The sequence below is a fragment of the Podarcis raffonei genome, chromosome 13 (assembly GCF_027172205.1).
Source record: "Podarcis raffonei isolate rPodRaf1 chromosome 13, rPodRaf1.pri, whole genome shotgun sequence".
NCBI lineage: Eukaryota > Metazoa > Chordata > Lepidosauria > Squamata > Lacertidae > Podarcis > Podarcis raffonei.
The window spans coordinates 50,663,708-50,802,235 of NC_070614.1; the positions used below are offsets into that span (position 1 = coordinate 50,663,708).

General features: G+C 47.7%; 6 protein-coding genes and 20 non-coding genes across 36 annotated transcripts in view; 10 read left to right on the top strand and 16 right to left on the bottom strand.

Annotated features, from left to right (window-relative positions):
- Positions 1–5,437: 5,437 nt before the first annotated feature.
- Positions 5,438–18,763, bottom strand: AURKB (aurora kinase B). 5 transcript variants are annotated; one of them, XM_053362834.1, is made up of 10 exons: positions 18,451–18,745; positions 17,433–17,473; positions 15,604–15,791; positions 14,521–14,674; positions 14,275–14,338; positions 12,542–12,733; positions 11,511–11,649; positions 10,290–10,438; positions 9,986–10,160; positions 5,438–6,035 (listed from the first exon to the last, which is right to left on the bottom strand). In XM_053362834.1, the coding sequence occupies exons 3-10, from the start codon at positions 15,646–15,648 to the stop codon at positions 5,859–5,861; spliced, it is 1,095 nt and encodes a 364-aa protein (XP_053218809.1). In that variant the 5' UTR covers positions 15,649–15,791; positions 17,433–17,473; positions 18,451–18,745; the 3' UTR covers positions 5,438–5,858. The 5 variants fall into 5 exon arrangements, with proteins under 5 accessions (XP_053218809.1, XP_053218810.1, XP_053218812.1 ...); XM_053362835.1 differs by lacking the exon at positions 18,451–18,745 and adding an exon at positions 18,326–18,430; XM_053362837.1 differs by lacking the exon at positions 15,604–15,791 and having other exon boundaries at positions 18,451–18,763.
- Positions 18,764–19,297: 534 nt separating this feature from the next.
- LOC128401082 (U8 small nucleolar RNA) lies at positions 19,298–19,429 on the bottom strand. The gene has a single exon (XR_008327430.1). It is a non-coding gene; the product is annotated as a U8 small nucleolar RNA (small nucleolar RNA).
- A 2,845-nt stretch (positions 19,430–22,274) lies between these two features.
- On the bottom strand, positions 22,275–31,546 carry TMEM107 (transmembrane protein 107). Of its 2 annotated transcripts, none has more exons than XM_053362869.1 (5): positions 31,405–31,546; positions 28,736–28,803; positions 26,409–26,509; positions 25,767–25,863; positions 22,275–22,636 (listed from the first exon to the last, which is right to left on the bottom strand). In XM_053362869.1, exons 1-5 carry the CDS (start codon positions 31,504–31,506, stop codon positions 22,567–22,569), a joined length of 438 nt encoding a protein of 145 aa, XP_053218844.1. In that variant the 5' UTR covers positions 31,507–31,546; the 3' UTR covers positions 22,275–22,566. The 2 variants fall into 2 exon arrangements, with proteins under 2 accessions (XP_053218844.1, XP_053218845.1); XM_053362870.1 differs by lacking the exon at positions 25,767–25,863 and adding an exon at positions 24,165–24,261 and having other exon boundaries at positions 22,276–22,636; positions 31,405–31,506.
- TRNAG-GCC (transfer RNA glycine (anticodon GCC)) lies at positions 27,350–27,420 on the bottom strand. The gene has a single exon. It is a non-coding gene; the product is annotated as a tRNA-Gly (tRNA).
- A 2,698-nt stretch (positions 31,547–34,244) lies between the features above and the next one.
- Positions 34,245–34,326, top strand: TRNAS-UGA (transfer RNA serine (anticodon UGA)). The gene has a single exon. It is a non-coding gene; the product is annotated as a tRNA-Ser (tRNA).
- Positions 34,327–34,883: 557 nt separating this feature from the next.
- On the bottom strand, positions 34,884–34,955 carry TRNAA-CGC (transfer RNA alanine (anticodon CGC)). The gene has a single exon. It is a non-coding gene; the product is annotated as a tRNA-Ala (tRNA).
- A 499-nt stretch (positions 34,956–35,454) lies between these two features.
- TRNAT-AGU (transfer RNA threonine (anticodon AGU)) lies at positions 35,455–35,528 on the top strand. Its single transcript has one exon. It is a non-coding gene; the product is annotated as a tRNA-Thr (tRNA).
- Positions 35,529–36,009: 481 nt separating this feature from the next.
- TRNAG-GCC (transfer RNA glycine (anticodon GCC)) lies at positions 36,010–36,080 on the bottom strand. The gene has a single exon. It is a non-coding gene; the product is annotated as a tRNA-Gly (tRNA).
- Positions 36,081–37,782: 1,702 nt separating this feature from the next.
- LOC128400563 (transcription factor HES-7.1-A-like) lies at positions 37,783–42,336 on the bottom strand. The gene is made up of 4 exons (XM_053362859.1): positions 42,163–42,336; positions 41,708–41,803; positions 40,723–40,801; positions 37,783–38,432 (listed from the first exon to the last, which is right to left on the bottom strand). The coding sequence occupies exons 1-4, from the start codon at positions 42,205–42,207 to the stop codon at positions 37,972–37,974; spliced, it is 681 nt and encodes a 226-aa protein (XP_053218834.1). The 5' UTR covers positions 42,208–42,336; the 3' UTR covers positions 37,783–37,971.
- Positions 42,337–44,882: 2,546 nt separating this feature from the next.
- Positions 44,883–44,954, bottom strand: TRNAE-CUC (transfer RNA glutamic acid (anticodon CUC)). Its single transcript has one exon. It is a non-coding gene; the product is annotated as a tRNA-Glu (tRNA).
- A 12,729-nt stretch (positions 44,955–57,683) lies between these two features.
- TRNAG-UCC (transfer RNA glycine (anticodon UCC)) lies at positions 57,684–57,755 on the bottom strand. The gene has a single exon. It is a non-coding gene; the product is annotated as a tRNA-Gly (tRNA).
- Positions 57,756–59,507: 1,752 nt separating this feature from the next.
- Positions 59,508–59,579, bottom strand: TRNAG-UCC (transfer RNA glycine (anticodon UCC)). The gene has a single exon. It is a non-coding gene; the product is annotated as a tRNA-Gly (tRNA).
- A 3,567-nt stretch (positions 59,580–63,146) lies between these two features.
- TRNAS-CGA (transfer RNA serine (anticodon CGA)) lies at positions 63,147–63,228 on the bottom strand. The gene has a single exon. It is a non-coding gene; the product is annotated as a tRNA-Ser (tRNA).
- A 265-nt stretch (positions 63,229–63,493) lies between these two features.
- On the top strand, positions 63,494–63,564 carry TRNAG-GCC (transfer RNA glycine (anticodon GCC)). The gene has a single exon. It is a non-coding gene; the product is annotated as a tRNA-Gly (tRNA).
- Positions 63,565–67,100: 3,536 nt separating this feature from the next.
- Positions 67,101–67,172, top strand: TRNAG-UCC (transfer RNA glycine (anticodon UCC)). Its single transcript has one exon. It is a non-coding gene; the product is annotated as a tRNA-Gly (tRNA).
- Positions 67,173–68,926: 1,754 nt separating this feature from the next.
- TRNAG-UCC (transfer RNA glycine (anticodon UCC)) lies at positions 68,927–68,998 on the top strand. The gene has a single exon. It is a non-coding gene; the product is annotated as a tRNA-Gly (tRNA).
- A 1,647-nt stretch (positions 68,999–70,645) lies between these two features.
- Positions 70,646–70,717, top strand: TRNAG-UCC (transfer RNA glycine (anticodon UCC)). Its single transcript has one exon. It is a non-coding gene; the product is annotated as a tRNA-Gly (tRNA).
- A 2,056-nt stretch (positions 70,718–72,773) lies between these two features.
- TRNAG-GCC (transfer RNA glycine (anticodon GCC)) lies at positions 72,774–72,844 on the bottom strand. The gene has a single exon. It is a non-coding gene; the product is annotated as a tRNA-Gly (tRNA).
- Positions 72,845–77,945: 5,101 nt separating this feature from the next.
- On the bottom strand, positions 77,946–78,016 carry TRNAG-GCC (transfer RNA glycine (anticodon GCC)). The gene has a single exon. It is a non-coding gene; the product is annotated as a tRNA-Gly (tRNA).
- Positions 78,017–79,953: 1,937 nt separating this feature from the next.
- Positions 79,954–80,024, top strand: TRNAG-GCC (transfer RNA glycine (anticodon GCC)). The gene has a single exon. It is a non-coding gene; the product is annotated as a tRNA-Gly (tRNA).
- A 280-nt stretch (positions 80,025–80,304) lies between these two features.
- Positions 80,305–80,375, bottom strand: TRNAG-GCC (transfer RNA glycine (anticodon GCC)). Its single transcript has one exon. It is a non-coding gene; the product is annotated as a tRNA-Gly (tRNA).
- An 8,662-nt stretch (positions 80,376–89,037) lies between these two features.
- HES7 (hes family bHLH transcription factor 7) lies at positions 89,038–97,447 on the top strand. Of its 3 annotated transcripts, none has more exons than XM_053362864.1 (4): positions 89,038–89,146; positions 93,145–93,240; positions 94,437–94,542; positions 95,868–97,447. In XM_053362864.1, the coding sequence occupies exons 1-4, from the start codon at positions 89,105–89,107 to the stop codon at positions 96,257–96,259; spliced, it is 636 nt and encodes a 211-aa protein (XP_053218839.1). In that variant the 5' UTR covers positions 89,038–89,104; the 3' UTR covers positions 96,260–97,447. The 3 variants fall into 3 exon arrangements, with proteins under 3 accessions (XP_053218839.1, XP_053218841.1, XP_053218840.1); XM_053362866.1 differs by having other exon boundaries at positions 94,437–94,524; XM_053362865.1 differs by having other exon boundaries at positions 89,038–89,137.
- A 6,302-nt stretch (positions 97,448–103,749) lies between these two features.
- On the bottom strand, positions 103,750–109,986 carry LOC128400548 (uncharacterized). Of its 4 annotated transcripts, none has more exons than XM_053362820.1 (2): positions 109,654–109,986; positions 103,750–105,293 (listed from the first exon to the last, which is right to left on the bottom strand). In XM_053362820.1, exon 2 carries the CDS (start codon positions 105,290–105,292, stop codon positions 103,937–103,939), a length of 1,356 nt encoding a protein of 451 aa, XP_053218795.1. In that variant the 5' UTR covers position 105,293; positions 109,654–109,986; the 3' UTR covers positions 103,750–103,936. The 4 variants fall into 4 exon arrangements, with proteins under 4 accessions (XP_053218795.1, XP_053218794.1, XP_053218797.1 ...); XM_053362819.1 differs by having other exon boundaries at positions 103,750–105,390; XM_053362822.1 differs by having other exon boundaries at positions 103,750–105,273; positions 109,654–109,985.
- TRNAG-GCC (transfer RNA glycine (anticodon GCC)) lies at positions 108,041–108,111 on the bottom strand. Its single transcript has one exon. It is a non-coding gene; the product is annotated as a tRNA-Gly (tRNA).
- A 134-nt stretch (positions 109,987–110,120) lies between the features above and the next one.
- Positions 110,121–110,192, top strand: TRNAQ-CUG (transfer RNA glutamine (anticodon CUG)). The gene has a single exon. It is a non-coding gene; the product is annotated as a tRNA-Gln (tRNA).
- A 19,189-nt stretch (positions 110,193–129,381) lies between these two features.
- LOC128399234 (arachidonate 12-lipoxygenase, 12R-type-like) overlaps positions 129,382–138,528 on the top strand; it is a 39,396-nt gene continuing 30,249 nt past the window's right edge. The window contains exon 1 of the mRNA XM_053360474.1: positions 129,382–129,788. Coding sequence (XP_053216449.1) covers positions 129,492–129,788 — 297 coding nt within the window. The 5' untranslated portion in view covers positions 129,382–129,491. The remainder of the gene's footprint in view (positions 129,789–138,528) is intronic.

Below are 138,528 nucleotides of genomic sequence, written 5' to 3' on the forward strand. Positions count from 1 at the left end.
GAGGGATGTGGGGGGGGGGGAGAAAAAGGCAGAAAATGCAAAATGACAGGGTCGTCTCACAATCTGAGGCAACAACTCTCCGTCCTGCCTTGCTGCTTTAAGCCTTAGGGTGTAATGAGTGTAAAAACCACCATAAATGCAAATGAGCAGCCTTCCTCCATTAATAAGCTCTTCATACCTCTCTAAAGCCTTGTGGCTTTCATGAGGGGAGGGGGCTACACCCATCCCCACTTCTTTTTGCTTGGTTTTAAGTGTGGTATTTATGGGAGGCGCATTTAGGGAAAGCACAGCAAGGTAGGAAATCATCAGAGCGCAACGCCCGCAATGAGCTTGGCAAAAGCGTCATGGCCTGTCAGCCAAGATGGAGTCGCCATGGGGTACCTCATGGAAATTGTTGCTGTCGTTTAGTCGTGTCCGACTCTTCGTGACCCCACAGACCGGAGCACGCCAGGCCCTCCTGTCTTCCACTGCCTCCCGCAGTTTGGTCAAACTCATGCTGGTAGCTTCGAGAACACTGTCCAACCATCTCGTCCTCCGTCGTCCCCTTCTCCTTGCGCCCTCCATCTTTCCCAACATCAGGGTCTCTTCCAGGGAGTCTTCTCTTCTCATGTGGTGGCCAAAGTCTTGGAGCCTCAGCTTCAGGATCTGTCCTTCCAGTGAGCACTCAGGGCTGATTTCCTTCCGAATGGAGAGGTTTGATCTTCTCGCAGTCCACGGGACTCTCAAGAGTCTCCTCCAGCACCAGAATTCAAAAGCATCCATTCTTCGGCGATCAGCCTTCTTGATGGTCCAGCTCTCACTTCCATACATCACTACCTCACGGAAATAAGATTCATAAATGGAATGGCCCATCTATGGTTACTGCAAGGCACACTGTGGAGAAGGAAGCTTTCGGTTCTGCTTGAGAGTTTCCCAGAAGCCGAACGCCATTTTTTGACAAGATGCTGTGATCAAGATGGATGCTGGGTTAGACCCAGCAGAGCTTTTACGGCAACATGGCTTTGTCCTGGCTTTGAGGGAAAGAAGCTGCTAAGATTGGGCTGTAGACACAATCCTGTATTTGTCCAGCTAATCCTGTATTTGTCCCGAAGAGTCAGTGTAGCTTGTTGCAGGAATTTATGTAAAGGTTGGGGGGTTTGCCCCTCCAGCAGATATCATGCACATGCAGCCCACTACCAAAACCAGCACAATTGCTTTTGTGGCTTTTGTGATTTGTCCCCACAAAACACCCCATCACAGTTTCTTCCTATCTATTCAAAGGGCCTTTGCTGCACGATACTAAATGTAACAATTCAGAGATAAATGTATCTGTGTACTGTCTAACAGGGAAAACTTCAGAAATTCATATAGACATGTGTGCTCAGTTACTCAACAGCCCCACTGCCTGAGTGATAATCCCTGGCATCCTGATACCTGAGTGCCAGACAGGTAGCCATTCCAGAAATAACAAACCCAGATGAGGACAAAAGGGCGTGATTAACTTGGCTGGGAAACAGGGAAATGTAAAGATCTTTTTTGTTACACTTGATAGGTGTTTGGTGGAGGGCAAGGGGAACCATGGGGCAGGGTCCAGGATGCTCAGATTACTGCCCCCAGACCTCCCCTTTCATGATGTAACCGTGATGTAGTTTGGGGGGGTGTAACATGGGGATGAGCAGCTAATAAAAGTTTGGGGGCTCTTTTGTTTGGGGCTTCCATCTTGTTCCACCTGGTGGCAGGTGGGAGTCCTGTCGCGACAGTCTTCAATAAAGACCAAGCCTCCTGACTGCTGTTTTGCTCTGGTATTCCTGGCTGCTGTCCTTGTTTTTTGTCCAAGGGAGCCGTCAGATTTCTCCGTTAACAAGCTAAAGCAGGTAGATTGAGAAATGAAGGCATGCGGTGCATTGTCAAACTATGGAACATGTTCTCACAGGAGGCAGGGGTGGCCAACTTGGTTTTAAAAGAGGAGAGAAATTCACAGGGGAGGAGAGGGCTATCAATGGCTACGCTCTTGTCTCCACAGTCAGAGGCAGCAATGTTTCTGAATACCAGTTGCTGGAAAACACAGGAAGGGAGAAGGCTCTTGCGTTCGAATCGTGCTTGCCCATTTCCCACAGGCCTCCGGTTGGCCACTGTGAGAACAGGATGCTGGACCACGTTATAAGAAATTTAAGGTCTTATATATATATATATATGTTCATAAATGTACCAAGCAAACACATACAAATATGTAAGCCACATGTCTGAAACCCACAGAAAAGTCCTGAAACCATTTTCTCTCTCCCAAAATGACCTCAAATATTTCTCTGCAAGGTCAAAAGAAATGGGAAATATCCCCACTGTCTCTTTCGCAAATCCTGTCTTAAGGGCACATTTAAGATATGAACAGGGTGTGAGCCTATGACCTGGATTTAGGAATTGAGTAGCTATCATAACAAGAGTGGCCAGGATGCCCAGGTAATCCAGTCAGGTAACCTGGCAGACAGCAAGAAACAACACACCCAGATTTCTGCCCCTCCTCTTCGTATTAAGGGGGTGGTCTTGGGCTACACCCCTTCTGTGATATATGCATTATTCTGGGGGATGGTCTTGGACTCCAGGGTGGGCAATTTAAAATATCTATGTATGGGCTTACACACATGGCTTGGGGTCCCTCCCCCCTTCCTGCGTGTGAGGGGAGCACCCTGTTGCAATAGCTTTAATAAAGATCAGGCTTACTAGCTGCTTTGCTTCTCAATATTCTCTGGCTGGTATCTGTTATTTTCTCCTACAGATAGAGAACCTACAAAAGGACTCTATATGGGCTCTAAGGGAAAAGGAGCAGGTTTTTTTTCACATAACAACCAGGTAGGCCATTGGCCTGAACCCTGCAGGGCTTTCCTCATGTGCTTCAAGCCACAGGATATAATGGGGAAAATAGGAATGTCAAGGAAAACACACACACCAGTAGCACCTTAGAGACCAACTAAGTTAGTTATATACAGTGGACGCTCAGGTTGTGAACATGATCCTTGCAGGAGGCACATTCGCAACCCGCAGCGCCACATCTGCGCATGCGCTAGTCACGATTTGGCGCTTCTGCGCATGTGCAAAGCACGATTTAGCATTTCTGCGCATGCGTGAGCGCCGCAACCCAGAAGTAACCCATTCTGGTACTTCTGGGTTTCGGTGCATCTGTAACCCAAAAACACGCAACCTGAAACATCTGTAACCCGAGGTATGACTGTATTCAGGTATCTGAAGAAGTGTGCATGCACACGAAAGCTTATACCAATAACTAACTTAGTTGGTCTCTAAGGTGCTACTGGAAGGATTTTTTTTTATTTTACTTTGTTTCGACTACCAACACAGCTACCTACCTGTATGAAAAACACAGCGAAGGCAAAATCGTCTCCAGGAAACCACTGTTGAGCCACAGATACTCAAAAGTGGCTGAAAAGTTTAAATAAAAGGATCTTTGGGGAAAATTAGACACCTAAAAGCCAGTTAGTGGAGGTGGATGGTCTCAAAACGACCTGCTGTAGATCTCTACAGTGGTACATCGGTTCTCGAATGTCTCCATCGATGAACGTTTCGGCACTGAAAACCCAAAAGTAAATGTTTCCGTTTTCAAACATGCCTTGAAAGTCTAACTGCTTCCGCTGCGTGTTTTTCGTTTTTTTTTCAACTGAATTTGTGGACAGCCCTTTGCGCCTTGGCTTCCGAACGTTTCAGAAGTCTTCCGGAACGGATTACGTTTGAGAATCGAGATACCAAGCAGCATGTTCTGAGAGTAAACGCACTAAAATGAATGTATATGACCGAGGTCTACTCATGTCAGGGAACCTACTCAAAGAAGTCCCAATTTATTTCAGCCTCTCTCTCTCGCCAAGAATATGGTGGTGTGTAGTGTTGGACTAGGACAAAGCTTTCCAAACTGTGCGTCATGACACACCAGTATGTCAGTTGCAGTGTCTAGGTGTGCAAATGCTCTCCACACTCCTCCCGGGGTTAGTGTAACCTCTCATTTGCTAGTAAAACTGAATTACTGCATCGCGAAATGATACTTGTTTGGAAAGGTCCAGACTAGGACCTGGGAGACCAGGGTTCAAATTCCAACCAGCCATGCTAGCCACCATCTCTCGGTCTAATGTACCTTCACAGGCTTGTTGCAAGAATAACACGAGGAGTCATAGGAACATAGTATTGTAGATTTGGAAGTACTCCAAGGGACATTTAGTCCACCGCCCTGCTGCTCGGAGGGAAGGTGTGGTACAAATATAATAAATAGGTAACAATTGCTAAACATGCATCTGAGCTGTGCTACTTCAAACTGCAAATGATGCACAGGGGAGCACTTTTTAAACCAAAAAACCGAAAACCCCATCTAATCTTCATCTTGCAGGAGACAAGTGTTCATTTTGTGCTTTGCTTTTGCAAATTATATCATCTAAACTTGTTAGCTGCTAGTTACACAAAAAAAGTTCTCCAAGCAGCTTATGACATATTTGAGTGCATAAGCGTGGATATAATACACAATAAAAACACATGAAATGCTTGGAATATAGCTTGCATCTCTCTTCTTTAAACTGATTTTGGCATTAGCTAAAGTGGTGCTTCAGGTTAAGAACAGTTTCAGGTTAAGAACAGACCTCCGGAACGAATTAAGTACTTAACCCGAGGTACCACTGTACTCTGGCAGCTAAAGAAATCAGAGGGCTGCAATTTTAAACGTATCAGTGCCACAAGAGTAGAAACTTTAAGAAGCCTCTCTACCCTATTGCTTTTCTGCTTCCAACTGCAGTTGTACCTTGGGTTACATCCGCTTCAGGTCACACACTTCGCTAACCCAGAAATAGTGCTTCAGGTTGAGAACTTTGCTTCAGGAAAAGAACATGGGGCAGCAGGAGGCCCCGTTAGCTAAAGTGGTGCTTCAGGTTAAGAAAAGTTTCAGGTTAAGAACGGACCTCTGGAACGAATTAAGTACTTAACCCGAGGTACCACTGTACAGCCTCACTGGCTATTTTTATGCCTTATTTTAGAAGGCAGTTGGGGCACTACATGCAACTGCTGTGTTACCCCCCTCAGTGAGAATTAGCCCTTTCCGTTGAATATTCCATTTATGCTTTTAGTTCTTGAAATTCTCTCTCCCATTGTGGAGCTCCATGCAGCATACACAAAATCTCTGCTTTCCCGCACTGACCAACACAGGCCTGCAAAGCATAACTTCCACACCTGCTTTCTTCTTCTAGCCAAATTCCTCAAGCTGTCTTTTGGAAAGTCCAAAGGAAGAGTTTATGGCAGGGCAGGAAAGTACATGTACACTCAGCCCGAGCCACCGCCCCCAGCATAACAATGAGTCCTCTGTGTCAAGCCAAACCCCACCCATCTGTTTCTGCGCTTTGAGGAAATCGGAAATAACCATCCAAAGTTTCAGCTGGACGAAGGAAGAGAAGGCACAGCCAATCAAGTATATATAAAAAATAATATTAGTTTTATTAAAGATGCAAACATCTCCGTAGGATAATGCCACAAGATCAATGTCTTAGAACGGTCTGGGTGACTGTGGGCCTATTAAAAAGAGCTTTTCGGAGAGTAAGGATTAAAGGCCTTCAGTTCCAACTGAAGCAACACCCATTTTTCAATACGGACTCTGAAGCAATCAAAGCCAGCTCCTCCAGAAGCTTGGAGGGGCAAGTTTATCTCCCAGCAGGCAGAAATACACTACTCGCCTATCAGTTCTTCCAGCAAGGCCCTTCAGGAGCAAATAAAATAAAATAAAATAAAATTCAGACCCTACAATCATTTGAAAGAAAGCCTTAAAATACAACCAAACCAAAATTCTTCCTGGGCCATCGCTCGGTTATGACCAGTCCCTCCTCATGCGTCCCTCCTCAGAGCTAGTTCACAGGCCCAGCGTTATAGACTGGAGGCAGCACCCGCCGCGAGTTGGCTTTCACCCAAGGGTGCTCCATCACACCCTGAAGTGGCAGTCGATCAGCCGGGTTGTGGCGCAGCAGCTTTGAAATCAAGTCCCGGGCGCCTTCTGTCACAAACGGGGGGAACTTAAGGTCTACCTGTATTTGGGTACGGGAGAGAGAGAAAAGGGAGTCAAGACCAGGAACCAGAGTAAAGCAGGCATGGGAGGATTTAGCAAGGAACAGATGCTTCCTCGGCTTCTGAACGCATTTCTCTCTCACACACACTTGGAAAGACACCTCTGGTACTTGCATTGGTAACATACCATATTTTTCGCTCTATAAGGCGCACCAGACCAGAAGACCCACCTAGTTTTTGGAGGAGGAAAACAAGGAAAAAAATATTCTGAATCTCAGAAGCCAGAACAGCAAGAGGGATCGCTGCGCAGTGAAAGCAGCAATCCCTCTTGCTGTTCTGGCTTCTGGGATAGCTGCGCAGCATGCATTTGCTCCATAAGACGCACACACATTTCCCCTTACTTTTTAGGAGGGAAAAAGTGAATATTATAGAGCAAAAAATATGGTATTTAGGCAGGAAGCAAGTGAGCTCCCGTTGCTCGGTCCCTGCTCCTGCCAACCTAGCAGTTCGAAAGCACGTCAAGTGCAAGTAGATAAATAGGTACCGCTCCGGTGGGAAGGTAAACGGCGTTTCCGTGTGCTGCTCTGGTTCACCAGAAGCGGCTTAGTCCTGCTGGCCACATGACCCAGAACACCGGCTCCCTTGGCCAGTAAAGCGAGATGAGCGCCACAACCCCAGAGTCGGCCACGACTGAACCTAATGGTCAGGGGTCCCTTTACCTTTTAAGAAGGCTCTGTACAATGATCTGCTAAATATTCAGCGTCTTTAGAGGGTCCTCTTAAGAATCTCTCAAAAATTTGGCCAGGAGGAGGCATTCTAGACTTTTATGGTACTTCCTCAGACTTTCTATCCCCAAGAGTGTCAATTGTACTATTGCTGGCATCCGTCTCAAAAGACAATGGAGTGTACTTCTGGGGGTGAAGTCAAACGGCTGCGCTAGCAGCACCAAAGCGACCTTCCTGGGGCGCAAGCCTGGGCAGTGTGCCTTGAAGTCCTGGGCTACCCAGACAACAAAACCACCCTCTCGTCTCGGCTGATGTGGTCCAAAGGAAAGTAGAGGAAGACGTTTGGCACCAGCCTGGCTGCAGGAGTTGCTGGAAGTACAAGGGGTACAAGGTGCCATCTAACCTCTTAGGGACTCCACTCCTTAGCCATTTATTCTTCCAAAGATATCCCACAAGGCAGTGGAAGTTTAGCATTGTTATAAGAATTTTAAAGTCTTAGATACAGTAGTACCTCGTGTTACATACGCTTCAGGTTACATATTCCGCTAACCCAGAAATAGTGCTTCAGGTTAAGAACTTTGCTTCAGGATGAGAACAGAAATCGTGCTCCGGCGGTGCAGCAGCAGCAGGAGGCCCCATTAGCTAAAGTGGTGCTTCAGGTTAAGAACGGACCTCTGGAATGAATTAAGTATGTAACCTGAGGTACCACTGTATATAATAAATGTTCATAAATGTACCAAGCAAACACGTACATAAATATATAAACCACATGTCTGAAGCAGCACAGGAAGGCAGTCCTGAAACCATTTTGACTCCCAAGCTGACCAAATGTTTCTTTGCAAGGAGAGAGGAGGTGGAAAAACCTTCCTTGTTACAGGAATTTAGAAATCACCTTTTCAAAGGAATGGGCAGACTACCAGGAAAGGCAATCAGATGGGGCATTATCAGATAACCTAGCAGACAGGAAAAACAACAACACTCAAATTTCTGTTGTAGACCACCTTTTCTGTGATGTAGTTATGTTTGTGGGGGGTGGTCTTGGGTTACACCCCTTCTGTGATGTATGTACGATGTATGGAGGGGTCGTCTGGAGCTCCAGGGCAGGGAATTTAAAATATCTATATAAGGGCGGACACACCTTTGTTCTGGGGCCTCCTCCTTTCCTGCATGTAAAGGGAGCACCCTGTTGCAACAGCTTTAATAAAGATCAGGCTTACTAGCTGCTTTGCTTCTCAATATTCTCCGGTTGGCCTCTATTATTTTCTCCTACCAATAGGGAACCCACGTAAGGACTCTATACGGGCTCTTGGATACCCCATAAGGGGAAAAGGGCAGATTTTGTTTACAACAGCACCAAGCTTTCCTTCTCCAAGATGGGCTACTTTCACAGGTGGACGAGCCCCATCTGCCCCTCAATTCCCTCTCCAGCACGTGCAGGAATCCCCTACTGTGCACAGAGAAGCACTGCAAGGAAGTTGCCATGCTTTGCAATAACTCTTCTTCCAAAATGGGGTAATGGAAGCACAGTCATACCCACTAAATCCAGTCTATGCCAGCAAGCCTGTGCCATTCAACCCAAGTAGATCTTCCTGGAGGGAGGGCTGTGCCATATTACATCCTCCTCCATAGATCGCTGTACCCCTCTCCCCAGGTACTTTTCCCTATTCTGAATTATCAGAAGACATGGTGGAAGGGAGATCTCATTTTTGCCTACTTTATTGCTAGACAGCCTGTGCTCAGCCAGTTGGTATGTTGTGTATGTATAAGGAATTTTTGCCCATGGTATAACTATTTCCCACCTTCCCATTTCGACTCTCTGGCACCCTACCTGCATAACCTAGCAATCCCAAAATATAGACACGCTTTTATCCTCGCAAGATTGAATGTACTGCCCTCGGCTGTACTTGAGGGACAATTCCAGCAGATTCCACACGAAAAAAGGCTTATGTCCCTGTGGAGATGGCAGTCCCGAATCGGTGGCACATGCCCTTCTGGCTTTCACTCTTTATAAAGACTTGAGGAATGAGATGATCACCCCTCTTTTATTGTCCATTCCAGGTCATCCAACCACTGCCACAGTGCCCTTTCTCTTGGCAGATCAAGATGAGCAGGTAGGTAACAGCAAAGTTTGCAAGGTTTTTAGCTGGGGCAATCAGAATAAGGCCCACTATTTGACTGCTGAATCAGGACCCTAAAGTGTGTTTCATATAATCGGCTTTTTATATCAGTTTTTTATATATTGCATTGTTGTATTGTTGCTATGGCCGATGGCTGACGCAAATAAACATTCATTCATTCATTCATTCATTCATTGTATGTGTCTCTTCCTCCAAAACACCTTGAAGGGTCTTCATGTGCACAAGGCTGCCCTCCGTTCCCCACACCCACCCACATTCTCACACCCACCCTCCGAGGAAAGCTAGATCTAGAGAGGTGGGCCCAAGGCCTGCTTGAAGGATGGGAGAGGGGAGCCTGGGTTTTCCCAGCTTTTAAAGTCCAAAATTGTAGCCAGTAATCCCACATGGGCTCCAAGCCTCGATTTCCCAGAAATGTGCATTGCAGTGCCTCTAAGCTCTCATGAAAGGGTTGTAGCCTATTCAGGATACGTGTCTACAGCCCTGAGGAAAGTGGCAGCCAGGACCAGTGGTGGGTTCTGCATTGTGGGCAGCAAAGATCTAGCCAGGAAGCAACTGCAATCACCGTATTTTTTGCTCCATAAGATGCACTTGACCATAAGACGCACCTAGTTTTTAGAGGAGGAAAACACGGGAAAAAATATTCTGAATGAAGGAAGGGGAGCCATGGCTCCCGTCCGCCTGTCATGGCTCGCTTTAAAGCAGCAAAGCGGACATGCCGCTTACATGTCCCTCCTCCATGCAGCATTTGCTTCATAAGACGCACGGACGTTTCCCCTTTTTTAGGAGGAAAAAACGTGCGTCTTATTGAGCTAAAATACGGTAATCATTGTTGCTGACACCGGGTGGCCCACTCCATTCTGAAGCCGCAAGAATTGGCCCTATGCTTTTCACCAGTTCTGCTGCCACATAAGCTCCTAGTCCTCTGCTTTTGTCTCTTTCTCTTCCCCCCTCCCTCTTTTGCACCACTTCTTGGGACAATCCCCTTTGGGGCTAGAGTCCCCCGGTGCTATGAGCTTGAGGCTAGCAGAACCCTCCTGGCGCAACCCAGTAACTCTGCACGGAAATGGCTGGTGCGAGTGACAGTTGTGGTCCAATTGTGAAGCTCACCGATACAATGCGGCGATACGTCTCCGGGGCGGAGGCGGTCTCGAAGGGGGGGTGCCCCACCAGGAACTCGTAACACAGGATCCCGATGCACCAGTGGTCCACCTTCTCGTTGTGTGGTTTGCCTTCAATCATCTCAGGGGGCAGGTAGTCCATAGTCCCACACATGGTCTTTCTCCTGAGGCAGAGCAGGAGGCCAAGGGCGGTTAAGAGCTGAAGGGATCTGGGGCAGCACAGTGAAGAACTAGGGCCTCAGATATCCCGGGCAAACCACCAGGGCGAACCAAACCAAGGGTGCCCCCCTTACCTGAGCGAGGGGGCATGCACGGACCAGCCGAAATCAGCAATCTTCAGCTCCCCCTTCAGCCCCATAAGCAAGTTCTCCGGCTTGATGTCACGGTGAATGACCTTCTTGCTGTGACAGTAGAGGAGGGCATCAGCCAGCTCTTCCATGTACTGCAGAGGTGAAGCAAAGAAGGGTCCATTGCGTACAACTTGGGACACCAGTGCCTTGCTATCCGACAGAGACTTGAACCCACCGCCCTGCTCCTTTGGTGCACTGGGTAACCTCAAACTGCACCCTTTGAATGACAGCCAAACAGATCAGCCACGTACCTACGGGACCGCCTCTCCTGGTATGCCCCGCAGAGGACCTTGAGGTCCACAAATAACAGCACTTTGGAGGTCCCAAGCCTCAAGGAGGCTAGATTGGTTTCAACTAGGGCCAGGGCCTTTTCAGCACTGGCCCCGACATGGTAGAACGCTGTCACAAGAGACTTGATATCTTTCCGCAGGGCCTGCAAGATAGAGCTGTTCTGCCTGGCCTTTGGTTTGGACTCTGTCTGACCCTTATGTTTCCCTCCCCTTGCGGTTTTGATCTATGGGCTACTATTAAAATGAGGCTGCATTTTAACCTGTATTTTAAATTGGGTTTTTTTCCTTTTCTTTTCCTCCCCTCTCTTTTCCCCCTATTATGTTTTTACTGTGATTTTACTGGTGTTAACAGCCCTGAGCCCAGCTCTGGCCGGGGAGGGCGGGGTATAAATAAAATTTATTATTTTGCCATCTCCAGCTGGTGCGCCCACGATGACCATTCTTAGACAGGCATAGCCTGGCCAGGTTGATTCATGCACTGGTAACCTCAATATTTGATTAATGCAAACAAACTATTGCCAGCGCCAATTCTTAAAAGCTTGCGCTGGCTGCCCATATGTTACTGGGCCGCGTTTAAGATTCTGGTATATAATTTGCTAGATTAGAGTCTTAAGGACACGTTAAAGACCAGCTGATCTCTGCACGTTGACGGAGGTCTTCAGGGGAGGTTATTACTGATTGGTCCTCCATGGTTCAAATGTTCGACTTATAACCACCAAAAACCCAAGCCCGTGGAACCCATTCCAGACTGAGATTAGGCTAGACCCCTCCCTGAACTTCAGGCCCTTGGCAAAGCGGTTTCTATTTCTGCACGAGTGTTAAAAAGGCTTTGCCAAGGGCTTCTGAACCCAGGCGCAGTGATGCGCAAGCTCACCGTGGCGCTCCTCTGCTCATCGAAACGCCGGTGTTTCTGCAGTTCCTTGTAGAGCTCCCCCCGAGGGGCATACTCCAGGATCAGATATACACGCTTCCGGTCGTGGAAGTAGTTGTAAAGGCGCAGGATATTGGGGTGGCTGCAGGAAAGGGGAAGCGCATTAGAATCTACGACCGGGGAGCGGCAGGAAAGGAAAGAGACATTAAAGCATGGGTAGGCAAACTAAGCCTGGGGGCCGGATCTGGCCCAATCGCCTTCTAAATCTGGCCCGCAAACAGTCCGGGAACCAGCGTGTTTTTACAATGCTTTTATTTAAAATGCATCTCTGGGTTATTTGTGGGGCATAGGAATTCGTTCATTCCCCCCCAAAAAAATATAGTCCGGCGCCCACAATTTATTGCATTGCAATAAAAGAAGCCATTAAAATACAGTTAAAAACCATGCAGCATCTAGCACATGGGTAGGCAAACTAAGGCCAGGGGGCCGGATCCGGCCCAATCACCTTCTAAATCTGGCCTGCGGATGGTCCAGGAATCAGCATGTTTTTACATGAGTAGAATGTGTCCTTCTATTTAAAATGCATCTCTGGGTTATTTGTGGGGCATTGGAATTCGTTCATGTTTTTTTCAAAATATAGTCCAGCCCCCCACAAGGTCTGAGGGACAGTGGACTGGCCCCCTGCTGAAAAAGTTTGCTGACCCCTCCATTAAAGGGATGAAAATCCATGGGGCCACACAATTGCCAGCTGAGGGACCGCTTTTAATTTAATAGCATTCTTTCACTGCTTTTTTTCCTTTTCGTTTGCCGGCTCTTTGGAAGGGACAGAAATTTAACAAACAACATCACCTGTACAGCCGGAAACTGACAGGATTTTAGGGACAACAGCTTCTACACCCAAAGAGATTCCATCTTTTCCAAAAACTTCCTTGGCCGTTTTTGTCTTTGATGCTCACGGGAAGGGGGCAAAGCAGGCCGACAGTTAAAACTATTATGAACTTGGAGGCTCAGAGGCCTTTGGTCTTTCGCAGTACCTGAGGTGACACTGGATTTCAATCTCCCGCCGCAGCTGATGTTCCACACACTCCTTCTCCATTTGGGATTTGAAGAGCACTTTGAGCGCCACAATGAACTTGGATTCTTTCTCCCGAGCCAGGTAGACGTTCCCAAACTTGCCTTTGCCCAGAGGACGCCCGATCTCAAAGTCATCAATGGTGAATAAGCGCCTGGGGAGTGGAGAACAGGTTTGCTGGCATGACGGCCCAGAGGATTTTGTCATGTTGCAAGGAGGGGACGGGCACCTTGAAACCCTATTGTTCCCCACAGGGAGACTCTCCTGGCACCATCACTACATACCTTTAGGTACCAGGCAAAAGCATCCCTCTTCTCCCAGGTCTTTGGCTCATTAAACAATCTACGGCCTTTCGAACTGGCAGGGTATTGTTTCGGTTTGATATTACAGCCGTACCTTGGAAGTCGAACGGAATCCGTTCCGGAAGTCCGTTCAATTTCTAAAACGTTTGAAAGCCAAATCGCAACTTCTGATTGGCTGCAGGAAGCTCCTGTTGGGAAACTGTGTACGTGCAGCTACCCACACAGAGTCAATTAAGGTTTGGCAGACAGCCAGAAGGTCCTGTGAAGGAGTAAGTCTTCCTGGTGATAACAGAGGCATGGAGACAGCTCCCTGATTGGTCAAACTCTCTCAAGGGAGTGATAATTAATGGCCTACTAACTGGAATGTGTTAGTTCTGGAGTTCTGTGTTCAGTGGTTCAGTGTAAGAGAGAGAGCTAGCAAAAGATCTGAGTTCTGTTCCTGTAAATAGTCCACTGTATATAATAAACACCTAACTACAAGTTCCTGGTTCCTGCTTCGTCTATCCTGTCTGCAGCCAAGTCGCCAATTGCTTTCATTTCTTTCTGCGTGTACTCTGCTAGGTCTGGCTAAGGTCCTGCAACTAGAAAGTTGCGAAACACCAAATAGGTTTTGGCAATCAGAAGCTGTGGAAGCTCTGTCGGACGTTCGGGTTCCAAAAGAACGTTTGAAAACCAGAACAATCACTTCTGGGTTTGTGGCATTCGGGAGCCAAAACGTCCGAGTTCCAAGGCATTTGGGATCCAAGGTATGCCTGTATATCTTTGTGTTTTTATATTTAAACTGCTCTGGGATCTTTGGATGAAGAGAGGAGTAGAAATTTAGCAAGTAAATAAACATGGCTAGCCAGACAACACAAGCCCCAACCCATTCTGGTATGCCCCACAGAGAAACTTACGGTCTTCAAATAAAAACATCTTGAAGGTCCCAGGCCACAGAGAAGTTAGGCTGGCCTCAACTAGAGCCAGGGCTTTTTCGGCTGTGGCTCCGACCTGGTGGAACACTCTGTCACAAGAGACTAGGGCCCTGCGGGACTTGACATCTTTCCGCAGGGCCTGCAAGACAGAGCTGTTCCGCCAGGCCTTTGGCCAGGGCACAGCCTGACTCCCTCCCTCGGCAATCTTCGCGGAGCTCTGGCCCAATGGTGGCCAGTAGCTTGAATTTAATTAATTTTATAATGAATGATTTTAGAGTGTTGTTTGTGTTGTACTTTTGTACTGTTTTATTGTTGTTAGCCGCCCTGAGCCCGGCTTCGGCTGGGGAGGGCGGGATATAAATAAAATTTATTATTATTATTATTATTATTATTATTATTATTATTATTATTATTATTCCCAAGTCCAGAAACAGATTTGCAACCGCCACCTTTCTGAAACCAGTAACAAGGGAACTCACTCCGGGCCTTCCTTTGGCGGCTGAGCCATGGAGCCAGACTCAATAGGGACCCTGCCTGCGACAGCTGTGGAAACAGAAAACAACGTCATCTATAACACGGCAAGACGAACACAAGCCCCAGCATCCTTTACGACAAGCAGTCTGGGAAAAACCCAAAGCAATGGGGTGCATCTGAGGCAATTTCAGCAGCACAGGAATCAGTGAGAGGCATTTCCAAAAATTTCCACAAAGGAGACCAGGTCTTACCCATATTCTGGGCACCCGAATCCTTCGGACCTTTCTTTGTGCTGCTGGAAATAGCTCTGTGGGCCAAAAGCGATCCAGAAGGGGTGATGGATGATGGAGTGTTGGTATCCTTACAGGCAACCCTCTGAGCACTTGTCATGTTGTTCACCCGGTACTGCAGGAAAGGGACAACGCAATCAAGAAATAGCCCCACTCAAGGTCACATTTCGTGGTTTTTAAATGAAGACGTACACACAGCCCTGTGTGCAAAGACAGAAAGTCAGTGTATTTTGTATCAGTAGGTTTTATGAAACACTCCAATGATCTGATTTATCTTGTTTATGTACTTGTACTTTTAATCTTGTGTTGGAAGCCGCCCAGAGTGGCTGGGGAAACCCAACCAGGTGGGCGGGGTAGAAATAACATATTAATTATTATTATTATTATTACTATTATTACTCGTATTTTGTCAGCAGAGCAAATAACTTTGAAACTGCCGGGTTTGTCTAGTGTTAATTGTCTTTACAACTGACATCCATCCACTGTTACCAATGAACTTATGAAATGGGAAAATTTCCATGGAAAAGTAAAATAACGGAGAATGCTCCCCCTCACATAATTGGTTATATACCTTCATTTGAAGCCCCAATAATAATTGTGATACTAGTAAAAGCCACAATTTAGAGCCCACAGGCTACCACACACACACACACACACACGATGGGACTCTTGTCAAGAGCAGAAGATAAGGTCAAAGACTAGTCATCCAATTTTTGTCTGTTACACATACAGTGGTACCTCAAGTTACGAACTTAATTCATTCCAGAGGTCCGTTCTTAACCCGAAACCGTTCTTAACCTGAGGCGCGCTTTCCCTAATGGGGCCTCCCGCCGCCACCACGCAATTTTTGTTCTCATCCTGGGGCAAAGTTCTCAACCCGAGGTACTACTTCCGGGTTAGCAGAGTTTGTAACCCGAGGTACCACTGTACTCAATTTAACTCACCACCCCAATAAAGATTCCTTCACCACCCATCACAACAGTTGACACATTCCCACCCCACGTATCGTTTTCCCAGCAGTGGCAGATATAGGCAAAGACTTACTTTGGAAAGGCTATACATACTGCTCAGATTTTCCTTATTTGCCATCTTGGATCACAAGATGATCTGAAAGACCATCGGATCTCAGAATCCTCTGAGGGAGAGACAGCACAGCTCTGGTGTCCAGCACCAAGTCAGAAAGATTGTGACCCAAATTACTGCAGCTCCAGTATTGAATCCCAAGAGTCACTCTGCAAAGGGTAAACAGATATCATGCTGCGGAACTGAACCAATCTAGGTGCCAAATGGCTCCTGGGACATGGGTTGTGGGCGCCAAATCAGACTATCTAGTCACCACTTTTTTTAAAAAAAAGCAACACCTTTTCTTTGTTTTTCCAGAAAGCATGAACTAATATGCAATTCAGGTACAGGTATTGTAATGAGCTGGGATTACAGGTAAAACCTCTCCCTTACAGCAGGTGCTTCTAATCTCAGCTTGTTACATACAGTGAAGATACCAGGTAGCCTGACATCTGGCTGGTTGATAGAGGCTCAAATACTTATTTCACTCATTATAATGCACATCAATCTCTGACTTTTGTCTTCTGGGTTTCTGGGGGTTTCCCTGTTGTTATTCTGTCTCTCACAGCTACAATAAACCTACCATTACGATTAGGGACTGGTCATTTCTTCGTCAAGAGGGCAAACAGGCAAATTTAGCAGGGGATCAAATACTTTTCCGCCTCACTGTATCACACTTTTAACAGAAACTGTTGTTAATACATGTTTAATTTTGTGTTCACAATAAAAATAAAGTCATACCTCCGTTTACGTAACCAGAGGGTTAAGTAAACTTCGGGATGTGCGCATAGCAAACCCTGAAGTATTTTACTGGTTTTCAAAAGACTAGTCTTTATTGTTCAATCCTGGCCTTCTAATACGCCCTGTAGCAACATCCTCCCACAGCTATACAGTGGCACCTTGGTTTACAAACTTAATCTGTTCCGGAAGTCCGTTCTTAAACCAAAGTGTTCTTAAACCAAGGTGTGCTTTCCCATAGCAGCGGGGGACTCAATTTACAAATGGAACACCCTCAACAGGAAGCGGAACATGTTCTGCTTCCAAGGCAAAGTTCACAAACCAAAACAACTACGGTACTTCCAGGTTTTAGCGTTCTTAATCCAAGTTGTTCATAAACTAAGCTGTTCTGAAACCAAGGTACCACTGTACTATACCGACTGATTCTTTTAAAGTAGCAAGGGAATACCTTTGTATGCCTCCACCTGTTGTCAGCTGAGAGTTACTGAAAGTACTGCTAATGTGTTTGGTTTGGCAGCTTAAAGAGTGTCACACTCTTTAAGCACATTCATATATTTATAATAGAAAGGCACTGGAAAGAAAGAATATTGTTTACTCCTTCTAAACATACAAATGGTTGTTTGCAGCACATGAAACTTTCAGGTTAAAAAGTAAGGATGTATGCTGCCCCAGTTTATGCTCCATATTTGATCACACCATTATTAATGTGGGCACAGAACAACTGAATGCCTGAGTACAGGTACATGCATAAGTCACAGCTTGCCTGAAGGGATGTTCCTGCAAGCTTTATTTTTGTGATAACTTCTTGACTTGCCTTGAGTGTGCTCTCGTTTGGGATAGGGGGATAGAGTCCACTGTGCATACAGTCGTTAATTTTTGAGAAAAGGTTCTGACAAAGCCTGGCAAAAATATTATTTCACATCCTGAAATATTACTGCGAACAGATTTAGCGTGTGTTTAATGGTGTGACTTCCAGCTGCAGGAGAGTTCTCAATCACCTATACCTAACTATACATCAATATCTCTAAAACTGGCATTCACGAATGCAAAACCTAACAGTCAAATTCAATTACCTTAAGCATGTGTTGAAAAGCATTTCATACCCGGGGAAGTGCTACAGAAATTATAAGCAAAAAAACATACCTCCAAGTTAGTAGTATGATGGCAAAATAATCCTCACTCCCTGTGAGCTATTTTTTCCTTCTTGCTTTGAGGGTGGGGTGGGTTTGGGGTTTTTATTTTTTTTTTTGTACAATCCAGCAGTTTATAGACTTTATGAATCAAATATAAATGAGAGCAACCATATGATGCCATTTTCTGCACACTACAGTGGTACCTCGGGTTAAGTAATTAATTCGTTCCGGAGGGCCGTACTTAACCTGAAACTGTTCTTAACCTGAAGCACTACATTAACTAATGGGGCCTGCTGCTGCCGCCGCACCGTCAGAGCACGATTTCTGTTCTCATCCTGAAGCAAAGTTCTTAACCCGAGGTACTATTTCTGGGTTAGTGGAGTCTGTAACCTGAAGCGTATGTAACCCGAGGTACCACTGTATTTTGGAATAAACGCCTTAACTGCACTATAAACATTTTTAAAAAACAGCACCATACCATTTCAAGCAGCGGGGGGGGGGGGAGTTACTGGGAACTGTAGATTGGGTAAGGGTGCTGCTGAGTTGTTAGGAAACACCCCCCCCAAAACACACACACACACAAAAAGATCTATGATTCGCAGAGCAGTTCAACAGCCAATCCCTCCTCACAGGGAATTTTAGAAGGGGCATAGGGGTGTCTCCTAACATCTCTCAGCACCCTTAGCAAACTATAGTTCCCAGGATTATGGGGGGGTGGAGATCCATGATTGTTTAAAAAACTAGGAAGCTGCTTTCAATGCATAGTGAGGATTGGGCCTTTTACCCCGAGATCCACCCAACCCCATGCAGCCCTGTGGCTCTCCTTGCAATACCAGATCCCAGTCTCCCATCAGGTCCGGGAGAGTGGGAGCCGCAGTCCTGAAGGGGCACACGGGGGATCCCCGTCCCTGCCCCGCCGACCCCTTTTCCCTCCCACCGGCCCGCGAGATTCTCTTACCTGCCAGCCAACAGCCTCCCATCCGCGTCGCCGCAAAAACGCCTTTGCCTTCGCTTTTCAAATCTGCCCTCCCGAAGCCCTATTGGCTGCCGCCGCGTTCCAGACGCGCCTCCTAATTGGTTACCAGAAGCCAGCTGCTCCGCCTCCCCTTCCGAGGGAGCGGGTCTCCCGTTTTCTCATTGGCTAATGGAAGGGCCTCTCGCGCGCCTCTCCGTCCCTTTGCATTGGTCAAGTTTCGAGCATGCGGGTTAGGAAAGGGGGCGGGATTTGCAAAGGAGAGGAAGGGTACCGATTGGCTGCTTCTCTGCGCCCTTGACGATGCTCACTCCCGGTTGGTTAAGTCGGGAGATGCCCGAGCGCAAGCTTAGTGGTTACGAGGACCTTGTCAATCTCCCCCACACACCAAAGCCGGCCAATCAGAAACGAGAAGAGGCAACGTAGGGCGGGATATGTCGGCCATTTTGTGAAACGACAAGCATTGGGAGACGTGAGCCGAAAAAGGGATGGATGGCCGCCAGGTAAACAGCACACCCTGGAAACAAGGGGGGAAGGGGCGGGGCCAGTGTAGAAAGAGCGGCCAATGGTCTTTCCGCTAGGCGTATTCCACCAATTGAAGACGAAGGTGGAAGTAGGCGGGCCAACGCGCGACTGATGGACACTTCAGTTGACCAATCACACGAAAATAGAAGTGTAAGAGTTGGAAGGGCCACCCAAGGATCATCTAGTCGAACCCCGAGCAATGCAGGAATCAGAAAAACAGCACAGCTAACCAATAGGATTAAGTAGAGAAATAAAACTTAATTCTGCTTTTGTAACGTTTGAGTTTAGAGAAGGATCGTCAGTAAAAATCAGAAAGGAGCAGGCCGGGGCGTTGCTGTTCCCCGGCCAGCGGAGACTCTAATCATGTCTCATGCGCTCTCCGTTCATCATGTTCTGTTCTCCCGGAGGAGGAACAGGTAAGGATATACCTCACTGACGATAGCGAGCATGTCTGGACGCTGGGGCCGCCATTTTGCGCACAGCCTCTCAGGTCACGGTGGCGCAAAAGTGAGCTGCCTTGGAAACTCTTCACGAGAGATTAAAACACCTCCCGCTGCGGCATTCTGCACCGTTTCCCGCGGCAAAGCTCTTTGCGCAGAGCGGCATATAACAACCCGGCCGAAGAGCCGCCTGCTTTCCCAGGGTGCCATGCGCCAGCTCATTTGCATGGGGCGGTGACGTCGCTCGAGTTGATGCAAGGGCAGCCTTACCGTATTTACTGGGAGGAGCCGGGCAGAGCCAGGGGCCTCCGCAATTTTGTTTTTTGTAAATAATTTTTATTAATTTTCATTAATAACACTCCAATAGATAGAATATCAAATCTTGCCACATCACAATACAAATAATAAAGCCAATTATACATCCCAAATTATATATTTTAAAAAAGACTTCCCATGTTCTGGTCAGCAGAAATTTTTTTATTTCTTGTTCCTGTTTTTTCTCCTTTATTCCCAATATCATCGTTCCAATCTTGATCCTTTATCTAAGGGGCCTTTGGAATTTTGCACGCTGCACCAATGAAAAATAATGGATTCGATAACCATTTGAGACTATGGAGCGTTTAACTTTAGCCGGTTTAATTTTGAATTTTTTTGGGGGGGGGCAGGGGACAACTCTCCTCCTCTTCATATTTGCTGGAGACTCTCAAGAAAGATTCTGTGGGGATGCCATCTAATTAATGTCTAGGATGCAATGGCCTCCAGATATTTATTTTTATTTATTGCACTTATAGGTAAAGGTACCCCTGACCATTAGGTCCAGCCGTGGGTGACTCTGGGGTTGTGGTGCTCATCTCGCTTTACTGGCCGAGGGAACCAGCGTACAGCTTCCGGGTCATGTGGCCAGCATGACTAAGCCGCTTCTGGCAAACCAAAGCAGCACACGGAAACACCGTTTACCTTCCCGCCGGAGCGGTACCTATTTATCTACTTGCACTTTGACGTGCTTTCGAACTGCTAGGTTGGCAGGAGCAGGGACCGAGCAACGGGAGCTCACCCCATCACGGGGATTCGAACCGCCCACCTTCTGATCGGCAAGTCCTAGGCTCTGTGGTTTAACCCACAGCGCCACTCGCCTCCCAAAGAAGCCATTAAAATACAGTTAAAAACCATGCAGCATCTAGCACATGGGTAGGCAAACTAAGGCCAGGGGGCTGGATCTGGCCCAATCACCTTCTAAATCCAGCCTGCGGACAGTCCGGGAATCAGCGCGTTTTTACATGAGTAGAATGTGTCCTTTTATTTAAAATGCACCTCTGGGTTATTTGTGGGGCCTGCCTGGTGTTTTTACATAAATAGAATGTGTGCTTTTATTTAAAATGCATCTCTGGGTTATTCATGGGGCATAGGAATTCGTTCATTTTTTGTTTGTTTCTTCAAAATATAGTCCGGCCCCCCACAAGGTCTGAGGGACAGTGCACTGGTTCCCTGCTGAAAACGTTTGCTGACCCTTGATCTAGCACAACACATTACAAGCCCCCCCCCCCGAAGTCATTGCAAAAAGAATAGTCATCGCCAACATATTTGTCATAACCTACCTCACAGTGTTGTTGGCAAGGATGAAACAGGGAGGAGAGTCATGTGCGACACCTTGATCTCCTTGGCAGATAAATAGGGTATATAAATGTAATAATAAAATTTGGTCTCCCAGCCTTCTTCCAGGGTCTTTGCGGCAGAAAAAGGGAGGCTTGGCCTATTCATTGCATCCTCGTAACAGCCTTCTGGCATTATCCTGAAATGTCCCAACTGGACCCAGTGAACTTCTTAATGGCTGGGCAGGAATTTGAGCTCCAGTCTCCATGGCCCAGTCCAGTCTATTATCCATTGTCCTAGCCACCTTTCCCACAGGCCGGAAGATGAAGTCTCAGAAGAAGCAAAACGGCCCAGTGAGGAAGGAGAAGCTACTGGGGGAGCTGCAAGACCTTAGAAGCAGGAGAATGACAATATTTGGCCCACGAGGTTATCTGGAGCAAGCTAGATTTCACAGCCCTGTTTAGGGAAGATTTTAATGTCTGATGTTTTATTGTATTTTTATTATTTTGTTGGAAGCCGCCCAGAGTGGCTGGGGAAACCCAGCCAGATGGGCGGGGTATAAATAATAAAGTATTGTTGTTATCCTAGGAATTGAACTACGCAGGCTTTAAAGGGCTCTAGTTTCATCTACTAGTTTAACTTGGCCATAGCAGCCAATGCAAGGAGGGGGAGATGAGAGTCAGTTGATATCACCTTCCTTCAACCTGCGGCTCTCCAAATGTTTTCAGCCCCAGCTGATCTACATAAACCAACAGACTTCATCAACACTACAGTGGTACCTCGGGTTAAGAACTTAATTCGTTCTGGAGGTCTGTTCTTAACCTGAAACTGTTCTTAACCTGAGGTACTACTTTAGCTAATGGGGTCTCCCATGCCGCCGCCATGCAATTTCTGTTCTCATCCTGAAGCAAAGTCCTTAACCCGAGGTACTATTTCTGGGTTAGCGGAGTCTGTAACCTGAAGCGTCTGTAACCCGAGGTACCACTGTACTTTAATGATTGCAATCCAAGTGGCAAGGCTCCGGGCGAATTCATAAGGAGGATGTTATTTTATTCAGGTAAAAAAGTGTAATAAATTTCATACAGCATTCTCTAACTACAATCAAATGTCCTGAATAAATTTTGCACGCACCCGTTATGCCCCCTTAGTCCCTTTTGCAGGGCGGCCCATTAGGCCACAGGCATGGGCTTCACCATTTCTTCTGAAGGAGGAATTTTGGCACCGCAGATGCATGACCGGAAGCTGGAAAAAGCACGCATGGCTTTGTGCAGCGACAGGGCGCTGTTACCACGATTACCGCTGGGGGGAGGCAGCACGCAGCGCAGGAGACGGATCTGTGTTGCTGGAGCTGTGGGTGGCAGCGGGCAATGTGGTACCAGGGAGGGTCAGAGCCCTCGAACAGGTGGCTCGTTCATTCTACCTCTTCTCCCCAATTGTGCTCAGTCTCTGTTTCCCGGTGCCAGCGCAGCTTGGCTCTGCTCAGTTGGTTTTCTTGCCCATCTGGAGTCGTCCCCAACAAACGTCTCCTCCGGGGGTGGCAGGGGCTTCACAGGGGCTTCTTCTTCAAGCCCAAGACCGAGATGAAAAGCAGTATTTCCACAGCGGCAGGCAAGGCGCTGTCAGGGGGTGAAGACAGACAGAGAGAGGGGAGGGGGTCAGTGCTAAGGAGAAGGGCTTCCCCCTTCCTGGGGGGAGAAAAACAACGGCTGGGGAACAAACATGTGAAACACACACACGTATGAAAACATAGGAAGGTTCCTGACATGTTAGGGATCATGTTAGGAATCAAGGAGTCATGCCAGAAGTTGCAAAAAGACAGCTTGCACTCGCTACGAAGAATCGTATTTGAAAATGCTTGTTTTTGAGGCTTTTTTTCATTTTCATTGCTGATACGCTTTTTCTTTTTTAATATTCTGATTATTTGATGTGTGTATATGTAAAATCAAAATAAATAAAAAATTTAAAAAGGAAGAAAGAAAAGAAAACATAGGAAGGGCCTACTGCCCATCTAGTCCAGAATCCTGTTCTCACGGTGGCCAACTAAATGCCTGTGGGAAGCCGACAACACACACAACGTAACAGGCTGTTTTTGACTATGTAACTTCTATTTCAAACACAATTCAACATATAATATCTCACAAAGTGTAATTCCATAGACCAACACATCATGCAAACAGAACGTATCCGAAAAAATTAAAGTCCAATGGATGGTCAGGAGATAAAGTCCATTCAGTTCCTAAATTAGGTATCGTGCCATACCTTCAAGTTTTCCATCTGATATGATATCTACATACAAGGAACATTAGAATCCTCAAAGCAGCGACACGTGGAACACCATAAGATAAGCGTACCATATTGTAGTTATTGCCAATATTGCCCACAGCGCTACCAGCGCCCCCTGTTCCGTGTATTAAAAGGTAAAGGTACCCCTGCCCGTACGGGCCAGTCTTGACAGACTCTAGGGTTGTGCGCCCATCTCACTTAAGAGGCCGGGGGCCAGCGTTGTCCGAAGACACTTCCAGGTCACATGGCCAGCGTGACAAAGCTGCATCTGACGAGCCAGCGCAGCACACGGAAACGCCGTTTACCTTCCCGCCAGTAAGCGGTCCCTATTTATCTACTTGCACCTGGGTGTGCTTTCGAACTGCTAGGTTGGCAGGCGCAACTGAGCAACGGGAGCGCACCCCGCCACGGGGATTCGAACCGCTGACCTTTCAATCGGCAAGCCCTAGGCGCTGAGGCTTTTACCCACAGCGCCACCCGCATTCTGTGTATTAGACGAGGTTTTTTGAATCAAAAATCATGTCAAAAAACTGGGGTTGTCCTATATATGGATAGTAGCGTGGGGGGGGGGAAGCTGTGCGCTGCCGGCCAGCTGGTTGGCGGCCCACGCTCTAGGGAGCTTCCTGCATGCAGTGGCGTGGAGGGAGCAGCTGCCCACTTCGCCAACCCCCAGCAATGGCCCTGCTGGGGTGATGGCGCGCATGCAATTCCCCCTAAAAGAAAGTTCAACAACTTTGGGCCATCTCCCCTCATTTTCTTTAAATTTAGTCCCCCAAAATAGGTGGCATCTTATACATGGGGTCGTCTTATATCCGGAAAAAAATATGGTATATCCACACACATACAGAGCTAAGAGTCTACCTGCAGAAGCCCATGATGTACCAGTAAGTGACCGTCTCCCAGCGCTCAAAGACGAAAAAGGAGAGGCAGATGGAGGCACTGCAGTGGGCAGCCAAAGCTAGTGGGGAGCAGTCAGGGAAACCGGCGTTTTAAAGTGAGGCCTGCAGTAGCAGGCAGCTCCACATGAACTGAGCTTCTTGCGCTGGCACAGAAAGGTGCCAGACATTTTGAGCCTGGGGGTGAACTGGGAGAGAGAAGAAACCATCCCAAAACCAAGGATGAGAGATCAGCCACTCCCCCTCTGAGCATTTGCTGGTTCAAATGTGATTTAGGTGACAGGGACCCACTCCCCAATAGTCACAAGCCAAGATACCAAAGGCATTTACAATAGTAAAGGTAAAGGGACCCCTGACCATTAGGTCCAGTCGTGGCCGACTCTGGGGTTGTGGCGCTCATCTCGCTTTATTGGCTGAGGGAGCCAGCATACAGCTTCCGGGTCATGTGGCCAGCATGACTAAGCCAGAGCAGCGCACAGAAACACCATTTACCTTCCCACTGAAGCGGTACCTATTTATCTACTTGCACTTTGATGTGCTTTCAAACTGCTAGGTTGGCAGGAGCAGGGACCGAGCAACAGGAGCTCACCCCGTCGTGGGGATTCGAACCGCCGACCTACTGATCGGCAAGTCCTATGCTTATTAGTAAATCTGAGGGCTCATTTGGGGGACAGATCGGGACAGATGTAATTTGGTTGTGAGGAACCTTTGACCACCGGGTGTTGCTGAACTACAACTCCCCAGTAAGCATGGTCCACGACCAAGGATGATGGGAACTGCAGTTCGGCAACATCTGGAGGGCCACCAGCTGGTGTATTTTAATGAATGAAATAGCAGTGGGTGTGCCTTCTAGCGGCAGGGACGTCAATCCTACAGAGGCCACAAACATCCCAAGACACCCTTCTCCACTTTGAACCCAGCTACCGTATTTTTCGCTCTATAGGACGCACTTTTCCCCCTCCAAAAATGAAGGGGAAATGTTTGCGCCCTATGGAGCAAATGCAGGCTTTCACTGAAGCCTGGAGGCTTTCGCTCTCCAGGCTTCAGGCAGCTATCCACAAGCCTTCGGAGCCCGGCGGGAGTTCCGGCCAGGCTCCGAAGGCTTGTGGATAGCAGCCTGTTCTGGGGGCTGGGGAAGCTCGGGCTTCCCCCGTCCCCAGCCCCGCAAGCTCTGGGAGCGGCGGCGAGGTTGCGTGCAATCTTTCCGCCGCTCCTGGACCTGTTTAGGGGGCTGGGGTCGGGGGAAGCTCAGGCTTCCCCCGCCCCAGCCCCGCGGCTAAAAACTAAGCCAAGACAGCGAGCGGGAACCATCTTTGCTCTTTGGGGCTGGGGGGGAAATAAAAATCCCCCCCCTAAAAACTAGGTGCGCCCTATGGTCCGGTGCACCCTATACAGCAAAAAATACAGTACTTTCTTTGGAGTAGAAATGCCAGCCAATCCTGGCCAATGCAGCCCCAGCTTCCGCATTTCTTCTGCTTCTCCCACTGCTCGGCAACGGGCAGCAAGGGAAGGAAGCCCCTTGCCTCGCAAAGCTCTGCCATCAGAGGTGGCCGCCATCTCGACTGACCTGCAGAAAGCAAAGATCCACCAGTACAGGCCACTGTCCCACTGTTCAAAGAGGAAGAAGAGCAACGTGATGGAGGCAGAGGCATGGGCGCCTGTGGCTGGAGTGGAAAGGAGGCTCAGTCAGGGAGCAACAATGCATGAAGGGCAGGAACCCCTCGAGTCCTCCTGGGGCAGCTGTGCGGCATCGGGGCTGGCCTACACAGGGGACGGCAACAACCCAGAACGTCCGCGTTCCCAAGCGGGAACTGCCTACCAGCCTTCCTCAGCCTTGCGTCCCCCCGATGTCGTAGGACTACAACTCCCATCGTCCACTGCTAGCTTAGCCAGTGGGTCAGGGATGATGGGCGCTGTAGTCCTACGACATCGGGGGACGCAAAGCTGAAGAACGCTGCCTGATGGACTGAGACGTAAGTGGCTTGGCAAAGCGTCCAGGAGCGGGCATCCAATATGCCTCAGCGCCTTCCGATGCCCACCTGCACATGCACAAGATAACATGGGCATCTGAGTTCAGTTTTTTTAAGCTCTCAGGTTCGGCTCCCTCACGTTGCAGGTCTGATGGGTCCAAGTTGCCCTCTCTGTGGCTTCCCTCTGCCACCCACCCCACAAAGACCCCACGTAACCTACGGCCCTTTTCAAAGGATACAGAGGAGGCTCTGCACATTGTTGAACATGGACACTCCAGAGAGAAAGCCGGCCAACTCCACCGCAAAAAGCCCAAGCGTCACCGACAGGGCAACCACCATCCTGAAGGGAGGAAAACCACAGGGAGGGCTACGTCTTGCGTCTCTAGAAAACCTGAAATTCTGAGCCCAATTACAGTGGTACCTCTGGTTGTGGTACCTCTGGTTGCGGAGGCCCGTTCGCAACATGAAAAGAGCGAAGCCCGCAGTGGCGCGTCTGTGCACGCGCGGGTTACAATCCGCCACTTCTGCACATGCGCGTGACGTCATTTTGCGCGTCTGCACAAGCGGCAAAACCTGGAAGTAACCCTTTCTGGTACTTCCGGGTCACTGCGGGACATAACCTGAAGCAAACGTAACATGAGGTACAGTAATCGGTCTCTCTCTCCCCACCCAGCTCCCCAATCCTCCCTCCCTCTCTCTCTCTCTCTCTCTCTCTCTCTCTCTCTCTCTCACACACACACACACACACACACACACACACACAATGTTTGTTGTTGCCATCTGTCTGTCTCAGGAGACAATGGAGGACTGCACCTTTGGCGGTCAAGTCAAACTACTGGAAGATTACAGTGCCTGTTGTGGCTGTAGAGACCAATGCAGGAGACATGTTTCGTTGCAGGTGGGGCAGATGAAGCCATCCAATTGTGCCGATGTAGACGCATCACAGTGTTCTTCCTCTCTGCGCTCCTGCCAGCAGTCATTCCTCCACACGCAGAGAGAAAAGGCAAGCCACAAAGCCAGGGGTGGGGAACCTGGGGCCTCTGACTGTTGCTTGGACCACAGCTTCTATCAGTCCCAGCCAGCACGGGCAATGGTCATGGATGATTTGGAACTTGTTAAGTAGAAAGCAAGCAAGCAATAAAAGAGGGGTAGGATAGAGGTTTATAAAATTATGGTGTCATGCATTGGCCGGGAATCGAACCCGGGCCTCCCGCGTGGCAGGCGAGAATTCTACCACTGAACCACCAATGCAATACGCTCAGGCCTGGAATTTCTTAGCAAATATGCCAAGTATGAAGGACATTAGAGCCCTAGGCAAACACAAGCTCCTCTTGAAGGCTAATTGTCTGGAATTTCCCACCGCAAAAAAAGATCATTGGCCCATCTGGTTGTCGGCCTTTTTTAAAAAAAAACCCTCCACCACCTTTAAAAAAAGCAGAAGTCTTTCCCTTGAGTGCACTTTTAAAGCACCATCAGCCTTAGCAGCAGAGGCAACAGACTGATCCGTGGCCAACTTTGTCAGTCCTCAGATGACAAGAGGCAGCCGATAATCAGCTCCAGCAGCAGTCCTGCTCCTTCTCTTCTCACGCCATCCCCCCCACCCCTTCAGGGCTTTAATCTAAACCTGGATTTACAGCCGCAGTCAGCTAGGTGGAGCAGTGGCCACATCTGCTGTGAAGACAGCAAGCTCCCAACCCTTTCGCGGGACAGAGAGGTGCCATTATCTGGTGCTGTGCTGTTTTTCCTGTCTGTTTTAAACAGATTTTTAATAGGTATGTGGTCTGAATTCTATCGGTGTCCTTAATGGTTACTTTTTATACGTTTTCAGTGGTCCTCATTTATAATCTGAAAAGGTTAGGGTATAAATAAATACAGCATCAGCGTCATCCAGCGCTGACGTTTGCTAGATGATGAAAAACATGAGAAGCTGGGAGACATCAGCGCTCTCAGCAGCTCCAGAGAAAGAAGGGCGATGGAACAGCAATGTGAGGTTACAACATACACACAGCTTTCACCATTATTATTTGCACACCTTGCAAGCACAGATTCATAAATCCACATTTCAAAAGGAAACCTTTCAGACCATGAATGTTATTAGGCAGCCAAAAGGAACAGGGCAGAGGAAGGTGGGGAACACGTATTTTTCTGTCATTATCAGCTTGCTTTTCGGGGCTGATAATATACATATTTTCCTAATATTTATATCCCACCTTTCTGAAAGCAATCAAAGTGTCTTACAAATAAAACAGAACAAAGCAACATTCAGATAATCTGAAAACCTAACAACTGGGGCAACCCAGTCAGACAGGTGGGGTATAAGTAACAGATTACTATTATTAATATTATTATTAACAAGCTTTAAAAGATGCAGCAGTATCTAAGTCCTTATTTTAAATACACATTCTGGAAAAGCCTACAAAAATAAATCAGCGTATTTCTCTTGGGAGCCTGTTTCAAGTTATGGCCACTGCAACCAAAAACCTTTTTAAAAGCATAAAAAAATGAAGAGCAGCAGAGGTACACAGAGAAGGGCTGTAGCAGAGAAAGTCCCAGGCAGAGCACTTACTCTGTGTCTTGGTTCTCAAACTCCTCCTGGGTGCACTGGAGAGGCAGGGAAGCGCGGACATTGTTTTCCTGGATTGCAGAAGACAGAGAAACCACTGCATTCACCCATCAGAAGAACAAGGTAGCAGTAGCCTCAGAACCTCTTTACTACTGCACCGGTTCCATTATGCTTTATCTATTTTGTATTTATTTACATTTATATCCCAACTTTCCTCCAAGGAGCTCCAGGTGGTGCACATGGTTTCCCCCCACTTTATCCTCCCGACAACCCTGCAAGGTTGGCTGAGAGGCCGTGACTGGCCCAAGGTCACCCACCCAGTGGGCTTCATGGCCGAGTGAGGATTTGAAGCCTGGTCCCCCCTCAGATCCTAGTCCAGGGGTCAGCAGACTTTTTCAGCAGGGGGCCGGTCCACTGTCCCTCAGACCTTGAGGGGGGCCGGACTATATTTTGAAAAAAGAACGAATTCCTATGCCCCACAAATAACCCAGAGATGCATTTTAAATAAAAGCACACATTTTACTCATGTAAAAACACCAGGCAGGACCCACAAATAACCCAGAGATGCATTTTAAATAAAAGCACACATTTTACTCATGTAAAAACACCAGGCAGGACCCACAAATAACCCAGAGATGCATTTTAAATAAAAGCATTGTAAATGCTGATTCCCGGACTGCCCGCAGGCCAGATTTAGAAAGCGATTGGGCCGGATCTGGCCCCTGGGCCTTAGTTTGCCTAACCATGCTTTAATCTCTCTTTCCTTTCCTGCTGCTCCCCGAATTCCTATGAAGAAATTCCTATGCCCCACAAATAACCCAGAGATGCATTTTAAATGAAAGGACACATTCTACTCATGTAAAAACACACTGATTCCTGGACCGTCCGCGGGACGGATTAAGAAGGAGATTGGGCCGGATCCGGCCCCCGGGCCTTAGTTTCCCTACCCATGTCCTAGTCCAGCACTCTAACTACTACACCCACACCGGCTCTCACCCTGTTCCCATCCCGTTCTTCTGTGGCAAGAAATAGAGGTACCCGAAGAAGCAGAAACATTCAGAGGCGTGGCAAAATCAAGAGAGGTCAGCAGAATTATTGTGCGGTCCAAATGTTAGGCTGTTCTCTACAACACCTCACATGTGGTAGGAGTGACAACACCATCCCCTTTCAGTACTTGAAAAAGGTTTCGGTTTCTTGCTTCCCAGAATCCCTTTCTCTCTAGAGCAGCCAGAACTCCCAAAATATTATGGATTATGTGTTTTCATTTCGTATTTTTATGCCATGAACTGCCCTGTGAATGTCAAATGAAGACTAGTACAGTGGTACCTCGGTTTACGAACAGTCCTGTTTACGAACTACAGTGGTACCTCGGGTTAAGAACTTAATTCATTCTGGAGGTCCGTTCTTAACCTGAAACTGTTCTTAACCTGAAGCACCACTTTAGCTAATGGGGCCTCCCGCTGCCGCCAGAGCACAATTTCTATTCTCATCCTGAAGCAAAGTTCTTAACCCAAGGTACCATTTCCGGGTTAGCGGAGTTTGTAACCTGAAGTGTCTGTAACCCGAGGTACCACTGCATTCGGTTTACGAACTCCGCAAAACTGGAAGTAGTGTTCCGGTTTCTGAACTTTACCTCGGTCTACGAACAGAAGCCGAACGGTCGAAGGGCACCGGTGGCGGGAGGCCTCATTAGGGAAAGCGTGCCTTGGTTTAAGAACAGATTTGGTTTAAGAACAGACTTCAGGAATGGATCAAGTTCGTAAACCGAGGTACCACTGTATACGAATTTAATAAATAATAATAAACCATTGGTTCCATCTAGCACGGCCCTTTTCCAGGTTGGAAAAGGCTGCTCTACAGCAAGGGTTCTCAAAGTGTGGCGTGGCGCCAATTTGAGAAATACCCAGGGTTGCCAGGGGAAAGAGCAAACTCCTATCTCGCCTCTCCCCGCCACCCCAGTGCGCCTCCTAAGGGGGATCAGCACACAAACACTGGGCACCCCACCCTCCTCGCATGCCATCTATGAGGGCCAACAATATAATCTCTATTTCACCCACCAATCCTTGAACTAAAATCGCATTTCTGTCCCATCCCTGCGAGGCATCTGCTCTCAGAAGGCCATATTTAACAGCGCCAGGCAAACTGCCCGTCTTGGGCAAAGGCTGAAATCGGGGTCTTATTTTTGTTGACGCTTACCGTATTTTTCGCTCTATAGGACGCACCCAACCATAAGACGCACCTAGTTTTAGAGGGGGAGAACAAGAAAAAAAAATTCTCTCCCTCTCTGCGCAGCGCCTCTCCATCGAAGCGAGGCCAGGAGAGCAAGAAGGATCGGGCGGCTATCCCTGAAGCCAGGAGAGCGAGAGGGGTCAGTACGTACTGACCCCTCTCGCTCTCCAGGCTTCAGCGAAAGCAACGCTGCACTCCGGAGGCTTCGCGTTGCTTTCACTGAAGCCATGGAGCCTGCATTCGCTCCATAAGACGCACACACATTTCCCCTTAATTTTTGGAGGGGAAAAGGTGCTTCTTATAGAGCGAAAAATACGGTACTTGCGGGAGACAGAAGATCTTCTTTGGAAAACATAAGGCCCATCACACCGTTAAAAAAAGAAATAGGAGCACGTTGAGAAGGGGAAGGGATGGAGTTTGGAGGCTGGGAACAGGTTTCTCACCCTGGACCAGAAGATGGTGATGACGATGACCAAATGGGCCGTGAGGGTCAGGAATCGTGAGGGAACCAGTCCGGTGACCAAAGGCATTGTCTCTCCCAGCATCCAAAAAGTGAGAAATCCTGGCAGTAAAAGACAAGAGAGAGGCAGGGACATCAGTAGGAACCCAAGAGCCTGGCTGCTGAAGTGTGTGTGTGTGTGTGTGTGTGTGTGTGTGTGTTAGTCTAGCATCCATTTCTGACAGTGGCTAACCAAATGTTTATAGGAAACTTGCAAGCAAGACCCTGTTCAGAGGCAGAAAGCCTTCATGACTAGTAGCCACTGATAGCTTCACAATCCTCCATGAACTTGTCTAATCCTCTTTCAAAGCCATCCAATATGATGGCCGTCACCGTCTCTTGTGGGAGCAGATTCTACCGTTTACGTGCTAGGTGAAGAAAATATGGGTTTAGCAACAGAGAGTGCTGAAATAAATAATAATAAATTTTTATTTATACCCGCCCTTCCCAGTTCAGAAACCGGGCTCAGGGCAGCTAACAACAAATTTAAAACACTTAATTGTAAAAGCAGCATCAAATACAGTATAAAAACATGAATAAGAATAAAATTCAAAGTTCAGAAATCAATTTAGGGGAAATCCATCTAAAAAGCATTAGATAATCCCCAGGGCTAGCTGGCTGAATTAGTCCTACTTGGGCCAGCGAGGAGGCCAGGGGAGAATTAGCTGTGGGGTCTCAGAGCGGGTGATCTTCATAAAAGGGGAGTGGGAGGGAAGAGAAGGGAAATAAAAGATCAGGCTGGATTCAAATTAAAGGCCAGGTGGAATAGCTCTGTCTTACAGGCCCGGCGGAAGGAGGTTAAATCCTGAAGGGCCCTAGTCTCATGGGACAGAGCATTCCACCAGGTTGGAGCCAGCACTGAAAAGGCCCTGGCCCTGGTGGAGGATAGTCTGACTTCCTTAGGGCCCAGGACCTCTAAACTATGGCTATTCATGGACCTTAAGGTCCTCTGCGGGGCAGACCAGGAGAGGCGGTCCCGTAAATATGAAATCAATTCATTCATTCTTTGACAAAAGAGAGAAAGGTATCATCCTTTGTTTGAGCCCAGCATGCAGAACAGGGGTAGCCAACATGTGCCCTCCAGATGTGGATGGACTCCAACTCCCATCAGCCCCAGCCGGCATGGCCATATGGTCAAGGATGCTGGGAGCTGGAGTCCCCAAGCATCTGGAGGGTAACGCATTTTCTGCTCCCGATTTAATACGTCCATCTGTGAACAAAGCGAATGTTAAGCACGAAATGGTCCATGAGCAGCACAAAATTAGATCCACAAACCTCAATTGCAGCAAATGACAATAAAATACGGGCTTGCTGCAATACAGCAAACAAAACCAGATTTCCACCAGCCACCATGAAAACATAGGTTGTGTTTTCCCCCTAAGATCTGTTCTATGTGGTTTTTGTAAAAAGTGCCTCGCCAAGAACATTCAGGCATCTTTTATTGCACATAAAACTGTATTTTAAAAGAGGCAAAACTTTTACAGAGACCAGGGCCCTGCGGGATCTGATTTCTTTCTGCAGGGCCTGTAAGACAGAATTGTTCCGCCTGGCCTTTGGTTTGGAATCAGTTTGATTCCCTCCCCCTCTTTCTTTTTCCTTTCTCCTCCTATGAAAAGGCTGCATCCTAATGTTTTAATGTTGTATCGCAATCTTTTAAATTGCATTTCAATCAACTTGTTTTTATTATTGGTTGCTAGCCGCCCTGAGCCCGGTGTTGGCTGGGGAGGGCGGGGTATAAATAAATTATTATTAATAATAATAAATAATAATAATAAATAATAATAATAATATTACAAGCAATCTAAAATCGTTTAAAAAGTTGGGGTGGGAGGGTGAGGGGTCCACCCTGCTTGCCCCAGAAAGAGGCCATACGCTTCCCCTCCCCCAACCACCTCCTTAATTGATTAGACACCAAAAGAGGTGCAAATAGGGTCGCACGACCCTCGCCCCATGTCAGGCAGGCACAAATGCGCATGCGCCCTTAATCCCGCCTCAAACAATTAATTTGAAAAACGACAGAGCAGTTATACCCCCCCCCCCGAATTTCGCCTACAACAACCATATAAAGCCTCCCCCCACTGCACCCCCGTCTCCCGCCAACCATTTTGGCCCCAAGTTCGATATACGCGAGCGCCGCATACCACCCCTCGGGCTTAGGGCCTCGCCGTTAGGCCTCGCCGTTGCCCCTGACAACCCCTTTGGAAGCCTCGAAGCTTCTTTTTCCCATCGCGAGAGCTTGAGATCACGGGCGAGTCTTAGCCGGCCATTTTGCCTGCGGGCACCCAAGGCCTGCCGGCTTAACCCTTTACTTGCCGAATTGTTCTCACCAGCTTTTCTGAACCCGCTCGGGAAAAAAGTCGGTTTCCGCCGCTGCAGCGACTACGAATATATGTGATAGATTTAGGGCAGGAGCTTAAAAACCACTCACATATCCAAAGGGGGAGGGTGAAATGAAGCATGATGCTGCATTGCAAAGCAGCCAAGTCCATCATTGTTATTTTCCCCTTTTCTATGGACCCCCAAATGGCCCAGGGGAAAATGCAGGAAAATGCCAGCTTCTGAATATTTGTAATCGTTTTTATTTGCAGCTGTTTTCCCTCTTGCTTAGACATTTTACAAACCATAGCAGCTCATTTTCCCCTTGCAAAATTTGTCAGAAAGAAAGAAAGAAAGAAAGAAAGAAAGAGGAAGGAAAATGAAAGGAAAGAAAAGGCGATCCAACGAATTTTCTTCCCAACACCGATTATCTACTTTTGGATATGGTAATAGCAGCGGTTATACGGAGCTGTGATGGCCGAGTGGTTAAGGCGTTGGACTTGAAATCCAATGGGGACTCCCTGCGTAGGTTCGAATCCTGCTCACAGCGTGCTTATTTTGCGCGGGTTTTTGCTTGCAGAATCCGATTTAAACCGCTCGCCTTTCTCCTCTCCCCCCTCCAGCTAGAAGAGCAGACGACCAACAAGCTGCGCCGATGCGAATTCGCTGCCACTACTAATAATTAGCCCACGTTTCCGCTCTCATTTTCCGCAGGTGGTTAAAATGGGGTGTGTTTTTTCATTGCATCTTGCTAGATTAAATCAACGGGTGTCATTGCCCCCCCAGATTTCATGCAGTAGGACAAGCACACACAGAGAGAGAGCAAAATTAAGAAGCAGAAAAAGCAAAGCTGGAAAACTCCAGCCTTGGAAATTCATCACACCCAACCGGTTTGTTTGCTAGATTTTTATTTCTAGCAAAGCAGCAGCTCCAGCTGCAACGCATTGCAAACCGCGTAAGTCCCCAGACTTCGAGCGGGAATTTCTTGAACCGATTCAAGTAGGTAAACCTATTTTGATTTTTGGAAAACACCCGGAAGGAGACGCAGCTCCCCTGCCTTTTATTTTTTAAATTACGATGATTGTTTGAGCGGCAAGCAAAAACACCTGGAGATGCCGGGGATTGAACCCGGGGCCTCGTACATGCGAAGCACGCGCTCTACCACTGAGCTACATCCCCCTCCGGCCTCTTGCAGCTTCCGCTGACGCCTCTTTGTACTGACAATCTGCAGCCGTCATTGCAAATTGCACACCATTTGCCCTTTGCACAAAGCAGGGGAACTAACGATGTTTTTAACTCTTATGTCCGCCACCCGCCCCTTCCAACCCGCTTCCTCTACATTTGCATCAAGAAATCGTTTTGTTTTACCCAGCAAAAGGCGGAGAGGAGGCCCAGGTCCCTGAGCAAGTGCAGAGCGCCCTGAACAGGGTTGTGTTGCACGTGCACAAAATGGCCGTTTTGCAAAGATGCATTGCACGTTTGCAGCCCTTTAGCTGCACGCAATAGTTTTCCACGTAAATGAGAACACGTAAATAATTCTTCCACTGCCCGATCTCGCTTTTAAGAGTTTCCAGCCGTCCAGCAACTGTTTCCTGAAAAGAACCGAAGTGATTTTTTTTTTGTTTTGTTTGCATCTATACATAGTGAGATTACAGAGCGGGCAGCCCGTTTGCCAAGTGGCGCCGTGGCTTAGTTGGTTAAAGCGCCTGTCTAGTAAACAGGAGATCCTGGGTTCGAATCCCAGCGGTGCCTTTTTCTTTTTTAAAAAATTCTCCCGTTCCAAACCTCCCCAATATCCCAAATTATACAGCTTTAAAACAAGCAAAGTTTAACAAGCATGGCGTGCAGGAAAAAATAATAATACTCAAAAGCATTTCATGCTTTCTAACCTTCCTTTCTCATTGCTTGCTATTGCACGCCCGTCTTGCAAGCAAAACAGCAACAACAACTTGTGAGTCTGCTTTGACGATCGCCTGAAGCCGAGAGGAGCGATCGACTAGAACTTTTTTAATCCCCTCCCTTCTCCAGCCAGACAACTGTCGAGTTTAAAAAAAAGGAAACACAACCAGGATTCAAACCGGGAGATCCAAAAGGAAGGAATTTGCCTGCGATGCACACTTTGCCTGGGGGCTACTCGGCGAGGAAAATAATGCAAGGTTGGGACTGTGGCCGTGGGGAAAATATTTTGGGGACAGAAAAAGAAACTGAGAAAGTTAAAAAAAAAAATGCAAGTTGCATTGGCCGGGAATCGAACCCGGGCCTCCCGCGTGGCAGGCGAGAATTCTACCACTGAACCACCAATGCCATCCGCGGGAAAAAGTTTTCCCGAAGCATCTATAAGATCGCTCTCGCCGTCTGCAACAGTTCACAGCTGCATCCCGAGTTTTGAGCTGCAAGGCATGTGAAGGAGTGGACAGGAAGTGGATCTGGACCTGCGGGTAGATCTCTGAGTTTCCCCCTTTTAAGCAACAAGCAACAGAATGGTTCCCGCCCCACCCACCTGCCTCCCATAATTGTGATAATTGAAGATAATTCGGGGTATCCAGAAAGAGGCATTTGCCTGGGAGGGCTGTGAACTCTGCTTGCTTCAGGTTCAGTGCACAGATCCCTGGATTCAGCAAATTTTTAATCCTAAATGCATGCCTTTTGCACAAAAGCTCTGATTGATGGATCTCAGGACAGAGGCTAAAAGCAGTTCAGAAATGAGATTCTAGGCGTGTTTTTGAATCCCTGTGTGGCCGACCCTCTCCATTAGCCTTGAGCAGAGACTAACTCTGCCTTAAGGAACTGGCGCCCCAGCCCCAAGATGTTGATGGACTACAACTCCCATCATGCTGGCCTGCGCTGATGGGACTTGGAGTCCAACAGCATCTGTTAAGTCCACAGCGCCTCTCCGCCACCGCTAACCCTCTCCCTTTGGGGAATTTGGCAGCGACTACTGCAGCCATCACCCACCCATCCAGATGTTTTGGACTACAACTCCCATTAGCCCCTGTCTGTGTGGTGCTGGAAGGCGAGAGGTTGGTGAGCTGATTCCATAACACTTGAAACGAGTGAATTTTGCAGTGTTGTAATATGTGGGATGGAGCGTTTGCACCGCGCAGTGCATGGATGTATTGGGAAGTTTTAATGTTTGATGTTTTGCGATGCTTTTATAATTTCTTGGAAGCCGCCCAGAGTGGGGTACAAATAATAAAATTATTATTATTATTATTATTATTATTATTATTATTATTATTAAAGCAGCAGATAAGACCAGGACATTCCTCTGTCTTAAAACGCACGCCCTACATAGAAAATGAAGGCACACATATTTTTTTCCTTTTTTTGGTATCAGAGAGAAAACCATTTATTTAAAAATCAAGCCAGGATCCAGAAATATTCTGCCTTGGGGTTCTTCAAAAAGAAAAGCAGCCCTCCACTCTCGGGAATATACATAAATTCAGCAGACAAGAACATCTTAAGGAAAAGAAAACACCTCACCGATTTCCCCCACCACCCCGTTGCTGGATTAGGCCACTCCAGGCCTAATCCACAGTTATAGTCCAGGTTCATTGCATTGCAGGGCGTTGAGCTAGATAACCCGTGGGATTCCTTTCCAACTCTATTATTAGACCTAATTATGAGATGTCAAAGAGCATTCTTTGTCAATCAGTACAGGGAAAGGAAGGGAATCGACCACCGCCCCAGAAAAGAGGGGCCCCATCCAAAAAACAACAACACCACATTGGACAACATACCGTATTTTTCGCTCTATAAGACGCACCAGACCACAAGACGCACCTAGTTTTTGGAGGAGGAAAGCAAGAAAAAAAATATTCTGAATCTCAGAAGCCAGAACAGCAAGAGGGATCGCTGCGCAGTGAAAGCAGCGATCCCTCTTGCTGTTCTGGCTTCTGGGATAGCTGCGCAGCCTGCATTCGCTCCATAAGACGCACACACACATTTCCCCTTACTATTTAGGAGGGAAAAAGTGAGTCTTATAGAGCCAAAAATACGGTAAAACCCATAATATACAATATATAGAGAATATAATATAAATTTACGAGGAGGCGGAAATCTACCACCACCCCAGAAAAGGGAGGCCCCATCCAAAAACAACAACAACACATTCGACAACATAAAACCCATAATATACAATATATAGAGAATCTAATATAAATTTACAAGGGGGTTTTAGAGGGGAGAGGACCCTTCAAGGCCAGGGCCTCCATACGTTCAGCGCCTGCGGGGACTGCGGCGAGGAGTTCCGCGTTTCCGAGAGTTTGTTCTGCTGCGCCCTGCTGCAGCTACCCTGCTGGGCCGACCCCCCGAGTCGGGCCTGCAGTCCTTGGCTGGCTGGGTAGGTGGACGAAGGTGGGTGCAGGACGTAGGGGGTCCCACTGAGTGGGGGGCTGCACCCGGCGAAGACATCTGGGCTGTACCGCTGCTGCAGGTCGTAGCTGGGGGTGGGGGCGGCCGGTGGGGGCCGGTGGACTTCCCTCCGTGGGCTGGCTGTGATCTTCTCCATGCAGTGGCAGATGTGCTCCATCAGGTAGGCCTTTTTCCCCGTGCAGATGCCTGGACTGGCCCGGAGGAAGTGGGTGGCTTGGGTCAGGCACTCCCGGTAGCCGCTGTGGTACCTTTGCAGAAGGGCATCTTCCTTGTGCTTGGTCTCTGTGGTGTATGCAGCAAGAAGGGTGGAATAAAGAAAGAGAGAGAGAGAGAGAAATGACAACAGTTTAGAGATCCGCTGGGCAACTTGCAAGCACACCTCTCAGGGTCCAGATTGGCAGGGCGGCCCCCGAAAACAGGTTATTTGGTTTCCCTTCCTTTCCTTTTTTTTTTTTTAAGAGAGAGAGAGAAATCCCAGGCCATTGGAGACCATGTTGAGGACAGAAATCACGGTTATGTAAAAGGGCCTTGAGAGATGGGGCCCAGAAATTCAGCGTTCCCCACAAACCTTCGTCTTTATGGGTTTGCTAACCCATAAACCTAGAAAGCATCTTAAAAAGCAGAGACATCACCTTGCCAACAAAGGTCCGTATGGTTAAAGCTATGGTTTTCCCAGTAGTGATGTATGGAAGTGAGAGCTGGACCATAAAGAAGGCTGATCACCAAATAATTGATGCTTTTGAATTCTGGTGCTGGAGGAGACTCTTGAGAGTCCCATGGACTGCAAGAAGATCAAACCTCTCCATTCTTAAGGAAATCAGCCCTGAGTGCTCACTGGAAGGACAGATCCTGAAGCTGAGGCTCCAGTACTTTGGCCACCTCATGAGAAGAGAAGACTCCCTGGAAAAAACCCTAATGTTGGGGAAAATGGAGGGCAGAAGGAGAAGGGGACGACGGAGGACGAGATGGTGGGACAGTGTTCTCAAAGCTACCAGCATGAGTTTGACCAAACTGCGGGAGACAGTGGAAGACAGGAGTGCCTGGCGTGCTCTGGTCCAGGGGGCCACGAAGAGTCGGACACGACTAAACGACTAAACGACTAAACAACAACAGGAATACAGTGGTACCTCGGGTTACGCTTCAGGTTGCATACGCTTCAGCTTACAGACTCCTCTAACCCAGAAATAGTGCTTCAGGTTAAGAACTTTGCTTCAGGATGAGAACAGAAATCGTGCTACGGCGGCAAGAGGAGGCCCCATTAGCTAAAGTGGTGCTTCAGGTTAAGAACGGACCTCCGGAACGAATTAAGTACTTAACCCGAGGCACCACTGTATGGCAAAAGGCTTTGTTGTGCCAATGGTCCATCTAGCTTAGTAGTGGCTGGCAACAGCTCTCCAGGGTTTCAAGCAATGTCTCCTCCCAGCCGTACCTGGAATTTGAACTGCATGCAAGGCGGATGTTCTGCCGCTCAGCTACAGCCCTTGCTCAACACTAAGGTCCAGCGCCGAGGGCCTTCTGGCGGTCCCCTCACTGTGAGAAGCAAAGCTACAGGGAACCAGGCAGAGGGCCTTCTCGGTAGTGGCACCCGTCCTGTGGAACGCCCTTCCATCAGATGTCAAAGAGATAAACAACTACTTGACATTTAGAAGATATCTGAAGGCAGCCCTGTTCAGGGAAGTTTTTAATGTGTGACATTTTAATGTATTTTGAATCTTTGTTGGAAGCTGCCCAGAGTGGCTGGTTAAGCCCAGCCAGATGGGCGGGGTACAAAAAATAAATTATTATTATTATCCGCACCAGAAATGTCAACTACCTTGGAGAGTGATGCGGAAGGGAGGCCCAGAGACCCATCAAAATATGCACATACATTATATAGGATTTCCAAGAGGTTTTCCCAGTGCTGGGGGCCTGTTTCCTCGTGGTAAGGTAAAGGTAAAGGCCAACTCTGGGGTCGCGGTGCTCATCTCACTTTATTGGCAGAGGGAGCCAGCGTACAGCTTCCAGGTCACGTGGCCAGCATGACTACGGAAACGCCGTTTACCTTCCAGCCTAATATATCCTGGAGTCTGTAGTTCACCCCCCACAGAACAACAATTCCCAGCACCCTTTGCAAACTACAATTCCCAGGATTCCTTGGGGAAAAGGTGGTGCTTTAAACACCTAATGTGCAAACCTTCATTGAGTGCCAGATTTCCAAATAGGCACAGAAGGCACCGGTTTATGGGCCTTTTAGAGGTGCTGCGACGATGGATCAAAATAATATTGATTTGATCATGGAAGAAAATTACAATCAAGCCAAGCAGAAGCTTGAAGATGATTTGCGAGGGGGCCTCTCAGATTTCGACTGCCTAGGGGCCTCCTCAGGGCAAATTCAACTACTAGGAAGTTAAACCTGTTTCAAAAAAATTCCTGGGGAGACTGTTATTCCACACCTAAGTCCCTCGCTCCCTTTCCCGAAAAGCCTTTCCATTTCTCCGGAGGGTTGTTTTCTAAAGTTGCAACAATAATAAAAGTAAAAAAAAGTAAAAACAATAATAATAATAATAAAACAACGATACAAGAAACGTTATACCTGATAAAGGCTGCGTCTTCAAAAACTGAACTGTTTTTTGCAAAATTTCTGCTTTTTCCACTTTGGGGTTTTTAAGTCTCTGCAGGGGGGAGAAAAAACAAGACAAAAGAAGAGGGTGGGAGAAAAAAAACGGGGAAGGAAAGTAGGGGTGAAAATAAAATATTCTTTGTTTGACTTGCGGGGGGCGGGTTGGGGCTTTAAAACAGGCGGTGGACATCAAGAGAGTTAGGCTTCAGCTAGCTGGGTCTCAAACTCTTGGTGAGTTAGGGACCTGCGGAAAGACAGGCTCCAGGCCCAACCTCCACAGCCTTGCAGGATATCTTCAGGAGAAGAAAAGGCTCCGGTGTAAACCCTACACAAATCCGGAGTGGAGTCCCTAAAACTGTTGGATGGAGCCTTGTTTGCCTCCTTCCGGCAACTCCTGCAGCCAAGCTGGTGCCAAACGTCTTGCTCTGTTTTCTTTTGGACCACATCAGCCAAGCCGAGAGGGGGGGTCTTGTCATCTGGGCAGCTCCAGACACACACACTGCCCAGGCTTGCGCACTTCGGTGCTGCAACACAGCAGTTTGGCTTCACCCCCGGAGGCGCACTCCATTGTCTCCCCAGACAGACCAACGACGACAACAAACCAAAACCCTGCATTCACAGCACATTTCCACCCCATCCCCCTTCCCAAAGAATCCTGGGAACCATCCTTTCCCTCCCACCCATCCCTTCAGAACTACAATTCCCAGCACCCAGTACGAACTACAATTCCCAAGCTTCCTTGAGCGGGTGCTTTAAACGTGCTGCATGTAAGCAGCCGGAGAGAGGGAGAGATGGGGCCACTCCCCTTCCCCAAAAATGATGGGAACCATCGTTTCCCCCGCCGCAGAACTACAATTCCCAGCACCCAGTACGAACTACAGTTCCCAGGCTTCCTTGAGCGGGTGCTTTAAACGTGCTGCATGTAAGCAGCCCGAGAGAGGGAGTCCCTTGCCCTTACCTCGTCCTGGGTGGCTTCGAAAAGCAAGACCCGGAGCCGGTCGAGGCTTTGATTCATCCTGTCCCTGCGCCTCTTCTCCATCAGGGGCTTCAGCAGCTGCAGAGAGAGAGAGGTTGTGGGGCAGGAGGGGGAGGCCAGGCGGTGGGGAAGGAGGAGAGGCGTGGCGGGGATGGAGGCGAAGGAGGGGAAGAGGAAGGAAGAGAAGAGAGAGAGCTTTTGAAACAGAAAAGCGGATTCCCATGCCGAGAGAGGGCCCGATTCTGCTCTGAGCTCCAGCTTCTGGTGGGGGCAGAGTTGGAATGAAAAAAAAAGGGACCCCCGGAGGTCATCCATCCCAACCCCCGCTGCCAGGCAGGGAGAAGAAGCAAGCCTCTCCACCGAGAGGGGAGTTGAGAGCAGAATCTTGCCCTCGCGGGGCCCACCTGCCAGCCAGCCAGCCCGGATGCAACTGGTACCTTCTTCTCGTCTTTGCGGTCCCACTTTTGGCTAGTCATGGTCATAACTTGCAGGAGCCAAAAGGATGGAGGATGGAGGGCTTGGTCTCTCCTGCGCGCTGGACTCTTCTTGGCTTGTGGACCCGGGAAAGAAACACGAATCCCCTTTCTCTCTCTCTCTCCTATCCCGCTCTTCAAAGGCCCCGGGGTCCCTTTTATATCCTCCCTTCCCGCCCCTCCCACGCCCAGCCTCCCCCGCATCCCAACATCCCCCAATTCGAAAGGAAAGTTCGCACCTTCATCCTCCCTTTGATCTCCGCGTTCCACCCTGGGAGATGGAGCGTGTCGCGCACACTTGCAGCTCCAGCCGTTGCTAGGAGGGGGGAAAGGGAAAGTTGGGAGATTCTCCTCCACATTTCCTTATACTTTCTGAGTTGGAGAGGAGAGGAGTCCTTCTATGTTGTTGTTGTTGAGTCGTTTAGTCGTGTCCATCCATTCTTCTTTATGGTCCAGCTCTCACTTCCATACATCACTACTGGGAAAACTATACGGACCTTTGTTGGCAAGGTGATGTCTCTGCTTTTTAAGATGCTGTCTAGGTTTGTCATTGCTTTTCTCCCAAGAAGCAGGCGTCTTTTATTTTCGTGGCTGCTGTCACCATCTGCAGTGATCCTGGAGGCCAAGAAAGTAAAATCTCTCACTGCCTCCATTTCTTCCCCTTCTATTTGCCAGGAGGTGATGGGACCAGTGGCCATGATCTTAGTCTTTTTTGATGTTGAGCTTCAGACCATATTTTGCACTCTCCTCTTTCACCCTCATTAAAAGGTTCTTTAATTCCTCCTCACTGTCTGCCATCAATGTTGTGCCATCTGCATATCTGAGGTGGTTGATAGATCTTTTAAATCTGACTGCTAGGGAAAACCTAGCAAGCGACCAGAAGAGGAGATGCCCAGAACCACTTTGGGGAAGTTAAAAAATAAATAATTTTAAAAATTCATTTTTCTTTTTCATTCATTACATACATCTCAATTTCTTAACATTCACTATATATTCCTCCCTCCCTCCGCACCAGGGCTTCCCCCAACTTTCGCTTCTGGTTTGTTTCTCTTTTCACCCACTTTGCTATCTCCTAACAGGAAAAAAGTTATTAATAACATAACATCAAGCCGCAAAACATAAAAATAAAAGTAAATACACTATAATATTTCCCTATTTTCTAAACATTTTCTAATGCTAATAATGTGAATGTTTCTTTAAATCCTGCCATCGAGTCTAATCATAGCTGTCAACTTTTCCCTTTTCTTGCGAGGAATCCTATTCGGAATAAGGGAATTTCCCTTTAAAAAAAGGGAAACGTTGACAGCTATGAATCTAATATAAATGGTTCCCATTCTTTTTCAAAGTCACTGTTGTCCTTTTCTCTTTATCTGTCATTTTTGCCAGTTCTGCATAGTTCATCAACTTCTCTTTTTTCTTTTCTTTTTTGGCCAGCTCTTCTTCCAACAACGACCAGGTGATCAAGGGCCTTGAGCCGTGATATTCAAGCGTCGGAGGGGACCCCAGGGACCATCTAGTCCAACCCCCTACAATGCCGGAATCACAACTAAAGGATTCCTGGTGGACGACGACAATCCAACCGCTGTTTAAAAACCTCTAAGGCAGGAGAGTCCATTCTGAACCATGAACTCTTCGTTTTTATGACATTTTCTATTCGGAGAGTCTATTGATACACGTTACAAAGACACCGTGCGTTCTAAGTCATATTCTCTGCACACCCAATGAAATCAATGAAGGTGGTTTTGTTCAGTGGGTCTCCTCTGAGTAGGACTTCCTTCCTTCCATTGCCTTTCCTTTCCTTACATTTAGATCCCACCTCCAAGGACCCTACTGTGGTTCCCCTCTTCCCCAGTTTAATCCTGGCTAAACCAAGAGGCAGAGCTTAGACCATGGGTAGCCTGGATCCGGCCCAATCGCCTTCTCAATCCGGCCCGCCGACGGTCCAGGAATCAGCGTGTTTTTACCTGAGTAGAATGTGCCATTTTACTTAAAATGCACCTCTGGGTTATTTGTGGGGCCTGCCTGGTGTTTTTACATGAGTAGAATGTGTCCTTTTATTTAAAATACATCTCTGGGTTATTTGTGGGACATAAGAATTTGTTCTTTTTTCCCCCCTTCAAAATATAGACCGGCCCTCCACAAGGTCTGAGGGACAGTGGATCGGCCCCCTGCTGAAAAAGTTTGCCGACCCCTGGCTTAGACAACCATCTGCCAGAGGTGCTAAGGGTCGCATCCTGCCCTCAGCAAGGGACTGAGTGAGATGAGCTCCAATGTCCTTTACAACTTTGTGATTATATGACTCTAAAACGCATGGGCAAAACTCACCGTATTTATAGCTTTTACATCCTAGTGTCCAACACTGTAACTGTTATATGCCACACTGGTTCTCAGAAGAAACCTACAGTGGTACCTCGGGTTACATACGCTTCAGGTTACAGACGCTTCAGGTTACAGACTCCGCTGACCCAGAAATAGTGCTTCAGGTTAAGAACTTTGCTTCAGGATGAGAACAGAAATCGTGCAGCGGCAGCGGGAGGCCCCATTAGCTAAAGTGGTGCTTCAGGTTAAGAACAGACCTCCGGAACAAATTAAATACTTAACCTGAGGTACCACTGTATTTTCAAATATAAAGCATATATATTTGGGCAAAACCTGCACCCAGTTCGTTTTGAAGGCAAAACACATTCCCTGACCGGGAATCGAACCCGGGCCGCGGCGGTGAGAGCGCCAAATCCTAACCACTAGACCACCAGGGAGTTTGGCACCAGTGTTCAACCTGATATGTCTCACCCCAGCTGTCTTATTTGTTTTGTTTTGTTTCATTTGTTTATCTGTTTGTTTGTTTATGTTACATTGTACAATTTATATGCCCCTTTTTATAGGCAGAGCCCACCAAAGGCAGCCCATAATATTCTACAGAGCCCACAGAATAAAGCCACCTGAACCAGCCTTTTGCCGGGCAGATGAGCATGGGACTACAATTCTATGAATCTATTCGATGAACCTCTGAAGGGCATCAGGATGGCCAAAGCTATTTCTATCATCTATCTATATCATCTATCTATCTATCTATCTATCTATCTATCTATATCTATCATCTATCTATCTATCTATCTATCTATCTATCTATCTCTATCTATCTATCTATCTATCTATCTATCTATCTATCTATCTATCATCTATCTATCTATCTCTATCATCTATCATCTATCTATCTATCTATCTATCTATATCTATCTATATCTATCTATCTATCTATCTATCTATCTATCTATCTATCTATCTATCTATCATCTATCTATCTATGTAAATTCTATAGCTGTAACCCAGCCCAAACTCATTATGGTAAACAGGGAGTTCAAAATAAACACACAAATAAGATGAAATTCATTCTATGATATAGCTCTGTAGGTTGTTGGGGAATCCATTATGAAAAACCTGAGATCCTCTCTCTGGGTCAACAGCAAGAGGAGGAAGATAGAGCAAATACAGTGGTACCTCAGGTTACATACGTTTCAGGTTACAGACTCCGCTAACCCAGAAATAGTGCTTCAGGTTAAGAACTTTGCTTCAGGATGAGAACAGAAATCGTGCTCCGGAGGCGCGGCAGCAGCAGGAGGCCCCATTAGCTAAAGTGGTGCTTCAGGTTAAGAGCAGTTTCAGGTTAAGAACGGACCTCTGGAACGAATTAAGTACTTAACCCGAGGTACCACTATACCATTGACAGGGTCTTTTTGGTGGGGGCACCAGCATCTCTGTAAAAGCCTCAGCTGTGAAACCCCATGCTACTCGTCTCTAGGAGTTCTTGTTGCCCTCAAGTTCTGCATGTAGGCGTCTGATTGGCCTCTGTGAAAAAAGAATGTTGGACTAGGTGAGTTTTTGTCCCAAGCTAGCGTTAGGGATGGGCAAATTGGATAATTTTGTGTTGTTTCTCAGTTTCCCAATATTCTGTTTGGTTTTCCACAGAGACATATCAGATTGTGATTTTTCTTTTTCTTTTTTGAAGTCACCCTGAAATTTCACTGGCAAATCTATCCTAATATACAAATATTTGTATGACATCTTGTGTGTATTATTATTATCACCCTCAGCGAATTTTCAGGACGACTTCAAAAAAATAAAATCACAATCTGATATGTATCTGTGGAAAACCAAACCAAAGATTTGTGCAAAGCAATTTCCCCTAATAGAAAACATGTTTTCTCTAATATGTGTATTTATACGCATACTTTATCCTGCTGTGTGCATTTTTGTACACGTTCCCTGGATGGAGAACTGCATTGCAAAATTCGGAGAAGTGAGAATTTCAAAAGATGGCTGTTTTTCGATTCACGGTTCTTTTCAGAAAGTGCAAATTAAGTGAGTCTGCCTTTAAATGGAAATTGAATTGAATTTATGCCCTGCTACCATCCCACACTGGGACGCGGGTGGCGCTGTGGGTAAAACCTCAGCGCCTAGGACTTGCCGATCGCATGGTCGGCGGTTCGAATCCCCGCGGCGGGGTGCGCTCCCATCGTTCGGTCCCAGCTCCTGCCAACCTAGCAGTTCGAAAGCACGTCAAAGTGCAAGTAGATAAATAGGGACTGCTTACCAGCAGGAAGGTGAACAGCGTTCCGTGTGCTGCGCTGGCTCGCCAGATGCAGCTTGTCACGCTGGCCACATGACCCGGAAGTGTCTGCGGACAGCGCTGGCTCCCGGCCTATAGAGTGAGATGAGCGCACAACCCTAGAGTCTGGCAAGACTGGCCCGAACGGGCAGGGGTACCTTTACCTTTACCTTACCACCCCACACAATCCCAGCAAGCACCCAGGATTTTTCCTGCCAGCTTCGCCAGTTCTGCAAAGTCCATCATCTTCATCTGCCAATCTTCTTTCGTCGGTCCTTCTTGTTGTTTCCGTTTTGGGGCTAAAATAATCCTTGCCACAGTTGTTGCATACGTAAACAGTCTTTTATCTTCCCCTGATATCTCTTCTCCCACTATACCCAGTAGAAAGGCTTTTGGTTTTTTAACAAAAGTATCTTTAAACACTTTCTTTAACTCATTACATACCATTTCCCAGAAAGCCTTTACCTCTTTGCAAGTCCACCATATAACAACAACAAGGCCGTTTCCACTGGGACCAAAGGATTATTCAGCAGCGATGTTAACTTAAAAAGTCTGCCTGGAATGAGTCAGTTTAGATCAATAGAGGTGCCCCCCCTTTAATTTAGCTATCCCCTGGGGAAAAGTCCATTCATTTACTAATGTATAGGGCTCAATTACTGCAGGGATTATGCAGACACAGTATCTAATTTATAGAGGCTCCCTCTCCATCATTTGGGTAACAAAGACCCCCCAGACTTGCATATTTTATCCTTCCCCCCAACCCAGCATCAAACAAGTTGAGTTGGGGAGAGGGGAACCAGCTCCCTGCCATTTATTCCAAGGTCAGGACCTCAGTTATTGTTGGTCAACAGCCTTCCACTTAAATTAGTAGATCAGGCTATGACAACGAATGCCAGTGTACTGGAAGAAGCAAAGATCACCAGTGTCAAAGCGATGATTCTTCAACATCCACTTTGCTGGACTGGTCATGTTGTGCGGGTGCCTGATGATCGTCTTCCACAGCAACTCCTCTATTCCCAACTTAAAAATGGAAAGCGTAATGCTGGTGGTCAACAAAAGAGGTTTAAAGACTGTCTGAAGGCAAACCTAAAAAAAATGTAGTATAAACACCGACAACTGGGAAACACTGGCCTGCGAGCACTCCAGTTGGAGAACAGTCTTTACCAAAGGTGTTGTGGGCTTTGAAGACACTCGAACTCAGGACGCAAGGGAGAAACGTGCTAAGAGGAAGGCACGTTTGGCAAATCCACACCATGTTCAACTCCCGCCCGGAAACCAATGTCCCCACTGTGGGAGGACTTGTGGATCCAGAATTGGCCTCCACAGTCACTTATGGACTCATTGTTAAAATAGTGTTTATGGAAGACAATCTTACTCGGCTACGAGGGGTTGCCGAAGAAGAAGAATGATTATGGAGACATGTGCGCGCAGCCCCCTAAATCCAGTTTGCCCCCTTTTTCCTGATGCCTTTTGATAGCATGTTAGGCACTCAGTCTAGCAGCAGGTACAGCTTTTCCTAGGGCACAGAGATGGTGAAAGCTTCACCTGCCAGATTTTCCTCCAGGGATTTCAGTGTGGGACACAGTTTTCTCTGCCTTCTCCATTTCATTTAAGAAGAGGGTGGACAGCCATCTGCCAGGGGTGCTACGGTCACATCCTGCCTTCAACAAGGGATTGGATGAAATTTAAAGTGAATTTTAAAATTTAACGAGACCATTGATCCATAAAATGAAAGCAATAACCAATGTTGTTGTTGTTTAGTTGTTTAGTCGTGTCCAACTCTTTGTGACCCCCTGGACCAGAGCACGCCAGGCACTCCTGTCTTCCACTGCCTCCCGCAGTTTGCTCAAACTCATGTTCGTAGCTTCAAGAACACTGTCCCACCATCTCGTCCTCTGTCGTCCCCTTCTCCTTGGGCCCTCCATCTTTCCCAACATCAGGGTCTTTTCCAGGGAGTCTTCTCTTCTCATGTGGTGGCCAAAGTCTTGGAGCCTCAGCTTCAGGATCTGTCCTTCCAGTGAGCACTCAGGGCTGATTTCCTTCAGGATGGAGAGGTTTGATCTTCTTGCAGTCCATGGGACTCTCAAGAGTCTCCTCCAGCACCAGAATTCAAAAGCATCCATTCTTCGGCGATCAGCCTTCTTTATGGTCCAGCTCTCACTTCCATACATCACAACTGGAAAAATAACCAATGTACTGTGCTACAAAATAAATAAGACAGTATTGCAGATGATAAAAATTAAAATCACCTTTTTTCTTAAAAAAACAAGGGATTGGATGAGATGAGCGCCAATGTCCTTTCCAACTCTATGATTATATGACTCTAGACACACATACATACAAACATTCTCAAAACTCATCCTACCTCTATTTATTTACTGCCTTTATGTCCAATGAGCAGAAGGTGGTGCAAACATGGTTCTCTCATTCATTCATATATATATATAATTAAAAATTTTGTTTTACAATTTAAAATACTCATTTTTACATCCTCAAGCTATCAATGACTTCCCTTCTTCTCTTTCCATGGTTCATTTTGCATATCATAAATCCCGGCATAGTTTACAAAGACCGAACCATTCAGTGTTCCATTATTACATCCATCAAGACTTATTTACACTGTTGAGTTTCTCTTAATCCTGCCAACGTTTTCGGCTGTACGCAATTTCCCCCCATTCATTCAATAAATGTTTTCCAATCTTCTCTAAACATATGTTCTTCTTGTTCTCATATTCTATATGTTAAGTCTGCAAGCTGCGCATATTCCGTCAACTTGAGTTGCCATTCTTCTTTGGCTGGGGCCTTGCTTGTTTTCCATTTTGGGGCTAATGAAACACGGGCCGCAGTAGTGACATACATAAATAATGTGCGTACATGGTTCTCGTAACTGTCATTTTACCCTCACGTCAACTCTGTGAGGTAGGCTAGGCTGCAAGAGGCAGCAACTGGCCCAAGCAAGCTTCGTGGCCAAGTGGGAATTCGAACCCTGGTCTCTCCTGGGTCCTAGTCCAGCACTCCAAATACCACACCACACATGTAACTGAATGTCGGCGAGGAGGCGCATCAGGGACCCTGAGGTGAGGGCTCAGCCCCTGCAGGAACCCCCGGGAGACCCCGCGGCCGAGGGACCCCCATCGCCCCTCTGCTTCCCCTCCCCTAACGAAGCCCAAACGGGGTGTTGTGTATGGGGGGGTCGCCCTTCATTTTTGGGGTCCCCCACTGACAACCCCCCCTCCAGCTATGGCCCAGCTATGGGGCCTTTTATCCCTCCTTTGTGGGGTCTCTCTCCCTTAAACAACACCTTATCCCTCCTTTTTTGGGGGGTGGGGTTGTGATCCCCATTTTAGGCGGGGTCCCCTCTGCATTTTAATGTTTTAATGTTGTATTTTAATCTTGTTTTTAAGTTGTATTCATTCAACTTGTTTATATTATTGTTTGTTAGCTACCCTGAGCCCGGCCTTGGCTGGGGAGGGCGGGGTATTAATAATAATAATAATAATAATAATAATAATGCAGGAGTCAGCAAATTTTTTCAGCAGGGGCCCAGTCCACTGTCCCACAGACCTTGTGGGGGGCCAGTGGCGTAGCGTGGGGGGTGCAGGGGGGACCGGCCGCACCGGGCGCAACATCTGGGGGTTAGGGTTAGGGGGGCACAAATCCACAGGTTAGGGGGTGCAAATTACTTGCCTTGCCCCGGGTGCTGACAACCCACGCTACGCCACTGTGGGGGGCCGGACTATATTTTGAAAAAAGTTAAAAATGAACAAATTCCTATGCCCCACAAATAACCCAGAGAAGGATTTTAAATAAAAGGGCACATTCTACTCATGTAAAAACACGCTGATTCCCAGACCGTCCGCAGGCCAGATTTAGAAGGCGATTGGGCCGGATCCGTCCCCCGGGCCTTAGTTTGCCTACCCATGCTCTTCTTCCTCCGTTTTCCTCGCAGTCCCCAAACATCTGTAGGGCACAAGTTTGGGGAAAGGATGCTCTGAAGCACCATGCAAATGGATTGCAATAGTTCAAGAAGAAAAACAAGACCCCTATCATCATCAGTATACCTAAAGGAGCGTCTCCACCTCCATCGTTCTGCCCGGACACTGAGGTCCAGGGCTGAGGGCCTTCTGGCAGTTCCCTCCCTGCGAGAAGCCAAGTTACAGGGAACCAGGCAGAGGGCCTTCTCGGTGGTGGCGCCCTTCCTGTGGAATGCCCTCCCACCAGATGTCAAAGAGAAAAACAACTACCAGACTTTTAGAAGACATTTGAAGGCAGCCCTGTTTAGGGAAACTTTTAATGTTTAATAAGTTATTGTATTTTAGTGTTCTGTTGGAAGCCGCCCAGAGTGGCTGGGGAAACCCAGACAGATGGGCAGGGTATAAATAATAAATCATCATCATCATCAAACATTTGAATGTTAGCAGGCTCCTCAAACGAGGAATGGATTTCTTCCTGCAGCACATAGTTAAACTATGGGACTCCCTGCCACAGGAAGCCGTGATGCCCACTAGGCAAGATGGTGTTAAACGAGGACTCGGAAAATTCATGGAGGAGGAAGCTATTGATCGCTACTAGCCAGAATGACTATGCTCTGCCTACACAGCTGGAAGGCAGTAAACGCGTCTGAATACCAGTTGTTGGAAAACGCAGGAAGGGAGAGGGGGTCTTGTATTCGAATTCTGCTTGTGGGTTTCCCATTTGGGTACCTGGCGAACAGGAGGCTGGTCTAGGTGGGGCGTTATGTTTTTGTGTTTTCATTTTTTAGAATTACCGGTACACACATGCACACGCACTTGGACGGAACATTTAAGGGATGGAAGTTTGCTCTGAAATGCAGTGGGGTGGCTGGAGGGAATCTGAGGAGGTGGGGGGGTGGGGACACACAACAGGCCTTTTACGACTTTTTATTGTGGCCCTAGAGATTGTAAGATGGTGACCAGCTTGTGGGAAACTGCAGGCAACGGCGATTCTCACCGCCATAAAAAAGCGGAGGTGTCAGAAATGGCCGGCACCCCTCCTGCCACCCTCTCACACCCCACAACCCCCATAAGCCAGAAGGGGGAGGCCACCCCTTGAAGAAGAAGAAGATGAGAAGTTTCCCATCGGCAAAGAAGACGGGAGGTGCCACCCCCAAGCCAGACATTTGGAGGTGGAGGCGAAGAGAAGCAGCCATGGCAGAATTTTGCAATAATTATGAATGGTGGGGAAGGGGAAGGAATTTATCCACCCGCTTGCGTAAATGTTAGACCTCCCTCTCAATTCTGAAATTCAGTGCTGCAAGACAGGGTGGCAAAATTTGTCAGAGGTGTTTTTTTCTTTCCCTCTTTCCCAGAACCCAATGAAGGCCCAGGACAGATAATTCTTCACACAGCACATATTTGTTGCTGTCGTCGTTTTTTTGAGTTTTATTTATTTATTAACGTTCTTATATTACATTGGTAAACATTATCATATTACATCACAAGGCTTATTATAATATAATTTTCAGCATGTATACAAAGATTATATACCTAAAGAAAAGAAGCAAGGAGAAAAAACGATTCCAAAATCATATATATACCAACACTTTGGATTTCCTGTCTATCCCGTTGTATATTCCTTTTTTTACAAATGAATGTACTCTTATTATTGTATACAGTGGTACCTTGGGTTACAGATGCTTCAGGTTACATATGCTTCAGGTTACAGACTCCGCTAACTCAGAAATATTACCTCGGCTTAAGAACTTTGCTTCAGGATGAGAACAGAAATCGTGCGGCGGCAGTGGGAGGCCCCATTAGCTAAAGTGGTGATTCAGGTTAAGAACAGTTTCAGGTTAAGAACGGACCTCCGGAACGAATTAAGTACTTAACCCAAGGTACCACTGTATTTCTTTACATTTTATCTAATACATTCCTATATCAATATATACCCTAGGTCTTATTTCTCAACTCCGTCTCTCTCCAACGTCAGTTGGATGCTAGCATAGATAGCGAACCTTTACTGTATTTTTGAACATATGTCTTATATCTATCCCACTTTTCCATTAGGCAATTCAAAACACACAGCACATAGTTAAACTATGGAACTCATTTCCACAAGAGGCAATGGTGGCCATCAGTTGCGGCGAGTCTCAGGCAGGGAGAACGCTGTCATGCTCAAGTCCTGACTGAGGGGTTTCCCATGGAGACATCTTGGTTGGCCACGGGGAGAACAAGAAGCTGGGCAAGTCGCAAAGTATTGGAAGACGCAAGATCTACCCACTCTGGAAGAATGGCAGATGAAACTGATTGACTGTATGGGATTGGCAGAATTGACGAGCAGAATCCGTGACCAGGGAGAAGAGTCGGCTGAAGAAGATTGGAAAAAATTTAAGGACTATTTACAGAAACATTGTAAAATTTAAGAAAGTTAGATGGTGTTGGATTGAAATTGAGAGGTTTCTAGCTGCAATGATATATAAGAACATAGATGGGGAAAAGAAAGGGTTTGAAAAATAAGGTAATGTTACAAGCTGTAATGCTTTAAATGAAGGATTTGCTGAACAAATAATCTTAATTGGGATACAAGAAGGAGAAGTATGAGGAGGTCTGAGAAATTTGTTATTTAAAAGTATGGTTTATGAATTTTATGCCTTTGTTTAATGTTTCTGTTTGTTTTGTTTGTTTGTTTGTTTAAAAAATGGGAAAACTTAATAAATATTCTTTAAAAAAAAAAGAAGAAGCTGGGCAAGTCGGGCCCTTGACTTGATCCGGCAAGCAAGGCTCAGGTTTTCTTCCGGCGTTATTTTATATTTACTTATTTATTGCATTTCTATACCCCCTTTATCTCCCAAGGGCCTCAGGGTGGCATACGTGGTTCGACTCCTTCCCATTTCGTTCTCACAAAAACCCTGTGAGGTAGATTAGACTAAGAGATTGGCCCAAGGCCACCCAGTGATTTTCATGGCTGAGTGGGAATTCGAACCCTGCTCTCACCAGTTCAACGCTTTAACCCAGGGGCCAGCAAAGTTTGTCAGCAGGGAGCCGGTCCACTGTCCCTCAGACCTTGTGGGGGCCAGACTATATTTTTTTGGGGGGGAGGGAAACGAACGAATTCCTATGCCCCACAAATAACCCAGAGATACATTTTAAATAAAAATACACATTCTGCTCATGGAAAAACACACTGATTCTAAGACCGTCCGCAGGCCGGATTTAGAAGGCAATTGGGCCGCATCTGGCCCCCAGGCCTTAGTTTGCCTACCCATGGGTTAAAGTATGGGTAGGCAAGCTAAGACCCGGGGGCCGGATCCGGCCCAATCACCTTCTAAATCCATTTTTTTACATGAGTAGAATGTGTCCTTTTATTTAAAATGTATCTCTGGGTTATTTGTGGGGCATAGGAATTGGTCGATTTCCCCCCCTCCAAAATATAGTCTGGCCCCCCACAAGGTCTGAGGGACAGTGGACCGGCCCCCTGCTGAAAAAGTTTGCTGACCACTGCTAACCATTAAACCACACAGTCTCTCTCTCTCTCTCCACCCTCTCTCTATTTAAAAAAAAATCAAAATTGTTTACAACAACTTCTCTCTATAATAAAAATATGTAAAATAAATTTTTAAAAATCAACTATTATGGAAATATGTTTTCTTAGTTGCCTGCATAAGCCTGGCAGAATAGAAAAGCTGTCAAGGATGGTCTTAGTGGCCTCTAACTTAGCTTTTTCAAAAAGCAGATAAATTAACAGAGGTTGTTATCAACAGCCCTTCTGTACTCAATGGAGCCCCCAGGACCAGGGATGGTGTATCTGAAAATATGCCCTGCTTGTGGGCATTCTGGAGCGATCATTTTAGCCCACTGTTGGAAGCAGTGGATCTTTGGTGTGGTTTGGGGGGAGGGGGGTGTTATTGTGCTTTTGTTTAGATTTTTGGCCTCAAAAGAGTTAGCAGCAGGAGAAAGCATCGTGCAAAACGCCTGTTTATTCTGATTCAAACCAGACCTGTCCTCTTTCTGCCGTGCCATACAAAATAAACTCTCATTTTGCACTCACAGCCCCCATTCCAGGGTTGAATTTGAAACTCCCCAAGGCTCAGCCCCAGAACCCGATTCCAATGCAGAGGGCTTGGGAAGGAATATCGAACAGGAAAGTGTTCTTGTGCATGTTCAGAGTGCATCGGTGTGGACCCTGCCTGGAAATTGAAGAATATGATTTCTGACAGGACTGAGAATCACAGAACCAGGGACAGAGAACTTTAAAGCGTCAAGACCGAGATGTGGAAAATATGAAAACAACAAGAAGAGGCAGGATGGAAGATATTGGAGATACACTTCAAAGGTCCACACTATGGGGAGCTGGAAAAGGACTGGGTGAATATGCTCCCATGGCAGGGACCCCGTGAGGAGCCTCGCTGCAGCATTCTGCACCCGCTGGAGTTTCTGGGACAGCTTCAAGGGCAGCCCCGCGTAGAGCGAATTACAGTAGTCAAGCCTGGAGGTGACCGTCGCATAGATCACTGTGGAAGAAGAAACCTTTCTCCGCTTACGCACTCTTTGTTCTGGAGAAGCAGAATTATGGACTCGATGGGGAGCCCTTTAGCAGTTTGATTCGGCACCAGCCCAGGGGTCCCCAAACTAAGGTCCATGGGCCGGGTAAGGCCCGAGGGACTCGTTTATCCGGCCCGCAGCGACCCCTGCCACCCGCTGCCACCGCCCGCTCTTACCGCCGCTGCACCGCTGCCCATTTCTGGGTCAGAGGAGCACCGGAAATAGCTTGTGCGCATGTGCAAGCGTTATTTGCGCATGCGCAAGCGTATTTCCATGGCGCTGTGGGTTAAACCACAGAGCCTAGGACTTGCTGATCAGAAGGCTGGCAGTTCAAATCCCCGCGACAGGGTGAGCTCCCATTGCTCGGTCCCTGCTCCTGCCAACCTAGCAGTTCGAAAGCACATTAAAGTGCAAGTAGATAAATAGGTACCACTCCGGCGGGAAGATAAACGGCATTTCCGTGCGCTGCTCTGGTTCACCAGAAGCAGCTTAGTCATGCTGGCCACATGACCCGGAAGCTGTACGCCGGCTCCCTCGGCCAATAAAGCGAGATGAGCGCCGCAACCCCAGAGTCGGCCACGACTGGACCTAATGGTCAGGGGTCCCTTTACTTTAAGTGTTATTTCCAGGGCACATCTGGGTCAGAGGAGGCCTGTGCACATGCACACAAGCTATTTCTGGTGCTCATCCGACCCGGAAGTGCGCCGGAAATAGCGTGTGCGCACGCATATGGGCACGTGCTCCCGCGCCCTCCAGCCCGCTGTGCGATCGGCGCTGGAGACACCGGCCCAAGATGCGGCAATTTTGCTGACCCCTGCTGTAGCCCTTCTCCTGGCAGGAGTTGTCCACCTTTGAGACCCCTCCCCTGGGCCTTTTGTCTCTAGAGAGAGGTGAACATCTGTCTGGGCAGCTACTCACCAACCCCAATCTTGCCTCTAACAAAGAGAAGCTTATAAAAACCAGAGAGGGGTGTTGACTGGCCATAAAGACAAGAGTCACAGGTCCTTTCAAAGAGGGAAGGTGAGGAAAGAGACACCCCAAACAGGTGTGATTCCCACACTCTCAGACTCTTCCCAGACATACCTTTCTCTCTCTCTCTCTCTCTCTCTCTCTCTCTCTCTCTCTCTCTCTCTCTCTCTCGTTACCTTCATGGCATCTTTAACACCTGCGCAACCCAGGACATAGTCATGTAGCACTGCCCAGCCCACTCAGGGGGCAATAATGGCTATGAGGTTAGTATCAGACTAACCCAGGAGAGCAGGGTTCGAATCCCCCATGGGCCACAAAGCTAGGGTTGCCATTGAGCTTTGGGGGGGGAACAAACCCAAATTATTGAGCTTTTGGGGGGAACCAGTCCCCAAAATTGTGAATTTAAGCTTTTGGAGCTGCTTCCGTTGCTGTCCCATTGCATTGGCATACATCCAGGTTTTCCCTGACATTCTGCCAGTTCGGCAAAATTCCCCCTGACGCCATTTTCACACCTGAAAATCAGGACATGTCAGGAGTTTTCCCTACTTACAACACGATAAAAATCAAGAAACCTTATGTTGCTGAGTTGTAATTTTTTATTTTATTTTATTGTTTTATCCCTTTTATGCTTTGAGGTTTATGTTCTTGTTTTACAATCAAGCAGTGTATAAACTTTAAGAAATAAATGCATAAATAAAATGTTCTTGTGTGCATTGTTGTTGTTGTTTACTCGTTTAGTCGTGTCCGACTCTTCGTGACCCCCTGGACCAGAGCACGCCAGGCACTCCTGTCTTCCACAGCCTCCTGCAGTTTGGTCAGACTCATGCTGGTAGCTTCGAGAACACTGTCCAACCATCTCGTCCTCCGTCATCCCCTTCTCCTTGTGCCCTCCATCTTTCCCAACATCAGGGTCTTTTCCAGGGAGTCTTCTCTTCTCACGAGGTGGCCAAAGTCTTGGAGCCTCAGCTTCAGGATCTGTCCTTCCAGTGAGCACTCAGGCCTGATTTCCTTCAGAATGGAGAGGTTTGTTCTTCTTGCAGTCCATGGGACTCTCAAGAGTCTCCTCCAGCACCAGAATTCAAAAGCATCCATTCTTTGGCGATCAGCCTTCCTGATGGTCCAGCTCTCACTTCCATACATCACTACTGGGAAAACCATGGCTTTAAAAACACGGACCTTAGTTGGCAAGGTGTGCATACCATACATTTAAAGGAGAATCGTGGGAACCGTAGTTTTCTCACAATGGAGCTATAATTCCCAGTACTGTTAACAAATTATAGAGGGAAGGCCATGTCCTTTAAATGTACAGCATGTAACACAGTCTCAGGCGAGAGGAATTCTACCTGGATACTAGGGCCTGGGAGCTTATTTTTACACACAAAGCTATAGCTCTTTACCAAAAGATGTGCTGCGTTGGCCGGGAATCGAACCCGGGTCAACTGCTTGGAAGGCAGCTATGCTCACCACTATACCACCAACGCTGGCGACTGAGGCTGCCTCCAGCATCACCTTGCCTGGGAATTTCTCCACAAACATCTGGCACTCCCTGTAGCGTCACAGCCAGATTTCTGGCCTCATCTAGCAAGGCTGCTCTTCTTAGCATCTTGGAAAACTGGCTCTGCAATATTATACCATGGTTTCTGAAATGCCGAAACTGGTAGGTCTGGCGCAGGGCCGGCCCTCCTGTGAGACAAGCTGAGACAACCGCCTCGGGCAGCAGGATCCCCAGGGGCCGCAGATCTGGCCTCCAAGTTCCCGACAACGTTAGATCTTCACTCCCTCCTTTCTTTCCTAGCCAGTGTTGCAGTTGCCTCAGGCATCAAAATATCTTGGCCCGGCCCTGGTCTGGGGGCAGCTCCAAAATGTCCCTTTGGTCACCTGAATTTTCATCTATTTTCTACTGCTCCCTCCCTCCAGGGCTTCAGTTCTAAAGAAATAGGTCCTGGAGCTCAAAGCCCCATGTTTGCCAATGGAAGCCTTTTTTCCTAATATTGAACACACTTGGGGCTGGGGATTGACTGTGACTTCTCATGGTGATGGGAAAACACTCTGCACATGCTTAAAAGGCACTCTCCCTCTCGCCATTCCTTCACCTGAGTGAAACCTATGGTTGAAAACAGCTTCTGGCACAATGAAGTCCAGATTCCACGCTGTAGTAGATTCCTCTTCCAGGAACTGTACTTTGCTTCTCACGGAGCTACAATTCCTAGCGCTCTTAAGAAACTATGTTTCCCAGGATTATTTGGGAGAAAGTCGTGCTCTTTCAAACATATGGGGTGTGTGAGTTGTGCGGGGGTAGATTTGCCCTAGAAGTAGCGTTCACAGTGGTCCAGTGGTTGGGCTTGTAAAAGGGTGAAAGAGTATTGGGAAATTATCCATAACGAATTGGGGGGGGGGAATGTTTAAAAGTACTTTCCTCCCCCCCAAACCAGAGTCCTTTCTGTGGTGGATAATTCAGGCTGAAATTCCCAGGTGTCGAAAAGGGTTATTTATGTCAATGCTGCGGCCTGTGTTTCGTTAGCCCAAAAATGGAAAACGAGCGAGGTCCCAACCGAAGAGAAGTGGCAACTTAAGCTGACAGAATATGCACAGCTTGCAGACTTAACATAGAGAATAAAAGAACAAGAAGAACATACGTTTAGGGAAGATTGGAAAACGTTTATTGAATGTATGGGAAATAACTGTGTACAGATGAAAGCGCGAGCAGCATTGAGATAAATTCAACAGTGCAAACAAGTTTGGGTGGATGCAATAATGGAATACTGAATGGTACAGTTTTTGTAAAATGTGTGGGGGTTTAGGACGTGAGCCCTATCGCCTCCCCCCTCCTCGCCCCTCCTCAGCACCATCTATGGGTTTCTTCATCTTCGAGGGCAGGAATGCCTTTGCATACCAGTTTCTGGAAGCCACAGTTCTCCTGTGCTCGGATCCTGATTGCAAACTTCCCATAGGCTCCACTTGGCCACTGTGAGAATAGGGTGCTGATTCAATAGGCTCTCCTTTTATTCAAAACCATACATTTAAGGCAGACACACTCCAAGAATCCTGGGAATTGCAGTTTGCCTCATCACAGAACTACAACTCCCAGCACCCTTAGCAAACTACAGTTCCTGGGACTCTTTGAGGGAAGGTCATGTCCTTTAAATGTACAGCAGGTAACACAGTCTCCGGAAAGGGGGCACCCCCAGACCCTCACAGAGAGTGAGCATTAACCCTTTGCCAAAAAGCTAGGCTGCGTTGGCCGGGAATCGAACCCAGGTCAACTGCTTGGAAGGCAGCTATGCTCACCACTATACCACCAACGCTGGCGACTGAGGCTGCCTCCAGCATCACCTTGGCTGGGAATTTCTCCACAAACATCTGGCACTCCCTGTAGCGTCACAGCCAGATTTCTGGCCTCATCTAGAAAGGCTGCTCTTCTTAGCATCTTGGAAAACTGGCTCTGCAATATTGCACCCTGGTTTCTGAAATGCTGAAACTGGTAGGTCTGGCGCAGGGCCGGCCCTCCTGTGAGACAAGCTGAGACAACCGCCTCGGGCGGCAGGATCCCCAGGGGCAGCAGATCTGGCCTCCAAGTTCCCGACAACGTTAGATCTTCACTCCCTCCCTTCTTTCCTAGCCAGTGGTGCAGTTTGCCTCAGGTGTCAAAATATCTTGGCCCGGCCCTGGTCTGGGGGCAGCTCCAAAATGTCCCTTTGGTCACCTGAATTTTCATCTGTTTTCTACTGCTCCCTCCCTCCAGCGCTTCAGTTCTAAACAAATAGGTCCTGGAGCTCAAAGCCCCAATCTTGCCAATGGAAGCCCTTCTTCCTAATATTGAACACACTTGGGGGTTGGGATTGACTGTGACTTCTCATGGTGATGGGAAAACACTCTGCACATGCTTAAAAGGCACTCTCCCTCTCGCCATTCCTTCACCTGAGTGAAACCTATGGTTGAAAACAGCTTCTGGCACAATTAAGTCCAGATTCCACGCTCCATTTAAGTCAAATCTACTGGGAGATTAGAAAGTATGATAAAACTCAGAAACAGAATTTGGCCTTCCCTCCAACCAAATTTTTTTAGAGTAGGTGAGATCACAGCTTTTGTTGCGTGAACTAGAATTGAAAAGGCTTTCACGTCACACCAGCCTCTTCTTCAAATGTTGGTACATAGGCTTGTTACAGCCGTGGAATATGCTGGTGGGGTTGCCAACATTTCGCCTTAGCCCGGCTCCTGCACCTTAACTTGCAGTAGAACATGCTAGTTGTTGTTGTTGTTGTTGTTTAGTCGTGACCCCCTGGACCAGAGCACGCCAGGCCCTCCTGTCTTCCACTGCCTCCCGCAGTTTGGTCAAACTCATGCTGGTTGCTTCCACAACACTGTCCCACCATCTCGTCCTCCGTTGTCCCCTTCTCCTTGGGCCCTCCATCTTTCCCAACATCAGGGTCTTTTCCAGGCAGTCTTCTCTTCTCATGAGGTGGCCAAAGTATTGGAGCCTCAGCTTCAGGATCTGTCCTTCCAGTGAGCACTGGATTTCCTTCAGAATGGAGAGGTTTGATCTTCTTGCAGTCCATGGGACTCTCAAGAGTCTCCTCCAGCACCAGAATTCAAAAGCATCCATTCTTTGGCGATCAGCCTTCTTTATGGTCCAGCTCTCACTCCCATACATCACTACTGGGAAAACCAGAGCTTTAACTACAGTTTAGAATGCGATTGGGCCGGATTCGGCCCCCGGGCCTTAGTTTGCCTACCCATGTTTTAGAGGCACATTCAAGCACAGGTGCATTGTCAATTCTTTTATTTTTAGCTGTCCACCCTATGTGGAGCTATAACATTGGGAAATCAAGTGGTTGAGAGTGATTTTATTTTATTTTTTCTACGTGCAAAGGTTTTCACAAGAGTTTCCCTTCTCCTCTTGCCCCTTGAAGCAAATTCAATCTGATCTTGGCTTTGCTTTGCTGAACACACTGGGGATAAAGGAGGCAGCGGAATGAACTATTTAATTTAGCACTAATCGGATAATCCTCCCCCCCAAAAAAAGCCCAACATCCGCAAGAGCCACTAAAGGAACAATCCCCTTAAAGGGATTCGCCCCTCTCAATGCCCCCTAATCCAGTTTTCAAAGGCCCCCTCCTCCTATTCAGTGGTGGGTTTGAGCTTTCCTCCTGATCTCCCAAGCCTGTCTCCCCACCCCTGAAAACTGGCCTCCAAACAGGATTTCAGAACAGGCTGCGGTGTGTATGTTTGCAGGAATGTTGCGCACGCTGCAGGCAGAAATTCAAGTGGTGAGGAGGCTTCTCAGGGAAAGCTGCACCGGTTGGATCTCTGCCTGCTGTGCAGGGGGTGAAAAGGACAGGGCTTTCAAAACATTGCTTGGAAGCACAAAAGCTAGGAAGGTGGTGGGGAGCAACCGGACTGCTTTGAAATTCGAGAAATTTAAACCACCCCCGCCCCTTCTCCTGCCAGGTACCCCAGTCGCGTGGACAGCAGAAGGTGGCAAGGGAGGGGGCGCAGCCAATTTGTAAACACACGGCAAGGTGCTAAAAATCCGGATCAAAGGCTTCTTTTGCAATTCCACCATAAAAGGGGGCAGAGGCGGAGGAGGGAATGGCTCCTTTTCCCAAGGGAAAAAGGACACCTCCAGCCCCCTAAGTGAACAGCTGGGCCTGCCATGAGCAGGGGAGGGGACCCTCGTGGACCTATTTGCAGATCTCCGCCTCCCCTTCTCCCAGAACCCCACGATCCTCTACACATGTTAATTCCAAAGATTTTGCATTAGCAAGGCTTTGTTGTTCAGATCCCCGGCCCCCCACACACGTGTGTCCGATCCCAGCCCATGGCGCGATGCTGGAGCCGGTCGCTGGTTGCCTGATTGCTCAAAAGTTCGAGAAACAGCTCCCCCGGGAAACTTTAATAAATTTATATGCTCAAGCCCCCAAAATTAATTTTGGCCTTGCCCAGATCATCAAACATACCCGTGTGGCCAAGACACTGCGCCCTTAGAGACGCGCAACGATTTTCTCCAAGCGTTACTCTCGTGTTGGCACGCTCACACATGCGCGATGATCGCAGGTAGTGGTTCAGCGCACGTGCAGAGATTTTTTTCTTTCTTTTTCTTTGCACTAGAGTAGCTGCAGTAATCTAAAACCCCAGGGTTCAGCTCTTAATGAAAAAGAGAAATAATTCCTGCCTGGAAACCTTGACCAGAGAATCTGCTCCCCTCCTCCCAGATGTGTGAGGTTAGCTGGAGTTCTTTGTCAGTGAGGGCAAAGGCACTCTGCACATGACCAGAGACATCCTCCAAGGTTTAGCCCTGAGGTTGACTCTTGGGTGAGGCAGGATTCTAATTGTGTCCCGGGAGGAGTGCAAAAGGGATAAAGCTTCAGTTCCCACGTCAATCCCAAACTGCCCATAAAAAATTCCAAGAAGCTGAATCTGAGCATGTGCAGAGTGCATTTCTCCTTGCCACGCAGTAACGACAAGCAGCCTACACTTTCTGGAACCAGACGGTTTACCAATGGAAGAGGCGGGAGCTGCTGTTGCTAAAATGCGGATTATTTGAAACTGCGGATTTATTTATAGAAACCAGCCGGGTGAAAATAGCTCAGAGTTTATCTGCTGAGATGAAGATGCACCTCTTGGGAAACCCAGCCAAGATCAGAATTGTGCATCATCGCTCCAGATTTGTGGATGCGTTGCTTCCTTCTAACATCTGGAATGTGAGAAAGGGGGGGGAGAGGGTCGATCAGATCATTCAGCCGCTTCTGCCCGTGTCACTTCCGTGTCAGAAGCGGAGATGTTCCTTTGCAGCGGAGCTGTGTGCGAGATAGAGAAAGTGAAGACATCTAAAAGGGTCAAAAGGAAAGCTTGCAGAGAAAAGACTGGCCTCGCGCTGTGAGCAGGATTCGAACCTGCGCAGGGAAACCCTATTGGATTTCGAGTCCAACGCCTTAACCACTCGGCCATCACAGCCACCTGGCTTGCAAGTCTGAACACATCGCTCTTCTGCTCAGGGAAACCTCTCCCCCCAAATACGCAACTTGGAGCTGGGCTGCAGGTGGGGATTGTGCGTCTGAATAGGTCTTTCTCCACGCTTCCGATCTCTCTCCCCCCTCCGCACAGAATAATGTCACCGCCCAGGAAACATGCAAGTTCCAGGAAAAAGCCCAGGCACACACACAAAAACCTTGCAAAGTTTTCAACTTGCAAAGAACTGCTTGCATTCGTGGTTATGCTCGCATTGGTGGTTCAGTGGTAGAATTCTCGCCTGCCACGCGGGAGACCCGGGTTCGATTCCCGGCCAATGCAAACATCCTAATTTTTGGGAGAGGGTTGTAGGAGACACATGCTTCGTTTGCAAAAAGGTGGCCTGACTCGGTGTAAGGCAAATTTCCAACCTTTCTAAAATTTTGGTGCAGAACAGCTTTCCTTTAAGTGAGTCCAGTCTGAAACTGGTCCAAACCAGAAAGCACAGGTTTATGTCCTCAATGAGAACTAGACTCTTGTTGCCAGAACCTTTGCTGTATCCCCCATCACCCAGATTTTGCATGATTTAATTTTGTTCGGACAGCAAAGGTACTCAGAACACATCTGCCAGAGTGTGGTATATTTTTTTCATACGGATGACTTGGTTGAGACAGGGACTATATGTTGCAAGGGGATTCATGAATTCCCCAGCCACTCTGGGCGGCTCCCAACAGAATATTAAAAACACAATAAAACATCAGTCCTTAAAAACTTCCCTAAACAGGGCTGCCTTCAGATGTCTTCTAAAAGCCAGATAGTTGTTTATTTCCTTGACATCTGACAGCAGGGCTATAGTGGCTAGAATTCTCTGAGGGGAGGAGAATGGCATTCTGAATGTGCTTTACAGATCTTATACTTTTAAAGCCCATTCACAACAAAGGCTGTACACACAGCCTTTGACAGGCAGGCAGGCAGGTAGGTAAGTAGGTAGACAGATAGACAGATAAAATTATTACTATTAGATGTCACGTCAATGAAATAAACAACTATTTGACGTTTCGAAGACATCTGAAGGTAGCCCTTTATAGGGAAGTTTCTGATATTTGATGTTTTATTGTTTTTTTAATATTTTGTGGGGAGCTGCTCAGAATGGCTGGGGCAAGATGGGCGGCATATAAAGAACAAAATTGTTGTATTTTTAATCCTTGTATGTATTTTATTTTATGTATGGAAGTGAAAGCTGAAAGCTGGACCATAAAGAAGGCTGATCGCCGAAGAATGGATGCTTTTGAATTCTGGTGCTGGAGGAGACTCTTGAGAGTCCCATGGACTGCAAGAAGATCAGACCAATCAATTCTTAAGGAAATCAGCCCTGAGTGCTCGCTGGAAGGACAGATCCTGAAGCTGAGGCTCCAAGACTTTGGCCACCTCATGAGAAGAGAAGACTCCCTGGAAAAGACCCTGATGTTGGGAAAGATGGAGGGCACAAGGAGAAGGGGACAACAGAGGACAAGATGGTTGGACAGTGTTCTCGAAGCTGCCAGCATGAGTTTGACCAAACTGCGGGAGGCAGTGGGAGACAGGAGTGCCTGGCGTGCTCCGGTCCATGGGGTCAAGAAGAGTTGGACATGACTAAACGACTAAACAACAACATGTATTTTTAATCCTTGTTGGAAGCCGCCCAGAGTGGCTGGGGAAACCCAGCCAGATGGGCGGGGTACAAATAATAAATTATTATTGTTGCTGCTCTTCTTGTTGTTGTTGTTGTTATACATACCTAGATAGGTAGCCTGTTCCATGTGAGGTCTGTAGCTTGGCAGCAAAGGCCTCAGGTGAGGAGCCAGGCCAAGGGTGGTGAGTCAAGGACAGGCCTGCGTTGTGTGTCCCGATTCCCCCGTTCAGCCCCAACGGAGACCCCCGGAGAGGGACTCTTAATGGGGCTGCCCCCCTTCCTTTTAATTAAACCCCTGACGGCGCTCGCACCCAGGGCAGGCTTCACTGCCAGCACCTGGGAGCCGGGCCAAAAGCAGCCTTTGTTCAGGGCCCTGGCAATAGTGGCAGGCGGGGGGAGACCTTTGTCCCAGGCAAGGGTCCCTTCAGGGGGGTTGCAACCCACCCCACCCCACCCCCCTCACTTTCATTAGGCACGCGTAGCTGCCCCCCTAATCCCCTGGCGTCTCCACCCACTGATACCTTCTTTGCTTGGGTGCCCCTGAAAACCTTCATTTCTCATCACTGATGGATAACAAGGAGGTGCCTCAGGGCATTGCACTTTTTGTTGTTGTTTTGTCGTTTAGTCGTGTCCGACTCTTCTTGGCCCCCTGGACCAGAGCACGCCAGGCCCTCCTGTCTTCCACTGCCTCCCGCAGATTGGTCAAACTCATGCTGGTAGCTTCGAGAACACTGTCCCACCATCTCGTCCTCCGTCGTCCCCTTCTCCTTGTGCCCTCCATCTTTCCCAACATCAGGGTCTTTTCCAGGGAGTCTTCTTCTCTTCTCATGAGGTGGCCAAAGTCTTGGAGCCTCAGCTTCAGGATCTGTCCTTCCAGTGAGCACTCAGGGCTGATTTCCTTCAGAATGGAGAGGTTTGATCTTCTTGCAGTCCATGGGACTCTCAAGAGTCTCCTCCAGCACCAGAATTCAAAAGCATCCATTCTTCGGCAATCAGCCTTCTTTATGGTCCAGCTCTCACTTCCCTACATCACTACTGGGAAAACCATAGCTTTGACTATACGGACCTTTCTTGGCAAGGTGATGTCTCTACACCCCCCCCAAAAAAAATTCCACACACGTGCTTGAAACGAAAAGTAAAAATTGCATCTCCATGGTGCACCATCACTACACACCATGTGGGATATTTTCGATCTACCTGGTATGTTCACAGCACAATCTCAACCTGCTTGTGGGCAACTTAACCGCCATCCTTCTCTTGCAAAGGATTGCTGTGAGCCAAAACTCCCAGAATCCTCAGGGGTTAGGGAGGTTGCCATGACAGTCGAACCAGATCAAGTAAGTGGTGTGAACTAAAGTGCCCTCTCGTTCACCTTCCTGTTATGCCTCCAGATTTGGACCACTCATACACCCCATATGTTTGAAAGAGCACTGCTTTCTCCCAAAGAATCCTGGGAAACATAGTTTCTTAAGAGCGCTAGGAATTGTAGCTCTGGGAGAAGCAAAGTACAGTTCCTGGAAGAGGAATCTACTACAGCGTGGAATCTGGTCTTAATTGTGCCAGGAGCTGTTTTCAACCATAGGTTTCACTCAGGTGAAGGAATGGCGAGATGGAGAGTGCCTTTTAAGCATGTGCAGAGTGTTTTCCCATCACCATGAGAAGTCACAGTCAATCCCCAGCCCCAAGTGTGTTCAATATTAGGAAGAAGGGCTTCCATTGGCAAGCATGGGGCTTTGAGCTCCAGGACCTATTTGTTTAGAACTGAAGCGCTGGAGGGAGGGAGCAGTAGAAAATAGATGAAAATTCAGGTGACCAAAGGGACATTTTGGAGCTGCCCCCAGACCAGGGCCGGGCCAAGATCTTTTGACACCTGAGGCAAACTGCATCACTGGCTAGGAAAGAAGGGAGGGAGTGAAGATCTAACGTTGTCGGGAACTTGGAGGCCAGATCTGCTGCCCCTGGGGATCCTGCCGCCCGAGGCGGTTGTCTCAGCTTGTCTCACAAGAGGGCCGGCCCTGCGCCAGACCTACCAGTTTCAGTATTTCAGAAACCAGGGTGCAATATTGCAGAGCCAGTTTTCCAAGATGCTAAGAAGAGCAGCCTTGCTAGATGAGGCCAGAAATCTGGCTGTGACGCTACAGGGAGTGCCAGATGTTTGTGGAGAAATTCCCAGGCAAGGTGATGCTGGAGGCAGCCTCAGTCGCCAGCGTTGGTGGTATAGTGGTGAGCATAGCTGCCTTCCAAGCAGTTGACCCGGGTTCGATTCCCGGCCAACGCAGCCTAGCTTTTTGGCAAAGGGTTAATGCTTTGCGGGCAAAATTAATCTCCCAGGCTCACTCTCTGTGAGGGGCTGAGACTGTGTTACATGCTGTACATTTAAAGGACATGACCTTCCCTCAAAGAGTCCCGGGAACTGTAGTTTGTTAAGGGTGCTGGGAGTTGTAGTTCTGTGAGGGGGCAAACTGCAATTCCCAGGATTCTTGGCGTGCGTCTGCTTCCAATGTATGGTTTTGAATAAAAGGAGAGCCTATTGAATCAGCACCCTATTCTCACAGTGGCCAAGTGGAGCCTATGGGAAGTTTGCAATCAGGATCCGAGCACAGGAGAACTGTGGCTTCCAGAAACTGGTATGCAAAGGCATTCCTGCCCTCGAAGATGAAGAAACCCATAGATGGTGCTGAGGAGGGGCGAGGAGGGGGGAGGCGATAGGACTGCATAGCAGGCCACTTGAAGGGGGCACGTCCTAAACCCCCACCTGATGGCCACCTGACAACTGGGGTTTTTAGTTTTTATAAAATTTTCAGTTTTAGAATTTAAAGTATTCATTTATACATCCTTAAGATATCAGTGACTTCCTTTCTTCTCTTTCCATGGATCATTTTACATATCATAAATCCCTGCACATTTTACAAAAACTGTACCATTCAGTATTCCATTATTGCATCCACCCAAACTTGTTTGCACTCTTGAATTTATCTGAATGCTGCCCGCGTTTTCATCTGTACACAGTAATTTCCCATACATTCAATAAACGTTTTCCAATCTTCCTTAAACGTATGTTCTTCTTGTTCTCTTATTCTCTGTGTTAAGTCTGCAAGCTGTACATATTCTGTCAGCTTGAGTTGCCACTTTTTTCCGGTTGGGACCTCGCTCCTTTTCCATTTTTTACAAGTCCAACCACTGGACCACTGTGAACACTACTTCTAGGACAAATCTACATCCCCACAACTAATACACCCCATATGTTTGAAAGAGCACGACTTTCTCCCAAAGAATCCTGGGAAACATAGTTTCTTAAGAGTGCTAGGAATTGTAGCTCTGGGAGAAGCAAAGTACAGTTCCTGGAAGAGGAATCTACTACAGCGTGGAATCTGGACTTCATTGTGCCAGAAGCTGTTTTCAACTATAAGTTTAACTCAGGTGAAGGAATGGCGAGAGGGAGAGTGCCTTTTAAGCATGTGCAGAGTGTTTTCCCATCACCATGAGAAGTCACAGTCAATCCCCACCCCCAAGTGTGTTCAATATTAGGAGGAAGGGCTTCCATTGGCAAGATTGGGGCTCTGAGCTCCAGGACCTATTTGTTTAGAACTGAAGCGCTGGAGGGAGGGAGCAGTAGAAAACAGATGAAAATTCAGGTGACAAAGGGACATTTGGGAGCTGCCCCCAGACCAGGGCTGGGCCAAGATGTTTTGACGCCTGAGGCAAACTGCAACACTGGCTAGGAAAGAAGGGAGGGAATGAAGATCTAACGTTGTCGGGAACTTGGAGGCCAGATCTGCTGCCCCTGGGGATCCTGCCGCCCGAGGCGGTTGTCTCAGCTTGTCTCACAGGAGGGCCGGCCCTGCACCAGACCTACCAGTTTCGGCATTTCAGAAACCATGGTGCAATATTGCAGAGCCAGTTTTCCAAGATGCTAAGAAGAGCAGCCTTTCTAGATGAGGCCAGAAATCTGGCTGTGACGCTACAGGGAGTGCCAGATGTTTGTGGAGAAATTCCCAGCCAGGGTGATGCTGGAGGCAGCCTCAGTCGCCAGCGTTGGTGGTATAGTGGTGAGCATAGCTGCCTTCCAAGCAGTTGACCCGGGTTCGATTCCCGGCCAACGCAGCCTAGCTTTTTGGCAAAGGGTTAATGCTCAGTCTCTGTGAGGGTCTGGGGGTGCCCCCTTTCCGGAGACTGTGTTACCTGCTGTACATTTAAAGGACATGACCTTCCCTCAAAGAGTCCCAGGAACTGTAGTTTGCTAAGGGTGCTGGGAGTTGTAGTTCTGTGATGGGGCAAACTGCAATTCCCAGGATTCTTGGCGTCTGCTTCCAATGTATGGTTTTGAATAAAAGGAGAGCCTATTGAATCAGCACCCTATTCTCACAGTGGCCAAGTGGAGCCTATGGGAAGTTTGCAATCAGGATCCGAGCACAGGAGAACTGTGACTTCCAGAAACTGGTATGCAAAGGCATTCCTGCCCTCGAAGATGAAGAAACCCATAGATGGTGCTGAGGAGGGGCGAGGAGGGGGGAGGCTATAGGGCTCACGTCCTAAACCCCCACACATTTTACAAAAACTGTACCATTCAGTATTCCATTATTGCATCCACCCAAACTTGTTTGCACTGTTGAATTTATCTCAATGCTGCCCGCGCTTTCATCTGTACACAGTTATTTCCCATATATTCAATAAACGGTTTCCAATCTTCCTTAAAAGTATGTTCTTCTTGTTCTCTTATTCTCTGTGTTAAGTCTGCAAATGGTGCATATTCTGCCAGCTTAAGTTGCCACTTTTCTCCGGTTGGGACCTCACTCGTTTTCCATTTTTGGGCTAACGAAACACAGGCCGCAGCATTGACATAAATAACCCTTTTCGACACCTGGGAATTTCAGCCTGAATTATCCACCACAGAAAGGACTTTTGGGGGAGAGGAGAAGTACATTTAAACATTTCCCCCCAATTCGTTATGGATCATTTCCCAATACTCTTTCACCCGTTTACAAGCCCAACCACCGGACCACTGTGAACGCTACTTCTAGGGCAAATCTACATCCTGGCAACTCATACATCCCGTACGTTTGAAAGAGCACAACTTTCTCCCAAAGAATCCCGGGAAACATAGTTTCTTAAGAGCGCTGGGAATTGTAGCTCTGGGAGAAGCAAAGTACAGTCCCTGGAAGAGGAATCTGCCTCCGAGTCTACAGCGTGGAATCTAGACTTAATTGTGCCAGAAGCTGTTTTCAACTATAGGTGAAGGAATGGCGAGAGGGAGAGTGCCTTTTAAGCATGTGCAGAGTGTTTTCCCATCACCATGAGAAGTCACAGTCAATCCCCAGCCCCAAGTGTGTTCAATATTAGGAAGAAAGGCTTCCATTTGCAAGCATGGGGCTCTGAGCTCCAGGACCAAGATATTTGGGCCAAGACATTTTGACACCTGAGGCAAACTGCAACACTGGCTAGGAAAGATGGGAGGGAGTGAAGATCTAACGTTGTCGGGAACTTGGAGGCAGTTCTGCTGCCCCTGGGGATCCTGCCGCCCGAGGCGGTTGTCTCAGCTTGTCTCACAGGAGGGCCGGCCCTGCGCCAGACCTACCAGTTTCAGCATTTCAGAAACCAGGGTGCAATATTGCAGAGCCAGTTTTCCAAGATGCTAAGAAGAGCAGCCTTTCTAGATGAGGCCAGAAATCTGGCTGTGACGCTACAGGGAGTGCCAGATGTTTGTGGAGAGGTTCCCAGCCAAGGTGATGCTGGAGGCAGCCTCAGTCGCCAGCGTTGGTGGTATAGTGGTGAGCATAGCTGCCTTCCAAGCAGTTGACCCGGGTTCGATTCCCGGCCAACGCAGCCTAGCTTTTTGGCAAAGGGTTAATGCTTTGCGGGCAAAAATAATCTCCCAGGCTCAGTCTCTGTGAGGGGCTGGGGTTGCCCCCTTTCCGGAGACTGTGTTACCTGCTGTACATTTAAAGGACATGACCTTCCCTTAAGGAGTCCTGGGAACTGTAGTTTGTTAAGGGTGCTGGGAGTTGTAGTTCTGTGATGAGGCAAACTACAGTTCCCAGGATTCTTGGAGTGTGTCTGCTTTAAATGTATGGCATCTACATAAGACCATAAGAGGAGCCCACTGGAACAGGCCAAATGCAGCCCACCTAGACTCTTCTCGCTGTGGTCAACTGGAACCTGTGGGAATCTTGCCAGCAGGATCCGAGCATAAGAGACTCAGCTCACCTCTGCCTTCCAAACACTGGTATGTTTCTGCCCCTGAATTCAGGCACGCACTGAAGTTACCAATCTAGAGGCAAAGGAGAGCCATAGAGGGTGCAGAGCAAGACGTTTGGCACTAGCTTGGCTGCAGCAGTTGCCAGCAAGAAGCCTAGAAGCCGTCCAACGGCCTTAGGGACTCCATTCATGAATGGTGGAGGGTTTACTCCTTAGCATTTTCTTCTCCTGAAAATATCCTGCAAGGCAACAGAGCTTTAGGAGCAGTTTTTCTTCTCCTAGGTGGGCTACCTTCCCAGGCGGAGGAGCCCCATCTGCCCCTCCCTTCCCTCTAGACTATAGAACATGCAGAAAAAGCACACATAATGTTGTTGTTTAGTCGTTTAGTTGTGTCCAACTCTTCGTGACCCCCTGGACCAGAGCACGCCAGGCACTTCTGTCTTCCACTGCCTCCCGCAGTTTGGTCAAACTCATGCTGGTAGCTTCGAGAACACTGTCCCACCATCTCGTCCTCTGTCGTCCCCTTCTCCTTGTGCCCTCCATCCTTCCCAACATCAGGGTCTTTTCCAGGGAGTCTTCTTCTCTTCTCACGAGGTGGCCAAAGTCTTGGAGCCTCAGCTGCAGGATTTGTCCTTCCTGTGAGCACTCAGGGCTGATTTCCTTCAGAATGGAGAGGTTTGATCTTCTTGCAGTCCATGGGACTTCCATACATCACTACTGAGAAAACTAAATGACTAAACAACAACAACAACAGGTTATTGTATTTTAGTGTTCTGTTGGAAGCCGCCCAGAGTGGCTGGGGAAACCCAGCCAGATGGGCAGGGAATAAATATATTATTATTATTATTATTATTATTATTATTATTATTATTATTATTATTATTACACAGCAGCTCTCCAGAGCCCCTAATCTCCGCCACCCTCCAGGGTGGGAGGAACTCACAGTGCCCCCTCGGTGCCCCCAGTGCCCCCATTTGCTGAGCCACGTCAAATGGGGTGGGGGTGGCGCTCTTGGGCGTTGGGAGCTGTGAAACTCCCCACTCCCACCCGCCACCCCCGAAAAGGAAGGTGTGACTCTGAATAGGCCGGCCTTTGAAGCTCGATCTTGTTCCCACGGAATAAAAGGAAAGAGGCGATGGATGGTTAGAAGCACGCGACGTGGCAGGATCATTGCATTCCTGCTTAAAACGGGGCGGGCAGATGGGGAGGAACGCACCCCTCCCAAAAACCTTGCATCCAATCGAGGCGAAGCTTTTTGCAGAAAAACATAACTGCACCACGAACACGAATCTTGCACAATCTTGCAAAAAAAGAAGAACGCCCAGGCGGTGCCTCAAATCTTGCCTGCACTTGGGAAGTCTGGATTTGACCCCCGGCTTCCATTTCCCTGCCAAATCTCCCCCTTCCTCACTCTCCCCTGATTTATTTTGTCAGTGAAAACCTGAGAGATATTGGCTGTCATCCTATTTGGGAAAAAAACCCATTGAATCCAATGGGAGCCACTTCTGGGCGTGATAATTGAGGCTGGATACTTTCCATGCTCCCATATTTGAAAGCTCCTTTAGGTTACGTGGGGGGGAGAAGGCCAGGAGGAAATTCGGGTGTTCATTTGAAGTTGCTTCCAAACCAAAAAGTTCCACCATTCTTATACACACAGAGAGAAAATTAAACCAAAAATTCAAGTTGCATTGGCCGGGAATCGAACCCGGGCCTCCCGCGTGGCAGGCGAGAATTCTACCACTGAACCACCAATGCTGTGCATAACATCTGGATTTTCCCCCTTGAGATTCTTGCAGCAGTAGCACAAGTCAGGATGGACTCTTAACCATTTTATTGCCAGTGCACTGCCTGTTGGGTGTGCGGGGTTGCAATGATTTAAAGCACTTATCTGCTGAAATGAGGTTGCATTTTAATGTTGTATTTTAATATTGTTTTTAAGTTGTATTTTAATCAATTGTTTTTATACCTGGTGTTAGCTGCCCTGAGCCCCGTCTTGGCTGGGGAGGGCGGGGTATAAATAAAATTTATTATTATTATTATTATTATTATTATTATTATTATTATTACTACTACTACTACTACCGCTTGCGCTTCTTTCTGTTTTGTCTGTCTGGAGGCGGTTGGGGGGTGGATGGCAGCTAACAGATTGAGGTTGAATCCTGACAAGACAGAAGTACTGTTTTTGGGGGACAGGGGGCAGGCAGGTGTGGGGGATTCCCTGGTCCTGGATGGGGTAACTGTGCCCCTGAAGGACCAGGAGCACAGCCAGGAAGTCATTTTGGACTCACAGTTGTCCATGGAGGCGCAGGTCAGTTCTGTGTCCAGGGCAGCTGTTTACCAGCTCCATCTGGTGCACAGGATGAGACCCTACCTGCCTGCGGACTGTCTTGCCAGAGTAGTGCATGCTCTGGTTATCCCCGCTTGGACTACTGCCATGCGCTCTATGTGGTGCAACCTTCGAAGGTGACACGGAAACTACAACTAATCCAGAATGCGGCAGCCAGACTGGTGACTGGGAGCGGCCCCCGAGACCACATAACACCGGTCTTGAAAGACCTACATCAGCTCCCAGTACGTTTCCGAGCACAATTCAAAGTGTTGGTGCTGAGCTTTAAAGCCCTAAATGGCCTCGGTCCAGTATACCTGAAGGAGCATCTCCATCCCCATCATTCTGCCTGAACACTGAGGTCCAGCTCCGAGGGCCTTCTGGTGATTCCCTCACTGCGAGAAGGGAAGTTACAGGGAACCAGGCAGAGGGCCTTCTCGGTAGTGGCACCCGCCTTGTGGAACGCCCTCCCACCAGATGTCAAAGAGAAAAACAACTACCAAACTTTTAGAAGACATCTGAAGGCAGCCCTGTTTAGGGAACCTGTTTAATAGGTTATTGTATTTTAGTGTTTTGTTGGAAGCTGCCCAGAGTGGCTGGGGAAACCCAGCCAGATGGGTGGGGTATAAATAATAATAATAATAATAATAATAATAATAATAATAATAATAATAAATGTTTAATAGGTTATTGCATTTTAGTTTTTGTTGGAAGCTGCCCAGAGTGGCTGGGGGGACCCAGCCAGATGGGTGGGGTATAAACAATAAATAATAATAATAATAATTATTATTATTATTACTATTATTACTATTACTACTGCTTGCGCTTCTATTCAGTTTTGTCACACGTGGCACTCAAAGAACCTTTGCGCTTAGAGCTGGGAGAATTTTGGCCTCTGCATCTAACAAACGCTCCCCAGTTAGGAGGAGGCGGCGCAGATAGACACCCTGCGGGTTGAACCAGGCAGATCTATGGCTCTCTCCTCCCGCTGCGCCTCGGGGGTCTCCGGCAGGTGCCCGGAGGTGCCAAGGCTCGTGGGCCGCCGCTTTGGCCAGAGGTGCCATTTGACACCTCCGCGGGGGGCCGGGGATCCGCAAGTGGCGCTAGGGAGGCGGATCAAAGGGCAGGCGGGCGTGGGAGGCAATTGGCACCTGGGCGTGTGGAAGACTTTCCCAGGCTCCTAAAGCGGGGCGGGCGGGGGCACGACAGAAGGCGGGGGGGGGGAGACGGAAGGACAACACCAGCCTTGCCCCCCTTCCCTAATTAACAACCCTCGCCCGCAGCTGGATGGAGGGGGAGGGAATAATTGGAGGACAATGTCTCTCCCCCCCCATCCTCCACGATTTAGGGATTTCTCTTTGTACGGATTAAAGCAGGCATCCCCAAACTCGGCCCTCCAGCTGTTTTGGGACTACAATTCCCATCATCCCTGACCATTGGTCCTGTAATAATAATAATAATAATAATAATAATAATAATAATAATAATAATTACTATTATTATTAAACCAAATGCAATTCTGGTTTTAAACGCAGTACAGTGGTACCTCGGGTTACATACGCTAAAGGTTACATACGCTTCAGGTTACAGACTCCATTAACCCAGAAATAGTACTTCGGGTTAAGAACTTAGCTTCAGGATGAGAACAGAAATCGTGCTCCGGCGGCGCAGCAGCAGCAGGAGGCCCCATTAGCTAAAGTGGTGCTTCAGGTTAAGAACAGTTTCAGGTTAAGAATGGACCTCCGGAACGAATTAAGTGCTTAACCTGAGGTACCACTGTATAAGGAGTCTCTATAGTGTATTTTAAAATGGGGTTTCAGAGTTTTTAGGGGGTTTTGAATGTCTTATGTAGATTTCTCAATGTCATTGTTCTATATGGGACAATGAGAATAAAGATATTGTATCGTATCATATCGTATTTACAGTGGTACCTCGGATTACACACGCTTCAGGTTACAGACTCCGCTAACCCAGAAATAGTACCTCCGGTTAAGAACTTTGCTTCAGGATGAGAACAGAAATCGTGCTCCGGCGGCGCAGCGGCAGTGGGAGGCCCCATTAGCTAAAGTGGTGCTTCAGGTTAAGAACAGTTTCAGGTTAAGAATGGACCTCCGGAACGAATTAAGTACTTAACGTGAGTTACCACTGTATAAGGAGTCTCTATAGTGTATTGTATTTTAAAATGGGGTTTCAGAGTTTTTAGGGGGTTTTGAATGTCTTATGTAGATTTCTCAATGTCATTGTTCTATATGGGACAATGAGAATAAAGATATTGTATCGTATCATATCGTATTTACAGTGGTACCTCGGATTACACACGCTTCAGGTTACAGACTCCGCTAACCCAGAAATAGTACCTCCGGTTAAGAACTTTGCTTCAGGATGAGAACAGAAATCGTGCTCCGGCGGCGCAGCGGCAGCGGGAGGCACCATTAGCTAAAGTGGTGCTTCAGGTTAAGAACAGTTTCAGGTTAAGAATGGACCTCCGGAACGAATTAAGTACTTAACGTGAGTTACCACTGTATAAGGAGTCTCTATAGTGTATTGTATTTTAAAATGGGGTTTCAGAGTTTTTAGGGGGTTTTGAATGTCTTATGTAGATTTCTCAATGTCATTGTTCTATATGGGACAATGAGAATAAAGATATTGTATCGTATCATATCGTATTTACAGTGGTACCTCGGATTACACACGCTTCAGGTTACAGACTCCGCTAACCCAGAAATAGTACCTCCGGTTAAGAACTTTGCTTCAGGATGAGAACAGAAATCGTGCTCCGGCGGCGCAGCGGCAGCGGGAGGCACCATTAGCTAAAGTGGTGCTTCAGGTTAAGAACAGTTTCAGGTTAAGAACGGACCTCCAGAACGAATTAAGTACTTAACGTGAGCTACCACTGTATAAGGGGTCTCTATAGTGTATTGTATTTTAAAATGGGGTTTCAGAGTTTTTAGGGGGTTTTGAATGTCTTATGTAGATTTCTCAATTTCATTGTTCTGTATGGGACAATGAGAATAAAGATATCGTATCGTATCATATCGTATTTACAGTGGTACCTCAGGTTACATATGCTTCAGGTTACATACGCCTTCAGGTTCCAGACTCCGCTAACCCAGAAATAGTACCTCTGGTTAAGAACTTTGCTTCAGGATGAGATCAGAAATCACGCGGCGGCAGCAGGAGGCCCCATTAGCTAAAGTGGTGCTTCAGGTTAAGAACAGTTTCAGGTTAAGAATGGACCTCCAGAACGAATTAAGTACTTAACCCGAGGTACCACTGTATACCCCGCCCTCCCCGGCCAGAGTCGGGCTCAGGGCGGCTAACACCAGTAAAATTACAGCAACAATAATAAAAATAATAATAATAAAACAATTTAAAATACAGGTTAAAATATAATTTAAAATGCAGCCTCATTTTAATAGTAGCTCATTGATCAAAACCATAAGGGGAGGGAAACATAAGGCTCAGACTGAGTCCAAACCAAAGGCCAGGCGGAACAGCTCTGTCTTGCAGGCCCTGCGGAAAGATGTCAAGTCCCGCAGGGCCCTAGTCTCTTGTGACAGAGTGTTCCACTAGGTCAGGGCCAGTACTGAAAAGGCCCTGGCCCTAGTTGAGACCAATCTAACCACCTTGCGACCTGGGACCTCCAAGGTGTTGTCATTTGTGGACCTTAAGGTCCTCCGTGGGGCATACCAGGAGAGGCGGTCCCGTAGGTCCAGTTAGCTAGGGATGATGGGAATTGTAGTCCGAAAACATCTGGAGGGCTGAGTTTGGGGGTGCCTGGATTAAAGGGATCTTTTCAAAAGAGAAACCACACTTCTGGTTTCTGCAAATGGTGCCCCTCTTACCGCCACCCCACAAAGCAGCTGTGCACCTCATCCAATCCATTTTTATTTGGATCAGGTCAAGGGGTGTTGAATCTTCCAATATTATGTGGATGCAGCGGAGGCCATACTAAAAGCAGTTTTCAATTAAAAAGAAGAAGATCACGTTGTTTGCACTCACAGAAGCACCTGTACAGTGGTACCTCAGGTTAAGTACTTAATTCGTTCCGGAGGTCCATTCTTAACCTGAAACTGTTCTTAACCTGAAGCACCACTTTAGCTAATGGGGTCTCCTGCTGCTGCCGCACCACTGGAGCACTATTTCTGTTCTCCTCCTGAAGCAAAGTTCTGAACCTGAAGCACTATTTCTGAGTTAGCGGAGTCTGTAACCTGAAGCGTATGTAACCCGAGGTACCACTGTATCTGCAAAATGGGCTGCTCCCGGCAACCCGCTATAGGTGTTAGTCATATTCAAAGTTAGATAGACCCATCAAAATGAATGGACAGGAGTAAGTTAGGTGTGTTAATTTCAGTGGGTCTACTCTGAGTTAGTAAGATGGATATAAACCCAGAGAGTTATCTCCACTTAAACCTTCAGGTCTAGCCCATGGGCATTGAATGGGGCAACATCTGGATGTGTGAAGGTTGTAATAATAAACCAATAAATACAGATGAAGAGCATATAAATAAATCAAAACAAAAACACTGTTGCATTGGCCGGGAATCGAACCCGGGCCTCCCGCGTGGCAGGCGAGAATTCTACCACTGAACCACCAATGCATCTGTTGTGCACATCCTGTGCATCTGTCTCTATATACAATTTTCATATTATTCCCTCCTCCGCAAGCTGTTGTTGGTTCTCAAAATAAAAACATGGGCTCATGCTCTTCCACACACCCCGACCTCAGATGAGCTGGGGGAAGTTGGAGGCTCTCTGCACACCCTCAGAGGCACTCTCGCCTTGCATCCAGCCAGCCTCCAGCACGTGTCTCCAGCGCCAGGCCCTGAGCGTGCTCGAAGCTTGTCCAAAGGCAGAGAGATTTTCTCCACTTTTCCTTCCAGATTTGGCTGGGTGTGAGTGGAAGGGGGGGGGGACCCTGGGAAACCTTTCCACACGCCAAGGTGTCAATGACCTCCTGGGCTTCGCCTGCTCTTTGATGGGCCTGGAGGCCACACGAGCCGTCACACCCCCAGGCGCCTGCCAAAAAACTCCCACTGGGGTGTGTGTGTGTCATAAACAGGGGGAGGGGGTGAGAGGGAGGGTGGAAGGAATTCTGAGAAACAAAAGAATTGAACATACACGTGGAGCACATGTGTGGTGTACTCTGCACACGCTCAGAGGCACGCTGTTCTTCTCTCATCAGCAGCAACCCACGCGCATATATTAGATAGATAGATATCTTTATTGTCATTGTCCCATACAGAACAATGAAATTGAAAAACTACATAAAACATTCAAAACCCCCTAAAAACTCTGAAACCCCATTTTAAAATGCACTATGCTATACTATAAAAACTTTTTATAGTATAATTTTAAAAAAAAATTTTTAATGCACTATACTATTAAAACCCCTAAAAACTTTGAAACCCCAATTTTAAAATAAACTATACTATACTATACTATACTATACTATACTATACTATAAAATACACTATACTATAAAATACACTATACTATAAAATACACTATACTATAAAATACACTATACTATAGAGACCCCTTATGCTGCGTTTAGAACCAGAATTGCATTTGCGTAGAAACTGTTTCTCAGTTTCTTATTGTGTTAAGAATCGGATTTAGTTGTTTGTTTTTACATCACAGATAGAATATTAACAACACAGTGGTACCTCGGGTTACATACGCTTCAGGTTACATATGCTTCAGGTTACAGATTCCACTAGCCCAGAAATAGTGCTTCAGGTTAAGAACTTTGCTTCAGGATGAGAACAGAAATCATGGTCCGGCGGCGCGGCAGCAGCAGGAGGCCCCATTAGCTAAAGTGGTGCTTCAGGTTAAGAACAATTTCAGGTTAAGAATGCACCTCCAGAATGAATTAAGTACTTAACCCAAGGTGCCACTGTACTCGCAATATCCATGGTGGCGTTCAGCGTAAAAAGTGCCTCTATGGCAGGCACCCCCAAACTCGGCCCTCCAGATGTTTTGGGACTACAACTCCCATCATCCCTAGCTAACAGGACCAGTGGTCAGGGATGATGGGAATTGTAGTCCCAAAACAGTTGGAGGGCCAGATTTGGGGATGCCAGCTCTATGGTCTTTTAAATATGTCTGAATTGTTGGCTTATTTCGTTCTCGCTTTTTAAAAATTACGTATATTGTGTTTTCCCTTTTTGTATATTTTTAACGTTGGAAACCGTGCTGTTTAATAAAACCCAGTTTTGATGGGAGGCGTAGGATAGATGAGATCCAGCTCAGAGTTGGGACCATTAAAAGCAAGGACTTAAATTGCTTTAAACCCATTTGTTTCAATGCGTCTGACTTGGATTAGGTCTGATTTTGATTATAGCTTATTATTCTTAAGAGCCGCATTGGCAACCCTCAGAAACATGCCTCTGTATAGACAGGAAAATAAATAAAGAAAACCCCGTCTCAGGGAGGAGGAAACCTGCTTGCTATTTAGAACATATTCGCGCAGCACCACCGCCAAACGCTGGGAATTTCCCTTCATCAAAGGACCCATCCAGCTGTTTTCAACGGCGCATTGGTGGTTCAGTGGTAGAATTCTCGCCTGCCACGCGGGAGGCCCGGGTTCGATTCCCGGCCAATGCAACGCACGTTTTGTTTTCCTCTCGTTTAATGGGTCCCAGTTCTCCCCAGACCTAATGTTCCCCCCACCCCACCTCACATGCTTCTTTCTTTCTTTCTTTCTTTCTTTCTTTCTTTCTTTCTTTCTTTCTTTAACTTTATTAATCCGGCCATTCTCTTTGTGCCTGTTTGCAGAAGTAAGGAGATTAAGTAAAATAAAAAAAATCTTTCTAAAACTGCCTGTTTGAGATTTATATTTATTCTCCGTTCAAGTCAGCAAAAAAGGAAAAAGAAAAGATGAAGTTGCATTGGCCGGGAATCGAACCCGGGCCTCCCGCGTGGCAGGCGAGAATTCTACCACTGAACCACCAATGCTTCCTTAGGAAACCCTCCTCTCCGTATCCTTTTTTGCAGCCGCTCCTCTCTGTCTCCTCTCTGTCTCTGTCTTCCATTCCTCTCCCATTTGCAAGAGGCGCCTTGCAATTCACTTGCAAAATTGGGTGGGAGGTGCAGTAGAATGGGAAAAGATATTGATACCAACACTAATCGGTTGAAAGTGCAGAGTTCCTCAGATTCCAAATGGAAAGGAAGGAAGAAAGAGGTTGTGGAAGTTGCACCCACATTAAAAATAAAATAAAAACAGCTTGCACCGTCCAGGCCCAACGTATCACCTTTTTAGCAGTGGGATCTAGTGGTTAAAGCGCTGGGTGTTTTTTTTAAAAAAACCCACCATCTCGACTTGGCCATGGAGCTTCGCCACTGCCTCTCTTTAAAAAATAAAAATAAAAATAATCAAAATTAAAACGAAACATGTTATCCAAAAACATATCATCCTTATTTTTTCCCCATTTTTCCTCCCTCCCCCCGACTTCCCCCAGTTCCATTCTTTGATTTCTCTGAGAATGCTGATTTCTGCATGTTACAAAGTTGTATAGATCCTCAAACCATTTAGCTGATTATTATCAATAAAAAGTTTGTGAATGTTTATTCAAAGCCAGCCAAGGAGTCCAGTTCGCTTTGTTGCCTCTTCAAATACTTTGTCAAGGGTTCCCATTCATCCTTAAAGTCACAGTTATCCTTGTCCCATAGCTTGTGTGTCAGTTTTGCCAGTTCTGCCACTGCCTCTCAGCCTAACCTAAAAATGTTTCCCTATTTTAATGTTGTATTTTAATCTTGTTTTTAAGTTGTATTTATTCAACTTGTTTTTATTATTGCTTGTTAGCCGCCCTGAGCCTGGCCTTGGCTGGGGATGGCGGGGTATAAATAAAAATTATTATTATTATTATTATTATTATTATTATTATTATTATTAACCTACCTCGCAGGGTTGTTGTTGCGTGGGGGGGAATGGCTTCGGAGAAGAAGGTGGGACGTGATTGCAATAAGTACAATAAATAAATAAACACACTTCCGCCCCCTGAGGAGAGCAGAGGGTGGTCCTTAGTCTTTCTGGGAGTTTGATCCGGAGATGTGATGCTAAAGCCCATAAACCAAGGGCCCAAATGGGACCCTGGGACGTTGCAGCCGGTAGGTGAGAAGAATTCCAATTCCTTCCTCTCCAGCCAGCCAGCTATAAACTCATTATCAGAGCCCAGGTGGGGCAGTAATTCATTGCAGCCCTGCAGCCCTGCAGCCCTTTCTCTCTGCAGGGCTTTCAGGGGATTGCTTAGGAATTTGTCAGTAATTCGAAATGCTAAAATCGAAGGCAGCCATCCTTGCTTTTGCTTCTGTGCTGAATGAAAGGGATCTTGCAAGTGGAGGAGAGAGATCCCACCTGTATATTTCCCCCTTCCACCAGTGCCGGATTTACGTATAATAATAATAATAATAATAATAATAATAATTACATTTTATTTATACCCTGCCCTCCCCAGCCAAGGCTGGGCTCAGGGCGGCTAACTAGCAATAATAAAAACAAGTTGAATGAATACAACTTAAAAACAAGATTAAAATACAGCATTGGAACATTAAAATGCAGCCTCATCACGGGAGGAGAAAGGAAAAAAGAAAGAGGGGGAGGGAATCAAGTTGATTCCAAGCCAAAGGCCAGGCGGAACAACTCTGCCTTACAGGCCCTGCAGAAAGAAATCAGATCCTGCAGGGCCCTGGTCTCATGAGACAGAGCGTTACACCAAGTCGGGGCCAGTGTTGAAAAGGCCCTGGCTCTAGTTGAAGCCAATCTAACTTCCTTAGGGCCCGGGACCTCTAGGGTGTTGCTATTTATGGACCTTAAGGTCCTCCGCGGGGCATACCGGGAGAGGCGGTCCTGTAGGTACGAGGGTCCTAGGCCGTGAAGGGCTTTAAAGGTCAAAGCCATCACCTTAAATCTGACCCTGTACCCAACCGGGAGCCAGTGCAGCTGGAAAAGCACTGGGTGAATATGCTCCCATGGCAGGGACCCCGTGAGGAGCCTCGCTGCAGCATTCTGCACCCGCTGGAGTTTCTGGGACAGCTTCAAGGGCAGCCCCGCATAGAGCGAATTACAGTAGTCAAGCCTGGAGGTGACCGTTGCATGGATCACTGTGGCCAGGTCGGGGCGGGAAAGGTAAGGGACCAATTGCTTGATGCGGCGAAGGTGGGAAAATGTCGCTATAGTTAAACAAGCTATAGCTTAGGGCCCCGCTCTCTTGGGCTCCCCCCAAAAAAAATTAAAGGGAAAAAAACTGGGTATTTCCAATATATAAGATACAAAACAAATAAAATAAAACCTGCATACAGCAACAGTGTTTTGCGTTGTGTAGGCTCCTATGATGTAAGTAATGGGCCCCGCCTGCTAGCCTGCTCCCTAAAATATCACTGGTTTGCTCCTTTCTATATATAGGGTTCCTGCCAACCTAGCAGTTCGAAAGCACGTCAAAGTGCAAGTAGATAAATAGGTACCACTCTGGCGGGAAGGTAAACGGCGTTTCCGTGCGCTGCTCTGGTTCGCCAGAAGCGGCTCAGTCATGCTGGCCACATGACCCGGAAGCTGTACGCCGGCTCCCTCGGCCAATAAAGCGAGATGAGCGCCACAACCCCGGAGTCGGTCACGACTGGACCTAATGGTCAGGGGTCCCTTTACCTTTACTATATATAGGGTGCCTCCATTCTACATGGACTTTGCATTCTCCATGGACTTCTCAACAATTACTTTGTTAAAATACATATTTTGTTATGTGCAAATGGCTTCAGATACCTATGAGGTTCATAAATTACCCTATAGCATATATTCAACACAAAAAACAGAGACAATTTCTTGTTGGCAAAGGACAGCTGGACATTTAATGGGCCCCATTGCCTTCAGTAGCTTAGGGCCTCATCAAACCTAAATCCGGCCCTGTTCCCAACGCACACAAATTGGCAAAACCCTTCCCAATTTCCCTTAATTCTGCACACCCCTTCCTCACCCCCCCCCACTTCATTTTCGAAAAGTAGAATTGTAGAGCTGGAAAGGACCCCTTCCCCAGACATCTAGCCCAACGCCCTGCGGTGCAGGAATCAGAGGTGAGCACCCAGAATTTATTAGTGCCCTTTCTCACACAAAGAACTGCCTATCTCACAGGGTTGTTGTGTAGTGTGTTGGAGTGGGTGCTAAGCGCTTTGGGCAGTGTAGTCTAACAGACATCGGTATTTCTTCCTTCCAACATATCAGGGGGTTGTCTGTGCTCTTTCCCTTGAAAAATAAACCCCTTTTGCCACTTTTTTGTCCCCTCCTGCGTCTCTCTGCTTTCACGCCAAATTTCAGGGCCTATTTTACTGGTCCCCATTTGGCAGACTTTCACAGTTCCTGATGTGTGGGGTGGTGTGGTGTGGTGTGGGGATGGAGGGGTAATGACTTTTCCCCACAGCTGGCGTTGGTCCTACCCACCCCAACCGCCACATTCCCTAGTCTCCGTTAACATTTCCCACTCCTGCTTAATTGTTGTTGTTTAGTCATTTAGTCGTGTCCGACTCTTCGTGGCCCCCTGGACCAGAGCACGCCAGGCACTCCTGTCTTCCACTGCCTCCCGCAGTTTGGTCAAACTCATGCTGGTAGCTTCGAGAACACTGTCCCACCATCTCGTCCTCCGTCATCCCCTTCTCCTTGTGCCCTCCATCTTTCCCAACATCAGGGTCTTTTCCAGGAAGTCTTGCATATATAAATTTTTATTCATATTTGCACATATATACAAGAAAAACATAAACAAAAAATCCACCACATACCTTATACAAATTATATCCACTTCACAAATCATAAATAAAATACACAACTGAGTTAGTCTTAACTGAGCCTTGGACTTCCCTCCACTCCTTTGGTAAGTATCAAATAAATTATATAGTCGTGTACTTTTTAACTCTTTTACATAGTCCTTTCCCGCTGTTAGAGTTATTTCAACCCCGCCAGTGTCACCTGAGATTTAGATTCCATATACATTAAATATTTCTTCCAATTATCATGAAATTTCTGTTCGTCTTGGTCCCTTAATCTTCCTGATATTCTATCAAGCTCAGCATAATTTATCATTTTAACCTGCCAATCACTTATGTTGGGTATTACTTCTAATTTCCAATTTTGTGCTAACATAATTCTTGCAGCTGTCGTAGCATATAGAAACAAGATCTTATCTTCTTTTTTAATTTCTTTACCGACCATTCCTAACAAAAAGGCTTCTGGCTTTTTGGGAAATGTATATTTCAAGATTTTTTTAAGTTCATTATAAACCAGTTCCCAAAAGCCTCTCACTTTGCAACACGACCACCACATATGGTAGAGGTCACCTTCTACCTCTCTACATTTCCAGCATCTTTTATCCTTCAACTTATAAATCTTCGCTAATTTCACTGGTGTGTGATACCACCTGTAGATCATTTTCCACAGGTTTTCCTTTAGTGCTGTGCAAGCCGTAAATCTCATATTCTTGTTCCATAGTTCCAACCACCTCTCAAAGTCGATGTTATATCCAATATCTATCGCCCACTTAGTCATAGCCTCCTTCACCTCCTCATCTTTTGTATACCACTCCAGCAAAATATCATACATCCTTGACAGTGTTTTGTTCTTACCTTCTATAACTTCTACATTAAATTTAGATTTTTTATCTTCAAATCCTACTTTCTTTTTATTTTCTTTTAGCAGGTCATTTACTTGGTGGTATTGCAACCACCCTGTAAATAAATTTTTGATCTCTTCATACGGTCTAAGTTTAATCCCTTGATCTGTCTTCCAAGTTAGTTCTTCATAGGTGGCATTCTTCCCTTCCATGTTTAATTTTTTTTATAGTTAACACCTCTATTGGTGAAATCCACCAAGGTGTCTTCCTTTCCAATATATTTTTATTTCTTTCCCAGACTTGGAATAGTGGTTCTTCCTTTCCAGGAAGTCTTATCTTCTCATGAGGTGGGCAAAGTCTTGGAGCCTCAGCTTCAGGATCTGTCCTTCCAGTGAGCACTCAGGGCTGATTTCCTTCCGAATGGAGAGGTTTGATCTTCTTGCAGTCCATGGGACTCTCAAGAGTCTCCTCCAGCACCAGAATTCAAAAGCATCCATTCTTCGGCGATCAGCCTTCTTTATGGTCCAGCTCTCACTTCCATACATCACTACTGGGAAAACCAGAGCTTTAACCATACGGACCTTTATTGGCAAGGTGATTTCTCTGCTTAATTAATGGGCTTAATAAGAGGTGCCGGGGCTCAAGCACCCCCCCCCACCGTCGTCGTCCCCCCCCAGTTCTACACTAGTCAAATGCCCCTTTCCCCCAAACCCAGATGGGTCACAGGAAGGACTTGTGGTTGTTTAGTGGTGAGGTGAAAGCACTCTGTGCGCGCCCAGAGACACGGATGAGGCGAAAGCATTCTGCACGTGCTCATAGACCATGGGTAGGCAAACTAAGGCCCGGGGGCCAGATCTGGCCCAATTGCCTTCTAAAACCAGCCTGCGGACGGTCCGGGAATCAGCGTGTTTTTACATGAGTAGAATGTGTCCTTTTATTTAAAATGCATCTCTGGGTTATTTGTGGGGCCTGCCTCGTGTTTTTACATGAGTAGAATGTGTGCTTTTATTTAAAATTCATCTCTGGGTTATTTGTGAGGCAGAGGAACTGGTTCATTTCCCCCCCTCCAAAATATAGTCTGCCCCCCCACAAGGTCTGAGGGGCAGTGGACCGGCCCCGTGCTGAAAAATTTTGCTGGCCCCTGTGACATAAACCAGGAGTCAGCAAACTTTTCAGCAGGGGGCCAGTCCACCGTCCCTCAGACCTTGTGGGGGGCCGGACTATATTTTGAAGGGAAAAAATGAACGAATTCCTATGCCCCACAAATAACCCAGGAATGCATTTTAAATAAAAGGACACATTCTACTCATGGAAAAACACACTGATTCCCGGACTGTCCGCAGGCCGGATTTAGAAGGCGATTGGGCCGGATCCGGCCCCCAGGACTTAGTTTGCCTACCCATGACATAGACTATCTACATGACCGTGACTGTCTCCTATTGTGGTCTCTCCTTCCTTGGAGGTTTATAAGCAGAGGTCGGATGGCCATCTGTCCTGAATGCTTTAGCTGAGATTCCTGCATTGTAGGGGGTTGGACTAGATGACCCTCGGGTCCCTTCCAACTCAACAATTCTACAGTTCTATGCTTCAAACAGCAGTGCGGGCAGCTGAGCCCTAGCTCTGATTCCGCCTGGCCGTTTTCTTGGAATATGAGGCCTTTTCTTCTTCAGGGGCCTTTTGTCAGCTTGCGGCTTCCCAACAGGCGGAATCGACTTGCAGGATCCGTCCCCCCTCCCTAAGCATGGAAAAGATGCCATAAAGGGAAAAGCTTAACTGGGTGATTTTTACAGATTGGTATAGAAACCTCAGTATTGTGGGTAGGAAGGTGGGAATATCTAAATTAATGGTTCTTATTAGTCTGAGTAGCACTGAGTTAAAAACAAAAGAGGAATGTAAATGGGTAAAACCGATGGTAACTGCAGCCAGACCGGTTATAGCAAGTAACTGGAAAAATGCAGAAGAGCTAGGGGTGAACCAATGGAGGAAAAAACTGAATAATATTATAATTCTAGAATATCTAACTGTGAAGATACACAGAATGAAAGGGTTTAAGGTCAGTGAGAAAGAGGAGGATTGGTTTGAGAAGATATTGAATTATTTGGGTAGGTTTGAACAATTTGGGGCAATCAAAATGTTGAAAGTTAAATAAACCTTGTGGAGGGAGGAGTATTAACGTATATAGAATTGTACATATGGTTGATTTGAATATGTTATCATTGATTATGTATACCGAATGTATCAGTCGCCTGGGGGGGGGGTTTCACTGTTTGTGTTTTGGTTGTTGGTAAAAAAATAAACATTTTAAACATTTTTTAAAAACTGGGTGATTTTTTTTTAAAAAAAGAATAATATAATTGTAGAATTGGAAGGGACCCCAAGGGTCATCTAGTCCAACCCCCTGCAATGCAGGTATTTAAAGGCAGTGGGGGGGAGAGACAGCACATTGGCAATGCATCATTTCACTTTCTTGGGCTCCATGATCACTGCAGATGGTGACAGCAGCCACGAAATTAAGAGACGCCTGCTTCTTGGGAGGAAAGCAATGACCAACCTAGACAGCATCTTAAAAAGTAGAGACATCACCTTGCCAACAAAGCTATGGTTTTCCCAGTAGTGATGTATGGAAGTGAGAGCTGGACCATAAAGAAGGCTGATCGCCAAAGAATGGATGCTTTTGAATTCTGGTGCTGGAGGAGACTCTGGAGAGTCCCATGGACTGCAAGAAGATCCAACCTCTCCATTCTGAAGGAAATCAGCCCTGAGTGCTCACTGGAAGGACAGATCGTGAAGCTGAGGCTCCAATATTTTGGCCACCTCATGAGAAGAGAAGACTCCCTGGAAAAGACCCTGATGTTGGGAAAGATGGAGGGCAGAAGGAGAAGGGGACAACAGAGGACGAGATGGATGGATAGTGTCTTCGAAGCTACAAACATGAGTCTGAACAAACTGCGGGAGGCAGTGGAAGACAGGAGTGCCTGGCGTGCTCTGGTCCATGGGGTCACGAAGAGTCGAACACGACTAAATGACTAAACAACAACAACAACAACAACATGACACACAAAACCACCTGCTTTTTCGTTTCAGAAACGAAGCCCTTTCCCTTACACTGCCATGACAACCACCGAACTAACTGCTTTGGATCTGAATCAAAACAGCTCTGAAAGTGGACAGCATTCCAGAAGTCAAATTCTTATTTTTTAAAAAATTGGATTTATTTGGAGAAATATCTCCGCCTTAGAAGAATTGGAACCCGCTCCTGTGGCTTAACCAAAAGGCCAAAACATTCAGCATTAACACACACACACTCCTCCTTTAGCAAGATTCTCTAGTCTCGACTATGCAAGAAAGCTAGGATCACAGAGACTCTGAATTCTAAGGCTACACCGCTACCTTGCTTTCGCTTAAAAGGAATCCCCCAAACCCAGCACCACCCGTAACTGAAAATCTGGGGGTGGGGTGGCAAGATAATCAAAGATGACATGCATGTAAACAGATTAAAACATTGGCAGGATTATTGTAATAACCTGCAGTTTCACAGGAGTATATATTTAAAGAAGATGAATAAATGAGCAAATTAAGTTAATTTGGATGTGCAGAATATATTAACAATAAATTTAAGGAGCCGTAGAAAGAGGGCGAAGGAAGTCAAGTTTTGAAATGTCAAAATGATTGAAAAATTAGTGAAGTGTATAAGCTTGAAAAGTAAGTATAATTTAATTTTAATTTTTATTTTTTAAAAGTTGACATGCAAATTATTGCAACCCACTCTGAGCCAAGCAAAGCAGATCTGATGGTGATCCCTTCCAGTACCCTGGGGGAAGGAGGTATTGACTGCTTGTTAAAGTTTTAACATTTGGGTGTGTCCCCCCCACCCCCCACATTTCACACCCATGGAGTGTGTGTGCGCGCGGGCGCGCGCGTGCTGCTGAAAGGGACGGATCAAACTCACTCCCCCAGATGTGGGCTGCGCCTGATGGGTCATTAAAGGAGGAGGAGGAGGGAAAAGAGGGCGGGGGGTCGCAGGGGGGCTGGCTCACTTTGACCATCGTCCCCGGCGGGGGAAAGGCAGGCTTGCCAGAGGAGATCCCGGAGGCGATGGTGACTACGCAGAGCTCTGAGCCAGGAGGGGTGAGAAAGGTATATGGGCTGCATCAGGGGAAGGAAAGTGGGGGGCAAGGGGTTTTTTGGGGGGGCTCAGCGTAGAGAGCTAAGAGGGTTGGTGTGTATGGAGGATTGAACCAGAGAAAGTGGATCTATCTATCTATCTATCTATCCATCTATCTCTATCTATCTATCTATCTATCTATCTATCTATCTCTATCTATCATCTGTATCTATCTATCATCTATCTATCTATCTATCTATTGATCATCTGTCTGTCTATCCAACTATCTATCATCTATCTATCTATCATCTATATCTATCTATTTATCATCTATCTATCTATCATCTATATCTATCTATTTATCATCTATCTATCTATCTATCTATCTATCTATCTATCTATATCTATCTATATATCATCTATATCTATCTATCTGTCTATCTATCTATCTATCTATCTATCTATATCTGTCTATCTATATCTATCCATCCATCCTTCAAGGAGCTCAATGTGGTCCTCTCCATTTTGTCCCTACAACCTCGCGAGGTAGGTTGGGCTGACCGGGTGCCACCGGCCCAGGGTCACCCGGCGGCTGAGTGGGAGGATTTGAACCCAGGTCCTCGCCTACGCACCGCCATCCAGGCTCGCCAGGCGCTGCTGCTGCGCCCCGCCGGCTCCCACCAGCCCTGACCATTGGCCACACTCCGGGAATTACCCGGGGATGGGGTGGAGGGGACGCAGATCTTCCCTACCCCGGGAAGAGAGGACCGGCTCCTTAGCCACAGAAGCGCGCTGGCTTGCTCTGCGTGGTCTTTTCTGGAGGGAGCTGTGCGGAGATGGCGCGCGCCCTTGCTGGGCGCATCTCTTGCGCACGGGCTGCGCGCGGATCAGGGGAGGAGAGGGGACTGCATTCGGGATCTGGGGTGATGGGAGCCGTGGAGCCCCACACTTTCTGGAGGGCACCGCCCTGGCTACCCCCCTGAAGGAAGAACTCGCCCTCTGCCCTTTCCTGGGGGGCGCCTGTCTCCGCTTGGTGGACTTTTTTTGGGAAGGACTAAAAATAAAAAATAAATAAATTAAAAATAAATAAATTAAAAATTAAAAAATTATAAATAAATTAATCCAGGCACTTGGATGAGGTTTTGATCTTGGCCACCATGAATTTATTTAGCGGTGAGATTTGATTGTCTTTAAATGTTTGTCTTGTAATGTTTTGAATTTGTGTTGTTTTGTTGCTGGCGTCTCCTGGGGGCGGCGGCGGAATATAATGAATGAATGAATGTACCAGTTTTGCAGCAGCGCATATCACAATTCCCCTTTCTTCTTGCACGAATGCGTCACAATACTGTACACACACAGGGAGTAGACCCCCTGAATGGAGCTAAGCTCGCCGTGCCGTTAATTTCCAATGGGTATACTCTTGAGTAGGACTAACTTTCGCTGCAACCCTCAGGAGCTTATATCTTGTGCCAGGGCGCTGAGTCCGCGGTGAAAGTGCCGGTATTAGCTACGGAAAACATACAGACGGCCATCGCAATAATTAACAAACAACAACGCCAACACGTGATGCTCTGAAACAAAGTAACGTGTGTATATGTCGGAGGAGGGGGGTATTTTTTTTTTGCCTGATCGGTGGTTGTGCCAAAAGGAGTTGCAGAATTCTGGGAAGGACCTGCAAAATGATGATGATGATGCTCTTTTGTCTCCTTTTAACTGGGCGAAATAATTTCACGTGCAATTTGGCAAACTTTTCTTAATGCTGTCTCTAAAGGCCTGGCGGGTTTTCGATCTGGTGGGATGCATGTGTGGATTTTGCATTTTGGGGCTGGTTGGATTAAGGGAGAATTGAAAGGGTGGGGCGAGGAAAGCGATTTTGCAACAAGCAAAGATGTTGCAAATTCTTCCAGGCAGAAGCGAGTCCTGGCTGCTCCAGGCCCCTCCCATATTACCAGGGGAAGCGGGAGGGAGGGGGCTTTATAGGAATTGCTTCCTGGGCATTTGGGAAGGGGGCGGTTTTCAAGTAGGATAGGGGAGGGCTCAGCTGAAGGAGAAAGTGTGTTCCTTATCCAGTGGATTTTGCAGAAGATGCCTGACTTGGGCTGGAGGCAGCTGTGATGGGCACGTTATCAAGGAAGCTGCAGATCGTTTTAGATTTGCCCCCACATTAGATAAAGAACAACGAATTTCACATTAATGCTCCGATGCTCGACACGTTTTAATTAATTTCATAAAATTGATACACCGCTTCATTGAAAAACAAACAGGCAAACAAACAAACCCACCTCAAAGTGGTTTGCAGCTGGAATAAACTAATACAGTTATGGGTGAGAACAACTATTTAAAACATTCAACAATTTTAAATCGGCGATAAACTAAAAACAAACAAACCCCAAACAGATGAAAACAGGCACGTCGAAATTCTACCTAACCTGGTAAAAGGTAAAGGGGCCCCTGACCATTAGGTCCAGTCGTGGCTGACTCTGGGGTTGCGGCGCTCATCTCGCTTTATTGGCCATGGGAGCCGGCGTCCAGCTTCTGGGTCATGTGGCCAGCATGACTGAGCCGCTTCTGGTGAACCAGAGCAGAGCACGGAAATGCCATTTACCTTCCCGCCGGAGTGGTACCTAGTTATCTACTTGCACTTTGACGTGCTTTCGAACTGCTAGGTTGGCAGGAGACCTAACCGGGTAGGCTTGCTTAAACCCAAAGGCTTTTAGCAGGCACCAAGAAGAACAGAGCTGTGTGGATTTTGACAGAAACCTTTTCAAGAAAGCAGGCCTGGGATCGCAACCTGATGTTAACGTCGAGATTACAGGGTTTGATTCCCTTTTTTATTGTGAAATGAAGGGCCATTCATTCCAGAAAAACATAGCACCCCCCCACAGCTATTTGCCTCGCTGCCTCTAGGGGGCAGCAAAAGCGCTACCTACTGTCATGCCTGCACGGGGGGGGGGGACGGGGACGGGACGACGGACTCGCTTCACCCAGGGCTGGATTTATGTATAAGCTAAACAAGCTATAGCTTAGGGCCCCACTCTCTTGGGGGCCCCAAAAAAATTCAAAGGGGAATCCCCCCCCCCAATATAAGATAAAAAACAAATAAAACCTACATACAGCAACAGTGTTTTGTGTTAATGGGGTCCCCCTGCTAGCCTGCTCCTTAAAATATCACTGGTTTGTTTCTTTCTATATATAGGGTGCCTACATTCTGCATGAACTGGTTGCATGGCAACACGGGCAAATGGCTTTAGATAGCTAGGTAAAGGTAAAGGGACCCCTTACCATTAGGTCCAATCGTGGCCGACTCTGGGGTTGCGGCGCTCATCTCGCTTTATTGGCCGAGGACGCCGGCGTACAGCTTCCGGGTCATGTGGCCAGCATGACTAAGCCGCTTCTGGCGAACCAGAGCAGCGCACGGAAACGCCGTTTGCCTTCCTGCCGGAGTGGTACCTTCCTGCAGGAGCAGGGACCGAACAAGCGGGGATTCAAACTGCCGACCTTCTGATCGGCGAGTCCTAGGCTCTGTGGTTTAACCCACAGCGCCACCCGCATTCCTTTAGATATCTATTAGGCCCATAAATGACCACAGAGCATATATTCAACACACAAAACAGTGACAATTTGTTGCTGACAAAGGACCGCTGGACATATAAAGGCCCTGTTACCTCCAGTAGCTGAGGGCCTCATCAAACCTAAATCCGGCCCTGGTTCCATCCAACCTAGAGAATTTGCCTGCCTGGGGGGATAAAGAGAGGAAGAATAGAGAGAGGAGGCGTTGTAGCATCCAAAATGGGGGGGAGGGAGCGACCATTGGCCCCGTTCAGCTCTGTGTTGTCTTCACTACCCCCCAACCCTTTTTTTTAGTGCGGTGGTTGATGGGTACATTTGGTGATCTAAGAAAGGTCTTGGCACAACCTGTTCATGGGAAAGGGAGGATCCTGCTCTGCAATGGAGTGTATCAGTGCCTGTCTATCAAAGCGGCTGCCCACCCCACCCAGGGGTCAACCCCCCCAATTGTTTGTCTATTCAGATGCTGAAGCCCCTGGCAGAGAAGCGTCGCCGCGACCGCATCAATCGGAGCCTGGAGGAACTGCGCCTGCTGCTCCTTCAGAGGACCCACAGCCAGGTCAGTGAGGAGGTGTCCCCTGCAGCCAGCCTGCCCCCCCTGCTCCCCACAGCCCCCCCATCCCATTCCCCGCAAGTCCTAGCCAGGACTTCTCCCTGAGAATGTAACCGCTGCCGTTTGGGATAGTTTCAGACCCGTGGGTCTGCGTCAACTTTGTGGCCTTCCGATTTCCCGAGGAGGCCTTAGCGTTAATTGAACCCCCTTAAAGTGCATTGAAGTGGATTGTGCGTTTATTTCTTCAACTGCCAGCAGGTGGAGCTATTGCTCTACATGACTCTGCTCTAAAAGGAAGGCTTTGGTTAAAAGGAATTGGCAGAGAAATAGGTGGCCCCGGAGACTTGATCAGGTATTCTCTACCCTTATTCCTGTCTCGTCTATCCTGTCCATGTTCCTCAAGAGTAAGTTGGCACTTGCGCAGTGATTTGCAAAATCCCTGTGGCTGCTTCGCAGCAGTAGATCCTGGGCGGGGTGGGGGGTCGGCGAGGCGATAAGGATCTGCATGTGGGAGGTGTCCTTTGCAGTCCCAGCCCTCCCCAGCATAGCTGGCAACCGTCCCTTATTTGGTGGGAAAGTCCCTTATCCCAGCGCCGTGTCCCGCTGCTGTCCCTTATTGATGATGTCCCTTAAATTTCCCGGGTGTCAAAGGAAGCAGCTCCTCTCCCTCCCTCCCTCCCTGCCGGCCAGGGAGGAGGGAGGCTCCAACTGGGTTGCTTGGCTGCGTTGCTCACCCAATAAGGAGTCTGAGAACGACTGGGGGGTGGAGCTTGCATGCCTTGTGCCGATCAAATCGGCCGCGTTGCCTGGGGACTCGCCTTTGCTCAGCGCTTCCCAGCAGAGAGGTGACAGTGGTTTCCCTTGCTGCATCCCCTTTGCCGGGTTGCTGCGCTGGGGGAACCACCGCTTGAGGCTTCGTTTGGCTGCTGGCTGGGCTTTCTGCCTTTGGCTCGGAGGGGCTCAGAAATTGAACATACCTGTACTCTGAAAATCCCTTATTTTGGCTGCTGATCTCTTATTTCCGAGGCTGCTGGTCCCTTATTTTCAAATCTGTAAGTTGACAGCTATGCTCCCTAGACCTGCCGATAGCTGAACCCGGGACTGTCAGCACGCTGATCCGTTGCTCTGCCCCCCAGCCACTGCCTATTCCCTGCAAAAGTTTCCCCTTCAGCCCCCTTCTTCTCGGGCCTCTTTCTTTACAGACTCTGAAGAACCCCAAGGTGGAGAAAGCGGAGATCTTGGAGATTGCTGTAGGATACCTGCGGGAGATGAACGCAGCTAAACCCCAGGGTACAAATGACCTGCATGGTGGGTGTTGGGGGGCTTATGTGGCTGTATCAGAGACACCTGGGCAGACCAGGTCCGTGAGAGTGCTTGTGAGTTGCTCAAATGCTTTGCTCCCTGTTCTTCAGTGCATGGGGAGTCCCCATTCCCACCTTGCCAAAGCCAGAAATTTCTACACCCACCCTCCCTCCATCCAGACAGACAAGGATGCTCAGGGAGGGACGGAGATGGGGGTGGCCTGGGGGAGGGAGGAGCTTAAGAGTCCCATGGGCCAGGTGGGGAGGCCCAGAGGGCTGCAACCACCTCCTGAGTGTTTGGAATAGCGGATAGTAGGAGAGGACATATCGATTAAATATTATCCTTCCTCACTCACGCTAGTGAGTTAGTAGCAGAGTACATTCCCAGTCAAGGGATGCGGGTGGCGCTGCGGGTTAAACCACAGAGCCTAGGACTTCCTGATCAGAAGGTCGGCGGTTCAAATCCCCGCGACGGGGTGAGCTCCCGTTGCTCGGTCCCTGCTCCTGCCAACCTAGCAGTTCGAAAGCACGAAGTGCAAGTAGATAAATAGGTACCACTCCGGCGGGAAGGTAAACGGCGTTTCTGTGCGCTGCTCTGGTTCGCCAGAAGCGGCTTAGTCATGCTGGCCACATGACCTGGAAGCTGTACGCCGGCTCCCTCGGCCAATAAAGCGAGATGAGCGCCGCAACCCCAGAGTCGTCCGCGGCTGGACCTAATGGTCAAGGGTACCTTTACCTTTACTTAAGCAGTCCAATCTGGCTTTGTCCAGATTGGGTTTGTTCCTGGCAAATTCCCCTTTCATCCCCTCTCGAAAAGAATAAAGGCGCAACCGCCTTCTTTGAAAAGCAACAAGAAGAAGCTTTACTTGCATTCAGTTCGCAGTAGCTTGGAGTTACAGAAGAGCATTTGAGTTCATCCCGTATGGGAATGAGCCCGTGTGTTGCTGGCTGAGAGCCAGCAGACAGCAAAATACGCCAGTATCAGAAGTGAGCAGCAAAAGAGGAAGGCGGCTGCTTGTCTGGCCCTTTTACGGGGTCTCCTGGGGCCACGCCCATCTACCTGGCAGGGAGGTGACAGACCAGGTGTGACAGGAAGTCCTCCTGGCTGGAGCAACGCCCTCCTGTCTGCGTCCACTCTAGGCAAACAGGAAGTGTTTGACTTGACTGCTTAGGTTCCATCCCACACTGAGCATCCCCTGGTTCTATGGACTCTAGAGCCACAGCCTTGCAGAGTTGAGATCTAGCCCGACGCCCTGCAAGGCTATGGAGGCCCACCTCCCTAGGGTTTGAGTGACCAGCCTTCTCCCTGGCTCCCCAATTCTGCCCCTCCAGGAGCCGACCCCTCGGAAGACGGGACCCTCCAGACCTGCTACATGATGGGCTTTCGGGAGTGTCTCCTGGGTCTCGCTGCCTTCATCCAGCAAACCCACCCGTCCGTCCAAAGCCACCTGCTGGACACTTTGCACCTCTACCTGGCCTCCAAGCCGGAGCCCCAGAGCCAAGACTGGACCCTCGCCGTCTTCTCTCCTAGCCCTTCGCTGGAGGAATCGCCTCCCCGGACCCCCGAGGGCTTATACTCACCCGTCAAGGCCCTGAGCGAATCTTTGCGGAGCCCAGACCCCGCTTGCTCCAGCGCAGGCCAACAGAGACACAGCCGAGACGCCGCTGCCTCAGCCAAGAGGATTCTGGCGCCTCCGTCGGCTTTCTGGCGGCCTTGGCCCTAGAGCACAAACACTCCTGCCCCCCACCCCCCTGCCCCAAACATTTATGTATGTAAATATATATATATATATATATATTATCTAATAAAACCTTTGTGATGGGATCACACTGCCGGGTGACTTTACGAGGGGATGGAGACGTCACCTTACTGCCTCAAATGTAGCGCTCTCCTCTGAGAAAGGGAGATGGTTTCTTAGGGACTAGTAGCTTGGGCCTTCACCTAGTGACTCTGTTAGCATTTACACATCTAGAAATGAGGTTTCATAGTTGGAAGGGACCCAGAGGGTCATTTTTTGGTGTTTTTTGTTGTTGTTGTTTTTACCCTCAACCAGCGGTTTGCAAATTGGGACTCCCAAGAGGACTTTGCAGGTAAGTGAAAAGTGGTCTGAGGGCTGCAACCTTTCCTACCACTGAGATGTTCTGCGGTGGGTGGGGGGAAAGTTGGGGCTCCCATCAGATTTCTCCCAGCTCCTTAAGAGACTTTAAGGAAAGTCTTTTGCAGGTTGTGACCCAATGGGTAAGACCCAAAGGAGCCGATTGGCTGCTTTGCTCAGTTCTCAGCATCCTGGTCTTGCACAGGTAAGACATTGCTGTCTTGTGTAGGTAAGATGCCTCTTGGCAAATGATCGTGGCCCCAGCAGGGTGCTTCTACAGAATGAATGGGAAACTGGGGGTCTTCCAGGACCCCCCCAATTCCCATCACCCCCAAGACCACATGCCCCACTACCTAGGACTCGTGACACAGGTTTTTCAGCCCTGTTTGCATCCTGTTAGGGTCTGTGGAGTGGAAGGGATTGTCTCTTAATGTAATAAGCCAGAAATCTGATTTTCACGTACCTGCATAAACACCCTGTCTCCTGTAGAATTTTAAGATTTTTTTGCTTTTGGATGTGTGTGCGAGTGGCTGAGTGTGCGCTTGGATTACCAAGCCTGTGTCATTTGCAAACGTTTCATTACACGCCTGTTTGAAATCAAAACGAGTAATTTCCCCCCATGTAGGTTCGTTTTAAAAAATATCTTTAATTTCTTTTTTTTTCTTTTTCTCCAAACTTTCAGGTATTATTATTATAAATAATATCCCCCCCCCTCAGTTATGGCTTGTATTGGGATGTTTTTGGTTGCTTGTTTAAATAGTTCCTTGTGTTGAAATCTGTATCCACCATGTAATAAAAATGTATTTCTTTTAAAAACATGGAGTGGGACTCATTCCTTTCTAGGGTTCTCCAGAAAATTTCCAAGACGTACATTTCCTCCCCCACGGAAAGGAAGACACATACGTATCAATAACTGTATAACAAGAAGTATTTATGTCTGAATCATTTCTGCATGCTTTTTTTTAGTGTACTTTTGGTGAAGTACAGTGGTACCTCGGGTTACATACGCTTCAGGTTACATACACTTCAGGTTACAGACTCTGCTAACCCAGAAATATTGCCTCAGGTTAAGAACTTTGCTTCAGGATGAGAACAGAAATCGGGCTCCGGCGGAGCGACAGCCGCAGGAGGCCCCATTAGCTAAAGTGGTGCTTCAGGTTAAGAACAGTTTCAGGTTAAGAACGGACCTCTGGAACGAATTAAGTACTTAACCTGAGGTACCACTGTAGTGTGATGGAGAGGGCTACTTCACCCAGAGCCTCCCCCCCCAAAAAAAAATTATGCACGTTCAATATGTGTGTGACTGTATATTTGCATTATGCCAAGCTCAGAAGTGACCCAGAAACATTATAAAGAAATCACTGAAATGTCACTAAAAGGGCAGGGCAAAAAAATATATTTAAAAATCCACTTCTCTTCTGACCCCTGGACAGTTAAACCCACAACCTGAGAATATCAGTCTACACATCAGAGAGATACAAAAGTTAGCTGATAGGTTGAAGCCGTGGTTCTCAAAGGGTGTAGCAAGTGTGGCAGGAAGAGCCACGGACAATCAAAGCAACATTTAAACATTTAGTGCAGTATAGTATTAAGATCAGGGATGCAGGTGGCACTGTGGTCTAAACCACTGAGCCTCTTGGGCTTGCCGATCAGAAGGTTGGCAGTTCGAATCCCCGCGACGGGGTGAGCTCCCGTTGCTTGGTTCCTGCTCCTGCCAAACTAGCAGTTTGAAAGCATGTCAAAGTGCAAGTAGATAAATAGGTACCGCTCCGGCGGGAAGGTCAACGGTGTTTCCGTGCGCTGCTCTGGTTCACCAGAAGCGGCTTAGTCATGCTGGCCACATGACCCGGAAGCTGTAAGCCGGCTCCCTCGGCCAGTAAAGCGAGATGAGCACCGCAACCCCAGAGTTGGCCATGACTGGACCTAATGGTCAGGGGTCCCTTTAATATTAAGATCAGAAAAGAGAATGGCTTCTTTGTGCTGATGAGGAAATGAGTGTCTCAAATTAGACCTAATATAAATGAGATTACTTGGCAAACGCAAGCTCACACCTCACTGAGTTTGTATACATACTTAAGGTGCCTGTGTAATAGGCTCGTCCATAATTATATTTGGGGAATGGTTCACGTTGCCAGTGCTTTTTTTCTGGGGGGACACGGGTACACATACCCCTAAACATTTTGTGAATCTAAGTTGGGCCACATGGAGGGGCAGCATTTCAATATGCGTAGGAAAATGAGAGTACCTCTAAACATTTTTTAAGAAAAAAAGCACTGCATGTTGCTATGTAGCTGCATTGTTTTATACTTTCTGGAGGTCCCACAATCTTATCATAAAGTAGTTGTGTTCTGTTATAAATCAAGTACCGCTACTGGTTGTTGCTTCTTCTCGTTTTCCAACGGATCAGTAGAAAATTCAGTGCGGCGTGAGCAAATTTTTATTCAGAAAGTGTGGCCCAGAGAGCCACTGAGTTAAAGCTGCAGGGAATGTGGGTGTCCCTCACACTATTTATCATAACCCCATGCAAACATCTCTTCTGCAAGCCGAGTTGCACCCAAACTTCCAAGAAGCACAGCCATTGAATTTTCAAATTATAACAACACATTTTCCACAAATTTTAATTGAACAATTTATATATCCATATTTCTCCCCCTTTCCCCTCTCTTTGGCTTCCCCCGTATTTCCGTACTGATTTATTAAACAAATTCTGTACCCTGCTGATTTTACCTCTTATATGTGAAAGTCGTGAAAGTTTAGTCAAAACCTGCCAATGGGTCTAAATCTTTAAACTGCCTTTTTATATGGTTTATAAATGGTTTCTACCCCTTTTTGAAATTGATGTTGTCTCTCTCATGAATCGTCCCTGTCAGCTTAGCCAGTTCTGCGTAGTCCATAAGCCTGGCTTGCCACTCTTCCCTTGTTGACGTTTTTTCTGTTTTCCATTCTTGTGCTAATAAGATTCTTGCTGCTGTTGTCGCATACATAAACAATCTCTAATTTCCCTCTCTTATATCATGACCCAAAATTCCGAGCAGGAAAGATTCTGGTTTTTTAACATGGGGTTTCTTCCAACATTTTTTTCAACTCATTATATATCATTTCCCAATATCCTTTAGCCTTGTTGCATTCCTGTCACCTCTTTCCACCTCCCCCACCCCTGACACAGCACATCGTGCAAACCCCAGACTTGTTTCGAATCCAGATCGCGGATCTGTAACCACCTACTGACGACCGCACCACTAGCAATGCGTTCAGAGCCTGAAATAAATCAATAGGAAAGAACTGCCACAGCTTAATTTACATTTTTTATTATTATTAACAACTTGCACATCATGCGCTTTCCCGCGAAGGTAAAGGGGACTGACGGTTGCCAGAGGATTTGTACACGAGGGGATCCACTCTGGGGTAAATCCCTACTAAGAAAATATAGCTGTGGTGGTTGGAAGGGGGTTAAGTCCTGGGTTCGGATCCTGCTCCCCTCCTCCTTATAGTCCAGAGGGAGGTAAACCTTTTCACCTGTCAGCACCTAAGTGTGAAGCTTTGGAGTGGGGCGTTTAGCACAGAGGAGCCATGTGTGTTTGCAAATGCACATCTCCCTCTCGCACACTTTGCACATGCTGAGTGAATTAAATCAGCTGGGCAGGGTGTGTGAGAGAGATAATAGATTCCATTCTTCTTATCGTGGGGGAAGACCCTGTTGCAATATTTTAATAAAGATCAGGCTTGCTAGCTGCTTTGCTTCTCAATATTCTCTGGTTAGCCTCTGTTATTTTCTCCTACCGATAGGGAACCCACGTAAGGACTCTATACGGGCTCTTGGATACCCCATAAGGGGAAAAGGGCAGATTTTGTTTATAACAGATGTGGGGAAAAGGGGGACAGGAACTGGAGCAGTTTAATCCCACCTGGAAGGGGAGTGTCAGCCAGCAGAGAGAAGAAATTCACGGCCAGAGCTCTTGTGGGTGTAAAGGACAAGCTAGTCCTACAAATCTAATGCTAATGGCATTTGACGACTGTTTCTTATCTACTGTCCTGGAGAGAGGGAGATTGGGAAAGTCAGGTGGCGGCAAAAGGGGCAGAAATAATCCCCAATTCCTGCAAGAAGCAGCGGTAAATCCAGAAAGCCATTTTGCATCAATAATAATAATAATAATAATAATAATAATAATGACAATGTAACTGCAACTACCCACACATATATCAAAGAGCAAACGTTCCTGTAAGGGCTTCTATTCTGACAGAATCCTAATTCAGGAAGACCCTAGAAAAGAAAAAGTGTGTTTATGTGGGATACAGACCCGGCCCACTCCCTCTTTTAGGAGGAATCACACCTGTCCCTGACGATAGCATCAGCCTTGTGATTTTCCATTTCCCTGTTCTCCTGGGGTGAGTGGCTAGGAACTCTAGGCGAGCAAAATACCACACAGTGTATTGGCGAGAGCTCTGGGGCTCCCCTTTCCAGGAGGAAGAGAGGGAAACACAAGAACAGCTGCATTAGCAACACAACATGGAATCAGAAATGCACCCACATACACACAAGGATGAACTTGCAGCTCTCCAGATGTTGGTGGACTCCATCTCCCATCAGACACCCACCAACGTGTCTGATGGTCAGGGATGATGGGATTTGTAGTCCAGGACCATTTGGAGCGCAACAGGCTCCCCATATCATTTGGGACTGAAAACTGAGCTCCTAGAAGGTCAAATCCACACCACATGGGTTGCTGTTTTCTCTGGAGACGTCAACATTTTTGTCTCCATGGGGTTTGCTGTTTCTACAGAAGGACCCCCAAAGGCTTGGCAAAGACCAGTTCACGCAACCATTCTGGCGGCAGAGGAATTGCCACCTTTCCCAGAGGAACAAAGATCCTATAAAATGCTTCCGGGTTGGCGCCATTGTTTAATGGCGGATTCCCTCCGAGCCATTAAATCGGCTCCGTAGCGTCTGGGTCTGCCCGCTGCGGCGAAGCGGAGACCCTTAAAATCACAGGCGCGGATGCCTGTGAACACAGAGACTCGGCGGGCACCATTTGCGCCCCCCCAATCTGCAACGGAGCCTTTTTAAAGGCTTCGGAACGGAGGCAGGGTGAGGCGTGGTGCTGAGAGTACTCCCTCGCCTACGGAGTGAAGCCGCAAGCCATTGACAGAGAGCGCCAACTTCTTCCAAGACCGATTGGACTCCAAAACATAAACCCGTGAGTAATACGGAGATTGGAACTTTAAAAATTTCTAATTCTGGATTTGGAACGAGCGGGAAGGGGCTAAAAAGGAAGTCCACCCCCCCCTCTTTGTAAACAATTTAAAGCAAAGGACTGGGCAGCTAAGGTCGAGAGAATCTGTTTCTTGTTTTTCAATGAAAGATCCTGACTTCACGGTTTTGACACTATAAGAAGATTTACTGGAGGATAAAAAGAATTTTGGGAGCTGAAATTTCACCCCCCCCCCGAGACCCGGGAATGTCCTATGAGAAAGCCTGTTGCATTGAAGATTTTGACAGCTGTCAAGTGAGCTGTTAGTCAGCTAGTTGTCAGCTGGAAAAAGAGAACATTGTTTCTACCGTTTTTGCTGGTTTACTTGGTATAACTTGTTGAAAATAAGGAGGGCTGATACAAAATAACTGGACTTTTGGTTTTGAGTTGAAAGGAACATTAAGGATCTAAAATCCCCCTAGAGGGGTAATAGGGACATTACATCACAAAAATGGTTGGAGTATGTAAATTCCAAGCAGAATTGGACAGAGCACTCGTTCTCTTGGGAAACTTGCAAGATGAATACAATGCTTTGTCTACAAAGGTATCACTACTATACTGGACAGTAAACAACAGTTTAGAGCCTGATAAGGACTTGAAACAGGAAGCCTGTTCAACTGAACAAATAAATGAAACTGAAAGTGAGGATATGATGGAGCAATATGCTGTTTTTGAAGAAAATGAAGGAGGAGCAGGAGATTTGCAGGAGTTAAAGGAGAGTTACAATATGAGGCCTGACATGATGATAAAAAAGGACAATAAAAACTGGATGTGGAAAGCCTGGTCTGAATGGGAGTTTGGAAAATGGAGAGATCCCCTTTGGAGGAGATCTGAAGACCTGAGGATTACAAATTTGTTGAAGGTGAAAGCTGGAGCTTTGGGGATATTTGGATTTGAAAGAAATTTGAAACAAGAGTTGGAGCACCCCATAGGCTTTGCTTTTAAGTATGGAGGACTGGCTGGAAGCAACATGGATTCTGTTGGGCCGGAGCCCCTCCGAGACTTGGGGCTTAACATCAAGGACTATCAAAGAGACCGGCAGAAAGGAACTGAGAGAGATACAAGGGCCTCGGACGTGAGATCTCCAGGCTAAATTAATAACATAAAGACTGATGGATATGGGTTGGGGACTGGAACCGGGAAAAGGGTGGGTGGAGGTTGGGAATCCAAAGGGTACATAAGGATAATTTGCTTTTTATATTTTGTTAATGGTAAGGAAATTGGGTAAATCGTGGAAGGGAAATTTTGGTCGACTTTAGGAAAAAGGTTTAAGAATAATTAATGGGGTATAAGTATTGATGTGTGATATTAATAGGGTAAAACTGGTTTCTTTTCTCTTTTTAAATTAATTGAAAATAAGGCTGTTAAAAATAAATTGAGGAAATGGAAAAAAGAAGTAAAGCAAAACAATAGTATGTTAGAACAAATGTTTAAGTTAAGGTAAAGAAATAAGTTAAGGACTTGCTGAACTGACAATCTAAATTGGAATACAAGAAGGGGAGGTGTGAGGAGGTCTGAGAAATAAGGTTAAGAATAATAAGTATCAGAAACTTTATGTGTTTTTTCTATTTTTTGTTTAGTTTTGAATATTATGTATTTTTGTGTTTTTTTTTTGGTTCGTTTATTTCTTGTTTTTGTCTGTTGTGTGTTTCTTGAAAATGCTAATAAATATTATAAAATAAAATAAAAAAAAAGATCCTATAAAATGCAAGCTGGCAATCAGTTAACTGTGCATCTGGGGGTGAACCTTTGCCACACAAGTAATGTTTTCAGGAGGTGGCAAACGGTGACTTCATCTCTGGTGGGCAAGCTTTCGGAAAACTAATTTCCCCCGCATGGCTATCAAGGGAGGAAAGTCAACCTCACCCAAACCTTTCTCACATTTCATGCTAAAATCAGCCGGGAGGCTCTCTAAGCAACCCTATACATGTCTTCTCAGAAGTTGGGTCCAACAGGGCTTCATCCCAGACCTAGGATGGATGCCTTCGTAGGCCTCAGGAGCGAAGATTCCTTTCGCCCCTCAAAATGGCTGCCAGAACGTTCTCCCATTCCCCATTCACGCCGTGCTAGCAATGTAGGCGCAGAGGGCGTCTCGGACCCTCTCGGACCTGGCCGCCGGCTTGATGCGGGTGTCCGGTCTCTGGAGAGGCTGCTCAAAGGTGGCGGCAAGCTGCTTGGCCTCGGCCTCCCACGTCTCCTCGTAGGCCTCGCCCTTCTCCTCGCAGATGTTGTGCAGGACGCAGCAGGCCGAGATGAGGCGGGGCAGGTTCTCCACCGCGCAGTCGTTGCGGCCCGTCAGGCACCGCCAACGGCCCTTCAGCCGGCTGAAGGCCTCCTCCAAGGGCTCCTGGCACCGGCTCAAGGTGGTGTTGAAGGCCTCCTTGGCGCTGTCCAGGTCTTCTGTGTAGGGCACCATCAGCCACGGGAGGAGAGGGTAGGCAGGTCCGCCCAGAATGACCCTGGGCACAGAGACCCCATTGATGTCCATGGGGCCCAGGGCAAAGAGGGTCCCTTCCTGGCCTTTGCTGAACAAGGTGGACTTGTTGAAGATCTTGGCTTCATGCGTCTTCCCTGGCCAGCCAGCACTCAGGTGGGTGAACTTGCCCTGGTGGTCCACTAACGCCTGCAAGGCCATGGAATAGTACCCCTTGGAGTTGACGTACTCCGCTGCCTGGTGCGGTGGGCACAGGATGGGCATGTGTGTGGTGCCCACCACGCCGGCGCAGTTGGGGAAGCCCATCTCCTCAAACCCGGCCATGATGGCCGCCAGGCTGCCGCCCACCGTCACCGTGGTGCGCATCAGAACCCTCTGGATGGCGCGGCACACTTCCAGCACCACCGAGCCGGCGGTGGACCGGCCCACGCCAAACTGGTTCCCCACGTCGCGGTAGCAGACGGAAGTGGCCAGTTTCCACAGGGCGATGGCCACCCTCTTCTCCACGCTCAGCGGCACCCGCATGCGCGTCTTCTGGCGCTGCAGGGCGGGCGAGAGGCGGGCGCACAGCTCCAGGAAGGTCGCCTTGCGCATGCGGAAGTTCTGCAGCCACTGGCTGTCGTCCCACGTCTGCAGGACCGTGTGGTCCCACCACTCGGTGCTTCGTGGTCGGGCCCAGAAACGCCTTTCCACTGAGCGGAGGCGCCCGCCACGGCGCAACCCGGCGCTGGCGGCTTGCCGGGGCAGCAAGACCTCTTCCTCTCCTCCTTCCTCCTCTTCCTCTTCTTCCTCCTCCTCCTCCGACTCTTCCTCCTCGTCTTCCTCGCCCCCTCGCTGCCCCAGAGAGTGCAGGAACGCCCAGCGGCGCCGGGAGGCGGCTGCGGACGACGCTTCTCCGCTGGCTCTCAGGTACTCCATCATCAGCGCTCCCGACTGCACCACGCACAAGATGGCGGCTTCTTTCTGGGTGGAATCCATGCTTAAAATTAGGAGAGAGGGAAAGGTGGGTGGGTGACGGGTGAGGGGCGAAGGGCGAAAGAGCAGCTTCCGGGTTGGCAACAAAAACACAGAGATTTCTGGCAAGGACAGAGAGAGGTACTCAATCATAAGGAAGAACCCCGGTCCCTCCCTCGGACCTGCGTGAAGGATCCCCCAATCCTCAGTGCCGAAAGGCTCCCCCAAAAATGTAGCTGGGCCCCGGGGAGGAAAAGTAATAATAATAATAATAATAATTATTATTATTATTATTATTATTATTTATACCCCATCCTTCCCAGTGAAGGCTGGGCTCAGTGCGGCTAACAAGCAATAATAAAAACAAGTTGAATGAATACAACTTAAAAACAATATTAAAATACAACATTAAAATATTAAAATGCAGCCTCATCACAGGAGGAGAAAGGAAAAAGAAAAAAGAAAGAGGGGGAGGGAATCAAATTGCCTCCAAGCCAAAGGCCAGGCGGAACAACTCTGTCTTACAGGCCCTGCAGAAAGAAATCAGATCCTGCAGGGCCCTGGTCTCATGAGGCAGAGCTTTTCATCAGGCCGGAGCCAGTACTGAGAAGGCCCTGGCTCTGGTTGAGGCTAATCTAACTTCCTTAGGGCCTGGGACCTCTAGGGTGTTGCTATTTATGGACCTTGAGGCTCTCTGTGGGGCATCCCGGGAGATATAATGGAAATAAAAACACAGAAAAGCAAAAGAGAGGCCAAATGTAAGTGATGTCGTTGCGCCCTCCTGTGGGCGGCGGTTGGATGCATAGCTTGTCGATGGACAAGTCAAACTTCCAGTTGGAAAAACGAGTTTGTTTGCTCGACAGTGTTTTTCCCAGTTAACGATGTAAGGAAAAACTGTCCCTCTGTGCCAGGGGTCAGCAAACTTTTTCAGCAGGGGGCCGGTCCACCGTCCCTCAGACCATGTGGGGGGATGGACTATATTCCAGTGGAGTACAGGATCAGGTTTAAGGTGCTGGTTTTAACCTTTAAAGCCCTATATGGCCTAGGACCCTCGTACCTACGGGACCGCCTCTCCTGGTATGTCCCACAGAGCAACTTACGGTCTTCAAACAAAAACATCTTGGAGGTCCCAGGCGACAGAGAGTTTAGGCTGTCCTCAACCAGAGCCAGGGCTTTTTCTGCTGTGGCCCCGATCTGGTGGAACGCTCTGTCACAAGAGATTAGGGCCCTGCGGGTCTTGACATCTTTCCGCAGGGCCTGCAAGACGGAGCTGTTCCACCAAGCCTTTGGCCAGGGCACAGCCTGACTCCCTCCTTTGGCAATCCTCACAGAACTCTAGCCCAATGGTTGCAATTAATCTGATTTGAATTAATTTTATAATGAAATGATTTTAGAATGTTTTATCATTTTACTGTTGTTAGCCGCTCTGAGCCTGGCTTCAGCTGGGGAGGGCGGGATATAAATAAAATTATTATTATTATTATTATTATTATTATTATTATTATTATTATTATTATAGTTTGGAGAGAGAGAAAATGAACGAATTCCTATGCCCTCCAAATAACCCAGAGATGCATTTTAAATAAAAGGACACATTCTACTCATGGAAAAACACTCTGATTCCCAGAACGTCCATGGGCCGGATTGAGAAGGCGATTGGGGCACATCCGGCCCCCGGGCCTTAGTTTGCCTACCCCTGCTCTGTGTGTTCCATCACAGAGCCTCCTTCCTCTGCAGTATCAGAATTTGGGGGGGGGGAGAGGAGATGGTTCCCGTACTTTAAATCTAAGGGTTCCTGTGCAGAGGTTGCTGGACTACAAATCCCATCGTGCCTGACCGTTTGCCAGGCTTGCCAGGAGAGATGGGAGCCAGAGACTGTAGCATCTGGAGGGCCACAGGCTGACCACCCCGGCTTTACACTGCATGCAGAAAAGATTTCAGAAAGCCCAGCTTCTCGCTGTGTGAATGGCAAGCAGGAGCAGACGGCTATCGATGGCTACTAGCCAGGGTCGCTACTCTCTGCCTCTACAGTCATGCTTCCCGGTTGCTGGAAACTGGAGGGGAGAGGGCTCTGGGGCTTGGATTCTGCTTCTTGGTTTCCCTGGTTGGCCACTGCGGGAACAGAATGCTGGACCAAGTGAGTCATTGCCTGGTCCAGCAGAGGTTTCCTTATGAAAGGGATGGGAGCCTCATCCTCACCTCTGGTCAACATCAGGATGGCCAAAGGCGGTTCCCTCCCTGCAAGAAGTCAAGTTACAGGGAACCAGGCAGAGGGCCTTCTCGGTGGTGGCGCCTGCCCTGTGGAACGCCCTTCCACCAGATGTCAAAGAGAACAACAACTACCAGACTTTTAGAAGACATCTGAAGGTAGCCCTGTTTAGGGAAGCTTTTAATGTTTGATGCATTAGGTAAAGGTAAAGGGACCCCTGACCATTAGGTCCAGTCGTGGCCGACTGTGGGGTTGCGGCGCTCATCTCGCTTTATTGGCCGAGGGAGCCGGCGTACAGCTTCCGGGTCATGTGGCCAGCAGGACTAAGCTGCTTCTGGCGAACCAGAGCAGCGCACGGAAATGCCGTTTACCTTCCTGCCAGAGCGGTACCTATTTATCTACTTGCACTTTGATGTGCTTTCGAACTGCTAGGTTGGCAGGAGCAAGGACTGAGCAACAGGCGCTCACCCCGTCGTGGGGATTCGAACCGCCGACTTTCTGATTGGCAAGTCCTAGGCTCTGTGGTTTAACCCACAGCGTCACCCGCGTCCCACAAGTCAAGTTGCATTGGCCGGGAATCGAACCCGGGTCTCCCGCGTGGCAGGCGAGAATTCTACCACTGAACCACCAATGCTTCCTTGTTTGATGCATTACTGTATTTTAATATTTGGTTGGAAGCCGCCCAGAGTGGCTGGGGAAGCCCAGCCATATGGGCGGGGTATAAATAATAAATATATTATTATTATTATTATTATTATTATTATTATTATTATTATTTCCCTAATAGAGGGGTGGGGAACCTCTGGCTCTCCAGCTCCCGTTGTCATCAGCCACCGGCCATGTTGGCTGGGGGGGGATGGAAGTTGTTGTCCAACATTATCTACAGCAGGCATCCCCAACCTTCGGCCCTCCAGATGTTTTGGACTACAATTCCCATCATCCCTGACCACTGGTCCTGTTAGCTAAGGATCATGGGAGTTGTAGGCCAAAACATCTGGAGGGCCAAGGGTTGGGGAAGCCTGATCTAGAGGCTCCCCATTGCTATCCTAACACAGTTCTTTCTTGAATGCATAGGTTCCTTAAGATCTGATTGGTTGCCCCATTTGGAATGCCGTCATTGTCTAATAACTTCCCTCCTCTGGCTTCCCCTCACCGTCTTGTAGGTAGGTACACACATGGTAAGATTCACCTACATGAGCAATCTAGAGATCTTTGTTCCTGTGCAGAACTGTATGGTATTGGCACCGACTCTTTGCTTGTGACAAACTTGCAGTCTGGACTCGGACAGTAAGGCAATTGCTCCTGGCCACTGGTAAATTATCTTACACAACATGTAAGCCCCTTGGCAATAAAAATGGAATTAAAAAGAAATACAATCATTTAATGCGGACACGCCGTGGACCATCGGAACGAAGCTTGTGGACCACTGGTGGCCTACAGACCATTTTGGGAAGCCATGTTCTGTTCTTTGTATATACTGTGCCATCCTTGACAACATTGCAGGGGACGGACACTCTCCTCTTGGCCCTGGTCTCCACCTGCAATGCAGGCAGTGTGGGATTCATGTATAAGCTAAACAAGCTATAGCTTAGGGCCCCGCTCTCTGGGGGTCCCCCCAAAAATTAAAGAAAAAAAACCTGGATGTACATTTCCAAAATATAAGATAAAAAACAAATAAATTAAAACCTACATACAGCAACAGTGTTTTGTGTTGTGTTGTACCTATTAGGTCCATAAATTACTATATGGCATATATTCCAACACAAAAAACAGTGACAATTTGTTGTTGGCAAAGGACAGCTGGACATATAAAGGGCCCTGTTACCTTCAGTAGCTGAGGGCCTCATCAAACCTAAATCCGGCCCTGAATGCAGGGGAACAATCACACTGATCTTCCTTACAAGGGTGTTGTGAAAGGCCTTGGAGACTGCAAAGCGCTATATCTACAGATACTGTTTGCAGCTGTCCTACTTATAATCAATATTATTATCACTCTCCTATAATAATTGCAATGACTTTTTTTTTTTGGCAACACGGTTTAAAAAATAAAATAAAACAAAACCTGGTTCTACTAGGGTTCAAAGCCCCTTCTTTCTCTCCCCCCGCCTCGCCTCCCCTTCCCATCACCCTCCCTCCCGCAAATTTTCACTAATGGTTACAAAGCATTTGAACAAACCTGTTTTTTGGTTTTTCCCCTGCTGTCGCTGAGTCGATCGGCTTGCAAGCGGGGCTGATGATTTGGGGGCACAGAAGGGGCGGGGAGATAAGAGGCAGCGGAAATGGAGGAGGGAAGCTGAACTATTTGGGGTTGGGGAGGGGGAAATTAAAAAGAGCCGGCAACTAGAGGGTTAACACCAGCCTTTACAATAACAACAGAATGAAGCATAAAGGAAAGGCGTGGGAGTAGAGGGAGTGCAAAGGGTTGGAACGTTCAGTTTCCCTCCCGGCCAATCAGCTTCGCCAGCCCCGCGCGAGTCTTTTCTTTTGTTCTCTGAATGGGGCCTTGCTACAAAATGAGAGCGAGGAAAGAGCCGGAAATGCAAAGCAGGAGCCGAACGACGCGACGCCATTGGCCGGCGGAGTCCCCGCCTTCCCTCTCCGACGAGCAGAGAACGAATAGCGTTCGACTCTCCCGCAAGCCGAGGTTCCATGGTGTAATGGTTAGCACTCTGGACTCTGAATCCAGCGATCCGAGTTCAAATCTCGGTGGGACCTTTCCCTTTTTCTTCCGTCGTTTCATATTAATCCCCTGCCTGAAAGTTGCAAAGGAAACATTTAAGAGGGTTTTTAAAAAAGAAGGTAAGGAGAGCCTGGATGGACCAGCAAACTGAAGGTCCCTCTAATCCATGATACTGTAGAATGATGGGTTGATTTTTATTACAATTCCTCTCTTGAACTGCAAAGGGCACTTATAATGGATCACAAACAGGTCAAACCAACCTTCTTGTTGTTGTTTAGTTGTTTAGTCATGTCCGACTCTTTGTGACCCCATGGACCAGAGCACGCCAGGCACTCCTGTCTTCCACGGCCTCCCGCAGATTGGTCAAACTCATGCTGGTAGCTTCGAGAACACTGTCCCACCATCTCGTCCTCTGTCGTCCCCTTCTCCTTGTGCCCTCCATCTTTCCCAACATCAGGGTCTTTTCCAGGGAGTCTTCTCTTCTCCTGAGGAGGCCAAAGTCTTGGAGCCTCAGCTTCAGGATCTGTCCTTCCAGTGAGCACTCAGGGCTGATTTCCTTCAGAATGGAGAGGTTTGATCTTCTTGCAGTCCATGGGACTCTCCAGAGTCTCCTCCAGCACCAGAATTCAAAAGCATCCATTCTTTGGCAATCAGCCTTCTTTATGGTCCAGCTCTCACTTCCATACATCACTACTGGGAAAACCAGAGCTTTCACTATACGGATCTTTGTTGGCAAGGTGATGCTGTCTAGGTTTGTCATTGCTTTTCTCCCAAGTAGCAGGCGTCTTATAATTTCGTGACTGCTGTCACCATCTGCAGTGATCACGGAGCCCAAGAAAGTAAAATCTCTCACTGCCTCCATTTCTTCCCCTTCTATTTGCCAGGAGGTGATGGGCCCAGTGGCCATGATCTTAGTTTTTTGATGTTGAGCTTCAGACCATATTTTGCACTCTCCTCTTTCACCGTCATTAAAAGGTTCTTTAATTCCTCCTCACTTTCTGCCATCAAGGTTGTGTCATCTGCATATCTGAGCCTTTCCAATCTTTTGGACTCCCAGCAGCAGCAGCGAGCGCAGGTGGGGTGGAAGGGGAATGGGGGCTGATGGGAGGTTGGTGATAAATTAAATAAATAACGATTGCTGGTGCCCATTTTGGTTATGCATTTCTTTATTGATTGATGGTGCGCACACTTCTCCCCTTTCTCAATGAATTCCCCCGTCCAACGACCTTGTGAGGTAGTTTAGGCTGAGAGGCAGCGACTGGACAGTGTCACCCAGTGAGCTTCATGCCATAACTGTCAACTGTCCCTTATTTGGCGGGAAAGTCTCTTATCCCAGCGCCGTGTCCTGTTCCTGTCCCTTATTGATGATGTCCCTTAAATTTCCTGGGTTTCAAAGGAAGCAGCTCCTCTCCTTCCCTCCCTCCCTGCTGGCCAAGGAGGAGGGACGATCCAAATGTGTTGCTTGGCTGCGTTGCTCACCCAATAAGGAGTCTAAGAACGACTGGGGGGGTGGAGCTTGCATGCCTTGTGTCGATCAAATTGGCCGCGTTGCCTGGGGACTCGCCTTTGCTCAGCGCTTCCCAGCAGAGAGGTGACAGTGGTTTCCCTTGCTGCATCCCCTTTGCTGGGTTGCTGCGCTGGGGGAACCACAGCTTGAGGCTTCGTTTGGCTGCTGGCTGGGCTTTCTGCCTTTGGCTTGGAGGGGCTCAGAAGTCGAACCTACCTGTGCTCTGAAAATCCCTTATTTTGGCTGCTGATCCCTTATTTTTGAGGCTGCTGGTCCCTTATTTTCAAATCTGTAAGTTGACAGCTATGCTTCATCGCCGAGTACTCAAACTCTGGTCTCCCAGGGCCTGTAGTTGGATGCTCTAACCACTACACCACACTGTCTCTAGTGGGGTGCAAAGGGAGGAGACCAACACTAGGTGGAGCCAGAGCCAATGACAAAACCAACCACGGCCGTTGGCAGGGAGAGCCAACCGACCGCTTTCTCTGTTTTGTCCCCGCATCCTCATCCCTTGTTAAGTTATGCAAGGGCAGCAACACTGAGCCTAAGGAGGAGGGAGCAGGCAGGCAGGGTGATGCCATCAATGGCATCTCTGAAAATATTTACACATCACTTGGGAAGACAGGAGAACTAATGCCAGTGTATTGGAAGAAGCAAAGATCACCAGTGTCAAAGCGATGATTCTTCAACATCAACTTCGTTGGACTGGTCATGTTGTGCCAATGCCTGATGATCATCTTCCAAAGCAACTACTCTACTCCCAACTTGAAAATGGAAACCGTAACGCTGGTGGTCAACAAAAGAGGTTTAAAGACTCTCTCAAGGCAAATCTAAAAAAATGTAGTATAAACACAGACAACTGGGAAAGACTGGCCTGCAAGTGCTCCAGTTGGAGAAGAACCTTTACCAAAGGTGTTGTGGGCTTTGAAGACACTCGAACTCAGGACACAAAGGAGAAACGTGCTAAGAGGAAGGCACATTTGGCAAACCCTCACCGTGATCAACTCCCCCCCCCCAAAAAAAACCAATGTCCCCACTGTGGAAGGATGTGTGGGTCCAGAATGGGCCTCCACAGTCACTTATGGACTCATTGTTAAAACTGTGTTTATGGAAGACAATCTTATTTGGCCTAACATTTGTTTAAAAACCTGAAGCATTTTTGTTAGGGATTGTAGGAAAATACCTGAAAAATATCTTTATGTATGCGACAACGGTGGCAAGAGTTTTAATAGCACAAGGATGGAAAAATGAGGAAACCCCGACTAAAGAACTATGGCAAGAGAAATTGATGGACTATGCAGAATTGGCAAAATTGACACATAAACTACATGACAGGGATAACTGTGACTTTAAAGATGAATGGGAACCCTTTACAAAGTATTTTTTTAAAAAACAAAATGAACTGGACTCCTTGGCAGGTTTTGAATAAACATTCACAAATGATAATATTCATATAGATAAATTAAGGATCTGTACAGTTTTGTAACAGGCAGAAAATAACATATGTTGACAAACCAGAGAGAGGAGGTGAGGGAAGTCTGGGGGGGGGGAGGGGAGGGTGGGTCATGTTTTTGGGGAGGGGGGAGGGAAAATAGGGGCGGAATTTAAGGGTGATATTTTTTTTATAAAATGTGAAGTTGAAATTACTAATAAAAAAGAAGACAATCTTACTTGGCTATGAGTGATTGTCAAAGAAGAAGAAGTTGGACGCTCTAACCCAGGCTTCCTCAGCCTCGGTCCTTCAGATGTTTTCGGCCTACAACTCCCATGATCCCTAGCTAGCAGGACCAGTGCTCAGGGATGATGGGAATTGTCGTCTCAAACATCTGAGGGCCGAGGTTGACAAAGCCTGCTCTAACCACTACACCACACTGTCTCTTGTGGGGTGCAAAGGCAGGAGACCAACACTGGGTGGAGCCAGAACTAAGGACAAGACCAAGCACCACTGGCAGAGCCAACCGACTGCTAATTTTGCCCCGCATCCTCATCCCTTCTTGAGTTATGCAAGGGCGGCATCATTGAGGCTGTATTACTTTTATTGTTGTTGGCCGCTCTGAGCCCGGCTTCAGCTGGGGAGGGCGGGATGTAAATAAAATTTTATTATTATTTATTAAGGAGGAGGGAGCAGGCAGGGAGGCAATCTTTGGGGTGCATGTAGGTAAGGTTAGGCAGGCAGCTTAACCTGTTCTTAACCTGAAGCACCACTTTAGCTAATGGGGCCTCCTGCTGCCACCGCGCCGCCGGAGCACGATTTCTGTTCTCATCCTGAAGCAAAGTAGAGACATCACCTTGCCAACAAAGGTTCGTATAGTTAAAGCTATGGTTTTCCCAGTAGTGATGTATGGAAGTGAGAGCTGGACCATCAAGAAGGCTGATCGCCGAAAAATTGATGCTTTTGAATTCTGGTGCTGGAGGAGACTCTTGAGAGTCCCATGGACTGCAAGAAGATCAAACCTCTCCATTCTGAAGGAAATCAGCCCTGAGTGCTCACTGGAAGGACAGATCCTGAAGCTGAGGCTCCAAGACTTTGGCCACCTCATGAGAAGAGAAGACTCCCTGGAAAAGACCCTGATGTTGGGAAAGATGGAGGGCACAAGGAGAAGGGGACGACGGAGGACGAGATGGTTGGACAGTGTTCTCGAAGCTACCAGCATGAGTTTGACCAAACTGCAGGAGGCAGTGGAAGACAGGAGTGCGTGGTGTGCTCTGGTCCAGGGGGTCACAAAGTGTCAGACATGACTAAATGACTAAACAACAAGAAGGCAGGCAGCTGGGGGCAGGCTGAGGCTGGTGGGGCAGAGGCCTCATTCTCTCCATTGGGAAAATCTCCAGTGCCTTGCAAGTTCACTGAGCAAGGAGGAAGAGGGAGAGAGGTTTTGGGGTGAGGGGACCAGAGAAGGAAGTGGCGGAGGAAGGAAAAGCTTCAGGGAAGAGTGTCACTCTCTGTCCAAGCTCCCAGGGTTGTTGTGGCGATTAAATGAAGAAGGGCATCAAAATAAAAGAGACCACTCTGCAGAAACTGGCACGTTTAGGTGACTCCGTTTCCAGGAGGAAAATTAGCTGAGAGATCCAGTCACAGCAGGTCTCTCAGAGACACTTGATCACCATGAGAAAGTGCGAGGGAGGAGTTTCTCCTGAGGGCATGCCAGCTTTTGAAATTTCGGTGGATTTCAATAAATAAACTGGAGCGGATTTAAGGTGCAATCGAGATACGGAGAAGCCTGTTCAGCAAAGGGCAGATATGTGCAAACGCAGGAAGCTGTGGTTTAAGTGTTCTTTCGGCAGGAGATTAAGATGGCGAGGTGATTGCTAAGCAAAGTGGGGTTCAAGTTGGGACTTGAAGGAAGAAGGAACGATGGTGGCCTGACAGGGCCGGATTTAGGTTTGATGAGGTCCTGAGCTACTGAAGGTAACGGGGCCCTTTATATGTCCAGCTGTCCTTTGTCAACAACAAATTGTTGCTGTTTTTTGGGTTGAATATATGCTATACAGTGGTACCTCGGGTTACATCCGCTTCAGGTTACAGACTCCGCTAACCCAGAAATATTACCTTGGGTTAAGAACTTTGCTTCAGGATGAGAACAGAAATCGTGCTCCGGCGGCACGGCAGCAGCAGGAGGCCCCATTAGCTAAAGTTAAGAACAGGTTAAGAACAGTTTCAGGTTAAGAACGGACCTCCAGAACGAATTAAGTACTTAACCCGTGGTACCACTGTATGGTCATTTATGGACCTAATAGGTATCTAAAGCCATTTGCCCATGTTGCCATGCAACCAGTCCATGCAGGATGTAGGCACCCTATATATAAAAAGGTAAAGGACCCCTGATAGTTAAGTCCAGTCGTGAACAACTCTGGGGTTGCGGTGCTCATCTCGCTTTACTGGCCAAGGGAGCCGACGTTTGTCCGCAGACAGTTTTTCCGGGTCATGTGGCCGGCATGACTAAACCGCTACTGGCAAAACCAGAGCAGCGCACGGAAACGCCATTTACCTTCCCGCCGGAGCGGTACCTATCTACTTGCACTTTGACATGCTTTCGAACTGCTAGGTTGGCAGAAGCTGGGACCGAGCAATGGGAGCTCACCCTGTCGCGGGGATTCGTACCATCGACCTTCCGATCGGCAAACCCTAGGCTCAGTGGTTTAGACCACAGCGCCACCCATGTAGGCACCCTATATATGTTGTTGTTGTTGTTTAGTCGTTTAGTCGTGTCCGACTCTTCGTGCCCCCCGGACCAGAGCACGCCAGGCACTCCTGTCTTCCACTGCCTCCCGCAGTTTGGTCAAACTCATGTTTGTAGCTTCGAGAACACTGTCCCACCATTTTGGAAATGTACATCCAGTTTTCGTCCCCCCTTTGATTTTTTTGGGGCCCCCAAGAGAGTGGGGCCCTAAGCTATAGCTTGTTTAGCTTATATATGTAAATCCGGCACTGGTGGCCCCCCTCAAGGCAGGGTTGGTGGCAGTGCCTGCTATCTCTGGGCAAGCAGCGGGGCCCTGGTGGATCCCACTTCTGACCCCTGCCCTGCCCCACTCCTTAATCCCCCACCCAACTCTGTGGCCTAGTACTTTGAGCAGCACATCTATGATTTCGGTTGGCATCCGTCTCATCTTGGGAGAAAATGGAGCCACGCACCTTTGGGGGTGAAGTCAAACTATCAGAAGGTTGCAGCGCTCACTGTGGCCGTAGACCTCAAATGGCTCATTGCATGAACTGTGAAAGATGATAATGTACCCACAGAATGTCCAAAGACATGTAAAAATAAAAGCACAGTACAGTGGTACCTCGGGTTACATACGCTTCAGGTTACATATGCTTCAGGTTACAGACTCTGCTAACCCAGAAATAGTGCTTCAGGTTAAGAACTTTGCTTCAGGATGAGAACAGAAATCGTGCTCCAGTGGCGCGGCGGCAGCAGGAGGCCCCATTGGCTAAAGTGGTGCTTCAGGTTAAGAACAGTTTCAGGTTAAGAATGGACCTCTGGAACGAATTAAGCACTTAACCTGAGGTACCACTGTACAAAAAATGTTCTTGATTCTCTTCAGTGGAGTTCTATGAACATCTGGAATTCCAGGTTGGGTTTGACTTTGCCAGCCTCCTTCTGTGTCACGTTCCTCTTGCGCGTTCTGGTATTTCCAAATAACACCTTTGTTTCCATTTCACAATATTCTTTGCAAACCCAAGGTAGCTGGATTCTATTGTCTTCTCCTCCCTAACAAACAAGAGCTTATAGTTGGCGGTGAATGCGTCCCATCCACCCTATTCATTTTAATGACAACAATTTTCCCCCAAAGGAAAAAAAATTGTCATCTGCAAATCCGCCAGGACAATTCGCTGGACGCTCATTTCTCCTGCTTTCTCCCCCTGACAGTGCTAACTAGTCATATTGAAAGGAAGGATAAAAAAGCAGTGATTTTTCAAACCACTGGCGTTCAAATATGGGAACATTGTATAAGAGCCCGCAGGATCAGGGCAATGGCCCACCTAGTCAAGCATTCTGTTGTCACAGTGGCCAACTAGATGTCTGTGGGGAAACCTGCAAACAGGATTCGAACTCAAGACCCCCGCCTCCTCCTCTAGTTTCCCAGCAACTGATATTCAAAAGCTTTGCTGCCTCCAACCCTAGAGGCACAGCTGCAGCTATGGGCATAGCTGTCAACGTTTCCCTTTTTTAAAGGGAAATTCCCTTATTCTGAATAGGATTCCTCGCAACAAAATGGAAAAGTTCACAGCTATGGCTATGGGATCTGAAGATCATATGTGTTAAAAGGGAACAGACCGTGTAGTTTCCCCCCACGAATGACACAGCAATAGCACCTGAGGCTAATGGACCCCTTAGCCATTATGGTCAGTTTTGCAACAGATGACGATGAACTATTAGTAATATAAGTAATATTTGTTCCGGCCGTCAGGGAGATAGCAGAGCAGGCGCTTGCAAGCAAACCTCTGGGTGTGTGGTGAGTTCCCCGCCCCCATGGAAATAATGACACAGGACACAATTATTAAGGTTAATGGGCTAAATAAGGCCACAACTTTATTGATTACAGGTGATGAGCGGTATTGGCTTAGGCATTGGTCCTAACCGACCATATCCGACTTCAGCCCGTCCGCTTGAAGTCCGGGAAGGGTTAACCACCAGTAGGGGGAGTCCTGTTGAGGCACATCAACTAGGAACTCCCCCGGGGTCACCGATAGGGGGCGTGCCTTAGGCCCTCACCTCCATAGGCTTCAGACAGGGCCACGCCCCCCGGAATCTTTTATCGGACTACCCTTCAATATGCAGGGCAGGTGATGGCGTTACCTCCCCTCTTCCATCTACAGAACTATACCTAACCGCCAATACCCAGAAAGTTGTGACGATTTGCTACGAGGCAGGCGAAAACCAAGTAAAGGTAAAGGGACCCCTGACCATTAGGTCCAGTCGCAGACGACTCTGGGGTTGCGGCGCTCATCTCGCTTTATTGGCCGAGGGAGCCGGTGTACAGCTTCCGGGTCCTGTGGCCAGCATGACTAAGCCGCTTCTGGCGAACCAGAGCAGCGCACGGAAACGCCGTTTACCTTCCCCCCGGAGCAGTACCTATTTATCTACTTGCACTTTGACGTGCTTTCGAACTGCTAGGTCGGCAGGAGCAGGGACCGAGCAACGGGAATTCACCCGGTCACGGGGATTCGAACCGCCGACCTTCTGATCGGCAAGCCCTAGGCTCTGTGGTTTAACCCACAGCGCCACCCGCGTCCCGAACACCAAGTGGCAGGTGCCAATTTGCCAAGTGGAAAAATTCCTACCAGGCCAACCTCAACGGCGACCAACCGAGGTCCATAGCAAGGTCAAGGAACGAAAACTTTATAGGGCGGGAAAAGCAGGAACAGCTGGCAGGCGGCAAAGAGGGGGATCCCCGGCCGCGTCCCGCTTTAAATAAGGCAGGCCACACCCCCAGAGCCGGCCGATTGGCTGGCCAGGAGGTGACGCGGCCTGGGTTCCGGCCGCCCCGGGCGTGGTGGGACCGCGAAGCCCGCAACCCCACCTCCTCCGTAGGGCGGAAGTGGCTTTTCCTGACCCAAAATGCAGCGCCAAGGACAACAGAGAAGTCCAAGTGATCTGCTGGAGACCTCAGCAAAGCTGGTGCACCTTCCAGATGTTTTGGGTATGACTCCAATCCAGTTCCAGCATCTGGAGGGCAGCAGGTTGCTGTTTTTCTGCTGCGTCACGCTTTTGTTCTCCATCTGCTGGGCCAGTGAGTCACGCAGCTTGGGCAGCTGGAGTGTGAAGAAACGCCCGGAGGCAGCCGCATTTCACGTGTCCCTGGGTGGGGAAGGAATTGAGCAAGAGGAGGCCTCTGTGGCCCCAGGGTTGCGTCGGATGGGATCCGAACTAATTTGGTGCAACCAGGCAACGTGCCTTTTTCCGAGCCGTACACCCGCAGGTTAAAGGCCGCAAACTGAACGACCTCCTTCCCCGGGAATGTCTTGTGCCGAATCTACTCCCCTTTGCACCAGCTTCGGAAACGTAGGAGTTGAATAGGATCCAAAATCATAGCTGTCAACTGTCCCTTATTTGGCGGGAAAGTCTCTTATCCCAGCGCCGTGTCCTGTTCCTGTCCCTTATTGATGATGTCCCTTAAATTTCCTGGGTTTCAAAGGAAGCAGCTCCTCTCCTTCCCTCCCTCCCTGCTGGCCAAGGAGGAGGGACGATCCAAATGTGTTGCTTGGCTGCGTTGCTCACCCAATAAGGAGTCTAAGAACGACTGGGGGGGTGGAGCTTGCATGCCTTGTGTCGATCAAATTGGCCGCGTTGCCTGGGGACTCGCCTTTGCTCAGCGCTTCCCAGCAGAGAGGTGACAGTGGTTTCCCTTGCTGCATCCCCTTTGCTGGGTTGCTGCGCTGGGGGAACCACAGCTTGAGGCTTCGTTTGGCTGCTGGCTGGGCTTTCTGCCTTTGGCTTGGAGGGGCTCAGAAGTCGAACCTACCTGTGCTCTGAAAATCCCTTATTTTGGCTGCTGATCCCTTATTTTCGAGGCTGCTGGTCCCTTATTTTCAAATCTGTAAGTTGACAGCTATGTCCAAAATGCAGCAGTCTGATTGGTCCTAGAACAACAGGATCCAAAATGCAGCAGCCTGATTGGTCCTAGAAGAATAGGATTCAGAATGCAGCAGTTTGATTGGTTCTAGAACAATGCAGCAGTATGATTGGTCCACAGGAGCCACCCAATCCAGCTCCAGGTGGAAGTGAATCCGCAACCTGATTGGCCTACAGGTGAATCCCGGAATTAGCCAATCACGTGGGACCCATTGTGGAAATAATGTATATAAAGCAGATATTTTGGGGAAACTTTCATTCCTCACTACTATGAGCTGAATAAAGAGCATGAAATCCACACTCAACTCTGAGTATATTTTAGTAGGAATCATCCAGTATGATGTCCCGAGAAGCTGAAGGTTGGGAGATTTGGGACAGAAGGGGAAAAAACCTTCTTCACCCAGCAAATAGTTCAACTGTGGAACTCACTGCCACAAGAGGCTGTGATGGCAATGCTCCACCTCCACAGACAGGCAGCGACGCTTCTGAATACCAGTTGCTGGAAACTGCAACTTTACCTTCACCTTTTTAGTATAGCATGAGAAAGCTTGATTGCAATTTTCTTTCAAGATCAAACCAGTATTATTTTGATCCGATGTTGGGGGGCGGCCCTAGAAGGCGTGGGGCACATAGGCTGGTTTCTTCTCTTCCTATTTGGTAATCCAGCATGGTGAACAAGACTAGAGCAGGGAGGGATGTGGCCTGGGGCAGGATCCAAGGGCCAGGTCGAGAGGCCTCAGGGGCCGCATTTAGCCCTCTCAACAAAGCTAGGTGGCATAGCTGTCAACCGTCCCTTATTTGGCGGTAAAGTCCCTTATCCCAGCACTGTGTCCCGCTGCTGTCCCTTATTGATGATGTCCCTTAAATTTCCTGGGTTTCAAAGGAAGCAGCTCCTCTCCCTCCCTTCCTGCCGGCCAGGGAGGAGGGAGGCTCCAACTGTGTTGCTTGGCTGCCCGGCCACCCCCCTCCGGCCTCCTCTGACCAGCCTCGGCCCCCGGGAGCCCCTCCCTGCCGGGACTGGCGGGAGCCTCGGGCCCTTCTGCCGCCATCCTCCTCACAGCCGCCAAACTGAGCGTCTCTGCCTGGGGCCTCTCCTCTGCCCATTGCCACTGCCGCTCCCGCTAGGCCGTACTGTGGCTGAGCTGCCGAAGGACCCGTATGAGATGGGCAGCCTGGCATGGCCTATGAATTGCTGAGGAGCCTTGAGAGGAGAGCGAGGGCAACCATAGAGAAAGCAGTTCAGAGAGAGGAGGAGGAGGCGGAGGTGGAGGCACGGGCAGGTGTTCCAAGGGCTACAAGGGAAGGACCGCAAGCGCTTCTCCCATAGATTTGTAGTGGTAGACTAGCATAGATGGTCTGATCTGCGGGTTTACTTCGGGCGCTATTTCCCCCCCTTCCTCCCGCCCCGCCTGATGGAACTGAGAGCTGCAGATGGAGCACGAGAGAAAAGATACAGAACTGCAGCAGCATCTTCGTAGCTTGGACTTCGGTTTGCGCAAAAAGTGGTTGCTGCTTGTAGTTATTTAATTGCAGTGTTTAATCGGCTGGTGTCTTAAGCAGCAACCTCTGGAAACGAAGGGCTAAAAACCAGTGCTGCTCTCCAAAATTATCTGGTCCCTTTTAACTTCGTATTTAGCTGGTTGACTAAAATCCCTTATTTTGGCTGCTGGTCTCTTATTTTCAAAACTGTAAGTTGACAGCTATGCTAGGTGGACAAGTGATCTGACTCAAGCTGGCTTCTTGCAGGTGGTCAGGCGAGCAGAGGGGAAACAGAGTCAAGCAGCTTTTGCCAACCTGGTCTCACCGGATATTCTGGACTATTTGTGGTTATTTCCTCATCTTGAGAAGGCTTTTCAGGCCCTATATCCTCAATTATAATTATATTTAAGCAGAGTAGTCATAATACCACACTCTCCTCCTGCAGGTCCTTCAGCACAGAGGCAAATCAGTTTGTCTGGTGGCAGAGGGCACAACCGTCCTGGCTACAGATCATCCACAGCACTCTCCTTCTCCATGAATCTGCCCCATCCTAAAGCAATCCAGGTTGGTGGCCATCCTTGGCCCCTGCGGCAATGAGTTCCATAGTTGAACTGCGCAAAGAAGTACTTTCTTTTATCCTCCCTTATACCCGAAAGCCCCTGAGCACCACCCCATTGCAATTTGCACAAAAATGAACAGCTGCTAATGTAAATCCATAGGTGCAAATTCAGGGCAACGGTCGGAGGGGAAACCACCGTAGGAGCAAAGCAATAAAAATTATAATTTTTGTTTGAAGAAAGCGGAGGTCTAAGAGCTAGGATCAAAGACCTGAGGCTCGTGGGGCACACGACTAGGCCACACTCGCAACACTCCACCACCCCGGTAGCATGGAATTTAAATTCAAAAGAGTTTGCGTACTTCACAAACATGATGATGAGTCATGAGAACATAGCATTAAGGATCGGAAGGTGCGTTAAATTGGATTTCCCAGGGGAACCATACTAGTGAGAAACTCCTGCCATAGTCCTATGCATACAGACAAACCAGTGGATCGGGGATAATCCATTATGGGCTTCACCCGATCTGCGCCCACTCAGACGTTTAGATCTATGGAACTGACACCTCTGCAAGTGCTGCATAGTGTTCCACTCTTGCAAGAGATGGGATTTTCAATGTGGCAGTGCTGGACTTTGGAACTCCCCACTCATTGATGCTAAGCCAGCACATTCACTCTACTGCTAAAAACATAAGAAGGGATTGCTGGATCCGGCCGGCAGCCCACCTGGTCCAGCATTCTGTTCCCGCTATGGCCAACCACATGCTTGTTAGGCTGGCCTCAACCAGAGCCAGGGCCTTTTCGGCTGTGGCCCCGATCTGGTGGAACGCTCTGTCCCAAGGGACTAGGGCCCTGCGGGACTTGACATCTTTCCGCAGGGCCTGCAAGATGGAGCTGCTCCACCAGGCCTTTGGCCAAGGCACAGCCTGACCCGCTCCTTTGGTAATCCTCACAGAACTCTAGCCCAGTGGTTGCCATTAATTTGATCTTGAACTGATTTTAAAATGAATTGATTTTAGAATGCTGTGTTACTTTTATTGTTGTTAGCCGCTCTGAGCCTGGCTTCAGCTGGGGAGGGCGGGATATAAATAAATAAATAAATAAATTATTATTATTATTATTATTATTATTATTATTATTATCATCATCATCATCATCATGATCATTAGAAACCCACAAGTGGGATCCGAGTTCAAGAGCCCTCGTTCTTCCTGTGGTTTCCAGCAACTGGCATTCAGGAACACTGCAGCTGAGGAGGCAGCACAGAGCCATCCTGGCTAAGGTAAAGGTAAAGGGACCCCTGACCATTAGGTCCAGTCGTGGCCGACTCTGGGGTTGTGGCGCTCATCTCGCTTTATTGGCTGAGGGAGCCGGCGTACAGCTTCCGGGTCATGTGGCCAGCATGACTAAGCCGCTTCTGGTGAACCAGAGCAGCGCACGGAAACGCCGTTTACCTTCCTGCCAGAGTGGTACCTATTTATCTACTTGCACTGGTGTGCTTTCGAACTGCTAGGTTGGCAGGAGCAGGGACTGAGCAACGGGAGCTCACCCCGTCGCGGGAATTTGAACCGCCGACCTTCTGATCGGCAAGCCCAAGAGGCTCAGTGGTTTAGACCACAGCGCCGCCCGCGTCCCTGATCTTAATACTTTACTGCACTAAATGTTTAAATGTTGCTTTGATTGTCTGTGGCTCTTCCTGCCACACTTGCTACACCCTTTGAGAATCACGGCTTCAACCTATCAGCTAACATTTGTATCTCTCAGATGTGTAGACTGATATTCTCAGGTTGTGGGTTTAACTGTCCAGGGGTCAGAAGAGAAGTGGAATTTTTAAAATATTATTTTTTGCCCTGCCCTTTTGGTGACATTTCAGTGATTTCTTTATAATGTTTCTGGGTCACTTCTGAACTTGGCGTAATGCAAATATACAGTCACACACATATTGAACGTGCATAAATTTGGTGGGGCTGCCTGTATATGAGAGAGAGACTCTGGGTGTTAAGGTTGGCAGGAGCAGGGACCGAGCAACGGGAGCTCACCCCGTGCACGGGGATTCGAACCGCCAACCTTCTGATCGGCAAGCCCTAGGCTCAGTGGTTTAGACCACAGCGCCACCCGCATCCCTTCACTTAAGGCGTAGGCAACTTTTTATCTGCATTCCCTACTGGGCAACTCCCTGTAGAGTGGGTGGGCCTCGTAGGTGCCAACTCCCTGCGGCCCTGGGTGCCCCAGCGCCCATAAATTTCCCCATGAAGCGGCTGGGTACCCAGAAATTTCAGTGCCAGGGTCATGCATGCTGCATGGCACCCATGAACCCGGGCACCCACGGTCACTGGTCCAAACCAGCTGTGAAAGAGACAAGGTCCCTAAACTGGCAGTGCCACCCCACTCCCCGCTTAGCCCAGGGAAGAAATACAGTGCTCAGAAATGGATCACTCACAAGGAGTTTTTGAACTCAATCTACAGACCACATGAAATTAGACCACATTTCCACATAACGTAGTTTGAGGCATAGAAATCAGAATTCTGAGAATCTCGGCTTTCTTTAAAAAGCGAAACAAAACCAGCCTCTTGCCCTTACACTGGCACAGCAGGTTTCAAAGTGTGCAAACCACACTTGGAAAAATATTGATCACCAAACGGCTCTACTGTTGTTGCCTCTCACTAGGTCTTGTGGAAGAGGAACAAATTATTTAAACAAGCAAATATATGCCAGAGCTATTTGCACAAACGTTTCTAGCAACAAACAACGGTTACCGTTAAGCAAATTAAGCCCATGCTTAGGGCGTCAAGGGAAGGGTGATGCCGAGGAAATTTTCCATTGCCGGATTTTTAACATTAAGGGTCACAAATTGCCCAGTTGAGTGTTCATCTTCTCAGTTGAAGTCTATTAAAAATCCCAGCAGAACAACAAGGCAAGCTGGATGCCTTATCTCTAAGTTTAGAAGCCGATGTGTTGTGTAAGATGAGTTTTGAGGACCTGATGAAAGACTTTGCAATTAGAAAAACTAGGAAAAAAATTTTCAAATAGAAATAAACAAAAAATAATCATTGTTTTCCATCTGTTTCATTTTGAAAGATATAATAATAATAATAATAATAATAATAATAATAATAATAATAATTTATTATTCATACCCCGCCCATCTGGCTGGGTTTCCCCAGCCACTCTGGGTGGCTTCCAAGAAAATATTAAAATAAAATATTCATCTTACGGTTTATTGTTGTTTATGTTTTGAATTAGATATATACGGGGGCCCCCAAAATCTTATCAGCCCTGTGTCAGATAAGGCATAGCTGTCAACTTTTTCCTTTTTTGTAAGGGAAATTCCCTTATTCCAAATAGGATTCCTCGCAAGAAATGGGAAAGTTGACAGCTATGCAAATAAGGACGCTCAGCTCCTCGGAGATCAGCCCAGCCACGGAATAGCTCCAGAGGCGACTCACACAAGCAAGCCAAGCCGCATACTTCACATCACCCCAGACAATAACAAAAATCCCAAAGCACTTTAGAGCCCTTGGCCAATGTGATGACTAGTTGGCAAAATCCCTTCCCTATTCTAAATATGCAAACGACTCAGAACTCCTCCTGGATTGCAATGGGAAGTTACCCACTGAGTCATCCCGAGGGAAATTTAAGTGGATTTGCACCACGGCTCAACATCCTGCCCTGGTTTAGTCAGTTCCCGGTTTTCCAGGGGAAGCAGGTGGAGGGAGACGGGCTCAGAAAATGATAAGGACGTGCGGCTGGGGAGGGCTGAGGAGAGTGGCTGTAGGTTAACAGGACAAATAAATGGGTTAACAGGACACTGGAGGACGGAACGGGGATTTTGGCTGTGCCCTGGGAGTAACTGCTCCTGCCTTCTAATCTCCTGATATTTCAGGAATGTTAGAGGAGGCCAACTGCTCCCACCTAATTCACCATCTTGTCCTTACAGCAGCCACCCTTATCAGGGATGGAGTTTGGTAATTTTTTGGTGGTCTGGGGCTCTGAATGAGGCCAATATCTGGTTCCCCCAAATGGGTCTTCTCTCTCTCTCCTTTAATGCTATTTTATTAATTTGAACAATAATAATTAAAACATAAAAATAACCGTACCTTAATCCTTAGATCAGGGACACAGGTGGCACTGTGGGTTAAACCACAGAGCCTAGGACTTGCCGATCAGAAGGTCAGAGGTTCGAATCCCCGCAACGGGGTCAGCTCCCGTTGCTCAGTCCCTGCTCCTGCCAACCTAGCAGTTCGAAAGCACGTCAAACTGCAAGTAGATAAATAGGTACCACTCCGGTGGGAAGGTAAACGGCGTTTCCGTGCGCTGCTCTGGTTCGCCAGAAGCGGCTTAGTCATGCTGGCCACATGACCCGGAAGCTGTACGCCACTCCCTCGGCCAATAAAGCGAGATGAGCGCCGCAACCCCAGAGTCGGCCATGACTGGACCTAATGGTCAGGGGTCCCTTTACCTTTAATCCTTAGATCAACTATGTATACAATCCATAACAATTCCCAAACATGGGATTTCTAGAATCCTTTGACTCCCCTCCCCTCCCCTTCTTGGTTCTTTTGTTTTACATCTAATTATGCACGTCCATGATATCTTCAATTCGCAATGCTTTCCAATTTTATACATTCTTCATCATATTACAAGTGTTTTTCGAAGTTCTGCTAATGTATAATATCGTACATCATGCTTTGAAAGTATGCAAGAACAATTTTCCATTTTCCAAATTATTGTCCGCTTATTTTCTTGGGTTTCTAATTAATTGATTATTCCTGCATGGTCCATTAATTAATCTCCTTTATCTTCTTTGGCAGAGATGTCTTCCTTTTGAAATTCTGGGATGATCGTGGCCAAGTATCTGCTATCATATACAGGGGGAGATTATTTTTTTCTCTTTGAAAACATTCAATCCTGTAGAACCCAATGTCAAGTCTTCCGTTTTTTTAACAAAGGTTATTTTAAGCATTTTCTTCAAATCATTATATATCATTATCCAAGCTTTTTTTAATAACCTGACATTGCCATATAGTACCCTCTCAAATGGGTCCGAAATGGGTTTTCTCAAAATGATGGGTCTTCTCAATTTTGCGGCCCCCTCGACTCAGCAGGGGAACCACTCACACCCCGTGAAAGAATATGATCAAATTCAAGTATATAAATTGAATTGATCATCATCATCATTGTCCTGGGACGATGAATTTGAAAGATTGTGCCTGCCATGAATTCACATTCACAGTTCAAGAAGGACACTGACAAACTGGAAGGTGTCCAGAGGAGGGCAACCAAAATGGTCAAAGGCCTGGAAACGATGCCTTATGAGGAACGGCTAAGGGAGCTGGGCATGTTTAGCCTGGAGAAGAGGAGGTTAAGGGGTGATATGATAGCCATGTTCAAATATATAAAAGGATGTCACATAGAGGAGGGAGAAAGGCTGTTTTCTGCTGCTCCAGAGAAGCGGACACGGAGCAATGGATCCAAACTACAAGAAAGAAGATTCCACCTAAACATTAGGAAGAACTTCCTGACAGTAAGAGCTGTTCGACAGTGGAATTTGCTGCCAAGGAGTGTGGTGGAGTCTCCTTCTTTGGAGGTCTTTAAGCAGAGGCTTGACAACCATATGTCAGGAGTGCTCTGATGGTGTTTCCTGCTTGGCAGGAGGTTGGACTCGATGGCCCTTGTGGTCTCTTCCAACTCTATGATTCTATGATTCATTTATTATTACATTTGCAGCTCACCTTTCATATCAGAGGTGAGGAGACTTTGGGACTCCATGGGTCAAGGTGTTTATGAGGACCCAGCCTTGTGGGCCAATTTTGACCACCTGGCAATCATCTGACGTCTGGTGATTGGGGGCTTGGAAGTGTGTTTACTAAAAATATAGTAGGTTATAAATAATCATATATGCAGTGCCTTTGTTCTGGAGGGACGCAGGGGGACACATACCCCTAAACATGTTGTGAATCTAACGGGAGAAGAAACTAATTTATTTAAAAAAATAGTTTCTTCTCTAGCATGGTGAATCGTCAGTTCCGTTGCTACCCCCAATGGCGGCCTTTTGTCCATTTACTGTACAGTGGTACCTCGGGTTACATACGCTTCAGGTACATACACTTCAGGTTACAGACTCCGCTAACCTAGAAATAGTACCTCGAGTTAAGAACTTTGCTTCAGGATGAGAACAGAAATCGTGCTCCGGTGGCATGGCAGCAGTGAGAGGCCCCATTAGCTAAAGTGGTGCTTCAGGTTAAGAACAGTTTCAGGTTAAGAACGGACCTCCGGAATGAATTAAGTACTTAACCCGAGGGACCACTATATTTATTTTTCCCAATTTGAACTATAAAATGGTGATTTTCTTGAGTCAAAATGAGAGCAGCCCTAAACATTTTTTTTAGGGAAAAAAAGCACTGCATATATGTATTTGGATAATAATAACACTTATATATTGATGTACTGTGGTACCTCGGTTTAAGAACAGCCCTGTTTACGAACTATTCAGTATAAGAACTCTGCAAAACCGGAAGTAGTGTTCCGGTTAGTGAACTTTACCTCGGTCCACAAACGGAATCTGAACGGTGGAAGGGCACTGGCGGCGGGAGGCCTCGTTAGGGAAAGCACGCTTCAGTTTAAGAACGGTTTTGGTTTAAGAACGGACTTCCGGAACTGATTAAGTTCGTAAAGCGAGGTACCACTGTGCTAGACAAACATGTGGAATTGTAGTTGTTTGCATATACATGGTACCTCGGGTTACAGACACTTCAGGTTACAGACTCCGCTAACCCAGAAATAGTACCTCGGGTTAAGAACTTTGCTTCAGGATGAGAACAGAAATCGTGCTCTGGCGGCAGCAGGAGGCCCCATTCGCTAAAGTGGCGCTTCAGGTTAAGAACAGTTTCAGGTTAAGAACGGACCTCCGGAACGAATTAAGTACTTAACCCGAGGTACCACTGTATAGTGATATAATATACCTTTTACTTTTTATTCCATTATTAATTTATATATTTCATTCGCTTTTTATTTCCGTTTTATTTTGTTCAGTTGAAATATTCTGTAACAACAACAAACAAACAAACAAACAAACAAACAACAACAAATATACCCAAAAGGGGGTGGGACTGGGAAGTCAAGGACTCGCTCCCATTAACCTCCATCTCTGGGGGCACTGATTTCCCCAAACTCCTGCCCCCTCCAAATGCCCTGGAAGGAGTTTATGGAGCTGGGCTTCAGCTTGGGTACAGAACGCCTCCTTTGCCTGCAAAAGGTCGCAGGTTCGATCCCCGACGTCTCCAGATAAGGCTGGGGAAAGGCTCTGGACATAGTCCTGAACCCTTGTCTAATTTCCATCGGTGAAAACCCCCCCTTTCTCTCTGCCTATCTTCCCATCTGCTTCGCTCCATCCCCCTGCCTTCCAGTCCTGCCATCGCCCTCATCCTTCCCTGCTGAGATGCACCTGCCGCGATGGGAGGTCGCCACCCACGATGGAGAGATGGGTGGTCCATTTCCAGGTGCAGCTTGGCTTTCACCTTTGTACGCGGGGAGGATGGAGGAGAAGGCCTGTGTGTGGACGTACGTATATATATAAATGATCGCCTGTGCTGCAGGAGGTTACCTGTGTGAGTCGAGGCAGCGAGAGTGGGTGGGAGGACTTGGACTGAGCCCTGTCGCTTGGAGGCACCTGGGCGTAGCTCAGCCAAAAGGGAGACGAGCCGGTTCCTGGAGCAGATGTTTGCCTCGCCTGCGCACCACACTTATAAGCCAGGCTCCCGGGTTCTTCCCGAAGCTTTTTCCGGCTTCTCTTCGCCCCGATCTCCCGAGGGTCCAAACGTGGGCAAGATGGAACAAGCGGGGATCTTCTCCTCCAAGCCGGCCGAACCAGTTATCTACAAAGTCAAAGTGACGACTGGGCAAGGTCTCCTAACTGGGACCTTTGACTCCATTTCCATCACCTTGGTGGGGACCAACGGAGAGAGCGCCAAGCAGCTTCTGAACCGGGTCGGAACCAGTTGTGCCAAGGGATCGGTAAGCTCTGGGGTTTGGCGGTTCGGGGAGAGGGTGGTCCCCCAACTCCCCATAACAAATAGCATCTCCTTTTGCAAACGTGTTTCGGATGACCTTAAGGGAGCTTTCATCGCTAAGCAGCTATGATTAAACAAACGACAATAAAACAAATTGCTTCTAAGTTTTTAATTCACGCGCGATTGACGATAAGACACAAATGACAGCTCCGGGACCCAAACGAATTTGCAAGAGAGCTCAAATTAATACCCGGGTATCCTTTTGAGTCCGACGTTTAGCTTTCGAATCCTAATTGGAAAACTCGACCAAAGAACTCTCTCGTTTCGCTCTACACGTAGCAGCCGGAAAGGTTTGTGCTGAACGCCGGGTTTTTGGGGTGAAAAACGGGGGGACGATCTCTGGGTAGCTGCTTAATTTTGCGTTTCATATGCAAGGAGTCTGCCCAAAAATGTTGAAGGCCTTTAATTCTAAATTGATCCAGCCTCGCTTGTGGTTACTGGGACTCGGGGCAGTGGCCTTCAGACATGGGGACCTAGGAGGCTGAATTATACTGAGCCAGACCCATGGTCCATTTAGGTTAATATTGTTTACACTGGCTGGTAGCAACTCTCTAAGATTTCAGATGGGACCTCTCCCAGCCTTACCTGGAGAGGCTGGGGATTAAATCAGGGACTTTCTGCAAGCCTTCTCCTCCTCGGATATTTTCACACAAATCAGTAGGAACCTTTTGCACCCTCTTCCACTAGTGTGAATGTTGTTAAGCAGAAGAGAAAGAGAGAGAGATTTTTAAATGGATGTATATTCTCTCCAATAAGGGACGTGGGTGGCGCTGTAGGTTAAACCACAGAGCCTAGGACTTGCCGATCAGAGGGTCGGCGGTTCAAATCCCTGCAACGGGGTGAGCTCCCGTTGCTCGGTCCCTGCTCCTGCCAACCTAGCAGTTCGAAAGCACCTCAAAATGCAAGTAGATAAATAGGTATCACTCTGGCAGGAAGGTAAACAGCGTTTCCGTGCGCTGCTCTGGTTCGCCAGAAGCGGCTTAGTCATGCTGGCCACATGACCCGGAAGCTGTACGCTGGCTCCCTCGGCCAATAAAGTGAGATGAGCGCCCCAACCCCAGAGTCGGCCACGACTGGACCTAATGGTCAGGGCTCCCTTTACCTTTACCTATTCTCTCCAATATAGATAAATAAAACCTATCAAAGTCAATGGGCCTAAGTTAGCCGCGATTACCATTAATTCCAGTGGGGTCTACCCTGTGTGGAACTGATACAGTCCAGGAACTGCAAACTTGCCATACCACAAATAACTTATTTATTTATAGTATTGGTTGCATTTAAAATTGTAGGGTTGGAAGGGAACGTGAGGGTCATCTAGTCCAATGCAGGAATCTTTTGCCCCAACTGGGACTCGAACCCACAACCATGAGCTTAAGAATCTCATGCTCTGCTGACTGAGCTATCTGGTGGGCTGTATCCCACCTTTATCTCTGAGGAGCTCAGTTGTGGCCTTAGTTGTGAAATGCAACTAACCATGGGCGATATCATCTGCTCAACTGGATTGTATGCGCAGACAGGGCACAGGACAAGGGTCTGCTAAGAGGGCGTGAGAGCAGGGTTGAGCTCCATTGACAAAGGGTAAGTCCAACTCTGCCGCCCGAGGCAGTTTGCCTCTGAATATCCCTCGCTGGGAATCGCAAGCCAGAAGAGCACACTGCTCTTGAACCTCAGGTCCTGCCTGGGGGCTTCGCAGAAGAGGCACCATCTGGTTGGCCACTGTGAGAACAGGATGTGGGACCTGAATGTAAGGAGCTGGCCCAAAGTTGCAGAAATGAACTCAGTAACTCACTGAAGTCTAGAAACTTGGTTAGTCTGCATATTGGCAGGTGCGTCACTTGATTACTTCTCGCTCCCTGGCGATTTGATGACTGTAAGAAGTGACTCAAAGGCACATGGCAAGTTGCCTTAGATCACGCCAAGCTACTGACTCCTCAGACTGGTGGCGGCTGTCCGGATTGTGGCCCGAGAGAGAGACCTTCAAGCAGGACCTGTTGCTTGATGCTAGAGGTGGTGGTGGTGGGCAGGGGGCTTTCCAGATGCAAATCACACGCTCTCTGCGATTGAGCGTTGTGTCCTACCCTTCCATAGCTCAGTCAGTAGAGGAAGCCTTGATTAACTGTTGTTGTTGTTTAGTCATTTAGTCTTGTCCAACTCTTTGTGACCCCCTGGACCAGAGCAGGCCAGGCCCTCCTGTCTTCCACTGCCTCCCGCAGTTTGGTCAAACTCATGCTGGTAGCTTCAAGAACACTGTCCCACCATCTCGTCCTCCATTGTCCCCTTCTCCTCGTGCCCTCCATCTTTCCCAATATCAGGGTCTTTTCCAGGGAGTCTTCTCTTCTCATGAGGTGGCCAAAGTCTTGGAGCCTCAGCTTCAGGATCTGTCCTTCCAGTGAGCACTCAGGGCTGATTTCCTTAAGAATGGACACATTTGATCTTCTTGCAGTCCATGGGACTCTCAAGGGTCTTCTCCAGCACCAGAATTCAAAAGCATCCATTCTTCGGCGATCAGCCTTCTTTATGGTCCAGCTCTCACTTCCATACATCACTACGGAGAAAACCATAGCTTTTACTATAGGGACCTTTGTTGGCATAGTTAAAGCTATGGTCTTCCCAGTAGTGATGTATGGAAGGGAGAGCTGGACCATAAACTACAGGGCCCAGAATCCTTTGAGAGAAAGAATGGGCTTCGAATGGGCTTTAAAGGCATAGTACGCATGCAACCCAACACTCCCGTGCTTATTAACTTCCGATTTTAAGCTGTTCCACAGGCATTTGGCTATGTCTAGTTTAAAATAATATTATTAAAAATCACCTCTTCACTCCTGGCAATGGGTAGGTAACATAAGAAACTGGGATTATTGTTTTCTTCTGTTTCAGCTGTTTATTTTGTGCTTTTTGTCTTCTGAACTCCCCTGAGATCTTTGAATGAAGAGCAGTATATAAATTTTAACAACAACAACAACAGAGTCCATCTGGATCAGGCCCATCTAGTCTAGCATCCTGGCAGACATCGATTACTGTCTCTTCCATGGGTTTGTCTAATCCTCATATAACCCTTCCATAATGATGTCCATCAGAAATAATTGTAGGGTAATAATAGGTTGTATCAAATGTTAGTCCTACCGAGAGTATGAGGTGGAAATCAATGGATATGACTAACCGGGGCCACTTAATTTCATCGGATCTACTCTGAGTAGGAGGGACGCTGGTGGCGCTGTGGGTTAAACCACAGAGCCTAGGACTTGCCAATCAGGAGGTCAGCAGTTCGAATCCCCGCGACGGAGTGAGCTCCCGTTGCTCGGTCCCTGCTCCTGCCAACCTAGCAGTTCGAAAGCACCTCAAAGTGCAAGTAGATAAATAGGTACCACTCTGGCGGGAAGATAAATGGCGTTTCCGTGCGCTGCTCTGGTTCGCCAGAAGCGGCTTAGTCATGCTGACCACATGACCCGGAAGCTGTATGCCGGCTCCCTCGGCCAGGAAAGCGAGATGAGCGCCGCAACCCCAGAGTCGGCCACGACTGGACCTAATGGTCAGGGGTCCCTTTACCTTTACCTTTACTCCGAGTAGGACTTAGTTGGATACAGCCCAATCTCAGAGTATTTACTGATGATGGCTCTTCAGAAATCCTTCTGGTAGTTGGATATGTTTTTTGGAAGTCTAACCTGATTGGCCTTTGTTTCCAATGGGATGGGTGAAGGAAAAAGGAGAGGTGTTGGAGATCTCTGGAAACAGAAATGAGGTTCACATTTGAAACTCACAGAATCTTTATATATATATATATATATATATAATAATTTTTATTAATTTTAACATATAAATTATAATACATACCACAAAACTTCACCACTTATACAATCTTTTTTAGACTTTCATCGGCACCTCTGAAGATCCACCGTTTTAACCACTTCATTTGCATTTCTTAAATTCATATTGTCTTTGATTATCTTAACTAACAATCCTCCCCTTTATCCATTTTTGCAATAGTTCCAATAATTCACCTCACAAAACTTCTTGCAAACCTACAAACATAGTCTGATCATCACAATTACTTTTCAAATAGTCTGTAAATTTACACCAGTCTTCTGTGAATTTCTGGTCCCACAGATTTTGAATCCTTCCTGTTAGTTTATCTATTTCTGCATAGTCCATTAATTTCATCCTCCATTCTTCTTTCGTCGGTAATTCTTCTTGCTTCCATTTTTGTGCCAATAATATTCTTGCTGCCGTCGTTGCATATAAAAACAGCTTACATTCTTTTCTATTTATATCACTTCCTACAATAAAAGTAAAATGCTTCTGGTTTCTTTATAAATGTATATTTCAACATTTTTTTCATCTCATTATATATCATTTCCCAGAAGCTTTTCACTTTTTTACATTCCCACCACATGTGATAAAATGTTCCTTCTTTTTCTTTACATTTCCAACATTTATTACTAACTTTATACATGTTAGCTAATTTAACGGGTATAATATACCATCTATACATCATTTTCATCACATTTTCTTTTAAGGCAGAAACTCACAGAATCTTAGGCATTGTAGAGTTGGACAACTGCAATGCGGGAATTGCAGCTACAGAATCGCCATGATTCTCATGTTTGCATTCTGGACAACTCAAAACCGAAATGCTTTTGAAGGGGGATCCTGTCAACTGCCTTTGTACATTCCTGTCCATTTCCTTCACGAAAAGAGAAGGGGAAATGGCTGCATTCTTCCAGGGCATGCTAAAGGCATTACAAGGGTTTCCTGTCTGTCTCAATGCAGGCGCTAATTGACTCAGCATCGCTGGTTGTTTTATCCGCCAATTACTGTTTTTGGGAAACGCTGAGTTTAATTTGGCACGCATTCTAAGCCCTTAATTGAATTGTCACAGCCCGTCCTCCTTGCAGCCGGTCTTTGACACACGCTTCCATTCTCCTTTTTCCTCTTCCTTACGCCCACGTGCACGAAGATTCACATATCTGATTACTCTCATCTTTCAGCTGACGCAACAAGGCACTTTTGGTTGCTGCTGTTGCAAAGTTCAGCCACAGAAATCTGAAAGAGGCTCCCAGGGAATACACGAATCACACCGCTTGTTTTAAACTGTCTATGCATGGGTGCGTGATGGGGAAGAGAGATGCAAATACCGTATTTTTTGCTCTATAAGACTCACTTTTTCCCTCCTAAAAAGTAAGGGGAATTGTGTGTGCGTCTTATGGAGTAAATGCAGGCTGCGCAGCTATCCCAGAAGCCAGAACAGCTAGCGGGATCGCTGCTTTCGCTGCGCAGCGATCCCTCTTGCTGTTCTGGCTTCTGGGATTCAGAATATTTTTTTTCTTGTTTTCCTCCTCCAAAAACTAGGTGCGTCTTGTGGTCTGGTGCGTCTTATAGAGTGAAAAATACGGTAATTAGAAGTTTTTTAACTGTGCTTGGCATGGAGCAAGCAGAGAGAGAGAGAAGAGTTTTTCTGCCTTTCTCGTAACATCAACGAACCTGAATGTTAGGAGATTCAGGTCTGAATCTTCTTTCAGTGCATGTTTTAACTATGGAATTTGGACTGCTTGAAAAGAGAGTTAGATAAATCCACAAAGGGCAAGTCCAGTGCCGGATTTAGGTATAAGCTAAACAAGCTATAGCTTAGGGCCCCACTCTCTTGGGCCCCCCCAAAAAATTTAAAGGGAAAAAGATAACTGGATGCACATTTCCAAAATATAAGATACAAAGCAAACAAAACAAAACCTGCGTACAGCAACAGTGGTTTGTGTTGTGTAGGCTCCTAGGATGTAAGTCATGGGCCCTGCCTGCTAGCCTGCTCCCTAAAATATCACTGGTTTGCTCCTTTCTATATATAGGGTGCCTACATTCTGCATGCGCAAATGGCTTTAGATACCTATGAGGTCCATAAATGACCATATAGGTAAAGGTAAAGGGACCCCTGACCATTAGGTCCAGTCGTGACCGACTCTGGGGTTGCAGCACTCATCTCGCTTTATTGGCTGAGGGAGCCGGCGTCCAGCTTCCGGGTCATGTGGCCAGCATGACTAAGCCACTTCTGGCAAATCAGAGCAGCGCATGGAAACGCCGTTTACCTTCCCGCCAGAGTGGTACCTATTTATCTACTTGCACTTTGACGTGCTTACGAACTGCTAGGTTGGCAGGAGCAGGGACCGAGCAACGGGAGCTCACCCCGTCGTGGGGATTCGAACCGCCGACCTTCTGATCGGCAAGTCCTAGGCTCTGTGGTTTAACCCACAGCACCACCCGCGTCCCAAATGACCATATAGCATATATTCAACACAAAAAACAGGAGAAATTTGTTGTTGACAAAGGAGAGCTGGACATATAAAGGGCCCCATTACCTTCAGTAGCTTAGGGCCTCGTCAAACCTAAATCCAGCCCTGGGTAAGTCTATGAATGGCTCTTAGCCACGATGGCTGCTCTTGCATTCGAATCCTGCTTGCTGGTTTCCCATAACGGGCATCTGGTTGGCTACTGGGAGAACAAGATGCTGGACTAGGTGAGTGCGTGCCATTGCCCTGATCCAGCAGCAGGCACATCTTATAGAATCGCAGGCCTGTAGAGTTGGAGGGGTCCCCATGTGTCATCTAGTCTGACCCCACCCACAAAGCAGGAATCGCAATGAAAAAACACCTGATTTTATGCTTTGTCTTGCTGCAGTGTTACAGATCTGGAGATAGGTGCCCCAGTGTCAACAACAACGCAAGAAAGTCTGGTTTGCTACACACATTTATGGGCGCATGGACTTTTTTGTTTGAAAACTTTAGGGAGGCGGAAATAGCATTCCTTTCCTTACGCTTCTGCTACGGCGGAAATCACGAGCTTTCTGGTGTAGACTGGAGCTAATTTGGCAGCCCTTGGACTGGTGATTTGAGGCCACCAATTTTCTCTGCTTTGCTAGTGAGTCAGTGTTGCTTGCCTGCCTGTCACATTGATGGGAACTGGCTTGGCGAGGGTGCAATCAGGGCACACATCTTAATGCGTTACGGACTAAATCACATGAATACCTGGAGATCTTTGATCTCTTCCCTTGCCATGCAAAGAGCCTGATGTACACGAGATAGCCAAGGTGTGTTGAGTAAACCCAGGTCTCGTGGCTGAGCAGTGCATCTCTGTGTGTGTGTGTGTGTGGCCGCTGGGGGCGGGATGAATGAACTTTGGTGGTACCACAGAATGCTCACCAACATTCCAGTTGCCATCGCAGAATGTTAATGGAGCACGATTGCCACGAAGGAAGTGGATATTATTTCGAGAAGTATGTCACAGAAGCGTGGGAAGGGCTGTGTGCTGTAAACAGGTCAGGGAAGTTTGGGTGTTGAGGGACTGCGAACCAGGAAGATATTTCAGCAGGATTCTGTAGTGGAATATTCATTCCACATCTACGTTCGCTTGCATGTCTCTTCGGCAGGGGTAGGCAAACTAAGGCCCAGGGGCCGGATGCGGCCCAACTGCCTTCTAAATCCGGCCTGCGGACGGTCCGGGAATCAGCATGTTTTTGCATGAATAGAATGTGTCCTTTTATTTAAAATGCATCTCTGGGTTATTTGTGGGGCCTGCCTGGTGTTTCGACATGAGTAGAATGTGTGCTTTTATTTAAAATGCATCTGGGTTATTTGTGGGGCATAGAAATGCATTCATTTCCCCCCAAAAAAATATAGCCCAGCCCCCCACAATGTCTGAGGGACAGTGGAGCGGCCCCCTGCTGAAAAAGTTTGCTGACCCCTGCTCTTGGGTATTTCCAAATTTTATCGGGCAAAATATTCCTGCATTGCAGAGGGTTGGACTAGATGACCCTTGTGGTCCCTTCCAATTCTAGGATTCTGTGATCTCCTGGCAAGGCTGGGAGAGCTTCCTGTTTGAGGTCTTGGAAAACTGCTGCCAGTCCGTGTAGACAGTACTGAGTTAAATGGAATTCTACGATTCCACTTACTGGAGTTTTTTTTATATATTGAGCTTCAGCCAAGAAGGCTCCAGGCCCCATGTGTGGATTTCCTCCCCTCCCTCCCCTCCCTTTTGCCACCACAACAACCCTGTGAGGTAGGTAGCTCTGCCTGAAATAAATTTAAGGCTCGAGACCACACACACACAATTTCGCAGCGGGAAAGTGGGTGGAAGATGGATCTTTCCAGTCTACAGGTTGGTGGCCCAAGATACTTTGCTGCCTGAGGCACACCAGAAAATGGGGACTTGCGCTACCAAAATCTCCACCCCTGCGGCACACACAAACACACCAAGCCAAGCTGCATTAGAGGCTATCCCAGGCCATAGCTGTCAACCGTCCCTTATTTGGCGGGAAAGTCCCTTATCCCAGCGCCGTGTCCCGCTGCTGTCCCTTATTGATGATGTCCCTTAAATTTCCCGGGTTTCAAAGGAAGCAGCTCCTCTCCCTCCCTCCCTGCCAGCCAGGGAGGAGGGAGGCTCCAACTATGTTGCTTGGCTGCGTTGCTCACCCAATGAGGAGTCTAAGAATGACTGGGGGGTGGAGCTTGCAAGCCTTGTGCCGATCAAATCAGCCGCGTTGCCTGGGGACTCGCCTTTGCTCAGCGCTTCCCAGCGGAGAGGTGACGGTGGTTTTCCTTGCTGCATCCCCTTTGCCGGGTTGCTGCGATGTGGGAACCACCGCTTGAGGCTTCGTTTGGCTGCTGGCTGGGCTTTCTGCCTTTGTCTCGGAGGGGCTCAGA

What these genes read in the sequence shown, in the direction of transcription:
- AURKB (XM_053362836.1), bottom strand. Translation starts at nt 15,648, where the DNA reads ATGGCAAATAAGGAAAATCTGAGCAGTATGTATAGCCTTTCCAAA. An exon ending in CCGCCAAAGGAAGGCCCGGA is followed by an intron (nt 12,734 to 14,274) that starts GTGAGTTCCCTT and finishes TCCACTCCCCAG; the next exon opens with GCGCTTATTCACCATTGATG. An exon ending in GTGCATGCCCCCTCGCTCAG is followed by an intron (nt 10,161 to 10,289) that starts GTAAGGGGGGCA and finishes GCTCTGCCTCAG; the next exon opens with GAGAAAGACCATGTGTGGGA.
- HES7 (XM_053362864.1), top strand. Translation starts at nt 89,105, where the DNA reads ATGGTGACTACGCAGAGCTCTGAGCCAGGAGGGGTGAGAAAG. An exon ending in AGCCAGGAGGGGTGAGAAAG is followed by an intron (nt 89,147 to 93,144) that starts GTATATGGGCTG and finishes TTGTCTATTCAG; the next exon opens with ATGCTGAAGCCCCTGGCAGA. An exon ending in GGGTACAAATGACCTGCATG is followed by an intron (nt 94,543 to 95,867) that starts GTGGGTGTTGGG and finishes CTGCCCCTCCAG; the next exon opens with GAGCCGACCCCTCGGAAGAC.
- LOC128400563 (XM_053362859.1), bottom strand. Translation starts at nt 42,207, where the DNA reads ATGACCATGACTAGCCAAAAGTGGGACCGCAAAGACGAGAAGAAG. An exon ending in TCGAAGCCACCCAGGACGAG is followed by an intron (nt 40,802 to 41,707) that starts GTAAGGGCAAGG and finishes TCCCCCCTGCAG; the next exon opens with AGACTTAAAAACCCCAAAGT. An exon ending in GAAGACGCAGCCTTTATCAG is followed by an intron (nt 38,433 to 40,722) that starts GTATAACGTTTC and finishes CATACACCACAG; the next exon opens with AGACCAAGCACAAGGAAGAT.
- LOC128400548 (XM_053362820.1), bottom strand. Translation starts at nt 105,292, where the DNA reads ATGGATTCCACCCAGAAAGAAGCCGCCATCTTGTGCGTGGTGCAGTCG.
- TMEM107 (XM_053362869.1), bottom strand. Translation starts at nt 31,506, where the DNA reads ATGCTGGGAGAGACAATGCCTTTGGTCACCGGACTGGTTCCCTCACGA. An exon ending in TCACCATCTTCTGGTCCAGG is followed by an intron (nt 28,804 to 31,404) that starts GTGAGAAACCTG and finishes TCTGCAATCCAG; the next exon opens with GAAAACAATGTCCGCGCTTC. An exon ending in TTTGAGAACCAAGACACAGA is followed by an intron (nt 26,510 to 28,735) that starts GTAAGTGCTCTG and finishes TCCTCCCTTCAG; the next exon opens with GATGGTGGTTGCCCTGTCGG.